This window comes from Oncorhynchus mykiss, chromosome 16 (assembly GCF_057628025.1).
Source record: "Oncorhynchus mykiss isolate SJ-2025 chromosome 16, ASM5762802v1, whole genome shotgun sequence".
Taxonomy (NCBI): domain Eukaryota; kingdom Metazoa; phylum Chordata; class Actinopteri; order Salmoniformes; family Salmonidae; genus Oncorhynchus; species Oncorhynchus mykiss.
In genome coordinates this window covers 35,370,199-35,514,377 of record NC_143037.1, presented here as the reverse complement: position 1 = coordinate 35,514,377, position 144,179 = coordinate 35,370,199, and the positions used below count along the sequence as shown (strand labels likewise).

Here is a 144,179-nt window from a genome sequence, read left to right as displayed (position 1 = left end):
TGATTGCTTATCAGATCGGAAAAGGAACAATTAGGTTATTTCGACGCAATTCGGTTTTCCGACGCAGTATTTTCCCTAACCACTGTTTAACTCTGTTTGAGCCACACATGCACGCACCGAAGCTCGCACACACACACACACAATCCTATGAATGCACACAGACATTCAAACCGAGAGAAAAGCAGAAACACAGACAGACAGAGAATACCTCACACAAAACAGAGCCTCTAATTATGAATTTTGATCTGCCTAAACACAACACATATCAAACAGCAACTCAATCACCGTATCAACATCAGGTCTCTCTCAAAGAATGACAGAGGAATGGATATACCTATTGATGAATGATCATTTTATATGACAGACACACTTTCTCTCCCTCAATGAATTAATGTCTGCTGGTTTAAGACTAGCCCGGAATAGCCATGGGAGGAACGCAGAGTCAACAATGAATTAATTGTCACGTCTCAGGTTTGATACAGAAGATCTTTCTTAGGTGCAAAGGTGGCTCCCAGGAGATAAAAGGAATTATACTGACCTCTGCTGGCAGTTAGAGACTCTGCCTGAAAAGGTTTTTGTGTGTGTGTGTGTGTGTGTGTGTGTGTGTGTGTGTGTGTGTGTGTGTGTGTGTGTGTATGTGTGTGTGTGTAGACCCATTGACAATTCACTGTGCTGAGTAAATAACACTAGACTTTAAGAGTTCTCAAAGCACCACATTTTAACTACCTCGCCAATTGGATAGGAATACTGACAGACACAAGCCATTAACAGACAGGCCTTAATCGTCTCTCACCCTATTCTCTATATAGTGGACTACGTTTAACCAAAGCCCTATAGGCATGGGTCTACACTAGTGCACTAAATAGGGAATAAGCTGCCATTTGGGACGCAATCCCTGCCTTGTTGCTGTGCCAGTGAGTGACTGTGATTAACAGCTGGTTAGTGTTTGGGAGCTGAACCTGATGTGAATGGGTTGTCAAACAGACATAACAGATGTACACGTAAACACATAATCCTGTGAGTCAGCCAGTCCCTGTGGGTTCTATACTGGTGTTACGTATGAGACAGGGTGATACAAATGGTGAGAGAGACGTTGGGTTTATTATCAAAACTTTAGCCACACATCAGTTAATACTAAAACACAGTCCAAGACATTATTTAGAGGAGTCACACAGGCATCATCGATCTAAGCCGTGGTCTGAGCCAATCAAATCTCTACCTCCAGCAGAACACCAATTTGCCTCTCAGCCCCTACTTGTAATTACCCATAATCCTCCTCTCTGTGGGCTTCAGAGCATGTGTGCCGAGTTAAACCGACACACGCAAAGAATCCAAGGCCAGCCAACGCCACAGCTGTTAGCATGGCTAGCTGAACACCCCTGAACCAGGGCCGCGTAGAAGAGGTGCTAGAATGTAACCACAGAGAAGAGAGTGTCTTCTAGCCCTCGGGTTATTCTACAGACACATGCCCTGTTATTAACAGAATCAGCTTAGGGCTTATGGCCTTCATTCACTGGTGAGTATTGAAAAAGACCCTCACAACAAGCAACATTCAGGACAGAGATGGTCCAAATATGGTCCCCGGTTGCACGATGCTTCAAAGATGTGATTTGGCTGGCGAGTGAAGCCTGAACGCACAAAGGAGCTGGAGTTAGAGCAATTATTTTGCACTAGCAGAGGGTTTCAGAAGTCCTATATCCCTCAATGGGAGGCTGTTAATTAGCATGAACATCCCCAGAGCCTCCTCTGAGGTGGAGGAGGGCATCTGGTAGAGAATATTAGTGCGATGACACCTCCCTTGTAGAAATTACATGACCTTTGTCATAAAGTGGAATACCCTGTGTTTATGCAAAATATACTTTTACCTGGCTAGCCTAGCTGAAATGCGTGCAGGTGTGGAACCAAAATGGTTTGTGGGTATTGGTTCTGTGCATGAAGTGCATGAGGGCTTCCAATGTTCTTTCAATGAGAAGTACAATCTAATCACATAACATTTATGTATTTTTGGCGATTCGTTGAAACAAGCACCACTATCCTGTGTCCGCTGATAACTGCGAAGTTATCAGTTACCGGCGCCGACAGAGATGGCCGCCTCGCTTCGCGTTCCTAGGAAACTATGCAGTTTTTTGTTTTTTTACGTGTTATTTCTTACATTAGTACCCCAGGTCATCTTAGGTTTCATTACATACAGTCGAGAAGAACTACTGAATATAAGATCAGCGTCAACTCACCATCAGTACGACCAAGAATATGTTTTTCGCGACGCGGATCCTGTGTTCTGCATTACAAACAGGACAACGGAGCGGATCCCATGCAGCGACCCAAAAAAACGACTCCGAAAAAGAGGGAAACGAGGCGGTCTTCTGGTCAGACTCCGGAGACGGGCACACCGTGCACCACTCCCTAGCATTCTTCTTGCCAATGTCCAGTCTCTTGACAACAAGGTTGATGAAATCCGAGCAAGGGTAGCATTCCAGAGGGACATCAGAGACTGTAACGTTCTTTGCTTCACGGAAACGTGGCTCACTGGAGAGACGCTATCCGAGGCGGTGCAGCCAACGGGTTTCTCCACGCATCGCGCAGACAGAAACTAACATCTTTCTGGTAAGAAGAGGGGCGGGGGCGTATGCCTTATGGCTAACGTGACATGGTGTGATGAAAGAAACATACAGGAACTCAAATCCTTCTGTTCACCTGATTTAGAATTCCTCACAATCAAATGTAGACCACATTATCTACCAAGAGAATTCTCTTCGATTATAATCACAGCCGTATATATCCCCCCCAAGCAGACACATCAATGGCTCTGAATGAACTTTATCTGACTCTTTGCAAACTGGAAACCATTTATCCGGAGGCTGCATTCATTGTAGCTGGGGATTTTAACAAAGCTAATCTGAAAACAAGACTCCCTAAATTTTATCAGCATATCGATTGCGCAACCAGGGGTGGAAAGACCTTGGATCATTGTTACTCTAACTTCCGCAACGCATACTGTATAAGGCCCTGCTCCGCCCCCCTTTCGGAAAAGCTGACCACGACTCCATTTTGTTGATCCCTGCCTACAGACAGAAACTAAAACAAGAGGCTCCCACGCTGAGGTCTGTCCAACGCTGGTCCGACCAAGCTGACTCCACACTCCAAGACTGCTTCCATCAAGTGGACTGGGACATGTTTTGTATTGCGTCAGACAACAACATTGACGAATACGCTGATTCGGTGTGCGAGTTCATTAGAACGTGCGTTGAAGATGTCGTTCCCATAGCAACGATTAAAACATTCCCTAACCAGAAACCGTGGATTGATGGCAGCATTCGCGTGAAACTGAAAGCGCGAACCACTGCTTTTAATCAGGGCAAGGTGTCTGGTAACATGACCGAATACAAACAGTGCAGCTATTCCCTCCGCAAGGCTATCAAACAAGCTAAGCGTCAGTACAGAGACAAAGTAGAATCTCAATTCAACGGCTCAGACACAAGAGGCATGTGGCAGGGTCTACAGTCAATCACGGACTACAGGAAGAAATCCAGCCCAGTCACGGACCAGGATGTCCTGCTCCCAGGCAGACTAAATAACTTTTTTGCCCGCTTTGAGGACAATACAGTGCCACTGACACGGCCTGCAACGAAAACATGCGGTCTCTCCTTCACTGCAGCCGAGGTGAGTAAGACATTTAAACGTGTTAACCCTCGCAAGGCTGCAGGCCCAGACGGCATCCCCAGCCGCGCCCTCAGAGCATGCGCAGACCAGCTGGCCGGTGTGTTTACGGACATATTCAATCAATCCCTATACCAGTCTGCTGTTCCCACATGCTTCAAGAGGGCCACCATTGTTCCTGTTCCCAAGAAAGCTAAGGTAACTGAGCTAAACGACTACCGCCCCGTAGCACTCACTTCCGTCATCATGAAGTGCTTTGAGAGACTAGTCAAGGACCATATCACCTCCACCCTACCTGACACCCTAGACCCACTCCAATTTGCTTACTGCCCAAATAGGTCCACAGACGATGCAATCTCAACCACACTGCACACTGCCCTAACCCATCTGGACAAGAGGAATACCTATGTGAGAATGCTGTTCATCGACTACAGCTCTGCATTCGGTACCCTCCAAGCTCGTCATCAAGCTCGAGACCCTGGGTCTCGACCCCGCCCTGTGCAACTGGGTACTGGACTTCCTGACGGGCCGCCCCCAGGTGGTGAGGGTAGGCAACAACATCTCCTCCCCGCTGATCCTCAACACTGGGGCCCCACAAAGGTGCGTTCTGAGCCCTCTCCTGTACTCCCTGTTCACCCACGACTGCGTGGCCACGCACGCCTCCAACTCAATCATCAAGACACAACAGTGGTAGGCTTGATTACCAACAACGACGAGACGGCCTACAGGGAGGAGGTGAGGGCCCTCGGAGTGTGATGTCAGGAAAATAACCTCACACTCAACGTCAACAAAACTAAGGAGATGATTGTGGACTTCAGGAAACAGCAGAGGGAACACCCCCCTATCCACATCGATGGAACAGTAGTGGAGAGGGTAGCAAGTTTTAAGTTCCTCGGCATACACATCACAGACAAACTGAATTGGTCCACTCACACAGACAGCATTGTGAAGAAGGCGCAGCAGCGCCTCTTCAACCTCAGGAGGCTGAAGAAATTCGGCTTGTCACCAAAAGCACTCACAAACTTCTACAGATGCACAATCGAGAGCATCCTGTCGGGCTGTATCACCGCCTGGTACGGCAACTGCTCCGCCCTCAACCGTAAGGCTCTCCAGAGGGTAGTGAGGTCTGCACAACGCATCACCGGGGGCAAACTACCTGCCCTCCAGGACACCTACACCACCCGATGTCACAGGAAGGCCATAAAGATCATCAAGGACATCAACCACCCGAGCCACTGCCTGTTCACCCCGCTATCATCCAGAAGGCGAGGTCAGTACAGGTGCATCAAAGCTGGGACCGAGAGACTGAAAAACAGCTTCTATCTCAAGGCCATCAGACTGTTAAACAGCCACCACTAACATTGAGTGGCTGCTGCCAACACACTGACACTGACTCAACTCCAGCCACTTTAATAATGGGAATTGATGGGAAATGATGTAAATATATCACTAGCCACTTTAAACAATGCTACCTTATATAATGTTACTTACCCTACATTATTCATCTCATATGCATACGTATATACTGTACTCTATATCATCGACTGTATTCTTATGTAATACATGTATCACTAGCCACTTTAACTATGCCACTTTGTTTACATACTCATCTCATATGTATATACTGTACTCGATACCATCTACTGTATCTTGCCTATGCTGCTCTGTACCATCACTCATTCATATATCCTTATGTACATATTATTTATCCCTTTACACTGTGTACAAGACAGTAATTTTGGAATTGTTAGTTAGATTACTTGTTATTACTGCATTGTCGGAACTAGAAGCACAAGCATTTCGCTACACTCGCATTAACATCTGCTAACCATGTGTATGTGACACAAAAATTTGATTTGATTTTGATTTTGATTTAAATAACCTAAAAGTAGGCTACACATTGCTATGTTAAAACATCACTTTATTATTCCGCATAACCTAGGAACACACCAGCTGAAATTGGAGTACAAAAACAGAACATAGCGTTATCTAATTCTGAAAAGCTTTGTCTTGTTATGGGCCCTGGTAGGGTACCTTTTCTATTGTCTGACGAAAGCAAGGAGAAAGGTGGATTGTTCACCAAAGCATCTGCCGTCTGGCTGAGTGACGTCCGTGTCCTTTTCAGAATGCAGATAAATACAAAACCAACGCTCCTCGCTAACTCAGCTGCGCTGCTTCGGAACAATGTATCGAGCTGAATTCGGTGCATATGCTCACTTCAAATCCTCCCGTGACCTTTGCAATGAGTTCGCTCACTCTACAGTGAGCATTGCAACTCCCAGGGCATACAGCTGTCACGATGCAGCGGAGACTTATGAATTGACTTTAGGACAAACCTGAGATTTCGATCTAAACCGTGGTCTGAGCCAATCTTTTTGACTGTAAAGCTAGAGGAAAAATGTATTGACTGTAAAACTAGATAAAAAAGTAATTGACTGTAAACTAGGCTTTAGAGCAAAATATCCCAATCATCTCTATTCACACTAGGAATGTGGACAAATAAGGAGAGTATTATTTCTACTCCTGCTTGAAAGAATGTCCTTCGGGGATTACGATAAAGCACAACTCTATTTCAGTCATTGTTTCTTACACAACTGCTGTTGACAAATTAATACAGAGAAATGAGTCACTTCTGGAAAGAAATAGTTGAACATACATGAATATAGGGGAAACACTGCTTGTTGTAACAGCGGCGGGGCGCAGCTGCTAATTGTGGCCGTTTCCAGTATCCCAATCATCTCTATTCACACTAGGAATGTGGACAAATAAGGAGAGTATTATTTCTACTCCTGCTTGAAAGAATGTCCTTCGGGGATTACGATAAAGCACAACTCTATTTCAGTCATTGTTTCTTACACAACTGCTGTTGACAAATTAATACAGAGAAATGAGTCACTTCTGGAAAGAAATAGTTGAACATACATGAATATAGGGGAAACACTGCTTGTTGTAACAGCGGCGGGGCGCAGCTGCTAATTGTGGCCGTTTCCAGTGTGTTTTCAACTTAAATTACTAAAAACAGATAATGTATGTGGAACAGATAATGGAGCTATATATTTTTAATAAGATCCAATTTGAGAACTAACAACCACCAGAATAAAACTAGAAAGTCAGGTAGAATCAAACCTTAAAAAAAATGTCATGGTATGTTTTTTTTTTTTGTTCGAGTCACTCAGATAGCATAAGAACACAACATACCCTAAGCCATTGCAAAATGTGTAAAATTGCAGAAAACTAGCTTTAAAACCAAAAATGTCTCACTGCCCCTTGGCAAAATTTGGAGAATTGCAGGAAATTAGCATTAAAGTAATTCCCCAGTGAAAATGGCATATCTCATATTCTGTTAACTCATACCCAAATCATGTTGTTGACTTGTCCTATATTTGTGGCCAAAGCATAAATTGGAGAGAGAAAAAAACCTTCAAAAACCACACCTCAAACTTTCAAGAACGCTTGTTATTTCCTCAAAGAGTATGATGTAATACTCCTCAAGAGGATGAGCTGGTCAATCAGCAGTCTAAAGGAGGATGAGCTGGCCAATCAGCGGTCTAAAGGAGGATGAGCTGGCCAATCAGCAGTCTAAAGGAGGATGAGCTGGCCAATCAGCGGTCTAAAGAGGATGAGCTGGTCAATCAGCGGTCTAAAGGAGGAGGAACTGGCCAATCAGCAGTCTAAAGGAGGATGAGCTGGCCAATCAGCGGTCTAAAGAGGATGAGCTGGTCAATCAGCGGTCTAAAGGAGGTTGAGCTGGCCAATCAGCAGTCTATTCGCATTCAAATTTTTTATATGACCTGTACAGTATATGCTCACACCATTCTGTTGTTGGGGTGCGCCAACACCATTCCAACACAAAAAAGCTGCTTTTCCACTTTTTGGAAGGAAAAATATTTTCACTCATTGTCATTATAGGTCATATTTCATAGAAATCTGGAAACACAGAGCAGTTCATTAAAAAATGTAAAAAATAAAAATCTCTACACTAATTTTGCCACAGCTGCTGAAAAAAAATAGGAGAAACACTGATCTAGCCTATAATTATCCAGCTGGCAATTTCTGTTAAATTCACCAACTGAACAATAACACATCATTCATTCATGGTGAATCAAATTCCTGAACTAAGCCTGAATTGAATTGAGATGGTATTGAATAGACCCTGTTACAGCAGCTATACCACGTTGTATAAACTGTGCCTAGACTACAGGTAAATTACATAACTAAAGAAAGAGTCATTTAACAGTCAGACTACAAGATGCTTGGCACATAGCTTGGGAATGTGTGGGCTCATGTGTGGGCTTTAAGATGTCTTTCGCTCTCTTTCTCTGCCTCGCTTTGTCTCAGGCAGGCATACTGGAACAAAGCAGGCTCAGTAGTATGGGGTCTGACTCTCTGTTATGTCTGTCTGAAATACTCCTTATCCCAGGCGTGGAGATGTGGAGATGATCATCCCCAAAACAGCAAAAAAAAACGTACACACAATCAATTGCATATGCACAGCACTCACACACAGACTCTCTCTCTCTCTCTCTCCCACACACTTGTTATAGAAGTATAAATAAATAAACCAACCAAAATCCAAAGCCATGGACCTCAGAAACGCTCACACGTACAGTAGCCAACCTGTCGTGGGCACTGGGCAGCTTTATGAAGGAAACAGGAAATGGTTTGACTTACCCACGTTGAGGACATTGGCGGACAGGAAGTGGCAGCAGGGGAGGCTGGCCGTGCTCACGTAGGAGTCGTTGTCCGTCATCATGGTAACTCTGGACCTCAGGGAGGGGTTGGGAGAGTCCGTCGCCATGGCGACTCACGCTTCAGCTTCCAGGACCAGGATACAGGAAACTTGAGATGTGTGTGTATTACTTCAGGAAAGTGTGCTCTCAAATCGGGAGATATGGCTTAGGTTGTTAGTTTCAATAGACTGATCAAGGGTAAAAGGGACAGCTGTCTGTTTAGTCTAAGCTTGCTTCGAAACATCAACACAACTAGGAGGCCTAAAACTGTGTCAACAATGTTTCCAGAACGTTTCCAAAAGTATGCAGAGCGGAGATATGCCACCTCGTTGCCTGGAGCACAGAACACAGGTCCCAGTTCAAAGGTCAAGGATCAAACAGAAGGGAGGGTCACCACAGTAGTCAGTCCCGAATTTCACTTTCCATTGAGATGGAGGAGACAGGAGAGCAGTGATGAGCAGTGATGACATCCATCTGATTACAGCACTGTTTCAGCCTTGGATACTAAGTGTCTCTGGGCTGCGTGGCAAACCAAACGTGAAGAGGCTTAGGAGCCAGGGGATGAGACAGGAGACACAGAGAACAAGTAGCACCTGTTGACCAGAGACAGACGGGAGATGTTAGTAAGAGCTCTTGAGACGAAACAACCAAACACAAAATAACAGATTGCATGATTAGGCAAGTATCAAATGAGTCACATGAAATGAATACGTAGACCACACCATAGATAGCAAACTGCTATACCTTTGTTGAGCATGGTCCCTGACAAATGAAAAAACTACGTAGATGACATTAATATACTTTGCCATTTCGTTTCCTTGGTGTGGGTGCACATGGAGCAAAAAATGAAATATAAATGGGAATCGGGAAGGGATGAAGCGTTATGATAGCTACATAGAATATCCCACACAATGGAGATTGTGAATACCAGTTTCCACTGTTTCTGTCTGCTTACAGGCCACTGAGCTCCTTTTGGGGAAAAAAACCCTCAAATTGTCATGTTGTGTCTTGTCTCTGTCCTTTCCCTTCACCCTGTCTCCCTCTGCTGGTCGTTGTTATGTTACCTTTTCTCCCCCGCTTTCCCCCAGCTGTCCCTTGTCTCCTCTAACTACCCGTTCCCCACCTGTTCCCTGTTTCCCTCTGATTAGGTCCCTATATCTCTCTCTGTTTCTGCTCCTGTCCTTGTCGGATTCTTGTTTGTTTGTGTTTCATGCCTGAGCCAGACTATCGTCATGTTTGCTGTAACCTTGTCCTGTCGGAATCTGCCGGTCTATCTGAGCCTACCTAAGTTTGGTTATTAAAGAAGCTCTGTTTTAGTTAGTTCGCTTTTGGGTCCTCATTCACTCACCATAACAGAAGAATCCGACCAAGAATGGACCCAGCGACTTCGGATCCTCTCCACTCAGCCGTCGGAATCCAGGGAGCGATGCTAGGCAGACACGAGCAGGAAGTGTCTGCTGCTCGACATGCCGTTGAGACCCTGGCCACCCAAGTCTCCAACCTCACAGAACAGGTTCACCATCTCCGCCTCGATCCACCGGCCACTTCCAGGGCTTTCGAATCTCCGGAGCCCAGAATCAATAACCCGCCGTGTTACTCTGGGGAGCCCACTGAATGCCGCTCGTTCCTCACCCAGTGTGATATTGTGTTTTCTCTCCAGCCCAACACTTACTCCAGGAGCACTGCTCGTGTCGCCTACGTCATATCTCTCCTTATTGGACGGGCTCGTGAGTGGGGCACGGCAATCTGGGAGGCAAGGGCTGAGTGTACTAACCAGTATCAGGACTTTAAGGAGGAGATGATACGGGTTTTTGATCGATCTGTTTTTGGGGAGGAGGCTTCCAGGGCCCTGTCTTCCCTATGTCAAGGTAATCGATCCATAACAGACTACTCTATTGAGTTTCGCACTCTTGCTGCCTCCAGTGGCTGGAACGAGCCGGCTTTGCTCGCTCGTTTTCTGGAGGGTCTCCGCGCAGAGGTAAAGGATGAGATTCTCTCCCGGGAGGTCCCTTCCAGCGTGGATTCCCTGATTGAACTCGCTATTCGCATTGAGCGACGGGTTGATCTGCGTCACCGAGCTCGTGGAAAGGAGCTCGCGTTCTCCGTTGCTCCCCTCTCCGCATCACTACCATCTTCCTCTGCCGGCTCGGGAGCTGAGCCTATGCAGCTGGGAGGTATCCGCATCTCGACTAAGGAGAGGGAACGGAGAATCACCAACCGCCTCTGTCTCTATTGCGGTTCTGCTGGTCATTTTGTCACTTCATGTCCAGTAAAAGCCAGAGCTCATCAGTAAGCGGAGGGCTACTGGTGAGCGCTACTACTCCTGTCTCTCCTTCAAGATCCTGCACTACCTTGTCGGTCCATCTACGCTGGACCGGTTCGTCAGCTTCCTGCAGTGCCTTAATAGACTCTGGGGCGGAGGGCTGTTTTATGGACGAGACCTGGGCTCGGGAACATGACATTCCTCTCAGACAGTTAAGGGAGTCCACGGCCTTGTTCGCCCTGGATGGTAGTCCTCTCCCCAGGATTCAGCGTGAGACGCTACCTTTAACCCTCACTGTTTCTGGTAATCATAGCGAAACCATTTCTTTTTTGATTTTTCGTTCACCTTTTACACCTGTTGTTTTGGGCCATCCCTGGCTAGTTTGTCATAATCCTTCCATTAATTGGTCTAGTAATTCTATCCTCTCCTGGAACGTCTCTTGTCATGTGAAATGTTTAATGTCTGCTATCCCTCCTGTTTCCTCTGTCTCTTCTTCACAGGAGGAGCCTGGTGATTTGACAGGGGTGCCGGAGGAATATCACGATCTGCGCACGGTGTTCAGTCGGTCCAGGGCCACCTCTCTTCCTCCACACCGGTCGTATGATTGTAGTATTGATCTCCTTCCGGGAACCACTCCCCCCCGGGGTAGACTATACTCTCTGTCGGCTCCCGAACGTAAGGCTCTCGAGGATTATTTGTCTGTAGCTCTTGACGCCGGTACCATAGTCCCCTCCTCCTCTCCCGCCGGAGCGGGGTTTTTTTTTGTCAAGAAGAAGGACGGGTCTCTGCGCCCCTGCATAGATTATCGAGGGCTGAATGACATAACAGTTAAGAATCGTTATCCGCTTCCTCTTATGTCTTCAGCCTTCGAGATCCTGCAGGGAGCCAGGTTTTTCACTAAGTTGGACCTTCGTAACGCTTACCATCTCGTGCGCATCAGGGAGGGGGACGAGTGGAAGACGGCGTTTAACACTCCGTTAGGGCACTTTGAATACCGGGTTCTTCCTTTCGGCCTCGCTAACGCTCCAGCTGTCTTTCAGGCATTAGTCAATGATGTCCTGAGAGACATGCTGAACATCTTTGTTTTCGTTTACCTTGACGATATCCTGATTTTTTCACCGTCACTCCAGATTCATGTTCAGCACGTTCGACGTGTCCTCCAGCGCCTTTTAGAGAATTGTCTTTTTGTGAAGGCTGAGAAGTGCACTTTTCATGCCTCCTCCGTCACATTTCTCGGTTCTGTTATTTCCGCTGAAGGCATTAAGATGGATCCCGCTAAAGTCCAAGCTGTCATTGATTGGCCCGTCCCTAAGTCACGCGTCGAGCTGCAGCGCTTTCTCGGCTTCGCGAACTTCTATCGTCGTTTCATCCGTAATTTCGGTCAGGTGGCCGCTCCTCTCACAGCCCTTACTTCTGTCAAGACGTGCTTTAAGTGGTCCGTTTCCGCCCAGGGAGCTTTTGATCTCCTCAAGAATCGTTTTACATCCGCTCCTATCCTTGTTACACCTGACGTCTCTAGACAGTTCGTTGTCGAGGTTGACGCGTCAGAGGTGGGCGTGGGAGCCATTCTTTCTCAGCGCTCCCTCTCTGACGACAAGGTCCACCCATGCGCGTATTTTTCTCATCGCCTGTCGCCGTCGGAACGTAACTATGATGTGGGTAACCGCGAACTGCTCGCCATCCGGTTAGCCCTAGGCGAATGGCGACAGTGGTTGGAGGGGGCGACCGTTCCTTTTGTCGTTTGGACTGACCATAGGAACCTTGAGTACATCCGTTCTGCCAAACGACTTAATGCGCGTCAGGCGCGTTGGGCGCTGTTTTTCGCTCGTTTCGAGTTCGTGATTTCTTATCGTCCGGGCTCTAAGAACACCAAGCCTGATGCTTTGTCTCGTCTCTTCAGTTCTTCAGTAGCCTCCACTGACCCCGAGGGGATTCTCCCTGAGGGGCGTGTTGTCGGGTTGACTGTCTGGGGAATTGAGAGGCAGGTAAAACAAGCGCTCACTCACACTCCGTCGCCGCGCGCTTGTCCTAGGAACCTTCTTTTCGTTCCCGTTCCTACTCGTCTGGCCGTTCTTCAGTGGGCTCACTCTGCCAAGTTAGCCGGCCACCCTGGCGTTCGGGGTACGCTTGCTTCCATTCGCCAGCGTTTTTGGTGGCCCACCCGGGAGCATGACACGCGTCGTTTCGTGGCTGCTTGTTCGGTCTGCGCGCAGACTAAGTCCGGTAACTCTCCTCCTGCCGGCCGTCTCAGGCCGCTTCCTATTCCCTCTCGACCGTGGTCTCACATCGCCTTAGATTTTGTCACCGGACTGCCTTCGTCAGCGGGGAAGACTGTTATTCTTACGGTTGTCGATAGGTTCTCTAAGGCGGCCCATTTCATTCCCCTTGCTAAGCTTCCTTCTGCTAAAGAGACGGCACAAATCATCATCGAGAATGTTTTCAGAATTCATGGCCTTCCGTCAGACGTCGTTTCGGACAGAGGTCCGCAATTCACGTCTCAATTTTGGAGGGAGTTTTGCCGTTTGATTGGGGCTTCCGTCAGTCTCTCTTCCGGCTTTCACCCCCAGTCTAACGGTCAAGCAGAACGGGCCAATCAGACTATTGGTCGCATCTTACGCAGTCTTTCTTTTCGCAACCCTGCGTCTTGGTCAGAACAGCTCCCCTGGGCAGAATACGCCCACAACTCGCTTCCTTCGTCTGCGACCGGGCTATCTCCTTTTCAGAGTAGCCTCGGGTACCAGCCTCCGCTGTTCTCATCTCAGTTCGCCGAGTCCAGCGTCCCCTCCGCTCAGGCTTTTGTCCAACGTTGCGAGCGCACCTGGAAGAGGGTCAGGTCTGCACTTTGCCGTTATAGGACGCAGACTGTGAGGGCTGCTAATAAGCGTAGAACTAAGAGTCCTAGATATTGTCGCGGTCAGAGAGTTTGGCTCTCCACTCAGAACCTTCCCCTTAAGACGGCTTCTCGCAAGTTGACCCCGCGGTTCATTGGTCCGTTCCGTATTTCTCGGGTCATTAATCCTGTCGCAGTTCGACTTCTTCTTCCGCGATACCTTCGTCGCGTCCACCCGGTCTTCCATGTCTCCTGTATTAAGCCCGTTCTTCGCGCCCCCGCTCGTCTTCCCCCCCCCCCCCCCATCCTTGTCGAGGGCGCACCCATCTACAGGGTCCGCAGGATTTTGGACATGCGTCCACGGGGCCGTGGTCACCAGTACCTTGTCGATTGGGAGGGGTACGGTCCTGAGGAGAGGAGTTGGGTTCCCTCTCGGGACGTGCTGGACCGTGCGCTGATCGAGGATTTCCTCCGTTGCCGCCAGGTTTCCTCCTCGAGTGCGCCAGGAGGCGCTCGGTGAGTGGGGGGGTACTGTCATGTTGTGTCTTGTCTCTGTCCTTTCCCTTCACCCTGTCTCCCTCTGCTGGTCGTTGTTATGTTACCTTTTCTCCCCCGCTTTCCCCCAGCTGTCCCTTGTCTCCTCTAACTACCCGTTCCCCACCTGTTCCCTGTTTCCCTCTGATTAGGTCCCTATATCTCTCTCTGTTTCTGCTCCTGTCCTTGTCGGATTCTTGTTTGTTTGTGTTTCATGCCTGAGCCAGACTATCGTCATGTTTGCTGTAACCTTGTCCTGTCCTGTCGGAATCTGCCGGTCTATCTGAGCCTACCTAAGTTTGGTTATTAAAGAAGCTCTGTTTTAGTTAGTTCGCTTTTGGGTCCTCATTCACTCACCATAACACAAATGTGCTTTTAAACTCAAATCATATGCCATGCCACAAACCTAATTTAGCGTTGTTGCAAACGCTTTCAAGTTTCATTCAGGACACATCATGTGAGCAGATTTGGCCAGACAGAAGACCTAGACAAGGAAGAAAATTCAGTTAGATCTAAGTGCAAGATACTTCTATTTCCAAGATGGCGTAGCATTACAGACGTTGTTTGTCGTTCTCCCGCGTCTTTTTTTGTATATATTTCAAATCTCTTTTTCCATTTTTTAAATTAAATATACCTTCCGGCAACCCGCCTCACCCAATGTGATACGGATCTGCAATTTTTAGACTTTATAGCTAGAACTTCCATCAGAAGCTAGCCATCAGAAGCTAACCAGCTAATTAGGTACTAGATATTTAGTCATTGTTAGCCACTGCTAGCGGCCTTTACCTTTAGCACAGATACCAGCCGCTTTTATCCTGGATAATACTTGCCAGCCTGCCAGTCTGCACAGTGCGTTATCAACCCTGCCCTAGCATCGAATAGTCCACGCGATATGCAACTTTTCAGGGAAGTCAGGAACCAATACACACAGTCAGTCAGGAAAGCAAAGGCTATCTTTTTCAAACAGAAATTTGCATCCTGTAGCTTTAACTCCAAAAAGTTTTGGGACACTGTAAAGTCCATGGAGAATAAGAGCACCTCCTCCCAGCTGCCCATTGTACTGAGGCTAGGAAACACAGTCACCACCGATAAAGCCACGATAGTCAAGAATTTCACTAAGCATCTCTCTACAGCTGGTCATGCTTTCCTCCCTGCTACCCCAACTCTGGCCAACAGCTCCACATCCCCCGCAGCTGCTTGCCCAAGCCTCTCCAGCTTCTCCTTCACCCAAATCCAGATAGATGTTCTGAAATAGCTGCAAAACCTGAACCCGCACAAATCAGCTGGGCTAGAAAATCTGGACCCTCTCTTTCTAAAATTAAATCTGCCGTCATTGTTGCAACCCCTATTACCAGTCTGTTCAACCTCTCATTCGTATCGTCCGAGATTCCTAAAGATTGGAAAGATGCCACGGTCATCCCCCTCTTCAAAGGGGGTGACACTCTAGACCCAAACTGTTACAGACCTATATCCACCCTGCCCTGCCTTTCTAAAGTCTTCGAAAGCCAAGTTAACAAAACAGATCACTGCCCATTATGAATCCCACCGTACCTTCTCTGCTGTGAAATCCGGTTTCCGAGCTGGTCACGGGTGCACCTCAGCCACGCTCAAGGTACTAAACTATATCATAACAGCCATCGATAAAAGAAAGTACTGTGCAGTCGTCTTCATCGACCTGGCCAAGGCTTTCGACTCCGTCAATCACCGTATTCTTGTCGGCTTTGGTTTCTCAAATGACTGCCTCGCCTGGTTCACCAACTACTTATCAAATAGAATTCAGTGTGTCAAATCAGAGGGCCTGTTGTCCGGACATCTGGCAGTCTATGGGGGTACCACAGTGTTCAATTCTAGGGCCGACTCTTCTCTGTATATATCAACGATGTCGCTCTTGCTGCGGGTGATTCCCTGACCCACCTCTACGCAGATGACACCTTTCTGTATACATCTGTCCCTTCTTTGGACACTGTGTTAACAAACCTCCAAACAAGCTTCAATGCCATACAACACTCCTCCGTGGCCTCCAACTGCTCTTAAAACGCTAGTAAAACTAAATGCATGCTTTTCAACCGATCACTGCCCGCACCCGCATGCCCGACTAGCATCACTACTGAGGACGGTTCTGACTTAGAATATGTGGACAACTACAAATACCTAGGTGTCTTGCTAGACTGTAAACTCACCTTCCAGACTCATAGTAAACATCTCCAATCCAAAATTAAATCTAGAATCGGCTTCCTATTTCGCAAACAAAGCCTCCTTCCCTCACGCTACCAAACATACCCTATCCTACCGATCCTCGACTTCGACGATGTCATTTACAAAATAGCCTTCAACAATCTACTCAGCAAACTGCATGCAGTCTATCACAGTGCCATCCATTTTGTCACCAAAGCCTATATACCACCTATAGACCTGTATGCTCTCGTCGGCTACATAAACATGCCCGTCTGAAGTTTGCCTATGAACATCTGAATGATTCAGAGGACAACTGGGTGAAAGTGTTGTGGTCAGATGAGACCAAAATGGAGCTCTTTGGCATCAACTCAACTCGCCGTGTTTGGAGGAGGAGGAATGTTGCCTATGACCCCAAGAAACCATCCCCACCGTCAAACATGGAGGTGGAAACATTATGCTTTGGGGGTGTTTTTCTGCTAAGGGGACAGGACAACTTCACCGCATCAAAGGGACGATGGACGGGGCCATGTTCCGTCAAATCTTGGGTGAGAACCTTCTTCCCTCAGCCAGGTCATTGAAAATTGGTCGTGGATGGGTATTCCAGCATGACAATGACCCAAAACACACAGCCAAGGCAACAAAGGAGTGGCTCAAGAAGAAGCACATTAAGGTCCTGGAGTGGCCTAGCCAGTCTCCAGACCTTAATCCCATAGAAAATCTATGGAGGGAGCTGAAGGTTCAAGTTGCCAAAGTCAGCCTCAAAACCTTAATGACTTGGAGAAGATCTGCAAAGAAGAGTGGGACAAAATCCCTCCTGAGATGTGTGCAAACCTGTTGGCCAACTACAAGAACCGTCTGACCTCTGATTGCCACCAAGTACTAAGTCATGTTTTGCAGAGGGGTCAAATACTTATTTCCCTCATTAAAATGCAAATCAATTTATAACATTTTTGACATGCGTTTTTCTGGATTTTTTTTGTTATTCTGTCTCTCACTGTTCAAATAAACCTACCATTAAAATTATAGACTGATAATTTCCTTGTCAGTGGGAAAACACAATCAGCAGGGGATCAAATACTTTTTTTCCCTCACTGTAAGTCTTTTCTAGGTAAAGCTCCACCTTATCTCAGCTCACTGGTCACCATAACAACACCCACCCGTAGCACACGCTCCAGCAGGTATATCTCACTGGTCATCCCCATTGACTGTACGTTTGTTTACGTGAAACTCTGTGTGGTTGTTTTTGTGGCACTGCTTTGCTTTATCTTGGCCAGGTCGCAGTTGTAAATGTTCTCAACTGGCCTACCTAGTTAAATAAAGGTGAAATACATTTTTTTTAAACATCATAGGGTATTTTGATACAAATGTGGATGCATATCAATGAGAGATATATAATAAAAATGACATTTAACAGACACTTTTATCCAAAGAGACTTAGTCATGCATACATTTTAAGTATGGGTGGTCCCAGGAACCAAAACCCCTATCCTGGTGAGGCAAGCACCATACTCTACCAATAGAGCTACAGAGGACCACAATTAGAGAGAGAGAGATAGAGAAAGCGAGTGAGAGACTTGTAAATTCACAAGTTATTCATAACATGCTGGAGGGAATAAATCTCAGTTCCAGGTTAAAAATACCTTTCATCTTCAATAGAGCACATACACTGTGTTGGTGAGAACGGCAATCTCTATCTATTCATAGTCAAGAGAGGAGATCAGTGGCTGTGTATCTTCAAGCGGGCACCAGACGAGACACCTAGACTTACTGTCTGCTAAGGCCGAGAGCAGGGGAGGGCAAGTTTTGTACAACACCTATATATGAACACATCACACTAAATGTACCACATACTTAGTAGTGTCACAACACCAATGCAAACATGCATATGCGCACACACACATACACACACAGTCCCCAAAGATCCTTATTAGGGAGTGGTAATAAACCAATTCACACATTACAAGGACAAGCCTTAAAAAGAAAAAAACAGCGAGCGAGCGCAAGAGAGAAAATATGACATGAATCATCATTGGCTCTTAGCAGTTTGGCTCTTGGTAATTACACTCATACAGGTGGTGATGTCTCAGGAGCCAAGTGCCTTAGCTCTGATTTTGTCATGACTGTTACAGCCATGTGTCTCTAACCTGGTTTGGGTTTGAATGAGATTGGAGAGGAAAAATGCTGCTGGCTGTATTATATCAACATCTCAGATTGCAGGCCTCAAATCTTAATTATCTGATACTAGCTGAAGTAACTTAATGCACAAATACACAGTAGCCCACTCCAATTACCCATTTCCAACCAACGCAACTTCTCCACTCTGCTTCTTACATAAACAATTGATGTTTATCTACCTTTATGTCGCTAGCATCCGCGCCACATTCCTCAAACTAATCCAACCATGGAGACGATGGCTTCAATGGCTTACAGTAAATACTGTTACTCCTTTACCAGAAAGTCCTTCTTAAGCTGCCAGTACTGTGCTGTCTGTGAGGACAGGCTGCTGTGTTGTAATGCTACTGCTCCCAGGTATAGAGAACAATGTGTAGTGAGGGTGAGGGTTAAACTCAGGGGTTGGCTGTTGGCTGGCTGGTGGGCTGAGACGTGTTCAGAACTGTTAGGAGGGCGGTCAGACTGAACAGAGGTTGTCTTGAGTGCAGGCCTGGGCACGCCTGCCTCACACAGACAGAAATGCTTGATTGTGTGTGTTTTTGTGTGTGTGTGTTGGGAAGGGGAAAATGCACCTAACCCCACCCACGAACGGGCTCTTGCCAAGAGTATGACAAATCCTTCTATGGGAGAGGAGCTTCTGTCTCCCTTTCTTTCAGCCCAACCCAGGATGTTTACTCTCTATTAGTGCAGGGACGGTGAACACATTCTCACTCCCTCTTCACTCGCAATGACACACTACTCCCTATAGCACACTCAGTGTTTCCCCTATATGCAAATCGTGACTACCACTTTTTAGTTTTATTCAATTATTTTTGTTTTGATTTTTAATCTTGAAAATATTTTTTTAGGATGTTAAATGTTTCCAGTGTATACTTAAATGACCAGATATAATGTATAAAAATGGAGTAATATGTTTTTAAATACGATCATCTTTGAGAACTGACAATCACCAAAATATAAAGTAGACAGGGAGAATCTAAAATTCCCAAAATGGCATGGGGCCCCCATTGATTTTGTTATAATTTTTTAATCACTCAAAAGCCATGGCAAAATTTGTTTTAAAACCGCAAATTAGTGATCTGCGGGGCGGGTGGGTTTAGGGCAGGGGTGTCAAACTCATTCCATGGAGGGCCTAGTGTCTGCGGGTTTTTGTTTTTTTCCTTTCAATTAAGACTGAGACAATCAGGTGAGGGGAGTTCTTTGCTAATTAGTGACCTTAATTCATCAATCATGTAGAAGGAGCGAAAACCAACAGACACTCGGCCCTCCGTGGAATGAGTTTGACACGTGGTTTAGGGTCATTAAATATTGTGTGGATGTAGGCCGGAATGGCGGCGGGCAAACTGAATAAAGAGAAAACAATACCTTAAATCCATAAATGTGTCATTCTTGTGCAATTTATACAGTGTCTGTAGGCTACATTGAGGTTTTTCTTTCATTCATTTTGCATATCCACCATTAGTGTGTAATCATAATCAAGATGGGACTTCAAAGTTCTATGGCAAGTTCTATGGCACGTCAATGGAACTGTAGCCTACTGTTCAGATGGGTTAAATGGAAACTGAAATCTGGACACCTCTCACATAGCCTTAATATGAACTCCCCGACAGGACTGGAGAAATATGATTTATTTCAGCGTCTTGAGAGAATGTGAATGCCAGTTAAGATAGCACCTCTACAGATGGTAGTCTATATTTAACTGAAAGCTTATCAGAAACATGTTTGGTCGTTTTCACAGCCTTTTATTTCTTTACAAAGATTTTTTTTTAAATGTTATTGCATTTTATCCCCGGTCCCTACAAATCAGAGATGTCAGAGAACACTGGAAACACTACTAATGTCAACAAGATGACATCATTCATTCTATCAATTTATGACATTCTGGTGAGCAATGGTTTATTTAGCCTTCTAGGGCAACAAATGACAGAAGAGAAGCTGCATGCATCTGACTATAGACAAGTTGACTTACAAATAGCCTACCAAAATGTCAGAAATTATTTACCGAAACATATCTAAATCAGGCTAAATAAATCCTTCCCCCAGTTCCAAAAAAATCGTTCTGCAGTCGCTGACTGTAGCCTACAGCGCATTTTCTATATTAGTGGGTTAGGGTCAGGTGCGGGCCTTCGATTTTCACTTTATCATATACTGTATAGTCGGGCGGTTGCAGATGGATTATTAGCAATTGCAGGCAGGTGCAGGTGAACAAACTGCTGACCCACCCACCACTACAGCAATTTTTCTCTCAGCCCAATGACAAAATGTGTAGATTTGCAATGAAACTAGTTTTAAAACTGTCAAAAAACGATCTCTCAGCCCTGATCTGTTTCACCTGTCCTCGTTATAGTCTCCACCCCCTCCAGGTGTCGCTTGTTTTCCCCAGTGTATTTATCCCTGTGTTTCCTGTCTCTCTGTGCCCGTTCGTCTTGTATGTTTCCAAGCCTATCAGCATTTTTCCCATTTTTCCTGCTTTGCCTTCTCTCTTTTTCTAGTCCTCCTGGTTTTGACCCTTGCCTGTTCTGAACTCTGTTACCGCCGGCCTGACCATTCTTCCTGCCCTGACCTCAAGCCTGCCTGCCTGCCACTCTGTACCTCCTGGACTCTGATCTGGTTATGACCTTTTGTCTGTTCACGACCATTCTCTTGCCTATTCCCTTTGGATTTATTAAACAACTCCAACCATCTGCCTCCTGTGTCTGCATTTGGGTCTCACCTAGTGTCTTGATACAGCCGCATGACGACAAAATTTGCTTTAAAACTAAAATGTTCTTTCAGCCCCATTGCAAAATGTATACAATTGCAGGAAATTAGCATTGAAAGTGCATTTGTTTCACCCAGTCCCATGTCAAAAATGTGTAGAATTGCAGGAAACTAGCTTTTAAACTCAAAGATTTTCTCCACCCCATGGCAAAATGTGTAGAATTGCTCCAAGAGCAGAGTTATGCCACACACACACACAGATAAAAGACGGCTATACCTGTAAGACCGCTTCCCCTCTTTTAACGCTGTATCTCAATGTCACAACAAGACACAACACAGACCACAAAATGAAGTACAGTTCTCGTGTAGTAGATGAGTTGTAACCGAAACCGATTGTGCCATAAACCACCGAAGAGACAGATTGAGCTTTGACACTTCCATCACTATGGCTGAGTCCCAAATGACACCCTATTCCTTAATGTAGTGCATTTGGGAGTCTGTCTCCTTGGTTGTTTACAGCACATTCGGTGTCGGTACCAACTAGCCTACTACACGAGTACTGTACTTTTGTGGTCCCTGTTGTGTCTTCTTGTGACAGAGAGCTAATCCGGGGGAAGCTTTTGTTTTTTACAAGTATTCTATCCGTGTGTTTTATCCACACTGGTGGTCAAAGGCTGCGGACACAATGGCTCTTTCACTTTTAGTAACTACTACAACGTTACTTTTACAGAACACACACAATGGGTCTGGTACAAAACAGGCTTCCACCGTACACCACAGACTGATGCTGAGGTAAAATTCATTGAGTTTCTTCAGAGCCCAAGTTAAAAACACACAGGCACATACGGTATATTCAGACATGGCTTTCGGCTTCTGCGTCTCCAAATTGTGTAAATGATCTCACATGATCTGATATCATTGTTAGATATTGCTATACGTTAACGTTATTATTCACATCACTACAGTGTGGCAGGTTGCCTCGCAGTTAAGAGCGTTTGGCCAGTAACCGAAAGGTCATTGATATGAATCCCAGAGCAGACTAGGTGAAAAAAATATGTCAATGTGCCCTTGACTAAAGGCACTAAACACTAATTGCTCCTGGATGTCGCTCTGGATAAGAGCGTCTGCTAAATGACTAAAATGTACATTCAGAATAAATAACAAAATATGTTACAGTTGGCGTTATACATTAAACCAGTAACTCAATAACTTTTTTGGCATTGTGTTGTGACCTCTCCAAACGCCTTTCAAATGTTCCTAATGCAGGCTTAATCCACAAAATTAACTAAATAATGTTTCTTGCCACAGACCAGTCTTTAATTAATTGTGAAGAGGCGGCACTGGCTACCACCCAACAGTTGGTCCTCCTTACCCACCCGTTACATAGGAATCACTGTCTTTAAACTGAAAGGGGCAAATCCTAACTTAAGGTCTCTCACTGACATCAATGCATGACTAAGTGAAAATGTGAAAATGAAGTGAAAGGTATATTTCGCCCCCATAATGATGACATATGTACAGAACCCACTGTCTCCTCATCAGGCTTGCGGCAAGAAGTCATGTGTTTCCTGGGACACGGAACATCTACCTTGGCAGATGACAGCAGTGGAAACGGTATTTCCTCACTAAATACACTGGTTTACAGCTGATTTATAGCCTCTTAGCACATCAACCTTTAGCCTGCGGCGCCGCAAGGCTAGCTCTGCCACTCTAGCATTGAAGACCAACACATGGGACTCAGTGGCACTTGTTACTGTATTTTATTTATTTAACCCTTTATTTTACTAGGTAAGTTGACAGAGAACATATTTTCATATACAGCAAGGACCTGGTGAATTAAAGTTGCGAGATAAATTACAGGTTTGGTTGTATAAACAACAACAGAGGAAAGAGTGTGTTCACAGGAGAAATCAGACCCCTGAAGTAACATGGAGTCTCCTGTTCAGTTGGGCCTCCTCCCCTTTGCAGCGGGTTACATGTTTGTTTTTCCTCACTCTCCCAGCTATAAGGTGTTGAGTTTCAGCGCCAGCCAGAAAATCCCCCCTAAAAACCTCAAAGGGGTGAAAACCTACACCGCATGACTAAACTCCGCAAAAACTCCACAAAGGATGTCTAACCTGCTCTTCCAATCAAATAGCACTGTTGTTAAAGACTGTTGGGGTTATGATACAGTACAGTCCCAATAGTTGACTTAAACTGGGCTTGTTTGAATGGCGTCTGGCTGTACAAACCACAAGGGAGAGACTAAGCACACAACACACCCACACCTGAATTGCACAGGAAAGATTATTTCACCAATAGAAGTCCATCCCTGCTAGATAGTAAAAGTAGACTTGCCCTCGCCACACCTTTGTGGTGAGCAACAGCACTGATTTATCTGTAAGTAAGACAGGCAAGAAACAAGAAACAAGAACGGTGATATGACATTACCTTTCTGAGAGGAAATAAGAGGCAGAGGACACAGCCAAGTCTAGCCTTGATGTTGGTGTGTTTTAGTGTGTGGCATCCTGGGAAATTCCCCCACTTGGACAGCTTTACAACTATTATCCCCACACACCTCCGTAAAATCCCTCACACCCACACCTGAGAAGCAGCACACACTACTCACTGCAACAGCCGGAAGTGAGTTATGTCATTTCCATGAGCTTTGTCTATAGCGGGTATTCATGCTGGTGTGCGTCAACGCAGACAGGACATGTGAGGGCAAAGCCCGAGGTTTGTTAGGGGAGGGCCAGTACCTGTGCCTAGGAAAGGGTGGGGTGGGGTCAGCCGTGGGTGGTGAGCATGCACCAATACAAATCTCTCTGCCCCCTGTGGCAAGCAAAGAAAGAAACCTACTGCGCTACTACTCTTTGACAAAGGGGAGATTGATTCAAATTCATTTGAATCTTTTTCTGCTCGTACCGTCATGAGCTGTCACCAAGATTAGATCAAGATGGAAATTGAAACAATTTAACAATAGGCTACGGGTAAGACATCTTTCCTTGTTGAGTGAGTCCTTCCTTCTATAGCATGTTTTCTTTTGAGACTAATACTTTTGCAGACAATATTTGACTACTTCAGCATTTTAGAAATGTTTTCATTTCAGGGAAGGAGTAGGTCATGCTGTGATTGTAGGAAGATAAGGAGAGTAGCCTATTTATTACAATGGACTGATACAGGTCTGTTATGCTAAGTTAAGCAGAGGGACAACACACACACACACACACACACACAAATCAAATCGGTCACATATACATGTTTAGCAGATGTTATTGCGGGTGTAGCGAAATGCTTGTGTTTTTAGCTCCAACAGTGCAGTAATATCTAATAAGTATTATTTAACAACAATACACACAAATCTAAACGAGGAATGGAATTAAGAATATATACATATATGGACGAGCAATGTCAGAGCAGCATAGTTAACATTGTTTGCTAGTGGCGTGTTCGAGAGTCAAATTAACTTTCCCGTGGCCGATTTGGACGGCCCTACTGTGCAGGGTACTGAAGCTGGAAAGGTCATGCAAACTTCAAAAGGGAAGCATGTGGCAAAATACAATCAAGAGAAAAATAATATAGTAATCACAGGCTAGAAAAGGTCCGTCAGAAATGTACTTCTTACATATAAAAGCATTGCGATATGTTTTGCATTGGTTAATATTCCGTTGGCATCATCAAAGGAACATCAAGTGTCTATAATACATGTCAATGGTATATCATGCTGTAACATGATTTTCATTCTATACGGAAATATGTTTCACAATTATGTTGTTCGAGAAACTGCTACTTGTTTTTTTTGTTCCCACAGTTCTGCTACCTTATTCATGAATCTTCCACGAACACAATGGCAATGTTACCACAGCCTTATCCTAGCCTTAACCACGCACACACTACACGCATGCAAGCAGGCACACACGCACGTAGACACACACACAGTGATGTGGCTTCACACATGTAGCCTTCCTTAGAGGGAAAAGTCCTGCTGGATGTGCCTAAGAAGAGACTATGTCTGGGCATGGCCAAGACACCCTATGACACTTTATGATGTTGCTGCATTGTAAAACAAACATCACTGTCGGACTGCTACAGATTGTGGTCTGTTTAAAACGTGAAACAGAATTAGCACAGTGCCTAGCCTCTTTTCACAGCTGCTGTGAGAAAAGACTACTAAGTGCCTAGTACTCCGACCTTATGCCAGTGTCCGTTAAAGCAATTAGTTCAGTGGCTGGATATATCCTAACCAGATGTCACCTGAGGTAATCATGGAAACTAGTGTGGGGCCAAACAAGCTGCTGTTTTATCTCTTTGGCAGGTGTTGTGCTGCCGGCTCCAGTGCTTCCTTCCTCATTGGGTTGTTTCCCACTGGTCACAGACGTCAATTCAATGTCTATTCCACATTAGTTCAATGTCATTTAATTGAAATGTGTGGGCCCAGTGGGTTGGGGTCTCCTGAGGATCCTGTGCTTTGCAAATAGAGATCAATGACTCACCCAGCAGTCAACAGCAAACACGAACCTCATCAAAGGAGCACTACAACTCTATTCACAGATGTTCTACTACTCTATTCAATTATAAAGAGATTTTGATTCGCACAAGCTGGAATTCTGTGCAGTTGTGATGGGCATGGGGCAGTGGGCTAAGAGGCCACAATAAAGTGGGACAGATTCTAGTCTAGTCCTTTATCTGGTTGCATGGTGGAATGTTAGTGTTCAGTCGCCAAGTGAAACCTCTCCAGTGAATTAAGTGCAGTGACTGCCATGCTGATAAAACCAACAGAGGAATACTGACAGACTTACCTTTGTAGTCTACTCTGGCACTTCAGTCCCATCCTGTGCTGCCAACGAGCAGTGTGCTCACCCTGCACCATCTAGCCTCCATCTGTAAGAAGTCACAAGTATCCCACAACTTTAGGGGGGAGAGAAAAACATCAGCAGCTGCCCATTAACTGTAGACACACTTCCTTGTCTGCAGCTGCCTGTAAGTAAACTCATCAAAGTTTTTCCGCTACTCTAACTGTCTAAGGGTTACTACCAGCTCTTCTTATTGAGAGCGGCTCTCTCAGAACGGTACCTGCCCTCTGCAGCACAGAAAAGGTGTTCACCACCTAGCGGAACAGCTACAGCTTGGTTCAGGTAGCTGAATTGAAGGGACAAAGAAACTGGTTCTACAACTTATCTACAGGGTAGGGCAAGCGGCAGGATGATTGAGCACACTCAACACAGTTAAGGAAATGTGACCCAGCTATGAAAGTTTGGGAAGGGACATGTCTGTCAAAAACGAAAAAGTAATAACAAAATAAACGTGTACAATATATTAGTTAATGAATCCAGCATGTAGTCTAGCGATTAAGGTCGCTGGTTCGAATCCTCAAGCCAGCAAATTGGGAAAAATTCGATGTTGATTTTATTCTGTTATACTGTTCATATCGTTGTTTGTTATGACGTTTCACAAGTTCACGTACAGTATGGAAGTTCAGTAAGTCCGGTACTGTTACACCGGTGCTAAAATGACACAACAATATTTTTATGGATATAAAAATGGATACGTTGTGTCCAGCTAGGAGTCGTAGACGCGAGGACTCCTAGCACCGCACGGCGCTGTGGCCACAGAAGTTTGTTTCCTTCAAGTCAAAGGTTTTTCCGTGAATATTTTTTTAGAACACATCAGTCGTAGCTCTTTGTACTATATGTGGAGCTAGTTTACAGAACTGTCTCGATAGGCAATAGGAAAGTCGAATAACTATGCTAAACTGGGAAGATGTCTTAGTCTGACAGTTACAGAAATGGACTGATTATTTTTCATTGGCGTGAATTTACAGTCATTCAAGCAACTGAGTGCTTGCTAAGTTAGCTAGCAGCCAGACTCTAGCAATGCCTCTCGTCCCTCCAAACCAGCCACAATTGCTTCGCGCAAGTCAGTAGGACGAACCTTATGAACACTGTCTGAGGAACAGGAACGCGAATTTGCAGGCAGGTAGGATAGACCGATAACTTACATGACAATTTAGAACATAGCTATGCTAGTCAGTCATGTCCTGCTTTATGATGCACTATATATGCAAAAGTATGTGGACACCCCTTCAAATTAGCGGATTCGGCTATTTCAGCCACACCCATTGCTGCATGTGTATAAAATTAGGCACACAGCCATGCGATCTCCATAGACAAACATTTGCAGTAAAATGGCCATAATGAAGAGCTCAGTGGCTTTCAATGTGGCACTGTCAAAAGGATGCCACCTTTCCAACAAGTCAGTTCATCAAATGTCTGCCCTATTAGAGCTGCCCCGGTCAACTGTAAGTGCTGTTGGAAACTTAACAATAGCTCAGCTGCGAATTGATAGGCTACACAAGCTCACAGAACGGTACCAAAAATCATCTGTCACATCACATATACTTTTGGTCATGTAGTGTATTTATATTATTCTTACAGTAGCTACTCTTTTTCCCCCCTTTACTCATACAGCTGCATTGGAGAAAAGAGATCAAACTCCTGTCAGACCTTGCATACTGTGGTTTAACCACATTCTCAGGTAGGTAAACAAACAACTTCACCCCCGTAGTACTGTGTTAAACCTGATATGCAAGCATGTCTTTACCACACATTCTCCCTGTCCCTTCATGTGTCATCCAGGGTACCAGATGTAGGGTGAAGAGTATGTCAATATCATCCAGGTGGACCCCACCCTGCGCGGGGGCACTGTCCCGTGCCAGACAAGGAGCCCAGGTGTATCTCCACAGCCTGTTTCCCTACCTGCTGGAAAAGTTGCTGGTGTGCCTGGAGAATGAGCTTGGAGACAAGGGAGGAAAGCCAGGGAGGGGGAGGCCGGAGAGCAGAAGTGGCCAGTCCCTGGAGCCTGGATGAGAGCCTGGGTCCAGAGGGTGGTGGGGCAGCTCACGGAGCCCCAGAGGAGGATGTGCATGCTGGTCTTGTTGGCCCTCCAGCCGGCACTCTCCATCATCCACCGGTTGCATGTGGCCCTGTTTTACATCAGCGGGGCCTTCTACCACCTGGGGAACAAGACGGCCAGCATCCGCTATGTGGGTATTTGTTTGTGAACCTATGAAGGAACAGAGATTCGTGTCAATGACGTGAGCCCCATTGTTAACCTTTGCAACTACCACAAAGGGTAAAGAAAGCTTCAGAATATGTTTTGCTTGACATTAAGAAGCTATATTTTGGGGTTTAAAACCTATAAATACAATCCCAAATGGTTGGATAGTAGATCCTTTGCTACACCACTACTAATCTCCAACTGATTTGAATAATGTCTCTTCTGTACTAGATAAATCTAGCTAGCTTGCTGCTCACTGCTAGCAGGCTGCGTGGGCAGCCAAGCAGGTTGGAACTGGATATCTAGCTAGCATTACAGATTGACAAACAAGCCAAAAATGATTATTCAGACTAGATATATAACTAGCTAGATAGCTTAGCTGGGTTATCAAATGAGTGCCTGTGTTGGAAAATAGCTAGCTTGTCACGTTCAAAGTCCTTAGCTAGCTAAGCAACTTGAGTCACTCAATGACTTTTGGTGATGCAGTCCATCCTGACCAGAAAACCAGTTATTCTAATCTGTTATCGACGACAACTAGTTGGGCAACGTCTTTTAATTGCACACAAAGTGGTGATGTCGTTTTCTCAACAATAGTTCTGATTTATGTTGAATAACTGCCAATTCTTGCCTTGCCTCAACTACAGCATGACACTTAACGAAAGTTGTAGCTCTTGGTAAACGCATTTGGTAATGTTCCCACGAGACATGAACCCATCAGTGGCACAGGACACCGTACTGCATGCAGTTGTTGTATTGAATTAACATTTTCACCACCTTGGCTTCGTAGCTTGAAATAAGTGGTAAAAGTGATTTGTTTTGTCAATTTGACATGGTTCCTCATAGGTCTTTCGTCAGACATCAGCTCTGTTGTAGATAGAATACATGATATGAAAATATTATATTTTTAGCCATTTAACACAGCACTAAATTGAAAATGTTTCTTTACCCATGGTGGGCAGGACCTAAGCAGTTGCCAGGGAAGCAAAGCCTTAAAGGGCTGTTTTTCTCCATTCAGTAGTGCACACCATAGAAAACATTTTTGCAATGGAAAATAAAAGCTATTTATTTTTACAAGTTCAGGCAATCCCTCAAGCGCATTTGTTTTCTGTTGCAAAATGTTTTGGTACTGTGTGGCCTAATGTTTATGACCCATGTTACTAGTGTATGCTTCGGCATGCTATTTCTCACCATTCTTTCTTTCCCCGGACGGTTAGCTTTGGGTGTGTGACGGGGGATGACAAGGCCATCCGGAGCAGCTACAGGCTCCTGGGCGTGGTCTCCCTGCTGCAGCTGGCCCTCACTGTGGCCCTGCAGCTCAACAAACTCCGACAGAGAGCCCAGCAGTAGTGGAGACAACACAGGAACCTGCCTTCCAGGTACACTGCAGGAAGAATAGTAGATGTTACAGAAGTGTTTGAGGACATTAGAATGATGCAAGAGGGATACAATTGCCCCATGCATCCTTTTCATTGTGATTGAGGTATGCATATGAATTTTGCAAATACACGTGTTACAGTTAACCCATAAGAGTGTGTGTCCGTCCGTCCAGGTCTCCAGTCTGTAGAAGAGCCCAACTCACCCTGTGCATCTCGCTGTATCCTGTGAATAGAGGAGAGGAGGCACTCAACCTCTACCCCATGTGGCCACTTGTTCTGCTGGGAGTGCATCACAGAGTGGTGTAACACCAAGGTGAGACCATAGATGCATTAAATGACTACGGTTCTATTTTATTATATGGGAGAAACACTATGTACGTTCTTTAAGGGGCTATGACTACTATAAAAGTAGCACAGTCCAGAAATGACCTCTACCCTGCAGGCACTTGTGTATGTCTGACAGGACTGGAGGGGTATAAAGAATGACAAATATTTCACATATCTAGTATGTCAGAGGGTCAGTGCTATGAAACCAAGTTAAAAAACTATAAATGCAATGCATCACTATTGTTTTCTCCCTCCACAGACAGTGCCCTTTGTGTCGTGAGAAGTTCCAGCCTCCTCGACTGGTCTACCTGAGAAACTACTCGTTTCCAGAACCACTAGCGTGCCTTTTGTTACATGGCTTCACTTTCTAAATGACTGGATCGCCACATTGGACTGTTGAATCGTTAAACACACCTTTGTCTTTCTTAGAGTTTAGCTATCCCTGTTCAAGTTACTTCCAAATAGCATCTCACTTCAGAGAATGCCTAGAAATCTTATTTTGGGACCTTGATTCAGATATTGCTGAAAACTCTGTCAAGTTATCTCCAGTGTGAAACAAAATGGATAAAGCGTTTCAAATTGTTTTTGTAATATTTCAGAATATTATTGTGAAGCTCTGTCCTCAGCTCTTTCATTCTGTATCAGGGATACACACTGGAATCATTTGTGTATATTTTTCGTTCTTTAATATACTTGTTTTATATATTTTATGGGCATGCATAATGCAGTGTACTATATTAAGCAATCATTCATTTTGAAATGGTTTGCATATGAATCATGTTTGGATTGTATCAGTCTAATTTATCTGAATTAAAACGTAATAAAATATAAATCAACTATGCAACTTTTGTAATAAACAACTGTGCAATTATTTATGTGTCTTGTTTTATTGATAAAGTGGTGACTGTAATGCTTGTTGACACTATGGCTGTTCTTGTGGATCAGTCACGTCTTAGCTCCAGCCTGCAATGCTTCTGCTACTGACTGGCTGCGAACGGAAGAGTTGGTTCAGGTCAGTGGAATCCAGAAAATTGGCTTTAAATGGTTCCTTCATGAAATTGTATTCTGAACTGGTTTGGAAAATAAACCTACCAATAATAACTATCTTAGTTCAATGTGAGCTTTCTACCACGGGTAATTTACCGGTAGCTAACGTTAGCCAGGTAACGTTAATCAAAGCTCAGCTGCACACTGTAACCAAGGTAGCCAGCTAGCAGCAGTTAGCTATTTGTTTTGATATGTTCATGCACTTTCCACTTTGTCAATTTGTAACTATTTTGCGACAAGATGACATGTGTAGACAGTTTATATAGGAAGTCCCAGCCAATTTACAAGTGTGTAGTCTGTGTTTTTAATAATCTGCCTCTGATCCGCTTAGTGGGGGGTGCCATGTGTTCACCAGGCAGCAGTAGACAATCTGTGCTTTTAAGGCAATAGAACCGTGAACGAACGCTGAATAGATGACAGTTTATGGTAAGAAACCTGGACCTTTATCATTTCTTTCAAATGGACATTATGTACACAAATGTTGTATTTAAATGTAATGCTTTATTCAAATGTTTGGCCCAAACGATAGGCTGCCTAGTATGTAAATTAATAAATCATGCAATTAGGTCTGAATTATATGTTCCGCTCCACATTTCAGAATGGCTTGGCATTCCCAGAGAGGTCAGGGGAGGCAGTCTGAGGGATTGTCTCAAAGAAAGTACGTGCCCAGGAGGCCCCTGGTCCAAAGAAACCTGTCTGTCTGTGGGGAGAATGAAGTGGACCAGTTACTAGACCTCCTTTCTACTCTCAACGAAGATAGGCCTCCCTACTTAAGTGTCTCTGATGAGGTGCTGGACAGGCACACATCTGAGCCTGTCTTGAGACCGAGAAACCTGAGCCGCAACACTGAACGTGGTCCTGCTTGGAGTGCCAAGCTTGGGAAGTTGTCCCATCAGGGAAGTGAGGAGAAAGGGTCAGAGGTCAATTTGACTGACAGGGATATCCTTGTTCCTATTCGGTTACAAGGGGGTGCTTCATTGACCTCTGGTCATCCTTATGGCTCAATTGCGGGTCGAGGTGATGGTGGCAACTGTGTCAATTGGCTTGGGAAATGGGGCAGGGGACGTCAACAGCCAGTGGAGAGAGAATGTGTCTCTTTTGTCCAAAAATGCAACAGCGGTTCACTAGGTTCTACCTTTCCCGGAGATGCTCCTTTCTACCCTGAAGTCCTCGACATGCTAGACAGGCGTCAGGGGGAACATGTAAAGCCTGCCTGTCCGAAGCAGAATGAAAACGTGTCAACATTCCAGGATCTACTAGAGTCCTCCTGGAGATCTGCGAGCTTGCATAGGTCAATGTTGGATCTGGAGATCGGCTTATCATTTGTGGATCTAGGCCTACTACCCCAGGCACTGAATACCTCTGGAGACTTGGCCTTATCTCCTCTGAATCTTGGATCTCCTTTAGATCACGAATCTCATGGGCCTAGGCCCTCTATCTCTTGCAATGCAAAAATGTCATGCTCCATCATCCACTGTCACAAAGGGGGCAGAAGGTGTTCTACCAGCAAGGATGGGTCTTCCACAAGTCTATATAAGGCTAACAGGGAAACCGAGTTCTCTGAACTCCATCTTCAAAGCGAAATCGCAAAGAATGCTGGACAACAATCAACAAACATCCATTCTCCTAGTGTATCAGTGAAGGCACACATTAAACCATGGAGGAAAGCTGAAAGAAAGGCAGAAAAGAAGACTCATGTTTTTGCGTCGGCCATGCGTGGCTCAGATTGCCTCTCTCAGTATAGCTTCAGCGGTAGACAAAACAGCACAGAGTACCCTGAGCATAATACAAAATGGTCCAATGAATTCTCAGGTCAAGCTAAGTCAGATTCAGTGGGCACTGTGCATAGGTTTTACCCTACTTTAAAAGGGGTGGAGGATTTGTTTGAGGTGCCGAGAGTCACAACAAGTAATCCAGCTGTGTCACATTCTCTCTTGTGGGAAGAAAGACTTGGAATCACTAAGAATTTGGGTCAAATTACCCTCTCGGACAGAGAGAGGGCAGCTCACCTGAAGCGAAGCACTCCGAATGCGCCAAGCCAATACAACAGAGAGGACCTCTCTCTGCTCCTCCATAGCCATGGCAGAAGAACTCCTGGGTCAACTACTCCTGAAAGGCAATGTCAGATCGACCCATTAGTTACAACACACACAGGCACATTGCATACATTGACAGGAGGTGCCAGTGGTGAATTTCTGGGTGAAAGAAATCTGTCTGCAGTTCATCAGTCCTTGCCTATGGTACGTTGACACACTTAAGCACCTTTGCTGAGCGTGTTCTTGTGTATGTCTATTTATATGGCTGTGTGTGTCATAACAGGCTGTGTGTGTGTGTGTGTGTGTAACATGAGAAAATGATCCTGGCCACTCTAACACCTTTCTTTTGTTTGGGCAGCCTATTGACGCAGTAGAGATTCATAGCCCCAGTCTTGTGGAGACAATAGAGGACAGGTATGGGACTCCTTAGGTAAAATATCTGCAAAAATAACAAGTCACAAGCTGTCACTCAGACACCTGACACAAAATAATTGGGTGAAATAAAGCACACAAAAAAACATCGAGGTGCAGGACAGGTGTCAATTCCTTTAGGATGGCAATGGACATTTAATGTTTTGGAAAATAATGAACAAGCAGCCAAACTTTGTAGAAATAAATTTGGGGTGAACTTCTGTTCAACAGCAACATCTCAAGTGTATAGGTATTGTGTGGTGGGGGGGGGGGGGGGTATTGTGATGTTTGTGCCTCTTAATTGCACCTGAGGGCTGGAATGTACTTGTAGCAGGTGGCTGGCACTCTACAGATTCAGACTGCAGTTGCGCTGCTTCAGGACATGGGACCATCAGTGGAGGTCACACACACGGGCCAGACTCCAGCACCGGAGACACATCCTGAGGACCGGCCTCTCTGCCCTGAGGTGGGCTGTGGTGACCCGACGTGCCCAGACAGACACCCTTGCCAGGAGGACGGATGCCCTGACCCTCGCCCACTGTTTCCATCGGGTCAGCGATGATACTCAGCCTGGGTGCCTGTCTGTTTCTGCTCTCTTGCCAACTCCTTCAATTGTATGCCGATTCCATAAGGAGTTGGCAAGAGAGCAGAAACAGACTGGCACCCAGACTAATAATTACTAGGTCCAGAGGGTTTTCCACACCATGCAACCTAATCAGGAAAAACTCCTAGCCATAACTATAACTAGGACCCAGAGTTATTCCTGGTCATGTCACATGGTCACGATGAACTCCTGGCCCTATGAAGAGTGCATGGTGTTTATGTTGAGATTCACACTAGGCCTTAGACTTTACATTGTATGAGGGTAAGACACCCCATCCACCACCAATGTAACAGAGGACAATGTGCTGTTGTTGCCGGGGCAGAATGTCTGTCTGGTGTTTTCTCAGATGTTCACACAGCAGAGCTAAATAACAAATATGACATGTCTTCTGAGGACATATTGCTCAACTCCATGTTACATGGAAACTAACCTCGTCCCCAGGCTCTACCGCAGAGTGCCAGCTGGCAGACCAGATTGCATGGAAACAAACTTTGGCTATTATCTGGGACTATCCTTAATGTATGCTTGTATGAGAATATTCATTTATCATAACTGACATACAGTGGATTTGGAAAGTATTCAGACCTTGACTTTTTCCACATTTAGTTACTTTACAGCCTTATTATAAAATTGATTAAATAAAAAACTCACTCTACACACTACCATGATGACAAAGCGAAACAGGTTTATTAAAAATATAAAACAGAAATACCTTATTTACATAAGTATTCAGACCCTTTGCTATGAGACACAAAATTGAGCTCAGGTGCATCCTGTTTCCATTTATCATCCTTGAGATGTTTCTACAACTTGGAGTTCACCTGTGGTATATTCAATTGATTGGACAAGGCACACCCCTGATTTGGAAAGGCACACCCCTGTCTATATAAGGTCCCACAGTTGACAGTGCATGTCAGAGCAAAAGCCAAGCAATGAGGTCGAAGGAATTGTACGTAGAACTCCGAGGCAGGATTATGTCGGCACAGATCCAGGGAAGGATACCAAAAAATGTCTGAAACATTGAAGTTCCCCAATAACACAGTGGCCTCCATCATTCTTAAATGGAAGAGGTTTGGAACCACCAAGACTCTTTTTAGAGCTGGCCGTCCGGCCAAACTGAGCAATCGGGGGAGAAGGACCTTGGCCAGGGAGGTGACCAAGAACCCGATGGTCACTGACAGTGCTCCAGAGTTCCTCTGTGGAGATAGGAGAACCTTCCAGAAGGACAACAATCTCTGCAGCGCTCTACCAATCAGGCCTTTATGGTAGCGGGTCCAGACGCAAGCCACTCCTCAGTAAAAGGCACATGACAGCCCGCTTGGAGTTTTCCAAAAGGCACCTAAAGGACTCAGACCATGAGAAACAAGATTCTCTGGTCTGATTAAAGCAAGATTGAACTCTTTGGCCCAAATGCCAAGCATCACCTCTGGAGGAAACCTGGCACCATCCCTACGGTGAAGCATGGTGGTGGCAGCATCATACTGTGGGGATGTTTTTAAGTGGCAGGGACTGGAAGACTAGTCAGGAGATGAACTTAGCAAAGTACAGAGAGATCCTTGATGACAACCTCCCCCAGAGTGCTCAGGTCCTCAGACTGAGGCGAAGGTTCACTTTCCAACAGGACAACAACCCTAAGCACACAGCCAAGACAACGCAGGAGTGGCTTCGGGACAAGTCTCTGAATGTCCTTGAGTGTCCTAGCTGCAGCCTGGACTTATTAAACCCGACCAAACATCTCTTGAGAGACCTGAAAATAACTGTGCATTAACGCTCCCCATCCAACCTGACAAAGCTTGAAAGGATCTGCAGAGAAGAATGGGAGAAACTCCCCAAATACAGGTGTGTAGCGACCTACCCAAGAAGACTCTAGGCTGTAATTGCTTCCAAAGGTGCTTCAGCAAAGTACTGAGTAAAGGGTCCGATTTTATTGATATATATATATATATATATATATATATACAGTGCCTTGCGAAATTATTTGGCCCCCTTGAACTTTGCGACCTTTTGCCACATTTCAGGCTTCAAGCATAAAGATATAAAACTGTATTTTTTTGTGAAGAATCAACAACAAGTGGGACACAATCATGAAGTGGAACGACATTTATTGGCTATTTCAAACTTTTTTAACAAATCAAAAACTGAAAAATTGGGCGTGCAAAATTATTCAGCCCCCTTAAGTTAGTACTTTGTAGCGCCACCTTTTGCTGCGATTACAGCTGTAAGTCGCTTGGGGTATGTCTCTATCAGTTTTGCACATTGAGAGACTGACATTTTTTCCCATTCCTCCTTGCAAAACAGCTCGAGCTCAGTGAGGTTGGCTGGAGAGCATTTGTGAACAGCAGTTTTCAGTTCTTTCCACAGATTCTCGATTGGATTCAGGTCTGGACTTTGACTTGGCCATTCTAACACCTGGATATGTTTATTTTTGAACCATTCCATTGTAGATTTTGCTTTATGTTTTGGATCATTGTCTTGTTGGAAGACAAATCTCCGTCCCAGTCTCAGGTCTTTTGCAGACTCCATCAGGTTTTCTTCCAGAATGGTCCTGTATTTGGCTCCATCCATCTTCCCATCAATTTTAACCATCTTCCCTGTCCCTGCTGAAGAAAAGCAGGCCCAAACCATGATGCTGCCACCACCATGTTTGACAGTGGGGATGGTGTGTTCAGCTGTGTTGCTTTTACGCCAAACATAACGTTTTGCATTGTTGCCAAAAAGTTCAATTTTGGTTTCATCTGACCAGAGCACCTTCTTCCACATGTTTGGTGTGTCTCCCAGGTGGCTTGTGGCAAACTTTAAACAACACTTTTTATGGATATCTTTAAGAAATGGCTTTCTTCTTGCCACGCTTCCATAAAGGCCAGATTTGTGCAATATACGACTGATTGTTGTCCTATGGACAGAGTCTCCCACCTCAGCTGTAGATCTCTGCAGTTCATCCAGAGTGATCATGGGCCTCTTGGCTGCATCTCTGATCAGTCTTCTCCTTGTATGAGCTGAAAGTTTAGAGGGACGGCCAGGTCTTGGTAGATTTGCAGTGGTCTGATACTCCTTCCATTTCAATATTATCGCTTGCACAGTGCTCCTTGGGATGTTTAAAGCTTGGGAAATCTTTTTGTATCCAAATCCGGCTTTAAACTTCTCCACAACAGTATCTCGGACCTGCCTGGTGTGTTCCTTGTTCTTCATGATGCTCTCTGCGCTTTTAACGGACCTCTGAGACTATCACAGTGCAGGTGCATTTATACGGAGACTTGATTACACACAGGTGGATTGTATTTATCATCATTAGTCATTTAGGTCAACATTGGATCATTCAGAGATCATCACTGAACTTCTGGAGAGAGTTTGCTGCACTGAAAGTAAAGGGGCTGAATAATTTTGCACGCCCAATTTTTCAGTTTTTGATTTGTTAAAACAGTTTGAAATATCCAATAAATGTCGTTCCACTTCATGATTGTGTCCCACTTGTTGTTGATTCTTCACAAAAAAATACAGTTTTATATCTTTATGTTTGAAGCCCGAAATGTGGCAGAAGGTCGCAAAGTTCAAGGGGGCCGAATACTTTCGCAAGGCACTGTATATTATATTTTTTTTATACATTTGCAAAAATGTCTGAACCTGTTTTTGCTTTGTCATTGTGAGGTATTTTATGTAGATTGAGTGGGGAAAAAAACAATTGAATACATTTTTGAATATGGCTGTAACATTTTTCTGGGGGAAATGGCAAGAGTTCTGAATACTTTCCGAATGCACTGTATGTGTAATGTGTGCTACGAACAACATACAGAAATGTAATCTTCATGAACATCCAGCTTATTCAAACGGCTAGTTATTCCTCTCCTTCTAACAGTGGAGGAGGTGTGTGGGACAGATGCGTTGTCTCAACGTGAGCCCTGGCTCTGTGCGGGGTGACATTGGGGTCGTGTGCCTGCTGAGGAGACTGACCCAGCCCAGCAACACCCTGGTCCTGAGGACGGCCTACTGTGCCTGGAGGAGCCACATCCAGGGCATGCAGCTCGGCAGGGCATCGCTCATACACTACCAGTAAGACAGACAGACACACAACCATCCACTGGGCACAGATGTCAGTTCAACGTCTGGTTTTGATTTACATTTGGTTGATTTGTCAACTAATGTGAATTCGACAACAAATTCCCTTATGTCCTTTACTTTTCCCATGTAAAATACCCATGAGCACCAACATGTGAAGTTCATAGGAGCACATCAAATTTGGTGTCAAATTAAAGCGGAGTTTATATTTTTTATAAATTAAGGCATATCAATTTTTCAACAATATTCCTTCCTAAAATGTGGAATAAGCAAAGGTTTTTCTTCTGGTTAAACAGATGGAAAAGAGGTCTTGGGAAACATCTACCAGTAAAAGTGTTAAGGTATTAGAAATTAATCAAAACACAATATTATTGAAGTTAAAGACCATTGCCAACTAATATAAACATTTATATTTGTCTGATAAATTACTAAAATCTAATATTTAATTTTGCTGAAATTATTTGCCTTCTATAAGAAATATTGCCTAGTGTCTTGTCATTCTGTTACCAAAAACCCACATATCTTGAAGATATTTTCTAATTTCTCTCTCATGAGGAGGGAGGATATTAATGACAAGTACAATAATTTACTAATTGGTTAGTGTTTTTACTGATAACAATTTTGTTTATGATTTCTTGAGTGATTAAAACGTGTCACAGTTGCAAAATCCTTAACAAAATGCTGAAAAATATGTATTAGAATGACTCCAATTGAATTGGCAAAAAGGGGAAATGATAGTAGTCACAAACCACAGTTGGGTCACCTGCTACTGTCCTCCCTTCCATTGGTATACTGTTATGTGCAGTTCATAGTGTCTCCTGCTACTGTCCTCCCTTCCATTGGTATACTGTCATGTTCAGTTCATAGTGTCTCCTGCTACTGTCCTCCCTTCCATTGGTATACTGTCATGTTCAGCTCTGTCTCCTGCTACTGTCCTCCCTTCCACTGGCGTACTGTTATGTTCAGCTCATAGTGTCTCCTGCTACTGTCCTCCCTTCCATTGGTATACTGTCATGTTCAGCTCTGTCTCCTGCTACTGTCCTCCCTTCCATTGGTATACTGTTATGTTCAGCTCATAATTGTGAAGCAGTCTGGACAACCCATTCCTCTCTCTCTCCGGTTAATGTCTCCTCTCCTGTCTCTTACCAACACCTATCCATTAGCCCCCTCTTTTCATTTACTGTAACCACTGCTTTCTCAACCACTGAGCACTGGTCGTTGAAATGTAGATATCTGCTTCACAAGTTTGGACAGTACAGTAAAGTATAGGTCAGTACTGTACTGTAGTTTAGTACATCACATTACTATGCAGAACAGTAGAGCACACTAGAGTAGAGTGCAGTATAATGTACTGTATTGTGCTTTACTGTAATGTCCAATACTTGTGAAACAGACATCTATGATCGGTTCAGATTAGGTCCGGTCCATAGAGCCCTGCACAGGTGTGAATTTTAAGCCCCACCCGTGCCCGTGACGTTCAGGCCCTACCCTATTGCTTCTGACAAGTTTAAGGCCCGGCCCGAAACCCCTAATCAGAAATAACTTCCTCTGTTAGTAAATCCATGATCTGCTCCTCTCTGTCTGTCACTCGCTCCCCGCGCGCAGCTCGCTCTGCGGATGGCCGCTCCGAGTGTCCATGGCAACAGCTCTGATTTGGGACATGAGAGAGCTGTTAGCTACTTTGTCACTCGAAACTCCGACAAAACTTAACATAATTATTTTCTGTTAAATAATCTCTCCTGTTTTATATTTGAGAACGTTGAAGCACTTCTGACAATTTTATAATCTTAGTTAGATATGACTGTACTGCGCAGCAGAGCACGAGCAAATGGCTCAGCTTCAAAATGTTAATGATGGATTTTGTGATATCCGAGCCCATCCCATACCGTAGTTATTGATGAAAAGCATGCATTACATGGCCCTAACCCGATGTATAATGTTGGGGCCTGTCGGGCTCGGGTCGGGTGGCAAAGCTCTTCCGGGCTGTAACCAAAATTACATTTTAACTTAAGGTGTCATATCATAACTGACAACCCATTCTTTCTGCAGACTTCTTTGAATCTTAATTTAGAATAGATTTAAGAGTTTTTTTTGACATCTTGGTCACCCCAAAAATATTTTACCTCCATTCTGTTATGAAACTATATCTGCGCTGTTCTTCAAGTAAATGTGTTTGTCAAATTGTCGGTGGAATGTGTTGAAAGTAGTCCATGTTTATAGAAATGTATGGTTTAACTTTGCAATCCATGGTTTTTGTTTGGCATACATTTTATGGTGAAAAATCGGAGTCTCATCGTCATTTTATTACCATGAAATGGCCCACAATTGACCTCTGTATCTAGGACAATGTCACTCGGCTATGAATGGGAACGATGCCCTACAGCAATGCACCCCTAAACACGTGAACAAAACACGTGAACTGAATGCACAAGCATCTGTAATAATAACCTCAAAGAGTTGGGCCCTGTAACATTTTTTCTGTGTTCATCCCCTACCAGTCTGACTCTGCTGTGTAAGCACTGGCTGGTGTGGAGGCAGGCTGGTGTGAGGCTGCAGGTGTGGGCGCTGCAAGCCCAGAGGGCAGCCCTCCACTGGGACCACAGGCAGCAGAGTCGGGCCTACGCCTTGTGGAGAGCTGCCTGGGTCACGGCACGTCTGGCCACTGAACAGCACAGGTAAAGGGACAGTTATTGATAGTAGTTTGTGTAAGTATTCCATGCTGACCAAACTGCTTGCATAACGTGTGCGAGCATTACAAAATAAATGTACACAAACCATGTTATTCAATCATTGCATCTAAACTGCTCGCGATCGTCTGCGTTGCCAGGGGCTAAAATAGGTGGTTCTATTTGTGATGCAAGTACCCCCTCTCCCACTTGGTTATTAGGAGCATATACCCGCGTGGTTGATTGAAAGATGAACTGAGGTCCACACTCCAGTCCAGTTGGTGGTGATAATGCACTTTAAAGTTAGTTGCCAACCGCCATATAAAGTCCAAAGTAAGAGAGATTACTAGAAACTAACTTGGTTTACCCTTTTATCTGTGGATGAATTGTCAGAGTAGAGGACCTACGTCCTCTACGTTTCAAACAACCCAATATTTTTATCCCAGGATAAATTAGCTAGCAACAGCAAGTTAGCTAGCTAAATTGCCATGAATGTTGAATGCTTTTCGACCTGTCCCCAAATTAATATAGTTAGTTCAGAGTTCGTTTTGATATTTCAACCTGAGTGTCCTGATCACGTCTGTGGATGGACAAAATCTACATGCACACGATGGTGGACGCGCGCACGCCCGGTCTAGTCAGCATGTTAGGCCTAGATTCAATCAGATCAAACTTGTAAACATGGCTGCATGGGATCTCTCTTAATGCCACTCCGTGCAGCCAATGGCAATGCCCGCTTTAGGTATAATGCCAGGAGCCGCTTGTGGATTTGACAGCTCTAACGCAGTTCCACCTCAGAAACCGCCAAAACAACCGCTATGCAGATGTCGGCTAATTGGATCTGATTTTAATAGAGCCCTTAGTGGATCCTGAGGGGATACAGTTGTATATATTCCAACTTCAATCCCATGGCACTGTGTGGTCATCTTCTCTGAGTTTAGCCTAGTGTTGTTGTCTGTTCAGGAGGATACAATGTTCATGTAGAAATGTTTTGTGTAGATCAGGTATGAGTGTTTGTCAAGTAAAACTGTGAGTCATGTCAGCTCTACACATTATATTTCTAACTGCAACGATAAGAACATTCCGTTAAATTGAACACACCCCTGCTCTTACACAGGGCGTCCTGCCTAGCTGCAGCCTGGAGTGTGTGGGCGGCCCGGGCTACACAGAGGGAGGAGGAGCGACCTGCTAGGGCCAATCAGAGTGCTGGCTTCCACAGGAGGAGCCTACTGCAGCACAGCCTTCTGCTGTGGCTAGAGAGAGCAGAGCAGAGAAGACGACAGAGGGATAGGCTGCAACGCATCGTCAGGTCATAACCCTACTAGTGCGGCCAAATAGTGATTGCCATAGGGTTATGTTACAGTTGTGATGGTCTTGTAGTCACTAAATTGCCTTGCTACAATGGACCAGGAGACAAACTGAAATTCAGTTTATTTTCAAATGGAAATGGCCCATTAACATTCTATGAGGATCTTTCAGTTTGTCCTCAACTGATATACTGAACAAAAATATAAACGCAACAATTCATGATTTCACTGAGTTACATTTCATATAAGGACATCAGTCAATTGAAATAAATTCATTAGGCCCTAATCTATGGATTTCACAGCACTGGGCAGGGTCGCAGCCGTGTGTGGGCCTGGGAGGACATAGCCCACCCTCTGGGGAGCCAGGCCCAGCCAATCAGAATGAGTTTTCCCCCACAAAAGGGCTTTATTACAGACATAAATAATCCTCAGTTTCATCAGCTGTCCGGGGGGGCTGGTCTCAGACGATCCCGCAGGTGAAGAAGCCAGATGTAGAGGTCCTGGCGTTGGTATACATGGTCTACATGGTCTGTCAGGCTGATTGGACGTACTGCCAAATTCTTTAAAACAACATTGGAGGTGGTTTATGGTAGAGAAATGAACATTCAATTCTCTGCCAACAGCTCTGGTTGACATTCCTGCAATCATCATACCAATTGCACGCTCCCTCAACTTGAGACATGTGTGACAACTGCATATTTTAGTGGCCTTTTATGATCATGCTGTTTAATCAACTTCTTATGCCACACCTGTCAGGTGAATTAATTATATTGGCAAAGGAGAAATGCTCACTATCATGGATGTAAACAAATTTGTGCACAAAATTTGAGAGAAAAGCTTTTTCTGGGATCTTTAATTTCAGCTCATGAAACATGGGACCAACACTTTACATGTTGCATTGATATTTTTGTTCAGTAATTGATCCTATCCTTCTATGTATAGGATTGACATTTGAATACCTCAAACTCAACAATATTAGCACACACTGTACAGATCCAAGAATAATGATCTCATCTCTCCCTCCTGCTTTCTTTCTCCCTCCCCCTCTCTCTGTCGGTCTGTCTCCATATGACTACCACACATACATGCACACAGGAGGGTTGCCCAGCGCTGGCGCGAGCACACACACGGAGCCCGGTTGCAGCGCGTGTGTGTCGAGGCCGAACAGGTGCTCTCCAGACAAATTTTAGCAGGCAAGTGGTGTGTGTGTGCCAGTGAGCCCTCCTCTTAAGTCGTACCCTGACTTCAAACAAACACACGACAGCCTTGTATATATCCAAGTCCCAACTCTCACACTGACTGGCATAGTGCCTCCCTCTACCTCTACAACATGGCGATTATCTTCTCCTGCTAGACCAGTGGTTCCAGCACATGGGGTCAGGTTTTTATCTTCAAATGGGTATAGAATACAACATGTTAGTGTCTACTAATGGCCTTTTACCCTATTAGAATGAGCTTTCATGTCATTGTGTTGGGACAGCCTTCGGGACCTAAAATTGAGTGAATATGAACAGTCTTAACTGGGGAATATCATTTTTCCAAGTTGTGTCCCCTGCATTTTCTAGTGTGAATTTGGGGTTGTGTGCAAAAAAGGTTTGGAAACGCCTGTGCTAAACAGCTGGCATTCACACATTAAATAGTTCCTTTTGATATGTGCTAGCTAGTAGTGCCAGAGCTGTCGGTCTGTTTTCCTCGTCGAGTCTTTGGGTTTCAAACCTGTCTGGCGCTAGCATGCACTGGCTTGCACGGAAGTGACACAATTTTGGGCCAGCGGCTAATGAAGTGTCTATTAGAGTCATTGGGATGATGAATGTCTTTTGGCCTCATCTCCTCTCACCAGTGGCCTTTGGGAGGTGGCACCAGGAGTTTGCCCGGGCAGACTGCGGGCACAGACTGGTGCAGAGGTGGCACCACCTGCTGGAGTGGAGGAGGCTGCAGGAGGCGTTTACATCCTGGAACCGCAGGGTCCTGGTCAGGAGAGGGGCCCTAGAGATACAGGAGAGAAGGCAACGGGCACAGCTCTCACAGTCAGTCTATGGAGCACAGATAAATAGACAAATGATATCATATGAAATGTCTCCATTTTGACTCAAGTGTGCTCCAGTTAGTTTTGAGTGTGCCTTCAGAGTTTAACATTGATCAACATTGTTTGACCCCATCTCAGCATCCTGCGTGGCTGGCGGGGTGTGGCCGAGCGAAGGGCGGCGTGCGTGTGTTACTGCAGCGAGAGGAATGATCGGATGGCCGCACACACCCTGCAGAGCTGGAGGAGAGCCACAGCGCTACGGTCCCGACACACACGCCTCCTCACACACCTGCTGGAGAGGAGGAGGACACAGGCGCTGACCCTAGGGACACTGACAGGTTGGCCTGGCGTCTTAACTTCAATGAAACCTTCTGTCATTCACTTCTTCTTTCCCATAAATCCTCCAGGGAACCCTCAATGCTCGGCGAGCTACTGGGTGTACAGGCTTTAAGCTCCAGAGCAGGACTGCAGCAAAAGCCTGTACGCCCGGCAGTTCTTCATGAATTCCATGGCTGTTAAAGTGCAAATGTGTGCTAAATCTCACATGTTGTAGGGAATATGAGGCCGAGTGAGGCGGTGACGCCAAGGTTGTATGGTGGTGCCAGGCTCATCACATTGGAGGAGTTGTGTGACAACCTGCAGCTCCAGGCAAGCCTTCACTCCTGGAGGAGGGAGAAGAGCAAGCTCCAGCTAGCCAGGTAGCTATCACCACACTGCTGCTCTCTCATCTTGGACTCTTTCCCTCCCCCCCCCCCCTTTTCACTTACTTGCTTTGGAGTATACTTAAACTGCTCTGTCTCCACTTTCCATCCCTCTCACTCCCCACCTGTCTCAGACTGTACTGTGTGGCCCGGGCAAGGGTGCAGGTGAGATTGGCGCTGCAGCGTTGGCATGAGCTGGCGTGGGATTCCCAGGCCTGCAGGGTGCACAGGTTCAGGACTAGACTGGCAGCGCTGGAATCCTCTTCCTCTGGGTTTGGCAGCACCTCTCCCCTCTCCCTGAAGCTTGCTGTGGCAGAGCATAACATCAGCACGGAGCTCAGCGATTGGTCAAACAGCTCCTCTTCAGCACAGATGGACAGAGGACGCCCCCTACTGGCCTCATCCCCATTGGAAAGTCTCAAGACCTGGTCAGTCTGTTGAATATACACACACACACTGTTTGAAAGGGAGGTGGTGAGTGTTAGAGTATGACTGATGCAAACATTGTGTAACCCTGCTTCAAGGCCTTTTGCTCTCTTCTCCACAAAGCTTCCAGGTCGAGAACCATGTTGATTTTGCAGAGGGTGACCTAACCTTCTGCCTCTCGCATCAAAGTCTCCCAGATCACAAGAGCTCACCCAGATTAAAGGTATTTCATCCTGCGTTTGTATAATCTCCACACATTCTTGCATCCTTTATCAAAACATACAATATTGCCAAAAGTTTAAAATAATATCCATATTCTCTCTACACCCCTTACCTCCCATCTCTCTTTGTCAGGGTGTCATGAGGAGTGTGGTGGGCCGGATGCTACGTCCCTCCCTCAGTGTGGCCTTCTCTCAGTGGAGGGACTATGTCAGAGTCGGCAGGGAGCAGCGACGCCTCATGGGCCTGATGGCAGATGTCCGCAGACGGGCCATGCTTGGCACCGCCCTCAGCCTGTGGAGGAGACACACCCAGAGCCTCAGCACCGCAGCCATACAGATGGTCAGTATTATAGCATTAATATTAAGCCTTATTCTACCAGGGAGGCTGAAATTAGCTCCCTACCCTTTCCTCTTTTGATGTTTTTACATTTTGTAAGGGTACCGTACACGATTTAGCTGTCTCAGACAAGTTTGAGATCGGAGACAAAATCCCCATGTCGTTGCCTACTCGGGGCGCGCGGCCGTCACCGACGCTTGTTTAATGTGAACCGGTCAGAGACGCAGTCTGAGGGCTACCTCTCCCATATTTGAGCCGTCCCGGACATCATGATATTTTCAAAAATGTTGGATTTTTATCAGCACAAAATCTCCAATGCTCTTGTAGTGTGAGATGTGCAACGACAAGCTTTGAGAATGGTGATCTGCAATCGCCAATGACGTTGTTTCGCATCACCCAGAATGTGTAGACTCTTGAGCAGGAGCGATGTCTACTACTTGCCTACTAGTATGAATTTGTAATTGCCTTTAATCAAAGCATCAAATCGTTACAGCTCTGAAGTTCACAAGCAATGCTATTCAATTCAACATTTATTGGCTAGGTATTTCAACTCTGTATGGCAAGCGTGAATGTCTGACTGAAAATGTTTCATGAGGCTGCTTTGAGCCACAGCTCGTTCTAGCTACACAATCTAATCACATAATTGTTTTTGCGTGGTGGTATCGAGAATGATCACGGCCAAGTGAAGAATCTTGTGTGTGACGTCCCCGTCTGTGCCGCATCGTTTCGGTTGTGCACCACTACGTTTGCAAGACAAAAAAGTACAGGAAAGATGGTTGTTTAATGTGAGAGGCTCAGCGATGTTAATATTTTGAAAGACGTGTCGTGCCCACCCAGCATAAGGGGTGTAGTGCCCACCCAGCATAAGGGGTGTAGTGCCCACCCAGCATAAGGGGTGTAGTGCCCACCCAGCATAAGGGGTGTAGTGCCCACCCAGCATAAGGGGTGTAGTGTCCACCCAGCATAAGGGGTGTAGTGCCCACCCAGCATAAGGGGTGTAGTGTCCACCCAGCATAAGGGGTGTAGTGTCCACCCAGCATAAGGGGTGTAGTGTCCACCCAGCATAAGGGGTGTAGTGTCCACCCAGCATAAGGGGTGTAGTGTCCACCCCAGTGTCCACCCAGCATAAGGGGTGTAGTGGTGGAGCTTCCTTCATATTCGAATCAAATTGTATTGGTGGCGTACACATCTTTTTTTGTTGTAGGTGTATCGAATTGCTTATGTTACTAGCTCCAACAGTGCAGTAATACCTATAAGGCTGCATTGAGACAATGACCCAAGCCCAGCTCAGTTAATGCCTACCATTGTGTCGCTGAGTTGTCCGTAATGCTTCAGAAAATGTACATCCCTGGGGCAATGGTAGACACAATGTAAGTGTGAGTAACCTAGTTCATGTCCCTCTAACTGCCTCTGCTGATCCTACAGCTATTGTATGCATTAATCGTGTGCATATGAACCAGAATTATACTGTTAGCATTGTAGCTGTGTGCAGCTCACCCTGCAATAACATAAATAACATGAGCATGTTATGTTCTGCTAACCTTCCCAGTAAAGCAATGAAAACAAGCAAGCATCCCAGGTGATAAAAAATAGCTCACATTAAGAAACAAGGTTCAAGAAATCAATAAAACTTGCTAGTAACAGGTGACATTCATATTCTATCTCTGAAACTGACTTCGATAATAACTTTGATACAGTGGTAGCAATACATGATAACATCTACAGAAAAGACAGAAATGCCAATGGTGTTGCTGTTTATATTCAGAACCACATTCCTGTAAATCCTAGAGAGGATCTAATGTTAAGTATTGTTGATGTAATATGGCTACAGGTTTTGCCTCAATTAAAGCCCATTCTTGTGGGAAGCTGATCACATCTTTACTAATGCTGAAGAAATTTGCTTTAAAGCAGCATCCAAATCCATAGGATGTAGTGATGACAATATAATAGCCATATCTAGGAAATCCAAAGTTCCAATGGCTGGGCCTATTATAGTGAATAAGGTCATACAATACGGTTTTTGTAGTGATTCTGATGTTGATGATGTAAAGAATATGTGTTGGTCAGTGGTGTGTAATGAGGAGCAACCAGACGCTGCACTTGACACATTTATGAAATTGCTTATCCCAGTTACTAATAAGCAATGCAACCATTAAGAAAAGTACTGTAAAAACATGAATCCCCGTGGATGAGGAATTGAAAAATGGTATGGTTGAGCAAAAAAAAGCAAAAGGAATGGCAAATAAGACTGGCTCAACCGATTAGTAAACATACTGCTAATTTAACAATCCTGTGACTAAACTGAATAAAAACAAGAAAGTATAATATGAAACAAACATGAATGATAGTTCAAAGGTTTTGTGCACCTTACACCTTACATGCAAAAAGGCACTCAGCTCCATCATTCATTGAATCGGATGGCTCATTCATCACAAAACACACTGATATTGCCAATTACTTTTATGATTTTTGTTCATTGGCAAGATTAGCAAACTTATGCATGACATGCCAGCAACAAACGGTGACACTTCACATCCAAGTATAAATTATGAAAGACTGGTATTGTAATTTTTAATTCCATATAGTGTGGAAGAGGTGAAAAAAATGGTCTATCAACAATGACAAGCCAACGGGGTCTGACAACCTGAATGGAAAATGACTGAGGATAATAGCGGATGATATTGCCACTCCTATTTGCCATATCTTCAATCTAAACCTACTAGAAAGTGTGTGCCCTCAGGCCTAGAGGGAAGCTAAAGTAATTCCGATACCCAAGAACAGTATAGCCAGCCCCCTTTACTGGCTCAAATAGCCAACCAATCAGCCTTTTACCAACAGTTTAATAAAGTTTTGGAAAATACAATGCTATTTTACTGTAAACAAATTGACAACCAACTTTCAGCATGCTTGTAGGGAAGGACTACTGTTCAGTCGTGTGGTCAGGTGCCACAGAGGGTCCTCGGAAAATTACAACTGTCTTAGAACAGGTCAGCACGGCTGGCCCTGAAATGAACACGAGAGCTAATGTTAACAATATTCATGTCAATCTCTCATGGCTCAAAGTGGAGGAGAGATTGACTTCATCACTACTTGTTTTTGTAAGAAGTATTGACATGTTGAATGCACCGAGCTGTCTGTCTAAACTACTAGCACACAGCTCGGACACCCAGACATGCCACAAGAGGTCTCTTCACTGTCCCCAAGTTCAGAACAGACTATGGGAGGTGCACAGTACTACATAGAGCCATGGAACTCTATTCCACATCAGGTAACTGATGCAGCAGTAGAATCAGATTTAAAAAACAGATAAAAATACACCTTATTGAACAGCGGGGACTGTGAAGAGACACACACAGGCACAGACACATTCTTACACAACACATAAGACACACGTACACACAGATTTTGTATTGTAGATATGTGGTAGTAGAGTAGTGGCCTGAGGGAACACACTTAATGTGTTGTGAAAAATGTAATATTTTTAATTGTATACAACTTAATGTTGCTGGACCTCAGGAAGAGTAATGGGGATCCTTAATAAATACAAATACTTAACAATAACAATACACACACATTCCCCAAAATAAAGGAATGAAGAAATATAGAATTATTAGAGCGATGTCAAGGATCCGGAATATAAATGTATATGATGGTGTATATTGACATTATGGACAGCATAAGAATAGAAAGGTGTGTACAGCAGAAGTTATAAAGGATGAACCTTGATTAGAATACAGTATATACATATGGAGTGGGTAAAACGGTATGTAAACATTATTAATGTGCAGTGTTTGACTATGTACATAGGCCAGCAGTCTCTAAGATGTAGGGTTGAGTACCGGGTGGTAGCCGGATAGTAACAGTGACTAAAGTTCAGAGAGGGGTACTGGGCGGAGGCCGGCTAGTGGTGAAGTCTGGAGATATAAGCTGTTTTTCAGTCTCTCGGTCCCAGCTTTGATGCACCTGTATCGTCTCCGCCCTCTAGATGGTATCAGGGTGAACAGGCCATGGCTCGGGTGGCTGAAGTTCTTGATAATGTTGTTGTCTGTGTGGATGGACCATTTCAGGTTGTCCGTGACGTGCACGCCGAGGAACTTAAGCTTTTCACCCTCTCCACTGTGGGCCCGTCTATGTGGATGGGGGTATGCTCCCTCGGCTGTCTCCTGAAGTTCACGATCAGCGTAGCTATTCCCTCCAAGGCAATCAAACAAGCTAAGCGTCAGTATAGAGACAAAGTAGAGTCACAATTCAACGGCTCAGACACAAGAGGTATGTGGCAGGGTCTACAGTCAATCACGGATTAAAAAAAGAAAACCAGCCCCGTCTCGGACCAGGATGTCTTGCTCCCAGGCAGACTAAATAACTTTTTTGCCCGCTTTGAGGACAATACAGTGCCACTGACACAGCCTGCAACCAAAACCTGCGGACTCTCCTTCACTGCAGCCGACGTGAGTAAAACATTTAAACGTGTTAACCCTTGCAAGGCTGCAGGCCCAGACGGCATCCCCAGCCGCGCCCTCAGAGCATGCGCAGACCAGCTGGCTGGTGTGTTTACGGACATATTCAATCAATCCTTATCCTAGTCTGCTGTTCCCACATGCTTCAAGAGGGCCAAAATTGTCCCTGTTCCCAAGAAAGCTAAGGTAACTGAGCTAAACGATCCAATTTGCTTACCGCCCAAATAGATCCACAGACGATGCAATCCCAACCACACTGCACACTGCCCTAACCCATCTGGACAAGAGGAATACCTATGTGAGAATGCTGTTCATCGACTACAGCTCAGCATTTAACACCATAGTACCCTCCAAACTCGTCATCAAGCTCGAGACCCGGGGTCTCGACCCCGCCCTGTGCAATTGGGTACTGGACTTCCTGACGATCCGCCCCCAGGTGGTGAGGGTAGGTAACAACATCTCCACGCCGCTGATCCTCAACACTGGGGCCCCACAAGGGTGCGTTCTGAGCCCTCTCCTGTACTCCCTGTTCACCCACGACTGCGTGGCCATGCACGCCTCCAACTCAATCATCAAGTTTGCGAACGACACTACAGTGGTAGGCTTGATTACCAACAACGACGAGACAGCCTACAGAGAGGAGGTGAGGGCCCTCGGAATGTGGTGTCGGGAAAATAACCTCACACTCAAAGTCAACAAAACAAAGGAGATGATTGTGGACTTCAGGAAACAGCAGAGGGAGCACCCCCCTATCCACATCGATGGGACAGTAGTGGAGAGGGTAGTAAGTTTTAAGTTCCTCGATGTACACATCACGGACAAACTGAATTGGTCCACCCACACAGACAGCGTCGTGAAGAAGGCGCAGCAGCGCCTCTTCAACCTCAGGAGGCTGAAGAAATTTGGCTTGTCACCAAAAGCACTCACAAACTTCTACAGATGCACAATCGAGAGCATCCTGTCGGGCTGTATCACCGCCTGGTACAGCAACTGCTCCGCCCACAACCGTAAGGCTCTCCAGAGGGTAGTGAGGTCTGCACAACACATCACCGGGGGCAAACTACCTACCCTCCAGGACACCTACACCACCCGATGTCACAGGAAGGCCATAAAGATCATCAAGGACAACAACCACCCGAGCCACTGCCTGTTCACCCCGCTATCATCCAGAAGGCGAGGTCAGTACAGGTGCATTAAAGCAGGGACCGAGAGACTGAAAAACAGCTTCTATCTCAAGGCCATCCGACTGTTAAACAGCCACCACTAACATTGAGTGGCTGCTGCCAACATACTGACTCAACTCCAGCCACTTTAATAATGTGAATTGATGTAAAATATATCACTAGCCACTTTAAACAATGCTACTTAATATAATGTTTAGATACCCTACATTACTCATCTCATATGTACAGTGGGGCAAAAAAGTATTTAGTCAGCCACCAATTGTGTAAGTTCTCCCACTTAAAAAGATGAGAGAGGCCTGTAATTTTCATCATAGGTACACTTCAACAATGACAGACAAAATGAGAAATCCAGAAAATCACATTGTAGGATTTTTAATGAATTTATTTGCAAATTATGGTGGAAAATGAGTATTCCCCCCTCTGTTAGAGCGCTATTCAAGTTGTAGTGGGTCTAGGGCAAGTGCCAAACTCATTCCATAGAGGGCCGAGTGTCTGCGGGTTTTCGCTTCTCCCTTGGACTTGATTGATGAATTAAGGTCACTAATTAGTTAAGAACTCCCACTAAGGCGTTACCCCTATCCTGGTTGTCTAGGTCTTAAAACCTGCAGACACTAGGCCCTCCATAGAATGAGTTTGACATCCCTGGTCAAGGGTGTCGGGTAAGGTGGAGGTGATATGATCCTTAACTAGCCTCTCAAAGCACTTCATGTTGATGGAAGTGAGTGCTACGGCGCGATAGTCAGTTACCTTCGCTTTCTTGGGTACAGGAACAACGGTGGACATCTTGAAGCAAGTGGGGAAAACCGACTTGGATAGGGCAAGATTGAATATGTCCGTAAACACTCCAGCTTGCTAGTCTGCACATGCTCTGAGGACAGGGCTACGGATGCCGTCTAGGCCGGCAGCCTTGCAAGGGTTAACACGCTTAAGTGTCTTACTCACGTCAGCCACAGAGAACGAGAGCTCAGTCCTTGTGAGTGGCGGTGGCCCGCAACGGCGGCATTGTTTTCCTCGAAGCGGGCACAGAAGGTATAAGAAGCTTGTCCGGGAGCAAGGCGTCAGTGTCCACTACGTGGCTGGTTTTCCCCTTTTTATAATCTGTGATTATCTGGAGTCCTTGCGTCTTGTGACTGAGCCGTTGAATTGCGACTCCACTTTGTCTCTGTACTGATGTTTTGCCGGTTTGATTGCCTTACGAAGGGCATATTGCTTCCATCTAACAGATCTGCCAACATCGAAGGGATAGGACAAACTGGAAGGGATAGGAAGTGGATTTGGATCGGCTGAAAGTCAACATGTGTGCCAGTATTCTCGGTCACCTGTCTCATGTACTCCCTGCTTCACACAGGAAACTGCAATTCTGACTTTCTCTGTGGCTCACTGGAAAAGGGTGGTCGCTCAAAGGTCAAAGGTCACCCTGCAGAGGATGGCCGACGACTTCCACACCACGGCAGTCCTCAGGAGCTGCTTCTTAACATGGGAGAAAAAGGTAGGGAGTCGAAGCACAACTGCCTCTCATCCAAGTGTGCACTTGTACACTACCCTCAAGGAATTTACTGGTGTAGGGAATATGATGGAAATCCCATCAGTCCATGCTTACACCAATCCAATGCTGGTATATAACCATACCTTCAAGTATCATTTTTTTAAGGTAGTTAAAATGTTCACTTTGGGGAGAAGGGGGCAAGTGGGCTAGAGTGAGATATACATTTTCATAATTTACTTTTCTTCGTCCAGTGACATCCAAAAATGCAGACCAGTAGTGAGCATAAACACAACCAATCATTTCTCAGCTAGGAAAAAAATACAAATGTTGGAACATTTTTACTCACATGGATTTATCCTCCAATAATTTCTAAAAACATTTCTTAATAAGGGTAGCCCTTCTGCTAATGGTATTATGGGTTAATAACATCCTCTCTCTCTCTTAGCGGACGTTGATTAGAGTAAGGCCAGACCCGGAGGCCCGGGCCCAGCTGGTGAAGAGGGCGGTGTGGCTGCGGAGGAGAGGAGAGAGACAGAGGACCCACAGCACCTTCACCCTCTGGACAGCACGCCTCAGACAAAGCCAGGCCGTCACCGCCTTCTACACACACACCACACTCACCAGGTTGTGTGACAGAGAATATATATACACTGCTCAAAAAAATAAAGGGAACACTAAAATAACACATCCTAGATCTGAATGAATGAAATATTCTTATTAAATACTTTTCTTTACATAGTTGAATGTGCTGAACACAAAATCACAAATTATCAATGGAAATCAAATGTATCAACCCATGGAGGTCTGGATTTGGAGTCACACTCAAAATTAAAGTGGAAAACCACACTACAGGCTGATCCAACTTTGATGTAATATCCTTAAAACAAGTCAAAATGAGGCTCAGTAGTGTGTGTGGCCTCCACGTGCCTGTATGACCTCCCTACAACGCCTGGGCATGCTCCTGATGAGGTGGCGGATGGTCTCCTGAGGGATCACCTCCCAGACCTGGACTAAAGCATCCGCCAACTCCTGGACAGTCTGTGGTCCCCCACCTGTGGAGGTCGGGCCCTCATACCACCCTCATGGAGTCTGTTTCCGTTTGAGCAGACACATGCACATTTGTGGCCTACTGGAGGTCATTTTGCAGGGCTCTGGCAGTGCTCCTCCTTACACAAAGGCGGAGGTAGCAGTCCTGCTGGGTTGTTGCCCTCCTACAGCCTCCTCCACGTCTCCTGATGTACTGGCCTGTCTCCTGGTAGCGCCTCCATGCTCTGGACACTACGCTGACACTACGCTGACAGACACAGCAACCCTTCTTGCCACAGCTCGCATTGATGTGCCATCCTGGATGAGCTGCACTACCTGAGCCACTTGTGTGGGTTGTAGACTCTGTCTCATGCTACCACTACAGTGAAAGCACTGCCAGCATTCAAAAGTGACCAAAACATCAGCCAGGAAGCATAGCTATATATATATATATATATATTTATTGTTTGTATAAAAAAAAAATATATAAAGAAATATAAATATATATATATTTATATATATTTTTTTACAAACAAAACATTATTTTCAAAGGTATAGGGGATGAAGAGAAATACAGGCACTGCTGTAGATGCTCCTGTAGTTTCATTAGCAAAGTTGACCGCATAGGGCATTTTGTTTAAGTTTCACTTCTCCTATGTGGGATTTTATTGGATGTGTGCACATTACTTACCATAGGATTTCTCCTGACCAGTACCAAATCCCTTCTTTCCCTTCCCTACATGTTTGTGTAGGGTGTTTACGGCGTGGGAGCAATGTGTCCACTCCCAGAGGGAGATGAGCGCTCTAGCCTGGGCCCACCTCCACCAGAGGCTGCTTGGCCAAGCCCTGGCCCACTGGAGGGGGTCTGCCACCCGCAGCCTTGAGTTCCGCAGGAGAGGCCAGGAGAGACTGGCGCTGGGGGCCAGACAGAATCTGCAGCGCTGGAGAGATCATACCCACAGTGGGTCTCGCTTAGTAATCCAGGGGCCTGTTCAGGGGGATATAACGTTCCAGAGCATTCAAATCGAAATGTATTGAGTAGGAATAATTCATGTCTGTCAGATATAATAGAGAATCTTGTCAGCTCTTCATTCTATTTCAACAAATGCGTTTACATTTCTCTGAATACACCCATTTTTCCTGGTCGATTCCTGGTAGAGAGTGAATGCACACTTTTGTTCTAGCCCAGCCCTAACACACCGGAGTCAACTGACCCACTAACCACCAAGCCCTTGATCAGTTGTTCTGTTAGGGCTTGGCTATAACAAAACTGTAACCACTGGGTGTCCCCCAGGAATGGGTTGAGAAACACTGTTGTATCAGCCACTGTACAAGGGGGGATAGTTTTACAAGCAACTCCACTTTTCAAACATGCCATACACTTCATGTAAGCAAAATATACACTTGGAACAGAACTTGGCATTGCCACATTATATCCCCAGTGCAGTCAATTTAGTTTATCCTGTGTTTTGTATCATTATTGTACAGCAGCTGATGAAACTAACACTGTGTGGTTTCTCCAAAGGGATGTGTGAGCTGAGACAGCTACTGGGTCAGTATGTGGAGAGTGAGAGAAGGGCAGCGAAGAGGAGAGCTCTACACACCTGGGTCCAGGCCACTGTGAATGTCAGGAAAGCCCAAGACGTACACCAGCAGGCTTTCATGAGCAGGTCAGTGGCAGTTGGGGACATGTTCAATCTGCAATGTAACTGAACCTTTCACTGCAGGGGCCCGGGGCACTTATTTATAAAGTGTCTCAGAGTAGGAGTGATCACCGTGTATGATCATATCAATATTGCAGTCTACTTTTAGCTGTTTGTATGGTAAGGTATGTGATCGGGCTGTGACGGTCATGTAATTTTGGATCAGTAATTTGCCAGCCAAATGGCGGTCTCTGTAATAACTGTTTAAATAGCCCCACAAAAAGGGTGTTGCCTGTGCTGCTTCTGCACCTTTCTGTGTGTCTGTGGAAAAGTTAAAGAATACTTTACCCATTTTTCACTAAATTAAATATTGGTTTAATTATACCTACAGAACATGTTTGGTCAAATCTTGATTAATCTTCCCATCTTTCCTATCCAACCCCAATGACAATCATATTTTCCATCAATATGCAAATAGCCTTTGCACTTGCATGTCTCACTGTAAACCAGTGGTAGTCAGGGCCTCATTACTGACGGGCCCTCAACCTATTATTATTTCTGATGGGAAGGCCTCCAACGAAAACTTACTTCGGGACCCAAAAGGCTAAAGCTGGCCATGCTCAGATAGCATATGAACATGATATAAGCCATGGCGAAATGTGAAGAGAAGCAGGAAATTTGCTTTAAAACTGGAAAAACTTTCTTCATGGCAAAATGTGTCAAATATAAGTTATCAATGTTAGTAATTCCGTAGCTCGCAAGCGGCTCTCAGGAACATAATTGTGACCTTGTGAAAATGAAACATTTTAGTAGAGGTCCTCGCCCAGGGGCTCATAATATTTGTGGGTCCATGACATTAAAAAGTTTGAAAACCTCCGTGTTAAAACACCTTGCAGAAACTTTCTAAACCGCGCAAATGCCTGGCCGTCCTGACTTGCAAGGTTTTTATAGTCAACTGAAACAAATCATGAAAAACCATTTAAACTTAAATAAAATAATGAATATACCATACTGAAACTAACTAAAATAAAAATCCATCATGAAATATCTTTAGCAAAAATCTAAGTTTTTCAAGCTTTTTGGGGGTTTTCAAGCTACTGAATGTGGTGAGTAAATGCTGCCAGGAAATGTCATGTTTCAAAAAGCTTAGCTAGTTAAGGATTGTGATGCACAAGCTAACAGGGAAAAAAACTTCTAAGTAGCTAACTTGATTCGGTCACACTATTTGGAAAGTCCCATATAGATGATCTGTAAAAAAAAAAAAAAAGGGCTTTATATATAAATGTGATTGATTGTCACAATTGCAGGCACCATAGTTTCTCTCTGTGGGCATGTAATATTAAAACATTGGCGGATTTTACACACATAACTAAACTTTTCACAGTAGCTGGACAAAGACCCAATTTAAAGGGAAAGAATGTCCACTCACCGTTCTACTGCTCCCAAATAGGCCTGTTTTCTGAACATATTTGGAACCATCTTACAGTTAACATCGCAGTCACACATCTCCAGAAGTTCCATTGCATGCACTCTATGGACGTTGCAGCCTTAACCAGGAAGTTGAATCATTCTAATAAGATTGGTTGTAATCAAATTAAATGGAAAAACAAGCAGTTGCTTTTTAAACAGCAATAAATACATGTAATGATGTCATTAAATCAGCAAGATAAGAAGACAGGCATTGCTGTTGAACCAGCCTTCGTTATAGTAGGCCGAAGGGTTTTGAACATATGAAATGGAAAACAAGCAGTTGTTGCAGATAACTAAATACCAGGTTCACCGGTATTCACCAATGTTCTCATCTCTCGTTTCATTATGGGCATGGACACGTAGCCAACATGTGTCAGCTCGGTTCACCAGTATTCACCAATGTTCTCATCTCTCGTTTCATTATGGGCATGGACACGTAGCCAACATGTGTCAGCTCGGTTCACCAGTATTCACCAATGTTCTCATCTCTCGTTTCATTATGGGCATGGACACGTAGCCAACATGTGTCAGCTCAGTTCACCGGTATTCACCAATGTTCTCTTCTCTCGTTTCATTATGGGCATGGACACGTAGCCAACATGTCAGCTCAGTTTTACTCCTCTCAAACTTTATATTTTAATAGCTTTGGTGATTGAGTTATTTCCAAATCAGTCTCAGGAGCCAAACCCTTACTTGACAGTCTTGACTACGCTATTGCATTGGACAGGACAAAAAAAAGCCTTAATTGAGAGGGGAGGCTGTGCTGGTTTTTACCCCCCCAAAAACATGTTTCTAAATACCGAGTATACATGCACCAAAAGCACATTAGGCTATTAATTTTCATATGGGCAGTGTGTGTTACGGCTGGATTTGCTGAGTTTCCGTTGTCAACATTCATGCCATAACCAACTGCGTTACTGCTAAAACCAGCTTTTGGTTGGTCTTAAATATCCCTAACAGCGCTGCGGATCATGTTTAAGGACACACCTAAAATATTTCCACCCCTCCCATCTGAGCGCAAGCGTGCGGATTATAAAACAGGTACATTGCTGAACCTGGCGTTACATGCTGACCAGACCACTCGCATGATGATTTTGCCACCCACACCAGACGCGATCAAGGACACTCAGGTTGAAATATCAAAATTAACTTGCAAGTGTCACAAATAGAGTCAAGTTCCATTTTAGCACCTGGCAACGCAGACGTGCCCGAGCAGTGTGGGTGCAATGATTGAATAACATGTATGTGTACATTTATTTTGCAACGCTTGTGGTGTGGTCAGCATGTACAGCGTGCATGTTGATTTTGTCCACCCACACCAGACATGATCAGAACTCGCAGGTTGAAATATCAAAACGAACTTTGAACTAACTATATTAATTTGGGGACACGTGGAAAAGCATTAAACATTTATGGCAATTAAGCTTAATAGCTCATTTGTCCTGGGATATAAACATTGGGTTGTTATTTTACATGAAATGTACAAGGTCCTCTACTCCGACAATTCATCCACAGATAAAAGGGTAAACCAAGTTAGTTTCTAGTAATCTCTCTTCCTTTGGACTTTATATGGCGGTTGGCAACCTACTTTAAGGTGCATTACCACCATCAACTGGACTGGAGTGTGGCCCTCAGTTCATCTTTCAATCAACCACGTGGGTATATGCTCGTAATAACCAATGAGGAGATGGAAGAGGCGGGACTTACAGCGTGTCACAAATAGAACCAAGTTCTATTTTAGCGCCTGGCTACGCAGAAGTGCGCGAGCAATGATTGAATAATATGTATGTGTACATTTATTTTGCAACGCGAGCGGTGTGGCCAGCATGTTAGGGATGGAAAATGCCAGTGCGCTAGTTTTTTAAATGACGAAATTGCAAACTAACGTGCATTTGACACTAGCGCCGCCTTAAATCCAGACGACGATAGAGCCTTTACTGTGCACTGTTTTAATTCCTATTAGTAAAGATTTGACTTGACTTTTAAAATCTACTACCTTTTTAATGTGGCATACCGGTGAGCAGAACCATTTTAATCTTATTGTCAAACAAGTCAATTCAAAGGCGTTGTACACTACCTGCCCACTAAAATACTTCCAGCATCCAACAGCACACCAGCCACTTGATGAAAGAAAAAAGACATCCAATAGAAAAACACCAGAAAGTGTAATGGGATTTGGCGATTGAGACACTTGTAACCTGGCTTGAGGCCCTTCATAACAGCATTTTGGGGTGGCAGGTAGCCTGGTGGTTAGAGCGTTGGGCCAGTAACCGAAAGGTTGCTGGATTGAATCCCCGAGCTGACATGGTAAAAATCTGTCGTTCTGCCCCTGAACAAGGAACTTAAACCACTGTTCCCCGGGAGGCCCTGATTGTAAATAAGAATTTAATAAGAAAAATGTTGCTTCAAGGACCGTACCGGCTCACTTTCGATCCTGCACCTACGCTAATCAAAAGGGACATAGAATGATTCCATTGTGGCATTGGAGTCATGAAAAATGACCCATCATTATGTATTACTGCCTCTCAGTTCAAAGAAGTGACATACCAAAAAACAAACATCCAAATGTCTCCTGCCTTCCACACATGCTGTCTGCCCCCAACACTAAAACATATAAAAACAATATTTTTATATGACTGAAACTAAATAAAAATGGAAAAACAAACATAAATATAAAAACGCCACTGCTGGCTTCTCTGAAGCTAAGTAGGGTTGGTCCTGGTCGCACTCGACATTGCCCTGTGGAGGGTGCCGTATTCCGGATGGGACTTTAAACGGGTGTCCTGACTCTGGTCACTAAAGATCCCATTATCGTAAGAGTAGGGGTGTTAACCCCGGTGTCTTGGCTAAATTCACAATCTGGCCCTCATACCATCATGGTCACCTAATCATCCCCAGCTTCCAGTTGGCTCATTCATCAGTCAACTTACCTGGTAAAATAAGGCTTGAATAAATGAAAAATAACCGTCGGTTACATTGTGCCGGCCCTAGTATAAGAATGTCTCGATTTTGGAAAAGGTAGCAGTAATATCATTTACATTTAATAATACAAGTCAAATAAACATGCTATATTGAAAAGTTTTACAATTGTCGGCAAAATATATAAATTGCAATCCAAGATAGTCTTTGATTAAAGACTAAGGATAGAAGGCACTTTCCATTGTCTGCAGTAGCAGTTATTGAACTATTTTCTTAAATGATCATAACTGATCATCTGGACATCAACTTATGTCAAGTTTGTTAGAACACAAATGTTGAACATTAGGAATCAGGTGACAGGCTGATGGCCAGGGCTCAATGTAAGTCTGCAGTGCAATGTAGACTCTGCAATGCAAATTAGTGCACTACACAGGGAATAGGGTACCATTTGGGAGGCACAGTAGTTTCCTCGTTGAACCGCCTTTAGAATGGAATCTTGAACCCTGAACATTTATGTCCCTTCATAACAGCATTTTTCTTCAATGTATACAAAATATAGAAAAACAGAAAACACTGGACAACTCTTCAGTAACTAACAGTTAATTTGGCATTGGGTCAAAAGCCTCATCTACATTTTGAATTGGCCAACAACTCTCTAAAAGTTCAGAAAGAGCAGTCTCTATTGGTGGTACTTGTTCATTCAGGTTAGATCCAACAAGCTCTTCGCAAGTAGTTCCCTCATGCATCTCTCTAATGGTTTTTGGTCTTCCCCTGCCTCTCCCCCTTCCTCTGCTTGTGGCTTTCCTTTTGCTCCCTCTCTCCCCCACCACCTCCGGGTCGCTCTGCCTCTCTTCCTCCTGCTCCCACTGTTTTGCAGATTTGTGTTCATTCAAATTCGATCCATCAAGCTCTTTACCAACAGTTCCTGCATAGATCTTTCTGCTGGTCCCTGGTCTACCTTTTGGTCTGCCTATTGGTCTACCTGTACTCCTCCTTTTGCTCCCACTCTCTTCTTCCTCTGGGTTGAAGTCAGAGTCACTGTTGCTCCCGCTCTCCCCCACTTCTGGGTTGAATTCTGAGTCACTGTTCTTACTCTCCACAAACTCCTCAGGGTCAAAGGTCTGTCGTTTCCTCTTCCTTCCTGCCCTGAGTGCCCTCTTCACTCTCTTCTGCCCAGTCTCTGGCTCTCCACTCTCCTCTATCATTACCTGTTGTTCAGTCTGACTCGCTGAGTTTGAGATGAGCTCCTGTCCCTCTTCCTTCTCCTTGGTCCCGTAGCCAAGGCCTGGGTGGTAGCGCTGGACGTGGCTTTTCAGACTCACGTTGTGGTTGAAGGACTTGTCACATTGCTGGCACTTGTACGGCCGCTCACCCGTGTGGAGGCGCATGTGGGACTTGAGATGGCTCGCTTGGTTGAAGGAGCGCTGACACTCGGGGCATGTGTAGGACTTGTCCCCGCTGTGGACTAGCATGTGTCTTTCCAGGATGTGTTTTTTGTTGAACTCCATTTTACAGATGTTGCAAATGTGCTGTGTGGGCCCTCTGTGACCTTGAATGTGGCCGTCTCGGGCTTTAATGTCGCTAAATCGTTTGGGGCAGTCGGGGCATTCGTAGGGCTTTTCCACACGCGGGTGGCTCTCCTCGTGCCTTAGTTTCTCCGGCCTGCTCTGGAGCGACTTGAGGCAGTACTTGCACTCGTGCACATAGCCTGGCTTGTGGATTCTTCTGTGAATGTTAAGAGAGACCTCGTTAACGAACCGCTTGCCACAGTCCTGACAGACGAACGGCTTCACGTGCTCGCAGACGTGAGTCTTCGAGCCTTTGGTGAACGTGCCGCAATCCGGGCAGAGCGCTGGGGAATCCCCTTCGGAATCTGAGGCTAGAAGTTCACCTACCTCCACCTCCGGTTCCCACTCCCTATCTGAGCTCTCCTCCTCCTCCTCCTTAATTTCTTCCTCCCCCTCCATTTCTTCCTCCACCACCTCTTTTTGTTTCTCCTCTAATAACTGACGTTTCTTCTTAATGGCTTTGTCGTCGTGAACTTCGTCATCCAAACAAAGAGTCGTCTCAAACACCAGGGTTTGAATGTCCTCCAGACCTTTGTTGCAGATATCACCATCGTTACTCTCCAACAGAAGACCACTTTCCTCCGCAGTCTGCAAGGACAATGAACAAAAATGAGCAATCGCTACAACGAATCAGTAATAAATCTTCAATGTACTTACAATTGGAACTCTTATACCAATAGTTCCACATAACTATTGGCTAGAGAGAAACACAATGCAGGTGAGGAAGGGACATCAACACCCCACAGAATCTCCCTAAATATGTAATATTCTATGGATGCATCTCAACCTATTTTGACTATGGACAAAAATACTGCCAACCTCTTGATTTCACTTAGTTTACAAATCATAGCCATAGCTGATGACAATTGTGGTTACTGGTTTACATGACTAACACCTCCCCATTAAAAGGTTGGTCGTTTTTATGGCTTGTGTGAATTTGCATTCATGCAGTGTAAACATTGATCAGTGAAAAATGATAAAGGCTACCTTCAAGGTCGGATTATTGAAGGTGCCTGTTGAGGTGCCAGTCTGAGCATCAGTGGATGTGCCAGTTGAGGTACCAGTTGACATGCCAGTAGTGCCGGTGGGAGCATCAGTTGTGCAAGTTGATACTTTGGCTGCTGAGGGAGACAGGTATTCAGCTGGGAGGTTAAAGGGCTGGCTTTTCCATTGGCTCCGGTGGTCACAGTGGTTGCAGAACCGGTTGATGGTGAGCAGGGTGTCTTGGATGAACTTGTCGATGCTGCAGGAGCCGCGACAGACTGGACAAGTCTTGAACAACGGAAGGAGGCAGTCTTCATAGACCACATACTTCCTCGCCATGTACACCGTGACAGAGTTTAATCTGGAAGAAGATATTTTTTAATCATAGGTTACTACCGATTGGGCTTCGCAAGCAGGCCAGACAGTGAGACCGTTCAAAAGTAATTAAGCATAGTTGCATGACACTTTTCAATTGAACAGTCGCTCATAGATTAGGAGGACAGGTGGCCTAAGTCGTTAGCCAATTCATTTCAAATAGTTCCCCACGGGCTACTTAAAAGTAAAATTTAAGTTTATACCGGTTCACATCCCTGTGTGGTATGTCCTCTGTAAACCTTGTATTGACTCCTACATTCTTCTGGATTGGCTGCACTTGGATGGCTGTAAATCGAATACAGTAGCATGTTAGGTCATTTCCATGTAAAAAGACCCATGAGCACCAACGTGAAAGCTGAAAAGTGTGCAAAGCTGTCAAGGCAACGGGTGGCTACTTTGAAGAATCGAAAATCAAAAATATTTTGATTTAACACTTCTTTGGTTTCTACATGATTCCATATGTGTTATTTCATAGTTGATGTCTTCACTATTATTCTACAATGTAGAAAAAGAGGCTGACCGATTTAATTAGGGCCGATTTCATAACAATCTGTAATCTGCCTTTTTGAATGCCAATTACATTGCAATCCACAAGGAGACTGCATGGCAGACGGCCTGTTACGCGAGTGCAGCATCAAAAGGACCTTGTGGCTGCAAGGAGCTAAGGTAAGTTGCTAGCTAGCATTAAACTTAAAATTCATGTTAGGCAATATTAACTAGGGAAATTGTCACTTCTCTTGCGTTCTGTACATGCAGCAGTTTGGGCCGCCTGGCTTGTTGCGAACTGTTGAAAGGCCGTTGTTAGGTTCCTAACAAAGACCGTAATTAATTTGCCAGAATTTTGCATAATTATGACATAACATTGAATGTTGTGCAATGTAACAGCAATATTTAGACTTAGGGTTGCCACCCTAACGGTTCCGTATTTCACTGAAAGAATAAACGTTTTGTTTTCACCATATCAATGACCAAAGGCTCGTATTTCTGTGTTTATTATAATTAAGTATATGATTTGATAGAGCAGTCTGACTGAGCGGTGGTAGGCAGCAGCAGGCTCGTAAGCATTCATTCAAACAGTAGCTCTTAGCAATGCTTGAAGCACAGCGCTATTTATGACTTCAAGCCTATCAACTCCCGAGATTAGGCTGGCAATACTAATGTGCTTATAAGAACATCCAATAGTCAAAGGTATATGAAATACAAATGGTATAAAGAGAAATAGTCCTATAAAACCTAACTTCTTAACTGGGAATATTGAAGACTCATGTTAAAAGGAACCACCAGCTTTCATTTGTTCTGAGCAAGGAACTTAAATGTAACCTTTTTTACATGGCACATATTTCACTTATACTCTCTGCATTATTTAAACCAAATTGAACATGTTTCATTATTTATTTGAGACTAAATTGATTTAATTTATGTTGTAAGGGTTAGGGAACTGGTGGCAGTGAAGTCAGACGCAGGAGAGCAGAACTAGGTAATAGCCGGAGCAGTTTAATTTCAAAACCAACGGCAATAAAAAAAATAACCTACATGGGTTCAAAACCCGACGCGCACCAGAAACAGTGCACAAGCATACAAACAATTCCACACAAGGACATGGGAGGTACAGAGGGTTAAATACACAACACTTAATGATGGGAAATGGAAACCAGGTGTGTTGGAAAATGAGACAAAACAAATGGAAAATGAAAAGTGGATCGACGATGGCTAGAAGACCGGTGACGCTGACCACCGAACACCGCCCGAACAAGGAGAGGAAACGACTTCGGTGACATATACCGTAATTTCCGGACTATAAGCCGCTACTTTTTTCCCACGCGTTGAACCTCGCGGTTTATACAATGACGCGGCTAATTTATGGATTTTTCCCGCTTTCACAAGATTCATGCCGCCAAAAAAACTGAGCACCGTCACATAATGTGACGTAAATCGAGCGCGCTCAAACTTCCCATCATTCTGATTACGTTAGTCATTGTCACCCTCATCATGGCAAAGACACGGAGAAATGCATATGATGCAGCTTTCAAGTTGAAGGCGATCGATCTGGCTGTTGGAAAAGGAAATAGAGCTGCTGACAGAGTGGAGCATTGTCAGAAAATCCACTATCATCAACGGGTTTCGAAAGGCTGGACTGCTGCGTGTTGAAGAGGGCAGCGATCCAACATCGGATGAAGCAATTCTGAGGCTATTCAACTCCGACACCGAAGGAGATGACTTCAGTGGTTTCTGTGCACAGGAGGAGGAAGATAGTGACCAATGACTTTCTTGGTAGGCTACTGTTTAACTATTGTTACAAGCCGTGTTTCGTTAAATGCCTATTTATTTTTGTTACAATCCGTGTTTCGTTAAAGCCTATTTATTTTTGTTACAAGCCGTGTTTCGGTTTAAAGGCTGTGTAAAGTTCATTTGTTTCAATGTACCGGTAGGCACCTGCGACTTATAGACATGTGCGGCTTATTTATGTACAAAATACATATTTTTTGATAATTCAGTGGGTGTGGTTTATATTCAGGTGCGCTTAATAGTCCAGCAATTACGGTATAAAAAAAAAGGGAACACTAAAATAACATCCTAGATCTGAGTGAATGAAATATTCTTATTAAATACTTTTTTCTTTACATAGTTGAATGTGCTGACAACAAAATCACACAAATTATCAATGGAAATGAAATTTATCAACCCATGGAGGTCTGGATTTGGAGTCACACTCAAAATTAAAGTGGAAAACCACACTATAGGCTGATCCAACTTTGATGTAATGTCCTTAAAACAAGTCAAAATGAGGCTCAGTAGTGTGTGTGGCCTCCGTGCCTGTATGACCTCCCTACAATGCCTGGGCATGCTCTTGATGAGGTGGCGGATGGGCTCCTGAAGGATCTCCTCCCAGACCTGGACTAAAGCATCCGCCAACTCCTGGACAGTCTGTGGTGCAACGTTGGTGGATGGAGCGAGACATGATGTCCCAGATGTGCTTAATTGGATTCAGGTCTGGGGAACGGGCGGGCCAGTCCATAGCATCAATGCCTTCCTCTTGCAGGAACTGCTGACACACTCCAGCCACATGAGGTCTAGCATTGTCTTGCATTAGGAGGAACCCAGGGCCAACCACACCAGCATATGGTCTCACAAGGGGTCTGAGGATCTCATCTCTGTACCTAATGGCAGTCAGGCTACCTCTGGCGAGCACATGGAGGGCTGTGCGGCCCCCCAAAGAAATGCCACCCCACACCATGACTGACCCACCGCCAAACCGGTCATGCTGGAGGATGTTGCAGGCAGCAGAACGTTCTCCACGGCGCCTCCAGACTGTCACGTCTGTCACATGTGCTCAGTGTGAACCTGCTTTCATCTGAAGAGCCAGTGGCGGATTTGCCAATCTAGGTGTTCTCTGGCAAATGCCAAACGTCCTGCACAGTGTTGGGCTGTAAGCACAACCCCCACCTGTGGACGTCGGGCCCTCATACCACCCTCATGGAGTCTGTTTCTGACCGTTTGAGCAGACACATGCAAATTTGTGGCCTGGTGGAGGTCATTTTGCAGGGCTCTGGCAGTGCTCCTCCTGCTCCTCCTTGCACAAAGGCGGTAGATTCAGTCTCATGCTACCACTAGAGTGAGTGAAAGCACCACCAGCATTCAAAAGTGACCAAAACATCAGCCAGGAAGCATAGGAACTGAGAAGTGGTCTGTGGTCATCACCTGCAGAACCACTCCTTTATTGGGGGTGTCTTGCTAATTGCCTATAATTTCCACCTGTTGTCTATTCCATTTGCACAACAGCATGTGAAATGTATTGTCAATCAGTGTTGCTTCCTAAGTGGACAGTTTGATTTCACAGAAGTGTGATTGACTTGGAGTTACATTGTGTTGTTTAAGTGTTCCCTTTATTTTTTTAAGCAGTGTGTGTGTATGTATATATATATATATATATATACTAAATCGGTACCGGCGTTGAAACATCAATCAGTCGACCTCTAGTAGAAAATAGAAAAAATTAAGAAAAACCCTTGAATGAGTAAGTGTCCAAACTTTTTTGATTGGTACTGTAGACATTTTAACAATTTTTCCATCCAAAGAAATTGGAATAAGCAAAGGCTTTGATATCCTGCCTAACAGATGGAAAAGGGGTCTTAGAAAAAGTATTACGGTATTAGAAATACATCAAAGCACAATGTTAAAGTAAAGATCCCTGCCAACTAAAACACCTATTTATACTGAACAAAAATATAAAACACATGTAAAGTGTTGATCACACGTTTCATGAGCTGAAATAAAATATCCCAGACATTTTCCAGATGCACAAAAAGCGTATTTCTCTCAAATGTTGTGCACAAAATTGTTTACATCCCTGTTAAGAGTATTTCTCCTTTGACAAGATCATCTATCCACCTGACAGGTGTGGCATATCAGGAAGTTGATTTAAACAGCATGATCATTACACAGGTGAACCTTGCGCTGGGGACAAGAAAAGGTCACTCTAAAATGTGCAGTTTTGTGACAATGCAATGTCACAGATGTCTGAAGTTGAGGTAGCATGCTGACTGCAGGAATCTCCACCAGAGCTGTTGCCAGAATGTTATGTTAATTTCTCTATCATAAACTGCCTCCAATGTCGTTTTAGAAAATTTGGCAGTATGTCCAACCGGCCTCAACTGCAGACCACAGATAACCATGCCAGCCCAGGACCCCAATCTGGCTTCTTCACCTGCGGGATCGTCTGAGACCAGCCACCTGGACAGCTGATGAAACTGTGGGTTTGCACAACCGAATAATTTCACAAACTGTCAGAAACCGTCTCAGGGAAGCTAATCTGCGTGCTCGTCATCTTCACCAGGTTCCTGACCTGACTGCAGTTCAGCATCGTAACCGACTTCAGTGGGCAAATGTTCACCTTCCATGGCAACTTGCACACTGGAGAAGTGTGCTCTTCAAGGATTAATCCCGGTTTAAAATGTAGATGGCAGACATTGAATGGCGTCATGTGGGCAAGCGGTTTGCTGATGTCAACATATTTTATCAGAGTGCCCCATGGTGGGGTTATGGTAAGGGCAGGCATAAGCTACAGACAACGAACAAAATTGCATTTTTTGAATGCACAGAGATAACGTGACAAGATCCTGAGGCCCAATGTCGTGCCATTCATCGCCCGCCATCACCTCATGTTTCAGCATGATAATGCACAGCCGACAGCCCCATGTTGCAAGGATCTGTACACAATTCCTGGAAGCTGATGTCCCAGTTCTTCCATGGCCTACATACTCACCAGACATGTCACCTATTGAGCATATTTGGAATGGTCTGGATTGTGTACGACAGTGTGTTTCAGTTCCCACCAATATCCAGCAACTTCGCACAGCTATAGAAGAGTGGGACAACATTCCACAGGCCATAATCAACAGCCTGATCAACTCTATGCATTGGAGATCAAATCACATTTTGTCACATACACATGGTTAGCAGATGTTAATGCGAGTGTAGCAAAATGCTTGCGCTTCTAGTTCCGACCATGCAGTAATATCTAACAAGGAATCTAACCTAATAACTTCACAACAATGTGCTGCATGAGGCAAATGGTGGTCACACAAGATAGTGACTGGTTTTCTGGTATCTGACCAACAGATGCATATCTGTATTCACAGTCATATGAAATCAATAGATTAGGGCCTAATGAATTTATTTAAATGTACTTATATGAACTAACTCATTCAAAACTTTGAAATTGTTGCATGCTGCGTTTTTATATTTTTGTTCAGTGTAGTTTAGGACAATTCTTTCTGCCTTCTGTGAGTTTAAATAACATTGCCTTGTGCCTTAATTCCATTACCAAAAACCCACATTACTTTTAAGACAATTTATAATTTCTCCCCCTCATGAGGAAGGATAAAGTTCACACACAAGCACTAGATCTGTTCTACGTATGCTATATCTATGCTTCCCGTTAAGTTTAATTTTACTTTAGATTTTGTACACCAGCTTCAAACAGCTGAAAATACAATAATTGTGAACACAGTAAAGAAAAGTTGAGTTTACAGTCCTGTACAGTAGAGGAGAACGGCGTAAAATTCAGTAACTACACAGTAGAGCACACGAGTTGAATACACTAATGTATTGTACTGAACTATACCCTTCTGTGCTGTACTTGGATGTCAACTTGTGAAAACGCGGTCGTCAAATAATAGCTAGTTTGAAGAATAATACCCAAATATGCAAAGGATGATATTGCATATCTATTTAGGATACTTCATCATGAAGAGAATGACATTCATATCCATAATTATGTGTTTCTGTGTAGTACAGATCAGGGACCCATGATGAAATTACTGCAATTATTTTACAGGTGTAAATCCACTTCACTTACTGTAGTTCAATAACCAAAATATTTTTTTTTGTCATTAGGGATTAGTATTGTCATTAGGGATGAATGGGCATTATATTTGAAACGGGGCTCAATTTGGCCTTTTTCAACATTACAAACCAAAATCTGTCTTTTCGATATACAGATGTTCTATTTAGTTTATTATGCCCCTTCATTAGAATTTTCTAAATAGATTAACAATTGTACATTCAACACTGCATGGGGAAGAATTATGGCCAGGACATCAGTTTGATGAAGAGGCCTAGGCTGAATGATTCTGATAAATACGCTCTGTTTTTATCAAACAAATGTTTTTGCATATATTTTCAGTGCTGAACCTGTCTGTTTGGTGGGGTGGGGGGTAGGGGTTTAATCGGCCGATTTTTACATATTTGTAATAATGACAATTACAACAATACTGAATGAACCCTTTTCATTTTAACTTAATATAATACATAAATATTTAATGAAAACATGTTCAATTTGGTTTAAATAATGCAAACAGTGTTGGAGAAGTAAAAGTGCAATATGTGCCATGTAAAAAAGACAACGTTTAAATTCCTTGCTCAGAACATGAGAACATATGGAAGCTGGTGGCTCAATATTCCCAGTTAAGAAATTTTAGGTTGTAGTTATTATAATGTGTCTACTTTCTCTCTATACCATTTGTATTTTATATACCTTTGACTATTGGATGTTCTTATAGGCACATTAGTATGGCCAGCCTAATCTCGGGAGTTGATCGGCTTGAAGTCATAAACAGCGCTGTGCTTCAAGCATTGCTAAGAGCTGCTCGCAAACGCAGTAAAGTGCTGTTTGAATGAATGTTTACGAGCCTGCTGCTGCCTACCACCGCTCAGTCAGACTGCTCTATCAAATATCAAATCATAGACTTAATTATAATAAACAGACAAATACGAGCCTTAGGTCATTAATATGGTCAAATCTGGAAACTATCATTTCGAAAACAAAACGTTTATTCTTTCAGTGAAATACGGAACTGTTCCGTATTTTATTGAACGGGTGGCAACCCTAAATCTAAATATTGCTGTTACATTGCACAACCTTCAATGTTATGTCATAATTATGTAAAATTCTGGCAAATTATTTACGGTCTTAATTAAATTATTATTTACACAGTTCGCAACGAGCCAGGCGGCCCAAATTGTTACATATACCCTGACTCGGCATACACTGAACGCAAGAGAAGTGACACAATTTCCCTAGTTAACATTGCCTGCTAACATGAATTTCTTTTAACTAAATGTGCAGGTTTAAAAAAATATATACTTCTGTGTATTGATTTTAAGGAAGGCATTGATGTTTATGGTTAGGTACATTTGTGCAACTAAGGTGCTTTTTTTCCCCACAGATGTGCTTTTGATAAATCATCACCCGTTTTGGCAAAGTTGAAGTAGGCTGTGATTCAATGATAAATTAACAGGCACTGCATTGATTATATGCAACGCAGGACAAGCTTGTTAACCTAGTAATATCATCAACCGTGTAGTTAACTGGTGATTATGTAAAGATTGATAGTTTTTTATAAGATAAGTTTAATGCTAGCTTGCAACTTACCTTGGCTCATTGCAGCCACAAGGTCCTTTTGACGCTGCACTCGCCACACAGCTTCCTCATGGATTGCAATGTAATCGGCCATAATCAGCATCCAAAAAGGCAGATTACGGATTGTAAAACTTGAAATCGGCCCTATGTAATCAGCCATGCCGATTTAATCAGTCGACTTCTACCCTGCCCATTTCTACAATTTCGCTTCTTAAAATCTGATTTTAAGCCTAACCTTTAACCTTAAATTAAGACCAAAGAGCAAATGTTTGTTTTCATGAATGTTTAGGATATAGCCAATGTTGACTGTGGCAACTAGTGACAACAGCAATGACTCAATTAGCCTAGTTAGCTAGCTTCTCTCAGTTTAATGCAGTCATAACACGTAGTATGTAATCGGATGGGATGATAAACTAGCAAGAAGTTAGTCTAGAGCGAGTTAACAGCAACCACTTAACATCTCTGCCGCCTTGCCTCTCACATTCACACCACATGGCCCTTCCCCTGCTCCCTAGTAGCAGCTGAGCTCTGAGGCTCTCTATCCATAGCTCTGGTTAATAAAGTTGCAAAAACAATACTTTTCTGATGCTTCCCTGACTCAAATCGGGGACGGGTCTAGTTGTCCTTAGGTCCGTTCTGAATGTTGTTTTTTTTAAACAAACGTATGCATATTGGGTTCAGAGCTTTCCTGTGTCCATTTCAGAACAGGACCTCTAACCAGGGCTCGCAATTAAGGGGACGACTGGGAACGATTTCTTTTTAATTATGTTTGGACAGTTGCGGGACGATAGGCCAGAAAAATATCAAATGCATACAACAGTGGTTCCAGTAAAAAAAAAAAATTTAACTAGGAAAGTCAGTTAAGAACAAACACTAATGACGCTGGGCCAATTGTACGCTGCCCTATGGGACTCCCAATCATTGCTGGTTGTGATACAGCCTGGAATCCAACCAGGGTCTGTAGTGACACCTCTAGCACTGAGATGCGGTGCCTTAGACCGCTGCACCACTCGGGAGCCCAGTAAAATGTTTAAACACAAAGACAAGACTAAAAAAATTTAGCTTAAAAGTTTATTAACTATGAATAATTCACATTACAAGCGCAGCAATGTGTTGTCTCGTTTATATGCATGAAAGTTAAATGCTATTACACGAGAACACCATTCTCAAACGTGCACCTGATGCAAGCGGTTCTTATAATGTGACAGATGGATATACAGCCTAATGGTAGAAAATTAAGAGGGAATATCTGAAGATACAACAACATGATTGTGCCTTACTGCCTTTGGAAAGTAGAAATGCTGGTTTCAATGGTATAATTAGGAAATATTCAGGGGTTTTTCTATGGACGGATTTTGGCTATAGGCTATTAAAAGCAAGGTAAGCTTGGCTATGTAAAACGTCTAGGTTTCAAACAATGATATGGCTGGCTACGTGTCTTATGGAAATGTGTAATATTAGAATATCATTCCAATGTTGGGCAAATAGGCCTATTAGAATGCACATTTTACTCTCTCCCAGCCTGTCTGTGGGCCCGCCGGCCCTGAGTTGAGGTTTTGTGTGCTGGGAGTTGCTGTGACATTTGCATTATCTATAGACTATGGCTAGCTACTATGGTATTCTAGAGAATATGGTTCTATCTCCCTGACACTATAAAATGTGCTAAGTATTTCTGCCTCACACAGCAACACTGCCTGGCTTACTTGAAACGGAAGTCTACTGTAGTGAGACTTTGTCCTTGTGTTTCTTGGCTATTTACATCGTTTTATTCACAAGCTAGGTTTTTCTATGCTTGAGTTTCAACTGTTAGGAAAGAGAAGACAACACTTCTACTAGTCAGACCCTCAATCTCACAGTTACAAACAGGACGCATTACCACGGTAACCTCCTGCCCCGTGTACATTTTCTCATGTGATATTTTGGTTAAAAAATTAAATGCAACAATATACCACATTACATTTGTTTTAATAACATTACAAATGCTCATCTGTTTTTTTGTTTTGTTGGTGTAATTATCAGTGGTGTAAAGTACTTAAGTAAAACGCCTTTACTATTTATATTTGACAAATTTTACTTCACTACATTTAGCTCCCGAGTGGCGCACCGGTCTAAGGCACTGCATCTCAGTGCTAGAGGCATCACTACAGACCCTGGTTAGATCCCGGGCTGTATTGGCCCAGCGTTGTCCGGGTTAGAGGAGGGTTTGGCCGGGGTAGGCCGTCATTGTAAAATAAGAATTTGTTCTTAACTGACTTGCCTGGTTAAATATATATATTTTTTAAATAAAATGTACTTTTTACCCCATACATTTTCCCTGACACCTAAAAGTACTAGTTACATGTTGAATCCCCAGCAGGACAGGAAGATGGTCCAATTCACGCACTTATATATAATATACATACAGTGGGGAGAACAAGTATAGTGGGGCAAAAAAGTATTTAGTCAGCGACCAATTGTGCAAGTTCTCCCACTTAAAAAGATGAGGCCTGTAATTTATCATAGGTACACTTCAACTATGACAGACAAATGAGAAAAAAAATCCAGAAAATCACATTGTAGGATTTTTTTATGAATTTATTTGCAAAGTATTTGGTCAATAAAAAAGTTCCTCAATACTTTGTTATATACCCTTTGTTGGCAATGACAGAGGTCAAACGTTTTCTGTAAGTCTACACAAGGTTATCACACACTGTTGCTGGTATTTTGGCCCATTCCGCCATGCAGATCTCCTCTAGAGCAGTGATGTTTTGGGGCTGTTGCTGGGCAACACAGACTTTCAACTCCCCCCAAAGATTTTCTATGGGGTTGAGATCTGGAGACTGGCTAGGCCACTCCAGGACCTTGAAATGCTTCTTACGAAGCCACTCCTTTGTTGCCCGGGCGGTGTGTTTGGGATCATTGTCATGCTGAAAGACCCAGCCACGTTTCATCTTCAATGCCCTTGCTGATGGAAGGAGGTTTTCACTCAAAATCTCACGATACATGGCCCCATTCTTTCCTTTACACGGATCAGTCGCCCCGGTCCCTTTGCAGAAAAACAGCCCCAAAGCATGATGTTTCCACCCCCATGCTTCACAGTAGGTATGGTGTTCTTTGGATGCAACTCAGCATTCTTTGTCCTCCAAACATGACGAGTTGAGTTTTTACCAAAAAGTTATATTTTGGTTTCATCTGACCATATGACATTCTCCCAATCTTCTTCTGGATCATCCAAATGCTCTCTAGCAAACTTCAGACGGGCCTGGACTTGTGTCCCCCTGCTTAAGCCAGTACGTCTGGCACTGCAGGATTTGAGTACCTGGCGACGTAGTGTGTTACTGATGGTAGGCTTTGTTACTTTGGTCCCAGCTCTCTGCAGGTCATTCACCACACAGGCCCCCCCATGTGGTTCTGGGATTTTTGCTCACCGTTCTTGTGATCATTTTGACCCCACGGGGTGAGATCTTGCGTGGAGCCCCAGATCGAGGGAGATTATCAGTGGTCTTGTATGTCTTCCATTTCCTAATAATTGCTCCTACAGTTGATTTCTTCTAACCAAGCTGCTTACCTATTGCAGATTCAGTCTTCCCAGCCTGGTGCAGGTCTACAATTGTGTTTCTGGTGTCCTTTGACAGCTCTTTGGTCTTGGCCATAGTGGAGTTTGGAGTGTAACGAGGTAACGAGTGGAGGACAGAGGAGCCTCTTAAAGAAGAAGTTACAGGTCTGTGAGAGTCAGAAATCTTGCTTGTTTGTAGGTGACCAAATACTTATTTTCCACCATAATTTGCAAATAAATAAATTAAAAATGTGATTTTTTTCTGGATTTTTTTTCTCATTTTGTCTGTCATAGTTGAAGTGTACCTATGATGCAAATTACAGGCCTCATCTTTTTAAGTGGGAGAACTTTTTTAAATACTAAATACTAAATACTTTTTTGCTCCACTGTATTTGATAACCTGCAAAATGGGCAGTGTTTCCTACTTACAAAGAATGTAGAGGTCTGTAATTTTTATAATAGGTACACTTCAACTGTGAGAGACGGAATCTAAAACAAAAATCCAGAAAATCACATTGTATGATTTTTAAGTAATTACTTTGCATTTTATTGCATGACATAAGTATTTGATCACCTACCAACCAGTAAGAATTCCGGCTCTCACAGACCTGTTAGTTTTTCTTTAAGAAGCCCTCCTGTTCTCCACTCATTACCTGTATTAACTGCACTTGTTTGAACTCGTTACCTGTCCACACACTCAAACAAACATACTCCAACCTCTCCACAATGGCCGAGACCAGAGAGCTGTGTAAGGACATCAGGGATATAATTGTAGACCTGCACAAGGCTGGGATAAGCTACAGGACAATAGGCAAGCAGCTTGGTGAGAAGGCAACAACTGTTGGCGCAATTATTAGAAAATGGAAGAAGTTCAAGATGACGGTCAATCACCCTCGGTCTGGGGCTCCATGCAAGATCTCACCTCGTGGGGCATCAATGATCATGAGGAAGGTGATGGATCAGCCCAGAACTACACTGCAGGACCTGGTCAATGACCTGAAGAGAGCTGGGACCACAGTCTCAAAGAAAACCATTAGTAACACACTACGCCATCATGGATTAAAATCCTGCAGCGCTCGCAAGGTCTCCCTGCTCAAGCCAGCGCATGTCCAGGCCCGTCTGAAGTTTGCCAATGACCATCTGGATGATCCAGAGGAGGAATGGGAAAAGGTCATGTGGTCTGATGAGACAAAAATAGAGCTTTTTGGTCTAAACTCCACTCGCCGTATTTGGAGGAAGAAGAAGGATGAGTACAATCCCAAGAACACCATCCCAACCGTGAAGCATGGAGGTGGAAACATCATTCTTTGGGGATGCTTTTCTGCAAAGGGGACAGGACGACTGCACCGTATTGAGGGGAGGATGGATGGGGCCTTGTATCGCGAGATCTTGGCCAACAACCTCCTTCACTCAGTAAGAGCATTGAAGATGGGTCGTAGCTGGGTCTTCCAGCATGACAACGACCCAAAACACACAGCCAGAGCAACTAAGGAGTGGCTCCGTAAGAAGCATCTCAAGGTCCTGGAGTGGCCTAGCCAGTCTCCAGACCTGAACCCAATAGAAAATCTTTGGAGGGAGCTGAAAGTCCGTATTGCGACAGCCCCGATACCTGAAGGATCTGGAGAAGGTCTGTATGGAGGAGTGGGCCAAAATCCCTGCTGCAGTGTGTGCAAACCTGGCAAGAACTACAGGAAACGTATGATCTCTAATTGCAAACAAAGATTTCCATACCAAATATTAAGTTCTGCTTTTCTGATGTACCAAATACTTATGTCATGCAATAAAAGGCTAATTAATTACTTAAATCAAACAATGAGATTTTCTGGATTTTTGTTTTAGATTCGGTCTCACAGTTGAAGTGTACCTATGATAAAAATTAGACCTCTACATGCTTTGTAAGTAGGAAACACTGCCGATTTTGCAGGTTATCATACTTGTTCTCCCCAGTGTGTGTGTGTGTGTGTGTGTGTGTGTGTGTGTGTGTGTAATATATATACACACACACACACACACACACACACACACACACACACTGCTCAAAAAAATAAAGGGAACACTTAAACAACACAATGTAACTCCAAGTCAATCACACTTCTGTGAAATCAAACTGTCCACTTAGAAAGCAACACTGATTGACAATAAATTTCACATGCTGTTGTGCAAATGGAATAGACAACAGGTGGAAATTATAGGCAATTAGCAAGACACCCCCAATAAAGGAGTGGTTCTGCAGGTGGTGACCACAGACCACTTCTCAGTTCCTATACTTCCTGGCTGATGTTTTGGTCACTTTTGAATGCTGGTGGTGCTTTCACTCTAGTGGTAGCATGAGACTGAATCTACAACCCACACAAGTGGCTCAGGTAGTGCAGCTCATCCAGGATGGCACATAAATGCGAGCTGTGGCAAGAAGGTTTGCTGTGTCTGTCAGCGTAGTGTCCAGAGCATGGAGGCGCTACCAGAAGACAGGCCAGTACATCAGGAGACGTGGAGGAGGCCGAATGGAGGAAAAATGACCTCCCAGCAGGCCACAAATGTGCATGTGTCTGCTCAAATGGTCAGAAACAGACTCCATGAGGGTGGTATGAGGGCCCGATGTCCACAGGTGGGGGTTGTGCTTACAGCCCAACACTGTGCAGGACGTTTGGCATTTGCCAGAGAACACCAAGATTGGCAAATTCGCCACTGGCGCCCTGTGCTCTTCACAGATGAAAGCAGGTTCACACTGAGCACGTGACAGACGTGACAGTCTGGAGACGCCATGGAGAACGTTCTGCTGCCTGCAACATCCTCCAGCATAACCGGTTTGGCGGTGGGTCAGTCATGGTGTGGGGTGGCATTTCTTTGGGGGGGCCACACCTCCATGTGCTCGCCAGCGGTAACCTGACTGCCATTAGGTACCGAGATGAGATCCTCAGACCCCTTGTGACCATATGCTGGTGCGGTTGGCCCTGAGTTACTCCTAATGCAAGACGATGCTAGACCTCATGTGGCTGGAGTGTGTCAGCAGTTCCTGCAAGAGGAAGGCATTGATGCTATGGACTGGCCCGTCCGTTCCCCAGACCTGAATCCAATTGAGAACATCTGGGACATCATGTCTCGCTCCATCCACCAACGCCACGTTGCACCACAGACTGTCCAGGAGTTGGCGGATGCTTTAGTCCAGGTCTGGGAGGAGATCCCTCAGGAGACCATCCGCTTCCTCATCAGGAGCATGCCCAGGCGTTGTAGGGAGGTCATACAGGTACGTGGAGGCCACACACACTACTGAGCCTCATTTTGACTTGTTTTAAGGACATTACATCAAAGTTGGATCAGCCTATAGTGTGGTTTTCCACTTTAATTTTGAGTGTGACTCCAAATCCAGACCTCCATGGGTTGATAAATTTCATTTCCATTGATAATTTGTGTGATTTTGTTGTCAGCACATTCAACTATGTAAAGAAAAAAGTATTTAATAAGAATCATTCATTCAGATCTAGGATGTTTTATTTTAGTGTTCCCTTTGAGCAGTGTATATATATATATATATATATATATACACAGTGCCTTGCGAAAGTATTCGGCCCCCTTGAACACTTTCAATCGAGAATCTGTGGAAAGAACTGAAAACTGCTGTTCACAAATGCTCTCCATCCAACCTCACTGAGCTCGAGCTGTTTTGCAAGGAGGAATGGGAAAAAATGTCAGTCCCTCGATGTGCAAAACTGATAGACATACCCCAAGCGACTACAGCTGTAATCGCAGCAAAAGGTGGCGCTACAAAGTATTAACTTAAGGGGGCTGAATAATTTTGCACGCCCAATTTTTCAGTTTTTGATTTGTTAAAAAAGTTTGAAATATCCAATAAATGTCGTTCCACTTCATGATTGTGTCCCACTTGTTGTTGATTCTTCACAAAAAAAATAAAGTTTTATATCTTTATGTTTGAAGCCTGAAATGTGGCAAAAGGTCGCAAAGTTCAAGGGGGCCGAATACTTTCGCAAGGCACTGTATATATATATATATTTTACATTTCACTAGGCAAGTCAGTTAAGAACACATTCTTATTTACAATGACAGCCTACCCCGGCCAAACCCTAACATGCTGACCACACTGCTCGCTTCGCAAAATAAATGTCCACAAACGTTATTCAATCATTGCACACACTGCTCGCGAGCATCTGCGTGGCCAGGCGCTAAAATGGAAATTGGTTCTATTTGTGACGCTCAACGCACTGCAAGTCCGGCCTCTCTGTCTCCTCATTTGGTTTTTAGGAGCATATATCCACGTGAGATCTCCTCATTGGTTTTTAGGTGTATATACCGACGTGGGTGATTGAAAGATGAATTTAGGTCCACACTCCAGTCAGTTGTAGTAATGCTGTAAAGTTGGTTGCCAACCACAATATAAAGTCCAAAGAAGAAAAAGAAACCTGAAGGAAGGAAAGATGACGAGAAATGAATTTGGTTTACCGGATTATTTGTCTGAGTAGAGGACCTTGTGCACTTCAGATAAAATAACAACACAATGTTTATATACCAGGGCAAATTAGCTAGCAACAGCAAGCTAGCTAGGTAAATTGCCATAAATGTTAAATGCTTTTTGACCTGTCCCCAAATTAATATAATTGGCTCAGCTTTGTTGATGATATTTTAACCTGCGTATCCTGATCGTTTCTGGTGTGCGTGAACAAAATACATTTTCACACGTGCGGTTTGGTCAGCATGTAACGATGCTGGGCTAATTGTGCGCCGCACTATAGGACTCGAATCGAACCTGTAGTGACGCCTCTAGCACTGAGATGCAGTGCCTTAGACTGTTGTGCCACTCGGGAGCCCCAACAGAACATCCCTGGCATCTCTATTGCCTCTGATCTGACGGACTCACTAAACACAAATGCTTCATTTGTAAATGATGTCTGAGTGTTGGAGTACACCCCTGGCTATCCGTAAATAAATAAAAACAAGAAAATGGTGCCGCCTGGTTTGCTTAAAATATGGAATTTGAAATAGTTTATACTTTTACTTCTGATACTTAAGTATATTTTAGCAATTACATTTACATTTTGGGATATTTTGGCTCTGAAAAAAAGGTTCTTAACAAATTACTACGTTAAATATAGACTGTATCTGTCTCGGAAATGGACCAATTACTTTAAAAGCACTGCAAATGACCTAGACCTATGTTGGCTTATTTAAACATTAAAGAAACAAGTATTTTAATTTTGGAACGGTTGAAGTTCGGTTTGACAGTTGAAATCGCACTTTGGGTCGGTGAATTGTTGCGAGCCCTGCCTCTAATCCCCTTCACCATTTTGTCCTCATCATTGAGATTATTCAAATTCAATCATGGAAGTGTTTAAAGTGATTTAAAAAGGGACAATAGATCACTGAGTACCAGGCCATTAGAGGGGGCCGTTAGCAAATTGGGTAGGCCACCCATCAACTGCATTCACTTGCAGAGTTTTGGAAGGGATTACATTGACTGATTTGTGACTGGCGGTAATTTTTTTGAACCTTTATTTAACTAGGCAAGTCAGTTAAGAACAAATTCTTATTTTCAATGACGGCCTAGGAACAGTGGGTTAACTAACTGCCTGTTCAGGGGCAGAATGACAGATTTGTACCTTGTCAGCTCGGGGATTTGAACGTGATCACCGTGATGGTCCTAGTGTCTACCGAGCAATTACCCTACACATCAATTAATTTCAGCTGTATTTGAAAAGAAGTGAACTATTCTACAAAAGATACAAGCCATATGCCTCACCTTTGTTTGTATTTTTTCCTCTGTAATAATAAGCCTGTGTTGACACGTTGTGTTTTAACGGTACCAGAACGGGTCTTGGAGGTGATGGTACCATAATGTTGCATACTGAGGGTGGTTCATATTGGCATCCCTCATCTTTTGTCACACCCGACGTCATGTGTTCCACCTAAACAAAACAAGTACAATGTAAACAGGGGTTAGGAATATTTGCCTAGATATGCTAGCTATTTTCTGTATACTTTTCCGACGGTACAACGTCGAACTTCAAGTTCAGCCTTTTTTCGCAAATCCCATCTTCACTTGAGTAAAGTTGGTGAAACACCCTTCTGTAATGTGAACCCTGCAGATACTAGTTTCTGAAGTAACTTTAATATTTTCATCCGTTCTTAATGTTACACTCAGCAAGAAACAGCATCCACTCCAGTAGGAGTCAAGGGTCTTGAGGAAGGCTGTGTTGAAATGCTAACGAATTCTTGGCACATCCTGTTACCGAACAAGACCACTGAGTACCAGGCCATTCGTGAGGGCCGTTAGCAAGTTTGGTAGGCTACATCAGCGCCATTCATTTGCACAGTTTTGGATGGGATTACATTCTAATATTTAATGTTCAATACGCACAATAAATTGACTGGTGAGCTAATGTGGCTCATTTCAGTGGATTCAAGAGTCTGTGTAATCAATCTCTACATAATTTGTGTTGCTCAACTGGAGACGTAGAGACCTTGATGTACTGCGTAGGTTAAATCTGACCACATTTATTTGACTGATTGATTGTTTGGTCGTTTAAAAAAAAAATATATATTTAGTCTAGGAGTCGCAAATATATAATAATATAATTTGGCCACACAAGACACCGGTCTGAATTACATCTGTCTGAGTGTACTAATCCATTGCAGAAGCCGCGAGGATGGCACACCAGTATCACCAGTAGTACATTTACCATTAATTCCCATAATTTCTAATCTACAATGTTTGTTTGGTTACAATCATTTTTGTTAATGCATTCAATATATATTATTGTTACAGTCTTACCGTTTGCACAGCGCACAATTTAGGCTACACTTGTGAGGGAAAAAAGTTTGTATTTCAGTCCATTTACGAGTTATCAATTCATTCATTGTCCTTGTGCTCACTGGTATGGGAAACTGAGGGCCCAGAGTATTTTATACAATGTTGCAAGTTTGCTAGCATGAGCTTCCCACCAGACCAAGTTAATACAATGTTTCAAGTTCCTTGCAGACAACCCATGCATAGCCAATGTGATTTATAGGATATTTATTTTTATATCAGGATATTTTCTACCTGCAGGCTGCAATGTTTTTATTTGTTGGCTATTTTTACATGTGTGACTCATTTCAAGAAACTAGGCGTATGTCGTGCGTCACTACTTCAGGGGAGAGCCATTCGAACGTAAGCTTTTTGGGGGCAGAAATGCCTTCTGGAACATGTGAACTTTCATGTGCGTTAATAACAAACTTGTATGCCATCTGTAAATACGAATACAATTGTTAAATTACGAGCCTAATTGGTTTAGACAGGAGCCATGATTGGCTGAGATAAATGGGTGGACTGGACATGCTGAGAGAGGAGTTCGGATTGGTCTGCCATGTAGCAGGCTTCTGTCTATAACATGAGCTGGTCATTGCTCTCCACTTTCTGGAGGTCTGAGTTTTGGAATCAGAGTATTCTCTGAAAATTCTGCCGTTTGATTGCAACTATGCAGATGGAGTCAAAGGGAACACACAGAAGGCTGTTGTATAAATCACCTGTCTCGGATTACATCTTCAAACCATGGCATCTGTGACAGAGAGGGAGAAGCATCCATCCATGTATATGGGTAAGATAGTCTAGCTAGCTACATTTTCAGATATTACATTTTTCAGTTTGTCAAGTTAAAGCGTACTGTTAGCTAGCAAGCTAACGTTACGTGTATAATCTGTGTCGTAATATTCGTATCTCAGAGCCATGTGCATTACTAGTTATGGCCTAATGTTAGCTAACCTGGTTGGTTAGCTACCTGCAGATTCATGCAAGGTAGTAACGTTATGAGTTGGGATTATGGTTCATTGTTTAGCTAGCTATACGTCTAAACAAAAGACTCCATTTCAATAGAATGTTCATGATGTCACTGCGACAACTGTCGATAGACGTAGCTGGTAAATTCGCTCTGGCTATCTACTCCGATTTCATTGCAGTCGTCTGAGTGTGCCAGAGCACAGAATAACTGATGAATTTATGGACGCTGAACACCCGTTGAGAATATGGCCGGTGTCAGTAAACATTGGCAAAAAAGCGTAATTAAATTGTTGCTAGATGCAGTTTGTCACCAACGCTCTGGATAACATTAACAGCCTAACCAGCTCTGCTAGGGCGAGTAAAATGATTGGTGAGCTTTTCCCTCATTTGTGTCTGTAAGTAGCTAGCAAGCTGTTCAACGTTAGCTTGGGAGCTGTTAAGTCAGAACGCTCGGATCAACCCTACTCCTTGGCCAGAGCATCCAGTGTGGGTAAGATATGCGCTCTCAACGCTCCGAATTTACAAACTGATAATCTGACAACTCTTGAGTTTATGAACACCCAGAGCACACTCTGGCACTCCAGATTGAATTCATGAAAACACCCATAGTATGAACCAACCTTTAGTCTTGACATCTTTGGTTTAGTACATGGCCTCACATGTGAATCCTTAAAGAGCTGGGTGGGGCTAAAGCTTAAGAGGTTGTGAACAATGCTGAAAGGGTGTAGACTGGGTATGCAGGATATAATCGAATGATATTAGTTAAAAATGCCAACATTGGCCTGATGTCTAGTTTAACGCCGATGTGCAAAACCAATGTCAAAGCTGGCGTGCATACCTATATAGCATAGGTAGATGACATAATGAAAATACTGTGCTACACAGCATTCCTAACCTAGCCCATAATGTCTGCTGTGTGGATCTATTTTGAAGTTTCAAAGGAAGGTAACAAAAAGGCCAAATCCAAGAGAAAGTGAAATCTTTCAATACCACAAACCTAATTAGTCATTTGAAAGCGCATCACCCCTAGACATTCAACGACTACAAAAGCAGAAAAAAACTAAGCGCGCACTTCCAACAACTAAACAAGTTCAAGTCAAGCAGTCAAGAGTAAGAAAGAGTAAGAACATTTCAGCGAGACAACTCAAAGCCAAAATCCATTAACGGCAAGATAATCTAATTCAATGCCCTTGACAATCAACCGTTCTCTGTCGTGGATGATGTTGGCTTTCACAGACTGGTCGAGCACCTCGAGCCCCGGTACACACTACCAAGTATGCGCTATTTTTCAAATGTTGCCCTACCGGAGTTACACAGTATTGTTGAAACGCACACCCATGAGCTACTTGCTATGGGTGTCACTTCTATTAGCTTCACGACTGACATTTGGACCAGCAATGTCAGCCCCATGAGCATACCGAGTCTGACAGCACAGTGGGTCGTAGAGGATTTTGTATTGAGGAAAGCCACATTGCATGGTCAAGAATGTGCTGGTTCTCATACCGCTGCTGCCATTTCAATGGCATTTGAGAACATGACCACACTCCTAGCTCCATTCGAACAACTGACTCGAGAAATAATCTCATCAACTGCGTCTGCAACAGAAATGATACCCTCTGTCGACAGACCATGGGGTTAAAACTTGCAAAAGTACTCCACTAGAGACTGTGAACAAGTGATTCGGTGGCATTCTCTCTGAGCCTCTCTCCTGTGTCGCCACCATGCTCGATACTAGGTACAAGGACCGCTACTTTGATGAAGACAAGAAACAGGGTTTACGTGAAATGTTAGACACCGCTGGACAAGACCGTGCGCACCGACAGAGGACTCACGACAGACAGAGCTGAAACTTCACTGCTTGACATGTATGATGAAATCCTGGTTGAATGAAACAACTGAACGAAACACCACAGCAAACATGTGACATAAATATGTGTTGATTATGTTTTACTGGTAATGGAGACATACGTAAATGCCAACAAAATAACTTTTGTCAGTGTGTGTTTCAACTATTTAACTGTACTAGAATGCTTAAAAGGCTGTTAAAATTTTAAATATTGGTTATCGGTATCAGGTTTTTTGGCAAGGAAAATATTGGATATCGGTATCGAACAAAAATGTAATATCGTTTCATCCCTAGTGTAGACAAAGAAGAGCTCGCCAGTAGGTGTACCAAAACATTCAAGGGCCATTTTCTCAAAAGTGAGATTAGAAGTTTCTGCTTTGAAAGTTGACAAATACTTTCAACTGTATTGTATATACCATTTTCTAGCTCTGAGTCTCAACTTTTTTCCAACGTAAAAAAAACTATTTCAAATTTTGCTACCTAAGACCAAATCAAGCCGGTCGGTCACATTTTGGCAATAGCAGTTACTTTTAGATTTGTATAATTTTCTCTTAGATTAACCACATGACGTTGATTTTGAGATATGAAGACTTTATTATCAATTCAACTATTCCACGAAAATGTGCATATGAAAATCATAACTGGCACGCAGATCAGTAGAAATGGTACGGTAACTTGGCACTCCAAATTAAAAGTTTGCCGACCGCTGGTGTAGCCTATTGGCGAAGACCAGCGGGAGGAATGGGTTGGGAACAGGTTTTTCTTCTTCTGGTTAGGCTATATTGATCTCTGGCGCCCTCTTTAGTAATTTGTCTTCATTTTTAAAATTGCAGTACTTAAAGCATCAGACAAGCTCAGTAGCCCACATATAGTTCTATTCAAACATAGGGTGTGTCTATATATGGAAAAAAAACTTCAATTTCAACCAATCGATTGGTCGAAAGAACAGATGATTTAGTTCTAACCTGATGCCCCGTTTACATTGTGATGCATTTCATTACATCGTACGTCATCTTCATGCAATCTCACGGAGAGCATAGGCTCTCGTCAAAAAAGAGAAATGTTTAAAGGCTCTCAGATTGCAAAATATGACCTTTTCATTCAAGACAGGATAAACATGGTTTCAGTTGATAATAAAACATGTTACTTTTTGCTGAATTTGTTTTTCTTTCTTGCAAGTCAAGCTAGCTTAGAGTTAAAAAATTTATTTTATTTAACTTGGCAAGTCGGTTAAGAATAAATTCTTATATACAATGACAGCCTGGCAAAAAGCCTCCTGCGGGGACGGAGGCTGGGATTAAAAATATAGGACAAAATACACATCACAAGAGACACCACACTTCATAAAGCAATACCTAAAACAACATAGCATGGCAGCAACATGTGAAAATAGCAGCACAAAACATGGTACAAACATTATTGGGGACAGACAACAGCAAAGGGAAAGAAGGTAGAGACAACAACTCAATACAGTTTATAGAGTGAAGTGATGTGTCCTATAAGGAGCATTGGTAGCAAATCTGATGGCCGAATGGTAAAGAACATCTAGCCGCTCGAGAGCATCCTTACCTGCCAATCTATATATTATGTCTCCATAATCTAGCATGGGAAGGATGGTCATCTGAATCAGGGTTAGTTTGGCAGCTTGGGTGAAAGAGGAGCGATAAGGATAGAGGAATTAAGTCTAGATTTAACTTTAGCCGGTAACTTTGATATGTGCTGAGAGGAGGACAGTGTACCGTCTAGCCATACTCCCAAGTACTTGTGTGAGGTGACTACCTCAAGTTTTAAACCCACAGGTTTAACACCTGTGGGGAGAGGGGCATTCTTACCAAACCACATTACCTTTGTTTTGGAGTAGCTAGCTAGATAGCTAAAAGTTGGGCTATACTGTAGTTTGCAACCTTCCACTAATAATTATCCTAAAAAACAAATGCCATTACAATCAAACTTAAAACGGGAGGCAACAGACATTGTATAATTTTCTTAACAGCCAATGTGTATTTAACATTACTAATAAAATAGTATTCACTTATATAGGAATGGGTAATTGTTTACAAGTCGCTAAGTTAGCTATCACCTAAAACCACATTTTCATCTTCTCTGGTTTGGTAACTTCCTGTAAATCGCACAACCAGTTAGCAATACTCAACTCCCCCACGATATAAGGTCATGTCTACACTTAACAGTTCATGCACCTTTTGTATTTCTGATCATGGAATTCCAAACATGTCATGCTTCAACACATTTAAATGTGTTAACACTGCGTCCGGCTTACATTTTCCCGGGCTATATTCAAATGTCTGTATGCATTCTGCAAATGGTTGAACAGTCTAAAACTAACAACTTGATCAGTGGTGTAAAGTACTTAAGTAAAATGCTTTAAAGTACTACTAGTTTTTTTTTTTTAGGTATCTGTACTTTACTATTTATATTGACTACTTTTACTTTTCACTCCAAACATTTTCCCTGACACCCAGAAGTACTTGTTACATTTTCAATGCTTAGCAGGACAGGAAAGTGGTCCAATTCACGCACTTATCAAGAGAAGATGCCTGGTCACCCCAACTGCCTCTGATCTGGAGGACTCACTAAATACAAATGCTTAGTTTGTAAATTATGTCTCTGTGTTGTAGTGTGGCCCTGGCTATCGGTAAATTAAAAACGTTGTGCCATCTGATCTTATTATAAGCAATTTTAAATGATTTATACTTGACACTAAGTATATTTAAAACCAAATACTTTTAGACTTACTGAAGTAGTATCTTTCTTGGTGACTTTCACTTGAGTCATTTTCTATTAAGGCATCTTTACTTTTACTCAAGTATGACAATTGTGCACTTTTTCCACCACTGAACTTGATGGCAGTTGCCAACTACTGTATATAGCAGCTAACCTGTAACTGACCAGCAAGCTAGCTAACAAAGCTAAAGGGATAGCAAACAGGTTAGCATAACTCTAGCCAAACAAAACACATGTCTAAATAAAGTATAATTCATGAAGCCAGCAAACACGTTCCTCAAACATTAGGAACGTATTTCCTCCAACGTTGAATTAAAAAACTAGTTTTTCGGAGACGTGTGAGCGGAGAACGCCCCCTGTATGCGCTTTATCCAGGTGTACATTACAGGATATTGCCCGGATTTAGCTGCCCTAGTCGAGTTTGAGATCGGAGACAAAATCCCTAGTTCGTTGCCTACTCGGGCCCCGAGGTCGTCACCGAGGCTCGTTTATTGTGAGCGGGTCAGAGATGCTATCTGAGGGTTACCGATGTCTTCGAGCAGTCCCACTCCCAGACGTCCCGATAAAACCAAACATGTTTGAATACATCGGCACACAAAAAAAAGAGTAGAAGCCAGTGAGGTGACGTTTCGCATTGTTTTCCCCAGCTAGCTAATTATCAACTAACGTTAGGGAGACAGATAAACTTACCGATACTTCATGGATCGGAAAAATAGTTGGGATGGCGTCCGGTTTCAGAACAAATAGTTTGGCATACCCCATTGACTTCGGCCCCCAATTTAGAAACGAGTCCCTGTTGAAATGCGCGCTGCAAATTCGTGTTGTTGTACCGATATGCACATCTGGATTCGAAGTAAAAAGAAACTGCACCCACTGTCTTCTGATTTCAGGGTCTTTAGGAAGACTGTGTAAAGTATCAGTCCTGGCTTTGGAACAACCAAGAAAGCTGCAAGTAGTTACCGGCGATATGTGCGACATGGTGGAGTGGCTAACTGTTAGCTAACGTTACTGTTACATTCTTCAGAATACAAGTCTGTTAGGTTGGGGAAGGGGGGGTGTACAAAGTACATGCACTATTCTGATTACGCAGTGCTACCGCCACCGCATGGACTGGAGTTTTCATATAATCCAATGTCCTACCCCTCGTCTACAACATATTGTAGCGCGGTAGCTAGTTAGCTAACATTAACCCCCCTTTCAACATTGTTTTAGGACTTTGACGATATCTGCTAGCAAAGACTGATTGTGATGGATTGTGTTGATGTGCATCAGCATTACAAGATATAGTTTGTCCTTTACATTATCTAGCTAAACACTTACTACTTGGTTGGTTGCCGCTGCAGGGTGCAAGATGGATGGGACAGAACCTTGTTGGAGGATCAAGCTCTTAGCAAATCCACTTGTGTACCTATCCTGATGTGCAATGCAGTCCGATGAGAAGTGTGCTGTGCATATGCGCAGGTACTGACTGAACTTCTCTGGCACTTGATTATTAAAAATAAATTTAAGCCAGATCAGACGAAGTGTCTGTTCTGATGGAAGACCATGCAAAGAAACATTTTCAGCCTTGCAGCCACCTACTGCACAAACTATCTCTCTCTTGCTTTTGCTTGTCATTACTTAAAATTAAATCACAGATGAAAGGGAAAGTAATCAATATATTTGTCAACGTCAACAATGAGAAATTCTCAAGGTAGCTAGCACTGGAGCCTGATGGGATAGTTCCACTGAAGTATAAAACGTTGCTTTACCGGCTGCTGTCAAGCAGGCAAGAATAAATATGTACTTCCGAGTCACGGATTTTTGGACTCATTTAGAATCAGAGTCCCGTCCTGTATACTTTTGTAAATAAAAAATTAAGGTGAAAATTATGGAAATGTGCACATCAATACATTTTACACTTGTTATCATACAAATAATAATTTAGTATTTATTTGCGATATGTCATTTATTTTTTCAAACCTAAATGGTCAACGTTGTTTTTTGTGTGTACTCCTACCATTTATTGCACCATACACAATGTTCTGTACTTTGTGTTGGAGTTAAAGATGTATCCATTCTATTCCGAAGCTCTTCTAGTTTCCAAATCCACAGAATTTACATCAAGAGGAGCATCCCTACTCATTATGCTGCCCTTAAAGAGTGGCCTATCAACCTAAATCCAATAGTTTTTTCATATTGGACATACATATTGCACTGTAAACAATATTGTGTATGTTGTGTCGCAGTAAAATGGGGGTCAATTCTACTCAAATCACTTCTGGTTTTCCAAATCCAGAGTTTACACCCAGAGGAGCGTGGCTGCTGATTTTGCGGTCCTTAAAAATGTTGCCAATCTGCTTCAAAATGTTCATATTGGACATACAGGACCAGTCAAAAGTGTGGACACACATACTCAAGGGTTTTTCTTAATTTTTTAAAAACAATTTTCTACATTGTAGAATAATAGTGAAGACATCAAAACTATGAAATAACACATATGGAATCATGCAGTAACCAAAATTTGTTTAAACAAATCAAAATATTTATTTTTATTTTAGATTCTTCAAGCTTTGCACACTCTTGGCATTCTCTCCACCAGCTTCATGAGATAGTCACCTGAAATTCATTTCAGTTAACAGGTGTGCCTTGTTAAAAGTTCATTTGTGAAATTTCCTTCCTTCTTAATGTGTTTGAGCCAATCAGTTATGTTGTGACAAGGCAGGGTAAGTTATACAGAAGATATCCCTATTTGGAAAAATACCAAGTCCAAATTATGGCAAGAACTGCTCAAATAAGCAAAGAGAAATGACAGTCCATTGCTTTAAGACATGAAGGTCAGTCAATGCGGTAGGTGTGTCCAAACTTTTGAATGGTACTGTTCATATTTCATGTATTGTACATACATATTGAATCGTACAAAATTCAGACCCCTTGACTTTTTCCACATTTTGTTACGTTACAGCCTTATTCTAAAATTGATTTAAAAAAAAAAAATCCATCAATCTACACACAATACCCCATAATGACAAAGCAAAAACGGGTCTTAAGAAATGTTTGCAAATGTATTACAAATAAAAAAAACATACCTTATTGACATAAGTAGTCAGACCCTTTGCTGTGAGACTCGAAATTGAGTTCCGGTGCATCCCGTTTCCATTGATCATCCTTGAGATGTTTCTACAACTTGACTGGAGTCCACCTTTGGTAATTCAATTGATTGGACATGATTTGGAAAGGCACACACCTGTCTATATAAGGTCCCTGTCAGAACTCCCCAAGGAGATATGGGTGTGGAGTCAGGCGCAGGAGAAACAAGTAATGAATGAAAAGGGTGTTTAATCAACCAGCTCAAAAATTACAGGACACCAGAATACAGCAGTAGCCCTAAAACCCCACTCAGGCACAGTCCAGGGAAAAACCACCTGTTAAACATGAACTAGCGAAAACGCAACCCAAACTGATAGTAAAACGAAAACAATCCCGCACAAACCCAAAGGAAATGTAGAGATGAAATACTCACCCTAATTAACCAAAATGAAACCAGGTGAACCACAAAACAAACAAAACCAAAAGAAAAGGGAAAAGGATCGGTGGCAGCTAGTAGACTGGCGACGACGACCACCGAGCACCGCCCGAACAGGGAGAGGAGCCACCTTCGGTGGAAGTCGTGACAGTCCCACAGTTGACAGTGCATGTCAGAGCAAAAACCAAGCCATGAGGTCGAAGGCATTGTCCGTAAAGCACCAAGACAGGATTGTGTCAAGGCACAGATCTGGGGAAGGGTACCAAAAAATGTCTGCAGCATTGAAGGTCCCCAAGAACACAGTAGCCTCCATCATTCTTAAATGGAAGAAGTTTGGAACCACCAAGACTCTTCCTAGAGCTGGCCGCCCGGGCCAAACTGAGCAATTTGGGGAGAAAGGGCCTTGGTCAGGGAGGTGACCAAGAATCCGATGTTCACTCTGACAGAGCTCCAGAGTTCCTCTGTGGAGATGGGGGAACCTTCCAGAAGGACAACCATCTATGCAGCACTCCACCAATCAGGCCTTTATGGATATAGTAGCCAGACGGAAGCCACTCCTCAGTAAAAGGCACTTGACAACCCGCTTGGAGTTTGTCAAAAGGCACCTAATGGACTCTGAGACAATAATAAACAATATTCTTTCAATCTTAAACAATAAGATTGCACTCTTTGGCCTGAATGCCAAGCGTCACGTCCAGAGGAAACCTGGCACCATTCCTAATGTGAAGCATGGTGGTGGCGGCATCATGCTGTGGGGATGTTTTTCAGCGACAGGGACTGGGAGACTAGTCAGTATCGAGGGAAAGATGAACAGGGCAAAGCACAGAGATTCTTGATTAAAACTTGCTCCAGAGCACTCAGGACCTCAGACTGGGGCTAAGGTTCACCTTCCAACAGGACAACGACCTTAAGCACACGGCCAAGACATTGCAGGAGTGGCTTCGGGTCAAGTCTCTGAATATTTTTGAGTGGCCCAGCCAGAGCCCTACCAGAGTCTACCTTGTTGTCAAGAGACTGGACATTGGCGAGTAGTATGCTCGGGAGCTGTGCGCGATGTGCCCGTCTGACCAGAAGACCGCTCCGTCTGCCCCTTCTGCGGCGCCGTTGTTTTGGGTCGCCGGCTGGGATCTGATCCATTGTCCTGGGTGGTGGGCCAAACAAAGGATCCGCTTCGGGAAAGTCATATTCCTGGTCATAATGTTGGTGAGTTGACCTTGCTCTTATATCCAATAGTTCCTCCCGGCTGTATGTAATAAAACCTAAGATTTCCTGGGGTAACAGTGTAAGAAATAACACATAAAAAAATAAAATACTGCATAGTTTCCTAGGAACGCGAAGCAAGGCAGCCATCTGTCGGCACCGGATGCTACTTTAATTTATTCACATTAACTACTACATTTTTTTTATTTGATGACTTATTACATTCCAAGTCATTATCTCATCTCTATAGAGCAGCTGCCAATGCTGTCTAACAACATCACTATTTTGTTGTTCTTCAAAGTGAATAAAGCATACTTTTATGAGTGCTGAATACCAGCTAACAACTAATCACAGATCATGTATTTTCAAGTTGAGATAGCCTGTAAAGCAACAGCTGCTCTCCATATCACCTCACCTTCACGCATTTTTCTCTCTTCCATAGCAGGCGTAAAAGAAACAGACTGGAAAAGTAGATGCGCAATGGATTATGGTCATTATAGTTAATTACCACATTTTATGTGTTGAACTAGAAGAATATTGACCTGTTGGAAACTACCACTCCCTACTACATCACATAGTTCAGGCTGGATCTGATTTATCTCTAGAGAAACTGCAATGTGCCAAAGGAGCTCACAGAAAAAAAAACTGAATGAAATTGAATTCAAATAATTGAACCAATGTCAGCCAATTAGTTGTTTAAAAAACAAAAAATAACCAACATTTCAGTTCATCGCTCAGCGCCAGACCTTCTTCTTCTATGGTATTATGGCAGTGCGCAAACAATCGTTAGAGGTGCATGCCGCCACCTACAGTACGGGTGATAGACTATAGACCTTTTTTGACAAACGTTCTAGAATTGTTGATTATTGAATCTTCGCCCCAGACCGCTTTCTGCTGCATGGCGTTGTATTACTGGGCTTGTTCGACATTGGTTGTGGATCATTGCTAGACAACCATTTTCAAGTCTTGCCATAGATTTTCAAGGAAATTTAAGTCAAAGCTGTAACTCGGCCACTCAGGAACATTCACTGTCTTCTTGGTAAACTACTTGTGTAGATTTTGCCTTGTGTTTTAGGTTATTATCCTGCTGAACGGTGAATTAATCTCCCAGTGTCTGGTAGAAAGCAGACTGAACCAGGTTTTCCTCTAGAATTTTGTATGTGCTTAGCTCCTTTCAGTTTATTTTGTATAAACTCCCCAGTCTTTAACGATTACAAGTATACCCATAACATGATGCTGCCACCACTTTTCTTGAAAATATGGAGAGTGGCACTCAGTAATGTGTTGTATTGGATTTGCCCCAAACATAATGCTTTGTATTCAGGACATAAAGTAAAATTTTTTGCAGTATTACTTTGGTATTACTTTTGTTGCAAACAGGATGCATGTTTTGGAATATTTGTATTCTGTACAGGCTTCCTTCTTTTCACTGTCAATTAGGTTAGTATTGTGGATTAACTACAATGTTATTGATCCCATCCTCAGTTTTCTCCTATCACAGCCATTAAAAGCTTAACTGTTTTAAAGTCACCATTGGCCTCATGGTGAAATCCCTGAGCGGTTTCCTTCTTCTCTGGCAACTGAGATGGGAAGGAAGCCTGTATCTTTGAGTGTATTAATACACCATCCAAAGTGTAATTAATAACTTCACCATGCTCAAAGGGATATTCAATGTCTGCTTTTTTTTTACTCTTCTGTCCCTTCTTTGCGAGGCATTGGAAAACCTCCCTGGTCTGTGTTCAAAGTTCACTGCTGACGTACAGATAATTGTATGTGCGCGGTACAGAGACTTCCACTTATTGTGTGTAGGCCAGTGACACAATCTCAATTTAATCCATTCAAAATTCAGGATGTAACACAACAAAATATGGAAAAAGTCAAGGGGTGTAAATACTTTGAAGGCACTGTATCTGTTGGGTGATTGGTTGAGGCTTCTTGGCTAACATTGTCGCCGAGGAGGGCTTGCTAGTTAGCTCCAGTATTTGCGTATTCTCAGACGTTTTCTTATAAAAACAGCTCAACTACTAGCTATTGAAATGCTAATTTGTGAAGCTGGCTAGCTAACATTAGCTAATAGCTAGACCACAGACAAAAGGGTAAACCTTAGTTTGGGGTTAGCTGGTTCTCTTTCATTTTTGTAACGGTTCAGCCAACAACCTATGGGAACCCCTTCCCGCGATGTGATTGAGATGCTTAATTGAGTACCACAGTATGAGTCATATCCATAAAACCTAGCTGTAAAACCCAGAAATGGTTCATTTTCCACCAGTAATTTTTTTCCGTAGGGGATTTTAGAACTACTTCGTATACGGTCTGTGTTTTGTGTAGGCCTACCCTGGCGTGACTTTTGATAATCACACATATCTCTCTCGGACAAGGTAACTTTTAGCAATATATTCGCCTGTAATTACCCCCCAAAAATGACACACTAATTAGACGCTAATTTGGCTATCATACAGAACTGCCGCAAGCTTTGATGTAATCACTCAAGGTGCAGGGTGGGAAAAACCTCCAGAATTCTCAATGCAAACTAACATCGACAAGTAGCAAGTGACCTAGGAAGTAGATATTTTAACGTTTTTAGTTTCTTGTGTAAATTATTTAGATTGTGTATTTCTAGTATGTATTCTTGTTGATAATTTTTCCCACAAAAAAATGCTACCTTAGCATTTTTTGATAACTATAATTGTTTTAATTACCCTGGCTTTGTAGCTAACCTTAGGTCTCTCCGTCGATCAGAAGCAGGGATGGTTCTGTGTTATTTACCGGATTGCAACCACCACTCCGATAAGCACACATGCATTTGATCATTTTCCGACCTCTGTAAGTGAGAGGCATCGCTGGAGCTGTGTGATAAGGTAAGCCCTGTTTGCTAGCTGCTAACAAGCTAAGATATGTGGTTAGTTAGATCCTTTTGAAAATGAGCTATTTAACCACTGACTGTAGTTACGTGTACAACGCACGTTACCTTCCTTACAAGTAAAAAGAAAATCAACATAGGCTAGGCTACTTTTGTGACCTTAATATTGACAAGTTCTTTGTGACCTAGCCAGCTAGTTAACGTTAGCTCAGTTTGTGTAGTCATACTTTTCCACGTGGTGACATGCTAGCTAACGTTAGCCCACCAGTGCATGGATATAGCTAGCTAAATATCGCTAGTTAGGCGCTTTGGTTGGGAAGTTTGCTACATTAGCTAAAGTTGCACCTTATCTCACCGTGGTGTAGTCAGACTTTCCCGACATGCAAGCAAATGTGGTTAACGCTAACAACTAGCTAATGTTAAATATCCCTGCCCTGGTGGACTAGCTAGCATGTCACCAACCCTGGGGTCTGGGGAAAAGTCTGACTACACAAACGATGAACTACCATAACTAGCTAGCTAAAAACATTGGATGCCACAGATTTAGGACCTGAATGTTACCTGGTCTAGTAGATATTGGGGTCTCGTGACCAGCGCCAAAAATAATTATGTTCCATCCCTGCATGTCAGTCCCTTTCAGATGATCCCTCTATCACTGTTGGTCCTCGTCAGTGACCTCACGGCTGATGGTGTTAACTTTCCGCTTGAGATTTAGTACAGTCCTATAGGTCACCGCAATACCAAACCTCAATACTTCACCTCTTTGGGCAAATAGTACCCTAGACTGTCCTGATCATCTAGTTGAGCAATCCAGATAATTCCTCCATCCCAGCAGAAATATCCCATCCACATAGTAGGATTTTAGATGTGCAGATAGACCAAAGACCAATCTATTTTACTGTTACTATAGTCATGTCTGGGTTATGGTATTTTAATATAGATGTTACCATTTTAGTGATCAACTTAGCTAGCTAGTAAAATTAACTTTATTATGACAAAACTCATACAACTAAGGATGTCTATTTCAACCCTGTTACACCCACCCCCACTGAATTTAGACAGAATGTAAGCAGCAACCACAACTTGAGCACACATCTACATCAACTTACACAACATATAAGGTCCATTTACAAGAACAACATTTGAAGTATCCCAAAAGGATGAAGTGGAAGGAGAGTTGGCAAAACTCTCAAACCAACTACTGACTGTAGGATGCCTTTCTACACCCCACACTACATATCTAAAGTACAATGCTCATGTAAAATAATAGAAAAATACATCTTCACTGAATCATAACTCTAGTTTTGCTTAATCTCTGAAGGCTTGAATCACTGACTTGCAAACTGCTTGAATATTAAGATTAGTCTCACTTAGAATATCTTGTGTAGACATTGTGTAGATCAATCTGTTGACAGGTTTGATGATTCGACCAACAAGGTTCCTAATTTGTCAAACTGCGCTAGGATTGTCGTTGTGAGTGTAAGTCACTAGAGTGTCAGTCAATTGTGAGTCACTAGGCTGTTCAGACTGTCCAATGCCGGTAGAAGAGCGTGTCTGCTCACTGGATCTCTTCTGAATCGGAGTCTTGAGATACCAGTGGTTCTGAGGTCACACCTGAAGATTCCTCATTCTCATCTCTACTACCTGGTAACTGTGTGATCCAATCTTGAGTTCTTCCTTCAGAGTCCACAAGCTACTCATCAGGTAAAGATTTCTCGCTCTCTCTTTCAGAAATGGAATACATTCTCTCTTCCGCAGATAGGTCTGCTCCTCTTTCCTCTTCGTGATCTGATTCTCCCTGTGTGACACCTTGTGACACATGTCACACTCCATTCTAGATAGTGAATCTTGACTCTCTTCTTCAGGAAAGGAACTCCCTTGTCTCACTTTTGATACTGAATCCATCATCACATTGTGAGCACCGGAACTTGGAGTCAGGCCAACAGACATGGATGAAGAGAGGCCAGAAACTGCACTTTCATCGTCTACTGGGAAGAAGTTGACCAACATGGTCAGGTTCTGATTAACTACTTTTTCCATTCCAGTGGCTATATTACATATTATGTATGTCTGAGTGCCTGGATTCTTGTCCGCCACAGTGTATATTGTCGATTCCCATCGATCTGCCACTTTCCTCTTGCCATCGTTTTTCTTGTTTGCCTACAGTACCTGATCGTTGACTTCTATGGTGGGACCCTTGACCTTTCTGTTATAAATCTGTTTGTCGGTTCTGTTCTTCTTCAGCATGTTCCTGTGCTATCACCATAGCATCATTCAGATCATTGGAGAGCGACACCACATACATACCGTAACTCGTAACAGCTGGATCATTCAGTGTTTCTGAAAAGCACATCTACTGGCAGACAAGGGATCCTTCCATACATCAGGTAGAAGGGGGTGTACTCTGTCATCTCATCGGTGGTGCAATTGTACATGAACGTCAATGTCTGCAGGTGTCTCGGTCAGTGTTGCTTGGTGTTAGGTGCTACTGCTCTGATCATGTTGCCAAGTGTCTGATTGAAACGTTCCACACTGACATTCCCCATCGGGTGATAGTGTTGTGTACGACTTTCTCACACCAGAAACTTTGAGTAACTCACTGAACAACTGCCTCTCGAAACTTTCCCCTTGGTCACTATGAATTCTCTCAGGAAATCAATACACACAGAAGTATCAGTCCCACAGGATTCTTGCCACCTGCTTAGCTGATTGGTTTCTGCAGGCAAACACTTGAGCCATTCTTGTAAAGTGATCTGTTATCACTAGTACATCAATGGACTTGTTGCTTGAATCTTCAGCAGACCAGAAGTCGATACAAACCAGTTGTAGTGGCCTAGTCAAAGTGATACTTTCCAGTGGAGCCCTGCCCCCAGGCCCCAACCATGGACATAATCCCAAACATCTCTGTCAAGGTGCAGCCAAAATTATCTCTGTCTAGCTAAGCTAAGGCTTCTGAACTGACCCTTATGACCCGCGTGATCATGAACGCCCTTCAGGACTTCTGCTTTGAGAGACCCAGGAACTACGTACTGGAACTGCTCGTCTTTGATATCTTGTGAGACTCTGTACAGTATGTCATTACTGACAACAAGCTTCTCCCAACTCTTCAAGTGTCTGATGACTGTAACTGTTTCTCTTGCTCTTTCTCTTCTAGAAGGCCTGCGTTGTCTCTCCACATAGAATAGCACACGAGACAGGGTCCTGTCATTGAGTTGCTCATCACGAAGCTCCTCAGAGTAGGCAGGTAAGGTGTCTTGACCAGGAAGGTATCAGTTGAAGTAAATTATGCACGTGTTCTAGCTTCTGTTTCCCGTTTGTCATGTGACACCTCATCCGCTGCCAAGGACTGAGAACACATGTTGACAGGTGTGGAAGTTCTCTGTGAGCTTACACAGTTGGGGCTGCCTTTGAGATCACTGGACCATCTGAAGGCATCTTGGACTGAAGCGTTTGACACTGCTTGAACGTTGTTAATGAGGTTTTCGTAGGGCTCACATAGCAGTCTGTGGCAAACACCTTTGACAAAGGGCACTCGAGCATCAGCAACCATCTTCTGAGGACCCGGCACGGGAGACATCAGGGTGTGCCAACACCACCGTGTCTACTAGAGATATCTTCAACTTTTCGAAGGCCTGCTCATGTTTGGGTGTCCAGTCAGCAACGTTCAATTTTCGACGCTGTGAGGGCTTTATTTTCTGACGACCCTTGGGTTTTCTCTTTGATCCAGTCAACAACGAGAAGAAGTCTGGCTATTGCGGAGAAACCTGGCACAAAGTGTTGGTAGTAGTTTACCATGTCAAGGAACAACCTTATCTGTTTCTGAGTCACACCATCAAATTCCATCAGATCAGCACTGCTCATGTTAGAGATGCTGTCGACTTTACTAGGGTCTATAGACACACCTTTTACATCAATTATGTGACCAAGGAACTTGACAGACTTCCTGAGGAAGAAGCTCTTCTTTGGGGCCAACTTCATGTTTTGACTACGATGCCTGCTAAAGACCATCTCCAAGCATTCCAAGGCTGTCTTCTCGTCTGGGCCAAAGACCAACAGATCATCCAAGTAACACAGCAAACTCATGAAGTTCTGATCTCCGAAGATACTGGCCATCATGCGCATGAAGCTTTCAGGGTTGTTACAGAGACCCAGAGGTAGACGGTTGTATTCAAAGAGCCAATAGGTGTTGTGAAAGCGGAATACTTCCTGTCATCTTCATGCATTGGTATGTCTGGCCGCCACACAGGACGGCCAGACGTGTTGATCATGCTTCAGTGGGACCCATCTGTCTCCCCACAGAGGCGTAACAATCCTTGCCACCATGATCCCCCGTGGTGCTGAGCGAGATGTAGTGGATTCTGTCATCACCGTACTGCCAGGATACACAACAGTGGTTTTTGGTAGCTTACCCCAAACCAGATACTCGTGACTAGGGTCAAGGCAAATGGCTGCGTTACATCTCACTGTTCCTGTCTTGTCAGGGATGTCGTCGCCTCTCCAGCGTTTCATTCCAGCTAACATGGCGAGAAACTGCTCAGATTCCGTGTCATCTGTGCTGCAAGGGGCCGAGACTGCTTTCCAATAATAGTCACATTGTTTTGATTCACGAGGATGTGCTTGATCGCGTTGGTTCCCAGTATTAATTCATCAGGTTGACCTTCTACTACCAAGGTTAGAACAATAGACTTCCATGTTTATGTTGAATGTAGACTTAGGCCTCACACGGCATCCTCCACAGCCAACAAGCACAACATCTGAGTTAAACTGGCTTTTCACATCAACTACACCAGCATCTATAAACTTCAGCTCTGCCATCTCACTCATTGTGCACACCATTGACCCACTGTCAAGCATAGCACCTAGAGTCACTTTGTTACCAACAATCACAGGCGTGTAAAATAGGCTGTCGCGTCTTCTTATCACATGTGTGTTCTGGTACACAACATCTCCAGTCATGTCACTAGAGTCTTTGGTTGCCATCTATAGAGCTTTAGCGTTGGGAGTATCTTCATCTTGACTTGTACTGCCTCCCTCGGAACAGGAGCAAAAGAGTGTGAGGCATAACATTTTTCATCGTTAGCTTGGTTATGTGACACTGGGACCTTGTCGTGCAGAGCAGTGGCATAACTCTTCAGCTGTGTAACGCTGCTTTGTTTCATTAAGGCTCTCTGCTCCCTCTGGTACTCATCGATCCTCACCTGAACATCTCTGGAATTCTACTCAGGAAGTGCTTTGCAGTTGAATCTGCAGGAGAGCTCAGGATCAGGGCAATGTTTCACAAACATGCAGGCTACTTGTTGACTTATGTTTTCCATCCTCCCACCTTGCCTGCGTAAACCCTCATTGGCTAAATCTGCTGCTTTGTTGAGCCTGGTCCAGTTGTCTACCGAGTCCTCCCTCAGTTTGGGCTTGGTAGAGTAGAAATCTTCAAGCGGGAGACATGATGACGTGTCACTAAAATACTGCAGGAGGATATGATAGATTAGATCTGGGTTCTGTTTGACATCCAACGACTCCTCACCCCACAAGTCTATCTTCACTGCATCCCTAGCTTTTCCCATCAACCTGCTCATGATCTCTTCTGCTTGATCAGGCACATCACATCTTTGCCTTTTCAAATAGTCTGTTGACATATCAACCCACTCTTGAATTGTGTACTTGTCAGAGCTGTCACCCCTGAACACTCTGGGTTCTTTCTCAGACTTGACATGGACTGTCACGTGCAACTTCCTGTCTTACTGAATCAGATGCTGACGTTTCTCTTTGTGGTGTACTGTGGAGCTCACCACTCGTATCTATGGCTCCTGCTGACATCAATCTGGCTACTTTGGAGTCACCTAACTGGCTCACCATGTCAGTAAGGTGTGGTATGGCATCTGTATCGCTACTGGGTGTGGACGTGTGTGAACCTCCCCTCAAAAACGGACTCATAGGTGAACAACCTGGGCTCTGACCTTGCCCCACGCTCCTATCAGCTAATGACTGATATGTCCCCACTCCCTGACCATGAAACCCACTGGACATCGCATTGATACCTGTATGCTCGCCAAACCAAACACCCCTCTGCAATAGGAGTAGTATAATCGTAAACTATTTTACTATCAGTTGTACATTTGTGAGCCATGACACCACTTTTAGATTAAACAAATTAAATGTAGAATAAAAATGTAAAAGAGAGAATGTAAGAGAAAATAAAAACAGGAAAAACCCTCAACACTGAAATGACATAACAGTAGTCCTATGACCATGAAACCAAACATCTGACCAGAAGAGCACACTTGATCTTCACTTCCCCTTCGCTTCAGGCTGATTTTGAGGATCTGACGGGTCAAGGCACCAGTGTAACGGCTATCATATGGCTCATCGACAAAGGACACAGTGTTTTACTCTTTCACAGTTTATTCTGCAGACATACACACTACACAATGTGTAAAGTTCAGAGCAACTTCAAATCCATCATGACATCTCCATCAAAGTTTAACAGCTCTTTACCTGGATCCTGCGTGTTCATGCGCACATATTCACAGAGATGCAGTTACACAAACAATACAGCAGGTGGCTCCACAACTACACACACAACATAGGTTATGTTATGTACAGTGTCTACTTAATTATGACAAAACTCATACAACTAAGGATGTCTAATTCAACCCTGTTACATATGGTTCTCATGACTTAAGGTTGGGAGTTGAGGGACCACTTGTCACATTGTCCAAGGTGTGTTTGTGTTATGATAAACAATGCGTTTTCTGTCCAGATAAAGATGGTGATACTATTGATTGACGACGTCCACTTTTCCCCATGTTTTAGACATGAGGCGTGACATGCTGAACATCAGGCTCATCCCACGAGAAGCAGTGCATGATCAACGCCACTCTCAGCAAGGAGATCTGTTGGAAATTATGTACTCTCTCTCTTAATCTCTCACTCTGGGGGTAAGACATAGTTGAAACATCACATATATAAATTCCCACTGTGCCCATGATATAAATTCCCACTGTGCCCATGATAAAATGCAATGTGAATTGTGTTGTGATACTGAATGAAACTGAAGAGATGCACTCAGACCAAGCCTTTGTGATTGAACTTACATTAACGGCATTACTTTAGTTGGCTGCTTTGAGCAAAACTTGAGTCAGTGGAGGCTCCTCAGAGGAGGAAGGGTAGGACCATCCTCCTCACTGAATTTCATAAAAATAAAATAGTGAAACATTAAAAAAGTTGTCCTTTTTAGATCATCTATGCTAAATATATTCACTTCACCAAATACTTGACGAAAACAGACTGTTTTGCAATGAAGGTCTACGGTAGCCTCAACAGCACGCTGTAGGTTAGAACCAGTTAGTTTCCGTCCTCCTCTGGGTACATTGACTTCAATCCAAAACGTAGGAATCTTGTGGTTTTCACCCCCTTCCATAGACTTACACAGTAATGACAACTTCCGCAGGACATCCTCACACCTATCAGAGCTCTTGCAGAATGAACTGACATGTTGTCCACCCAATCAAAGGATCAGAGAATGAATCTAGTATTGAAAGCATAAGCTACAGCTAATTAGTACTGCAGTACATAACATGGTGAGTAGTTGACTCAGAGGGAGAAAGACAATAGTTGAACAGTTTTGAACAAATACATTTCTTTAAAAATTAAGGAGAAGCAAAAGAGAGCTAGCTAGCTATATTTCATTTTTTTCTTTCACTTACATAGCTAGCCAATGCAGCTAGCTAGCCTACTCAAACAACCGGCTCAAACGGAGATGGATGCTATGTTACCTAGCTGGCTATGGTTTTCCAAACTGGAACTCTTCTAAGTCAATATAAGCTTTTAGTTTTATTAATATATTGCCACCTGGGCACCCCGGTGTAACTGCTAAACTGCTTGCTAACTGTACAGTGCACTGTATGATTGTAGTGGGTTTACTAAAGCGTTAGTTTCTAACAGCTATGTTGTCTTGACGTTAGCTAATATGGTGACGACGATGTTGGCTGTGTGTAGTGGTTATGAAATGGTTTGGCTTGGAAAGTTTTTTTATCTCCTGGTCACAGACAGCTGATGTGTTGTGCCCTGAATGTACCCAGACCCCATGACCCAAAGCCCTTACTCCTGCACATCCATCATTGTAGCCATTTTGAATGCCTTGGTGCCCTCCTCTTCGTTATGTGTCCCACTTTACAGACAACACCCCATCCAACGACTGATCTGAAGACCCTTTTTAGCAGCGATGGAGTAACGCGATTGGCCCTAACCACTACTCCGTAATTGCTGGCCGTCAACCTCCCTCTCCTCATGGTGTGCTGTCCAACTGTTGCCTGCCATATAACTTCCTGAAATGTGCTATATAAATCAAGGTTGATTTGATTGATGACATTACAGCTGTAGAATATATAATAAACTGTCATTTTCACGAGGACAAGTGCACTTTTTTACATAAACTATTAATTGATAACTTGGGATTTTATCACTTCACATATCGATCATATAGTGGGAAGGATCCTACAAATCAAGAAAGTGAACCACTCAGAATAAATAAATACTGTGCCTTTTGAAGATTTGTCTCTGGTCATGAACTACAATACAGGCTGGATGTCTCAGTCAATTCTGAATGTCAATAGATTTTTTGATTTTAGAACTAAGTTATACCACATCTAAGTCTGGTATCCGGGGTAGTCTGGTTAATGATTATATAATTGATTAAGTGACTCTTGACAGCTGTATAGAAGGCATTGTATTGCTAAGATGCTCAAAAGTAAAACAAAAATATTTTTTTAATCTACTGCTCTGCTAACTAGCTAGATAAAGTGTAGCCAGTGGCTAGATAAGACAGAGAAAGGAGATGTAAGAAGTTCAACACTTTATTCATTTCAATAGAGCACATTCATCATGGATTGGCCACAGAAGGTCTCTGATCGCGCTGGTGAACGGTAGCTGACAGTGTTGGCTAGAGATGACGTGCAGGAGCTTCCTGTTGGAATTTGTAGTCTTGCTAAGGTCTTCTCTGTTGCTAATTAGCATTATTTATTTTTTTAAGTAAATTGAGGCTAATATATTGATAAAACTCACCTAGTCTGAGAGAATTACACTATATATACAAAAGTATGTGGACACCCCTTCAAATTAGCAGCACAAGCCCCTCGCCAAGCAGGAGATGGAGTCCTGAACTACTTAGACCAGTGGTCACCAACTGGTAAATCCCGTTCCTCATAGCATTCTTAGTTGATCACCAAACATTTCTGTAGAAAAGCCAATGATAAAGACTTATTGTTTTTTATAAGTGCAAGCACTTCATGTTGGCGGTAGGTGCACTTGATTCAGAATCCCTGAGCACCGGGTAAGCAAAATGTTCCCATTTTTAACCATTTTAATTTGTCTGACAAAACTAACTCCACTCACCCGGCAGACATGGAGACCTGTGGCTAAATCGAGTGTGCCTACTGCGCCAATCGGATAGCTCAAATCACCGTGCCTACCGTTTCCACAAAGTTTGATACTAGCCTATGTGAGATTTCATAACTTTTAAAATCTTGACCAGAGAGAGACTCAAAAAGAATACAGCAAAGAGCTGCTGTTTTTGAGTGAGTTCATGTCTAAGTTTTTAATTCAGCAGTGTCATCACTTTTATTCAACACTATTACACTTTTTTTATGCACCATGACCATCAGTTAAAAGCAAATTATTTGCAAATCATTTCATTTTATGCTCAGCTGTGCCTCACAAGTGCTACACCAACTGATCTATTTTGTTATCAAAGCTCAAGTTTTGAAATATAATATGGTCTGAGAAAAACAATATTGGTAGACAAGGCATATAGCCAATATGCCCTTCCGCGATTCGGAAGGGCCATCGCCGATCTGTTCGCATCGCAAGACTCAACTCATTGATGTCGATGCCCTTTCAGCTGGCCAAGGGGTCTTCTGTATGCGTTTTCAACAATTACTTTGCTCCCTCAGGTCTTGAGGAGGATCAGTCCTGAGAGCTGTCAGTTCTACTTGTTGCTCCACATTGGCCACAGCATCACTGGTTTTCAGACCTTGTACAGCTGACAACCTCCCAAACATGGGAAGTCCGTCTTTGAGCGGACTTCCTCTCACAAGCGAATGGCAAACTTTGGAAAACCAAGCATACTGAAGTTGTTGTAAGTCCTACAATCACCTATGAGCCCACCATTTGAGTTCCTGTCTTCACCTGAGCTATGTGAGCTCACAGTCAAGACTGCTATTCTGTTGGCTATTGTTTCAGCCAATCGTGTTATAGAATTAGTGCCTGCAGAAAGTATTCATACCCCTGGACTTATTCCACATTTTGTTGTTAGCCTCAATTCAAAATATATTAAATATATGTCTCACCTATCTACACACAATACCCCGTAATGATAAAGTGAAAACATGTTTTTAGACATTTTTGCAAATTTATAAAAAATGAAATACAAAAATATCTAATTTACATAAGTATTTACACCCCTGAGTCAATACATAGAATCACTGTTGGCAGCAATTACAGCTGTGAGTCTTTCTGGGTAAGTCTCTAAGAGCTTTACACAACTGGATTGTACACACCTGGATTATATTATTCTTAAAACGATTCTTCAGGCTCTGTCAAGTTGGCCCCAGACCGCTTCCTGCTGAGTGGCACTGTATTACTGGGCTTGTTCGACATTGGTTGTTGATCATTGCTAGACAGCCGTTTTCAAGTCTTGCCATAGATTTTCAAACCAATTTGAATCAAAACTAGGCCACTCAGGAACATTCAATGTTGTCTTGGTAAGCAACTCCAGTGTATATTTGGCCTTGTGTTTTAGGTTGTTATCCTGCTGAAAGGTGATTTTGTCTCCCAGTGTCTGTTAAAAAGCGAACTGAACCAGGTTTTCCTCTGATTTTGCTTGTGTTCAACTCTATTCTGTTTATTTTTATCCTAAAAAACTCCCTAGTTCTTTGCCAATGACAAGCATATCCATAACATGATGCAGCCACCATAATGCTTGAAAATATGAAGAATGGTACTCAGTAATGTGTTGTATTTGATTTTCCCCAAACTTAAAGCTTTGTATTTGGAACTTAAAGTGAATTTCTTTGCCAAAGTTTTTTCTGTTTTACTTTAGTGCCTTATTGCAAACAGGATGCATGTTTTGGAATATTCTGTACAGGCTTCCTTCTTTTCACTCTGTCATGTAGGATAGTATTGTTGATTTACTATAATGTTGTTGATCCATTGTCAGTTTTCTCCTATCAAAACCATTGAACTCTAACTGTTTTAAAGTCACTGTCATAGCGTTTGCTGTCATTAAATGCGAAGACTGTATATTATCAAATCAATTCTATATGTGTAATTTAATTACGCTATTCAACTAATCATGTAACTTTAACTAGGAAGTCGGGGCACCACGGGAAAATGTTTAACCTCTCTAGGGTATAGCGTCCCACCTGGCCAACATCCAGTGAGATTGCAGAGCGCCAAATTCAAATACAGAAATACTCATTATAAAAATTCAGAAAAGATACAACTATTTTACATTGGTTTAAAGATGAACTTCTTGTGAATCCAACCACTGTGTCAGATTTCAAAAATGCTTTACGGCGAAAGCATATCTACGATTATTTGAGAACATAGCCCAGCAGACAAATCATTACAAACAGTAACTAGCCAAGTAGAAGAGTTACACAAGTCAGAAATAGAGATAAAATTAATCCCTTACCTTTGATGATCTTCATATGGTGGCACTCAGAAGACATTCATTTATTCAATAAATGTTCCTTTTGTTCGATAAAGTCTCTCTTTATATCCGAAAACCTCAGTTTTGTTTGCTCATTTTCTTCAGTAATCCACAGGCTCAAAAGCAGTCACAACAGGCAGACAAAAAAAAATGGTATCCTTAAGTTCATAGAAACATGTCAAACGATGTTTATATTCAATCCTCAGGTTGTTTTTAGCCTAAATAATCTACAATATTTCACCCGGACAATAACGTTGTCAATATAAAAGGTAAACAAGAAAGGCACTCTCTCTGGTCACGCGTATGAAAAAGCTCTGTGACACGGCAGGGTCCACTCATTCAGACTGCTCTTTCTCCCTCATTTTTCAGAATACAAGCCTGAAACAATTTCTAAAGACTGTTGACATCTAGTGGAAGGCATAGGAACTGCAATTTGAGTCCTAAATCAATGGATTCTGTAATAGAAATCTACAAAAACAATTCCTACTTCCTGAATGGATTTTTCTCAGGTTTTTGCCTGCCAAATCAGTTCTGTTATACTAACATACACTATTTTAACTGTTTTGGAAACTTTAGAGTGTTTTCTATCCAAATGTACTAATTATATGCATATCCTATCTTCTGAGTAGAAAGCTGTTTAATTTGGGTATGCTTTTCATCCAAAATTCCAAATTCCAAAATACCCTAGAGAAGTTCAAGTCTCTTATTCCCGAATTAACTTTTCAGATATTTTCATAGCTTATCAATTAGTCACTTATTAATGTATTATTACCTCATCAGTCATATTCTGAATGTTGCAAACACTTGGATATCTGCACAAACCTCTGCATAGATCATTTTATTTTTATTTAACTAGGCAAGTCAGTTAAGAACAAATTCTTATTTTCAATGACAGCCTAGTGGGTTAACTGCCTGTTCAGGGGCAGAACGACAGATTTGTACCTTGTCAGCTCGGGGATTTGAACTTGCAACCTTTCGGTTACTAGCCCAACACTCTAACCACTAGGCTACCCTGCCGCCCCATGAGTCATAAACAAATTAATTATTTATTTACTAACTAACTTAATCAATCACAGAATGACATAAACACACACAGAATTAGGTCATACATTAGTTACTGACATGATGCACTGAAAAGTCCCTAGTGGACTAAGCCGATATGACGGCTTGGTAGACAAAGGAAAGGTTTGGGGACAGCTCAAGAGTGGGAAACTCCGAGTGGATTTACTGTAATACAGTTGATGGCTACACTCATGAAATGCTAATACTTTTAGCATGAACAACCACTCATTCGAAAATCAATTGCAATTGACATATTTATCATTGTATGCCTTTGTTGTCCCTCTCTGTGATCACCGGTCCATCTGCTGGATAGAGTCTCTGGTTGCGTTCCCCAGAAGTCCCAAGGACTTTCGTGGTTGTAGTTTTCTCAGCGGGCTCTGGACAGTGTCTGTTGTAATGGATACGTCAGGCGTACTATTCGGTCATTCGACCTGTTGTGTTTACCAGACTAAAGTACTTAAACAGCTGCAGCCTGAATAATTGGTCTTTAGTTTGTAGATTTCTTCACCATTTCAGCGTGGGGATGATCTCCACGTTTTCTGGTCTTGTCCTTTTGTAGAGTTGTAATTTGAACCACTTCACACACCAGCTTCACCCGGTATGTGTTGGTCTCTAGAGTGATTTGTAGATTTCTTAAACCGTGGGTCGCTGGCATAAAATGTATATTTTGCCACAAGTGTTTTTATACACTTTTGGGAGAAGGGGCGGTTCATGATGCCGAGATAATTTCTGTGCTCACGGGGCATGGCCTCTGACTTGGTTATTGCTTCATAGGGAACACAATTTTCTCATATAGAAGGTTAACATCACATTACATCTTTTCACAAATAGTTTCATATTTAATCATATACGTTTCACAACATTTAGATGTAAATGAAATACTGCTCAATTATTCAACCTTTTAATGTCCAAGTGTCTCTCTGTGTTCCACAGTTACATTCCAATCTTGAACACTACAGAGCATTGAGGCAGCGTATTTTACGACCTCCATAAAGCAGCCCCCTCTCCCTCTGCAGGAGAGAGAGGGTGCTGTAGAGCAACAGTGCAACCTGATCCTTCAGATCTTCACAGGAGAGTTATGACATTACTATTGGCCTCATGGTGATATCCTTTAGTGGTTTCCATAGCCGTGGGAAGTAGGGGTGCTGAGGGTGATGCAGCACCCCCCGAAAAATCTGAATTTAAAAAATGATTGTGAGGGTGTTGGTAAATGGAAAAATGCGGAGTCAGGCGCAGGACACAAATATGAGTAATAGTCCGAAATTTACTCAAAATATAAGTAAAGTTCCGGGCCTCCCGGGTGGCGCAGTGGTTAAGGGCGCTGTACTGCAGCGCCAGCTGTGCCATCAGAGTCCCTGGGTTTGCGCCCAGGCTCTGTCGTAACCGGCCACGACCGGGAGGTCCGTGGGGCGACGCACAATTGGCCTAGCGTCGTCCGGGTTAGGGAGGGATTGGTCGGTAGGGATCTCCTTGTCTCATCGCGCTCCAGCGACTCCTGTGGCGGCCGGGCGCAGTGCGCGCTAGCCAAGGTTGTAGATAATGCACGGTGTAGCCTCCGACACATTGGTGCGGCTGGCTTCCGGGTTGGATGCGTGCTGTGTTAAGAAGCAGTACGGCTGGTTGGGTTGTGTATCGGAAGACGCATGACATTCAGCCTTCGTCTCTCCCGAGCCCGTACGGGAGTTGTAGCAATGAGACAAGATAGTAGCTACTACAACAATTGGATACCACGAAATTGGGGAGAAAAAAGGGGTAAAATTAAAAAAAAATATATATATATATATATATATATATATATATATATATAAGTGAAGTTCCAACAAGGAAAAACACAATAATCCAGAGCAAAAAACACGAACCCACATGACCAACAATAACGCACAAAACAGAGAGGGAAGCCAGAGGGTACATAAGGAACATAAGGAACATAATTAATGGAATAGAAACCAGGTGTGTATGATAGACAAAACAAAACGAAAACGAAACATGGATCGGTGGTGACTAGAAAGCCGGTGACGCCAAACGCCACCTGAACAAGAAGAGGGACCAACTTTGGCAGAAGTCATGACAACGATAGATATTTTTTTTACAAAAGTAGTGCACTGGGCCTATTATTATTAGAGGACCGATATATAGCCGCCTGCAGTGCCAGCGCAGGCAAAAAGTTTTGTTCAGACAACCCCACCCCCAAACTACTTCCTATGGCGGTTTCCTTCCTCTGCAGCAACTGAGTTAAGAAGGTAGTGACTAGCGGGTTAGATATGATTCCAGCATTGGCAACAACAACACTTACTGGCTACTAGTTTGTTTTCAGCCACGTATGTTCAACTAATTTCTAGTTTATCCAGTGACCATTGCATTTAGAAGCATGGCTACTGACTAAAATGTAGGTAGTAGCCAACTAGCTAGCTAATCGTGGATGTCAAAAGACGCAGCTAGCTATAGTCGGGAGCTCATGGGCACACAGGCTATATTAGACAACTGGTCAGACATGATTACAATAAATGGTGACTAGTCCATTTTCAGAAATATGTTCAACTCATTGTTTATTCACTGACCACCGCATTTAAGAGGATAGGTCATAACTGAAATGTTGCTAGCTAGCTCACTAGGCAGGCAGTAACGTTTGCCACTAACTAATCATGTCCTATTCTTTGATACATTTGGGTTAACTTGCTCCTATCAAGCAACACATACCAGACCGTTTGTGGAAAGGTAAAAATAACAATTAGTGGGCTTTTTTTTATGATCGGACAGTGAAACTAAAATAGATTGGTAGTTATCTCACGATCGTAATTTACATAGGCTTTCTAGGGCAGTCGCCCCATTGAAAGTGATTTCAAATGGATACAAATAGTGGTATCATGCCATATTTGGAATAGATAATGCTAACAAAAAGGTTGGAATGTTGTTATATACATTTTAGATTTGCAAACTCTTGGCATTCTCTCAACCAGCTTCACATGGAATGCTTTTCCAACAGTCTTGAAGGAGTTCCCACATACGCTGAGCACTTGTTGGCTGCTTTTCCACTTTTTTGGTTACTACATGATTCCATATGTGTTATTTCATAGTATTGATGTCTTCACTATTATTCTACAATGTAGAAAATAGTAAAAATAAAGAAAAAACCTAGAATGAGTAGGTGTGTCCAAACTTTTGACTGGTACTGTATATATTTGTTACTGCTCGACTAAAACAATCTCTGTCGACCATCAGCATAACGGCCAAACAATCGACCAGTTGACTAATTGGGGTCAGCCCTAGTGTTCCTTACATGTAGGCTTTTGATTGAACGAAACTGCACTCACTTTTTTCTATAGGGCACATGGAAACAACTGCACTGTGAAACCTATCATTACAACAATTATTTGGAGGAAGCTTGGGATGATATTTCTGATTGAGTGCGGGAGTTGGAGGTTGTCTGCTAGTTTGTGGCACAAAATTATCCTTTTGACCAGTGTGATTTATATACTTCAATGTGCAGGACCAGCAGCTGCTTTTACATTTTTAAACAGCTCTTACAGAAATTAGAGCGTTATCATAATTTTCACAATTTGAGTGTAATTTCGAGCCTCTGCACAGCCCTATTTCCAAATAAATCAAACACATATCAGACGCAATGATTGTTCAGTTGGAAGTGCAAAGAAACATTTACTGCTGCACGATCTCTCTTGCTTTTGCTTGTCATTGCCTAAAGTGAAACCACAGATGAATGGGGAAGCTCTCATGCCGCGTTCAAGACAACTCAGAAATGTCCAACTTGGAAACTCATTGTAGAAAGATGAGGTCCACGTTTCCCACTTGGAAAGTATCAGAATCAACTAATAGTAAGCTCAGTGCAAAAAACATATGCACATTTTAACTGAGGCGTTGCAGATGGGTGTACCTAATAAACTGGCCACTGCATGTATATCTGGTGTCATTTCATGGGGACTGAGGAATACGGAGTGTTGCTGGCCCATTCCATTGGCCCCAATGCAATACATTGTATTTAAATTACATATTGGTTTCTAGAGCAAACAAGTCTTTGTGCCGAGGTGAAAGTGGCATTAGAAGTACTCGGTAGGGTCTGTAGAATCTATATATGGTTTTATTTCATGGGGTACTGGGGTCTAGATGGCACATCTAGGGCCACTGTGATGTCATTCATCTCTACTTTATTTGAGTGTTATTTCCTTTTTCTTGTGGAAAAACGTCAATGCCTTACATTTTCTGGTTGTTTCGGTCTTCTACTCAGACTAATGCAGCGATGGCACACCCAAGCCCAACGCAGCGCCAGAGAGCAGAGTGCCATCATAGCCATGAAGACGCAGAGGCACAGAAGAACACTGCTTGCGGCTTTTACTTCCTGGAAGGAGCGTTTCCTCTACCAGCAGAGCTTAGCCAGGGCAGCAGCACGCCACTGGAGACAGAGGGCACTCGAAAGCAAGGCAGCCAGCCACCGCGTCACCTGTCTGACCTGGTATTCCTTCACCCGGTGGAGATGGGCGCTGCACAGACGGAGAGACAGGTATTAAGTATATCAAATAAGTAGACAAATAAATGATGTTTTAAGGTGCAGAAGATAACTAATGTACCATACACTGTATAATACAATTTGAACATCCAACATACTCATTTGTAGCAGGAAGACTCAGTTTGAGCTGTTAGCGCACCTTTCATATTCCGACTTGGAAGCACGAGGTGCGAGTTTCCCACTTGAAAAGTATCAGAATCAACCAATACGAAGCTCTAAACAAAAAAAGGTTGACTACATAGTGTTAAATACTCTTTCACGATTGGCTGTTTCACGTCATATAATCATATTGACGTCCATGTGCGTGCTCCCTAGGTGCCAGCGGGCGAGGGTGCTGAGCAGGGAGTGGGCGCGGCGCGCCAAGCAGAGCGTGGATGACCAGGAGAGGGCGACGGAGCTCCTTCAGCAGAGACAGAGGAGAGACGTCGCAGAGAGGTTCTACTACTGGATCACAGCCCATCAGTCCTCACTGACCAGTTTGGTATTCCACAACCAGACTCTGTGCAAGAGGTGTGATGATGGGGAAATGTGTGTGTGCTGCGCTGCCTTACGACTCAAACTGAATTCTTCCACTGCTCTATGTTCGCTACATATTTCAGTCTGAGAAAGCCGTTGTTGAAGTCGTTTGTATTGACGTCAAAATGAGGGTTGTTGTGCAAAACACAGTTATCAGCGATTGGATTATCTCTAACCAATCAGAGTATCAAAGCCAATGACGCTATACCCACGTGCGTTCTGGCTCTGGCCCAACCCATCGGTTTCTGGGACCAATCAGAATGGTTAGAATGTGTTTGCGTTCTAGAAATCGTCAGGTAGGTACTCAGTTTCAGACTCATTGCGGAGACTAAACTAAAGTCCGTGGGCGTGGCGTTTGGCCGGAGCAAGGGTTTGGGTAGCCAGGCAATGTGTGTGTGTGTGTGTGAGAGAGAAAATGTAACTAATCATTCGTCCTTGAATATGAAAAGAAACGATTTTCCCCTACAATAACAAAGCAGTGTGCCATGCATTGCAGTACCAGTTTGCTACTTGATTTTTCTCAGATTTCCATGTACTGTGTATCACAAAGGGACATTCCTCCAATAACGTTTGAGTGGATTGGACAAGTAATTCTGTGTAGCATTCAGAATTATTCTCACCTCTTTTTACTTCTCTCTCTCCCATGCAGGGTTTTCCAGAGCTGGCAAGCCTACACCGGCCCTGCACTAGCACGTAAGCACAAAGGTGCCAGGTTCCATCTTGGCAGAGCCAGGAGGCTGGTGGCCCTGTGTTTTACCCACTGGAGGAGTGAGCTGGAGCAGGCTCGAAACAGACTGAAGGTCCTGGAGCAGAGACTGAAACACATACACTTCAAACTCACTGCTGTCACCATGAACCACTGGAGAACGGCCACTAGAGGGTGCATAGCGCTCAAACACTTCAACAGAGGGACAAAACGTCAGGTGCAGCATCCCTTTTCTTTATTACACACAGGTCCCATCTAGACACAACCCTAAGGGTTTAACCCTTTCTGCACATGCACATTTGAGAGGACTGCTGAAAAAACATAGAATTAGATAATTGTCAAATAATTCAATATCAATGATTTGCATTCTATTTCTATGGGCGAAAACAACCAGCCACACCAAGCCAATCCAAGAAAAAGGAGCTAGGAAAGAATTTACAGTACTATATTATATATTATTATTATATATTTCTAATCCTAATCAAATTCTTTAAATTTCACACAACTTCTCACTGGATAGGCAGGGGCAGAGGTTGTTTCTGGACAGAGTCATATTCACATATTTAGCAGGAACTAAAGGAAGGTGACATCTTTGTGAATCAAAATCAAAATGACTTTGGTGTCAACCTAACAAGACTCATTCAATCTGTATTGTGCTTTCCCATCAGTAAGTAGCCACTGTGTGTTTGTTTTAGTGTTTTGATTACTGGAGGGAGAGGACGCGCACATCCAGAGCAGTCACTATACTGTGTGTACAGAGAGAGAGGAGAGGGGCACGTGAAGTTCTGCTATGCTGGTGGAAGTGGACTAAAGGTGATGATTATCATTCTCTAACACGTTGAACAGAGGGACTGTTTAATATGTGATGTTGCCTTTGTTTGAGAGCCAAGTGGCTATAAGGTTCCATATTTCAGCGTTTCTCAATCCATTCCTGATGTTCCCCAGGGTGTGTACATTTTTGTTCTAACCTTCACTAGCAAACCTGATTCAAGGGAATCAGCTTGGTTGTTGATGAATTAGTTAGGGGTTTGGGTGTGCTAATGCAGGGCTGAAATAAAAAGGTCCACATCCGGTTGTGTAACCAAGGAATGGATGGAGAAATGCTGCCATATTTCAATGTGTCGCATTCACATGGGGGAAGTATGGCAGCCATTTTGTGCTGAAGTGCTCCCAGGTCCCCACCCACACACGGCCTGTTTGTGTTGGTCAGAGTCTAGATGCCAGAGGCAGATGGAGGAGGCAGTGTGGCTGTGGCTGGAGGGCCGCAGAGTGACCAGAGCCTTCCAACTGTGGCTCAGAGTCCACCATCGCCACCAAGAGGCCTCACGGCTGGGACGGGCTCACCTAATGCGCAGGTAGGCTGTTGGTTTTAAGTATTCACCCCACTTGGATTTTGGGGATTTAATTACATTTTGATTTTTTTGTCAATGAATTACACAAAATATTCTGTAATGTCAAAGTAGAAGAAATTCAAAATATAAAAAAATTACAATTAATGAAAAATATAACAAGTATTCACCCCCGAGTCAATACAGGTTAGAAACACCTTTGGCAGATTACAGCTGTGAGTTTTCTTGGGTAAGTTTCAGGCAGGTAGCCTAGTGGTTAAGTGTTGGGCCAGTAATCGAAAGGTCGCTGGTTTGAATCCCTGAGTTGATTAGGTGAAACATTTGCTGATGTGCCCTTGAGCAAGGTATTTAACCCTAATTGCTCTTGTAAGTCGCTCTGGATAAGTGCGTTTGCCAAATGACTCAAATGTAAATGTAATAGCTTTACACACCTGGATTGCGCAATATTTGCCCATTTAGTATTTGCAAAATTCTTCAAGCTCTGTCAAGGTGTTGGGGTCATGGCTAGACTGCAATTTTCAAGTCTTGCCATAGATTTTCAAGCAGATTTAAGTCAAAACTGTAACTTGGTCACTCAGGAACATTCACTGTCTTCTTGGTAAGCAACTCCAGTGTAGATTTGGTCATAGGTTTTTGTCCTGCTGAAAGGTTAATTCCTCTCCCAGATTCTGGTGTAAAGCAGACTGAAGCAGGTTTTCCTCTAAGATTTTGCCTGTGTTTAACTCCATCCCGTTTCTTTTTATCCTGAAAAACTCCCGTCTTTGCCGAGGTTAAGCATACTCATACCATGATATAGCCACCACCATGCTTGAAAGTAAGGAGGCAGGTACTCAGAGATGTTATGTTGGATTTGCCCCAAACATAGTGCTTTGGAATTAGGCCCAAAAGTTTATTAATTTGCCATGTTTTGGGATATTTTCTGCTTGTGTATTTGTATTCTTTTCACTCCGTCATTTAGGTCATTATTGTGGAGTAACAACAATGTTGTTGATCCATCATCAGTTTTCTCCCTTCACAGCTGTTGAACTCTGTAGTTGTTTTTTAAATCACCAATGGCCTCATGGTGACATCCCTGAGAAGTTTCTTTCCTGTCCTGCAGCTCAGTTCAGGATGACTGTATCTTTGTTGTGTCTGGGTGGTTTGATACATCACCCACAGCATAATTATTAACTTGACCATGCTTAAAGATATATTCAATGTCTGATTTGAAAAGCTCCCTGGTCTTTGTAGTAAAATCTGTGCTTGAAATTCAGTACTTGACTTAGGGACCTTACAGATGTATGTATGGTGGACAGAGGAAGGGATAGTCATTAAAAAAAATAATGTTAACCTCTATTATTTCACACAGAATGAGTCCATGTAACTTAATATGTGATTTGTTAAGCCAAATTGTACCCCTGAACTAATTTAGGTTACCCAAAATCAAAGGGGTGAATACTAACTGTTTTAGTTATTTAATTTGTTAACATTTTATCACTTTGACATTATGGGATATTTTGTGTAGATCAAGGACAGAAAAATCACAAATAAATCCATTTCAATCCCACTTTGTATGCCAAAAAATGTGGAAAATTCCAACTAAAATAGAATTTGAAATGTAATCCCAAAAGTAATTATTTATCACGAGGGCCATAAACAATAACTAGTAATTCTGCATACTCCCAAGAAATGTAATGACGATTTGCGGGCAGTGGGTTCAGAACAAGTTTAGAGCGTCTACTAAATGACTAAAATGTATCGGATGCCAAGCAGTGATGCAGCCAGTCAAGATGCTCTCATGATAATTCCTTAGTGATGTGGACACCAAGGAACTTGAAGCTCTCCACCCGCTCCACTACAGCCCCGTTCATGTGGATGGGGGCGTGCTCGGCCTTCCGTTTCCTGTAGTCCACGATCAGCTTACTTTAAATTAAAGTCTCCTGTCGTTGAGGGAGAGGTTGTTGTCCTGGCACCACACTGCCAGGTCACTGACCTCCTCCCTATAGTCGGTCTCATCAGTGCCTAAAATGAACATCTGCCAAATGTGGGTAGATTTTAGCATTGGCGGATAATGTCTATTTCACCAGCCATGTTGGCGGGTGGTCAGGGCTCCACAGTGCGAGCATTTCACTCGCATTTGTGAATAAAAATAGTAAAGTATTATCACATTTATAGTAAAATAAATGCTTCAGTAGCTGTTTTCAAAGTATTTCTGTCATTTTGTTTCATAGCTGGTCAATTAATCACACAAAGTAAAATAACTACAAATCCTATGACCTATCCCACCTCTGCCTGGCTTGGTGCTGTGCGCACATGAAGAGCTGAGTGAAAGATTCATTTTTAGAAGCGCTGCGCACAGGCATAAAAGTTGGTCTAATTTACTTGAAATTAAAGTCTACAAAAGTGGGACTTTGTCCATGTGTTTCTTGTCTATTTACATTGTTTTGTTCTCAAAGCTTTATCAATTTTTGAGTTTAAACTGCTAGGGAAGAGAAGACAACGATTCTACAAGTCAGACTCAATCTCACAGGCACAAACATGACTCGATTCACGTCACCACGGTAACGTTCCACACTTAAAACCTGTTGGTATTAGGGGGCAGTATTTTCATTTTTGGAAAAAAAGTTCCCGTTTTAAACGGGATATTTTGTCACGACAAGATGCTAGAATATGCATATAATTGACAGCTTTGGATAGAAAACACTCTAACGTTTCCAAAACTGTAAAGATATTGTCTGTGAGTATAACAGAACTGATGTTGCAGGTGAAAGCCTGAGAAAAATCCAATCCGGAAGTGCCCCAGGTTTTGAAAGCGCTGCGTTCCAATGAGTCCCTATTGAGCTGTGAGTGTGCCATCAACGAGCTTACGCTTTCTACGTATTCCCCAAGGTGTCTACAGCATTGTGACGTAGTTTTACGTATTTATGTTGAAGAATAGCCGTAGGCGGCCACATTGCGTAAGTGGTCACATGGTGGCTCCGAGAGAGATTCTCGCGTAAAATACAGAGGTAGCCATTACTCCAATCGGTCCTACTGAAAAAGTAATTGTCCCGATGGATATATTATCGAATAGATATTAGAAAAACACCTTGAGGATTGATTGTAAACAACGTTTGCCATGTTTCTGTCGATATTATGGAGCTAATTTGGAATATTTTTCGCCGTCTTTGTGACTGCAATTTCCGGGCGATTTCTCAGCCAAACATGAAGAACAAACGGAGCTATTTCGCCTACAAAAATAATATTTTGGGAAAAAATTAACTTTGGCTATCTACCTGGGTGTCTCGTGAGTGAAAACATCCGAAGTTCATCAATGGTAAACGATTTAATTTGATTGCTTTTCTGATTTGTGACAAGGTTGCCTGCTGCTAGCAAGGCATAATGCTATGCTAGGCTATCGATAAACTTACACAAATGCTTGTCTAGCTTTGGCTGTAAAGCATATTTTGAAAATCTGAGATGACAGGGTGATTAACAAAAGGCTAAGCTGTGTCTCAATATATTTCATTTGTGATTTTCATGAATAGGAATATTTTCTAGGGATATTTATGTCCGTTGCGTTATGCTAATTCGTTTCAGGCGATGATTACGCTCCCGCATGCGGGTTTGGGAGTCACGAGAAGATTTATTAAAAGGGCAGGTGAACATTTGTCTCATCTGTGTTATTTTGCTTAAAAAAATATTCAGGTCACAAAAAATAGAATCAAACAATATACCACATTACTTCTTACTAGTAATACATATATTGTTTTAGAAACATTACAAAGCATGCTCATCTGTTTTTTTGGTGTAATTTCTGGTAAAAAAATCTGAGTAGATGGTAGATTTTTACATCTATCTGCCATAGTGGCTGGTGGACTAAAAAAGTACATTTTAGGCCCTGTGTCTCATCATTGTCAGTGATCAGTCCAACCACCATTGTGTCGTCAGCAAATTTAATGATAGTGTTGGAGTCGTGCGTGAACAGTGAGTACAGGAGGGGACTATGCACACACCTCTGAGGTGCCCCCGTGTTGAAGGTCAGCGTGGCAGATGAGTTGTTGCCTACCCTCACCACCAAGGGGCTGCCCGTCAGGAAGTCCAGGATCCAGTTGCAGAGAGAGGTGTACAGTCCGAGGTTCCTGAGCTTAGCGATAAGCTTGGAGGGCACTATGGTGTTGAATGTTGAACTGTAGTCAATGAACAGTATTCTCACACACTACAGCAGTGGTTCCCAAACTTTTTATAGTCCTTCAAACATTCAACCTCCTGCTGCGTACCCCCTCTAGCACCAGGGTCAGCGCAATCATTGTAAGCCTGCCACACATACACACTTATTACATTTATTAAACATAAGAATGAGTGTGAGTTGTCGTCACAACCCGGCTCAAGGGAAGTGACAGAGCTCTTATAGGACACAAATAATAAATCAATCATTTTGCTCTTTATTTTGCCATCATACATATAAAACTTTATTTGTTAATCGAAAATTTTGATTAACTCATCCCTGGTTAATGAGAAGGGTGTGCTTGAAAGGATGCACATAACTCTGCAATGTTGGGTTGTATTGGAGAGAGTCTGTCTTAAATAATTTTCCACACACAGTCTGTGCCTGTATTTAGTTTTCATGCTAGTGAGGGCCAAGAATCCACTCTCACATAGGTACGTGGTTGCAAAGGGCATCAGTGTCTTAACAGTGCGATTTGCCAAGGCAGGATACTCTGAGCTCAGCCCAATCTAGAAACCTGGCAGTGGCTTCTGATTAAATGACATTTTCACAGAACCCCTTGTTGTAATTTCAATGAGGCTCTCTTGTTCAGATATTGGTAAGTGGACTGGAGGCAGGGCATGAAAGGGATAACTTTTCCAGTTGTTTGTGTCGTCCGTTTTGGGAAAGTACCTGCTTCGCTATATCACATTTGACATTGTCCGTAAGTTTGAGTTCATTTGCACACAAAATAATAATACAAGGATGGAAAGACCTGTGTGTTGTCCTTGTTAATGCAGACAGAAAAGAGCTCCAACTTCTTAATCATAGTCTCAATTTTGTCCTGCACAGAGAGTCCCTGTAATCCTAGATTCAGATCCTTCAAGCGAGAAAAAACATCACCGAGATAGGCCAGTCGTGTGAGAAACTCGTCCGACAAGTGAAAATTATGGACAGTAAAGAAAACTTTAAGCTTGGCTCTCAATTGAAAAAAAAACATATCAATACTTTTAACCAGCGTATGTTGTAAAAGCGTTACATATCACTGCAGAAAATACACGAGAGTTCAGGGGCCTTGCTTTAACAAAGTTAACCATTTTCACTGTAGTGTCCAAAACATCTTTCAAGCTGTCAGGCATTCCCTTGACAGCAAGAGCATCTCGGTAGATGCTGCAGTGTACCCACGTGGTGTTGGGAGCAACTGCTTGCACGCGTGTTACCACTCCACTATGTCTCCCTGTCATGGCTTTTGCGCCATCAGTACAGATACCAACGCATCTTGACCACCAAAGTCCATTTGATGTCACAAAGCTATCCAGTACTTTAAAAAGATCCTCTCCTGTTGTCCTGGTTTCCAGTGGTTTGCAGAAGAGGATGTCTTTCTTAATTGACCCCCCCATAAACATAACGGACATATACCAGGAACTGTGCCAGGACCACCATGTCTGTTGACTCAACCAGCTGTAACGCAGATAATTCACTGGCTTGTATGCGAAGCAGTAATTGTTTCAAAACATCTCCTGCCATGTCACTGATGCGTTGTGAAAGTGTTTTTTGGCATTTTCCCCCAGCATTGTCCCATCAATATCCCCGGCAGCAGGAAGAATTAAGTCTTCCACAATAGTATGGGGCTTGTCTGTCCTAGCTACTCGGTAGCTCACCATAAGACGCTTCTAGCCCCTTCTTATTAATGGTATCTGTTGCTTTTATACATGTCCTACATGTGCCTCTCAAAAGTCGTCTTAATTCAAGCTCAAAAAACTACTGCGCTTTATTTTTCAAACTGGCATGTTAGTTTCTAAATGTCTCCGCAAGAGTGAAGGTTTCATCGAGTTGTGAGATAGTACTTTTGTACATATAACATGCTGTGGCTGAGGAAAGGCACTACTCCCAATATAACTGAGCCCCAAATCAATGTAGTTCTCATCATTTTTGCGTCTGTTCGATGGTCCAATGCCCCGGCCTGTTGTTCAGTGCTTTCCCAGGTAATGGGGCAGCAGCTCTTCGGTTGCATCAAATTCACAACTGTCTGTGCCCATGTTAGCTGGGCTAACAACAAATGTAGTATTACTGATGCTAGCATTGGATGTGCTCGTGGAAGCAGAACAACTTGTGTGTCGTCGACAGGTGCAGGTGTAGTACTGCTGGTAGAAGCTGGTATGTATCTCTATGGACATGGGCCTTACTTTTTTGAACCATTTATTCATTTTTGAGCAAACGGAATGAGCAGCAGCTATGTTTGGCTACATACAGACCGTTAGTGGAATTCCTGCCAGAGAGTAACTGTTAATGGGATTCGATGTTAATTATTTGGCTACCTGTATTTGACATTGTGTAGTTATTTAACTTGAAACACTAGATGGTTTAATTGTATTTTTGGCAGTGAAACAAGGCCACTCAAGCGAGACAAAAACCTCAGCCAGCCCCATTGGAAAATATAAATGGACTGTTTGTAAATGTGATGAAGAACATTTTTTTTGTTTGAATGTGAATCACTTTTTTCTTTGGTGTACCCCCAATGGCATTGCGCATACCCCAGTTTGGGAATAACTGCACTACAGCATTCTCACATGCACTATATATACACAAAAATAGGTGGACACCCATTCAAATGAGTGGATTTGGCCATTTCAGTCAAACCTGTTGCTGACAAGTGTATAAAATCGAGCACACAACCATGAAATCTCCATAGCGTAGCGAGTAAAAATCATATGTCCTCAGTTGCAACACTCACTACCGAGTTCCAAACTGCCTCTGGAAGCAACGTCAGCAAAATAACTGTTCGTCGGGAGCTTCATGAAATGGGTCTCCATGCCCGAGCAGCCGCACACAAGCCTAAGATCACCATGCACAATGCCGCCATTGGACGAGGTAGTCAATGCACTTATTAATGAAGCCGATGACTGATGTAATAAACTCCTCAAAGTTATCAGATGAATCCCGGAACATATTTCAGTCTGTGCTAGCGAAACAGTCATGTAGCCTAGCATCCGCTTTATCGGACAACTTCCGTATTGAGCTACTCCCTGTTTGAGTTTTTGCTTGTAAGCAAGAATCAGGATAGTTATGGTCAGATTTGCCAAATATGTTCTAGCAAAGATGGTTTCAATACAGTTTTGCAATCTGCTATGGATGCATGTGTTTTCTGGTCACTTATCTCCTTTGCGCGACAATGCTGATGACTGGTTATTGGTCAACAGTGAAGATGCACAATTTTTTGGTTCTGAAGCACAGATTAGACTTCTATTTTTTAATAAATTGGTGCTATACCATAGGCCTATGTTAGTGACCAGATCGAATAACCAAAGGTATGCTGCATGGAGAGTAATCCATGGAGACTCTGTGCCACAAAATGAGTGACAAAACCGGGCCAGAATTTCAAGTCAGTCTCAAAGTCAAAGTCGAGTCCCGAGGGTCCAAGTCAAGTCTAAAGTTATTTTCTATCAAATTTGTGGCTGGAGTCCGACTTGAGTCCAAGTCATGTGACGCGTGCCCACACCTCTGACTTATAGCACCCAACTCACCTAATCTGCATCAGATGTGCTAATAAATGCGCTGCTACTCACTGAATGTTTCAGAGATAAAGTTATGGTAGACTACTGCCTGAATTTAATCAAATGCTCGCAGTCAAACAACCAATAATAGGCCTATTGCATACCTCTGGTTATTTTCCTCTGTTTGGTCGGGGCTGTGTTCACACCATTTTCATTGAACCGTGTTGTTGTTGTTGTTTAGTGCGCTCCCTAATGCGGATAGTGTTCACACCAGTCCAAACGAACCGAACTAAGGGGGAAAGCAGCTCCAAAACAATTTAGTGTGAAAGCCCAAATGGTTTGAAGGCGTGTGCTTTGTCAGTGGCTGTGATGTAGCATTCAGCCAGGATGCTGAATGGTAGTGTAGGCGGGACATCCCAGCTTCAAGTGGTATCAGATTTCAGAGTTTGCTTTCCCCTGCTCAGATGTTGCATGTATCAAGCAATGGTTGCGTGCCACATCACAGACTGACAGATTTCTATAACATTTAGAACCACGCTAGTCCCCTCTTTAAGTATTTATTGAATCTGCTTCCATTGTCCTCCAAGTGGCCAAATATCATTCTCTTCAGGTAGGCTTCACATACAGTGCATGTCATCTGTAACTTTTTAGCCCCATTACAGTTGAAGTTGTAATACATCACATTGCTTGCCCCTTGATTCTTTGATTGTGGGCATGTCAAGACCTTTACTTCCCAATTGGTAATCTCGTTGCTGTCTTTTTTGTCCCGTATAGGTCTTTTCGGGTCTGGCGAAGGGTAGTGACGGAGAGCCTGTCAACTTTTCAGACGGCGGAGTCACGGCTACGCACCCACCAGACCCAATCAGCTTTCAGTGTCTGGAGGAGGCGCACCGTGTCCCATAATCTCTTAAGTGACCTGGTCCAGAGAACAAAATCCAGGCAGAGGAGTCGTCTGCTGAGATCATCACTCCACACCTGGCACCAAGAGGTATCCTTTGGGAAGAATCATAATGGAGTTGATAACGTGATTTGGATTCTTTCATTAGACCAGTCATTATTGGGTTAAGTCCAGAGGAAGCTGATGAAGGACAGTATACCATGTGTTTGATAAGGTTTCATTCATTCTATTCCAGCCATTCCTATGAGCTTGTCCTCTAAATTAAAGTGACACCAGCCACCAGTGATTGAGCCCTTCTGTCGTTGCATGGTTAGCTACTGCACAGAGATGCATATAATATCAATAGTCCTATTTCAGACCTGCTGTCACCCCCTTATGATGTGTAGCAGGTAAGTAGGTAATGTCCTATTTGTCTTTCACCTGCATCAGGTCCAGTTGCATAAAAGACGATCTCTACACCTCTCACAGAAGTACTTTGCCTGTTGGGTGAACAGAATTGGCATCAGACGCATTGAAAGGAAGAATCAGTTGGAGGCTAGACTGAGGTACGTCTCATGGCTGGCTGTATGTATATGTATGTATATGTATCTGAACGGAGACAAATGTTACTTTTAGTCTGTATACAAAAGTAGTTGGTGTAAGCAAGGTAAATTAATGTTTATTAAATCAATATAATCAAACCTTTGATAACACTTCTCTCACTTCCAAAGGGAGTGTCTACGGCGGTGGCGTTTAGGTGTGCTGCTGAAAAGAGCTCGGAGGAGACTCACCCAGGTGTTGTGGGTCAGCTGGAGAGACCAGACCGCTGCTGCACTCCTACTCAAGACCCTGGTAAGAAAGCAAAGTGCTGTCCCGCTCGTTGGGACACTTCTAGAAGTGGACTTATTAGGATTCACCTTACGTTACAGTGACACTTTTTCAATGAGCCATCTGTTTTGTAATGTATTCGCTTAACTTAATGGTTATTATTTATGCATTTAAAGTTGTCATGAGCTGTTATGAATGCTTACTGCATATTTTATAGTGCATATTACTACCTGTGTGTAAGGCATTGTAATTCAGTTTCCTTTGTTTGTGTGACCACTCCTCTCTGCAGCACACTGACCGACTGCAGCAGGGGGCGTGGCTGACATGGAGGAAGAGACGCATCAGAACCCGGGTGTCTGAGACCTTTGCCGCGCAACTGGACCAAGCCCTCATTGCGCAGGTGAGACAGAGCAAGTTCCCATGTATTTTTGTATAGAGGACTAGTTATTATTAGCCATTCTTATTCTTTTGTTGTACCGAAGTCAGCATTATTTAAAATCTCTGGTTAGCCTATAACTTTACCAAAGGTCATTTTGTTTCTTGTTAAAGGAGTAGTTCACTATTTTAAATCTTGATAACTTTGTTCCTCACCCTGAAAGTAGTCCATGGGCCAAGAGAAACTCTAATCCATGGTTCAGTTCATTTAAACATCCATTACAAACTTCAACAAACCTTATCCACCACAAGCTAACAATCAATGGAAGTGCTGGGGGCATGTTTCAAAAAAATAATGTCCAAATCACTTGAAGTTACTTCAAATCAACTCCATATTTGGTTTGGCCATAAAAAATTAAAAAACATTCCCCCATCGCTTGTGGTGGCTGTTTAAAGAAAACAACAATGGATTACAGTTTCTCCTGGCCCATAGACTACTTCCAGGGTGAGGAACCATCTAACATCATGCTTTAATAGTTATTACAACATAGACATTTTTTTATGACAACTAAAATCTCTATATGTATAGAGAGAGTTCTTTGGTTCTCCTGTCGTTCTACCTAGAGTCTTCTATTTGCAGAGTTGTGACAGGCTCTGATTGTACCTGGTTGATCCATCAGCTACTGCATATCAAACCTCACTGTGGTTGAAGCAGGTCAGTGGCAGTGTCCCGCTACAACAGCTAGAGAGTTTGTTTCTGTGTTTCCCTACTGTAGGTGTTCAACATGTGGCGGCAGAAGCATGCTCTTCGCTCCACAGCGACCGACAAGTGACCTACGGTATAGGGAGAAGTAGCTGTCCTCTGCTCCGTCAACCCTTGACCTCGTCCCCCCAACTCCTAGCCCCTATATGGTAGGGGAGATCACGAGTAGTGTGTGGCTTTTCACCATACTACCAGTACAGCACTTCATATTTCAAAATACAGTGCCTTGCGAAAGTATTCAGCCCTCTTGAACTTTGCGACCTTTTGCCACATTTCAGGCTTCAAACATAAAGATATAAAACTGTCTTTTTTGTGAAGAATCAACAACAAGTGGGACACAATCATGAAGTGGAACGACATTTATTAGATATTTCAAACTTTTTTAACAAATCAAAAACTGAAAAATTGGGCGTGCAAAATTATTCAGCCCCCTTAAGTTAATACTTTGTACTTTGTACAAAATACTTTTGCTGCGATTACAGCTGTAAGTCGCTTGGGGTATGTCTCTATCAGTTTTGCACATCTTGAGAGACTGACATTTTTTCCCATTCCTCCTTGCAAAACAGCTCGAGCTCAGTGAGGTTGGATGGAGATCATTTGTGAACAGCAGTTTTCAGTTCTTTCCACAGATTCTCGATTGGATTCAGGTCTGGACTTTGACTTGGCCATTCTAACACCTGGATATGTTTATTTTTGAACCATTCCATTGTAGATTTTGCTTTATGTTTTGGATCATTGTCTTGTTGGAAGACAAATCTCCGTCCCAGTCTCAGGTCTTTTGCAGACTCCATCAGGTTTTCTTCCAGAATGGTCCTGTATTTGGCTCCATCCATCTTCCCATCAATTTTAACCATCTTTCCTGTCCCTGCTGAAGAAAAGCAGGCCCAAACCATGATGCTGCCACCACCATGTTTGACAGTGGGGATGGTGTGTTCAGGGTGATGAGCTGTGTTGCTTTTACGCCAAACATAACGTTTGGCATTGTTGCCAAAAAGTTCAATTTTGGTTTCCTCTGACCAGAGCACCTTCTTCCACATGTTTGGTGTGTCTCCCAGGTGGCTTGTGGCAAACTTTAAACGACGCTTTTTATGGATATCTTTAAGAAATGGCTTTCTTCTTGCCACTCTTCCATAAAGGCCAGATTTGTGCAATATACTCTGAGTCTCCCACCTACAATGAGTCTCCCACCTCAGCTGTAGATCTCTGCAGTTCATCCAGAGTGATCATGGGCCTCTTGGCTGCATCTCTGATCAGTCTTCTCCTTGTATGAGCTGAAAGTTTAGAGGGACGGCCAGGTCTTGGTAGATTTGCAGTGGTCTGATACTCCTTCCATTTCAATATTATCGCTTGCACAGTGCTCCTTGGGATGTTTAAAGCTTGGGAAATCTTTTTGTATCCAAATCCGGCTTTAAACTTCTTCACAACAGTATCTCGGACCTGCCTGGTGTGTTCCTTGTTCTTCATGATGCTCTCTGCGCTTTTAACGGACCTCTGAGACTATCACAGTGCAGGTGCATTTATACGGAGACTTGATTACACACAGGTGGATTGTATTTATCATCATTAGTCATTTAGGTCAACATTGGATCATTCAGAGATCCTCACTGAACTTCTGGAGAGAGTTTGCTGCACTGAAAGTAAAGGGGCTGAATAATTTTGCACGCCCAATTTTTCAGTTTTTGATTTGATAAAAAAGTTTGAAATATCCAATAAATGTCGTTCCACTTCATGATTGTGTCCCACTTGTTGTTGATTTTTCACAAAAAAATACAGTTTTATATATTTATGTTTGAAGCCTGAAATGTGGCAAAAGGTCGCAAAGTTCAAGGGGGCCGAATACTTTCGCAAGGCACTGTAGAGGTTCAATGTCATCTGGCAACAGTCATTGCTTACATTTCAAATGTATTGGTTTGAAAACATGTGCCAACCATTCTCATATATGTTGGCTTTTACCTCCTTTGAATGTTCTTAGAAGTGGAAACTAGTGCGGGGAAACTACTAAGAACAGCTTCGAGACATAATAGATACACTGTTCATATGTCACACTATTAATCCTGGAAAGCAGCACACTGTGCGTGAGTGCCACTATTAGAACTAATTTAACTCCAGTATTTGAAATTCTTTCACAATAAATACCATTCTGTGTAGACTTGTGTTTTTGTGTTTCCCAATTGAACTGTGACTGTCTTAATATGCTAACTTTGAAATTGTAATCAGAATATGAAACAATCACAATATGTCCCATATTCTCTCCTATATGTAGAAATAAGCAGACAAAACACAATACTTAAGTGGATAGGTAGGTAGAAGGTGGGTATGTAAATACATGGATGAATGGTTAGGTGGGTTTCTGGGTATAAAAATACATGGATGAATGGTTAGGTGGGTAGGTAGGTGGGTATGTAAATACATGGATGAATGGTTAGGTGGGTAGGTAGGTGGGTATGTAAATAAATGGATGAATGGTTAGGTGGGTAGGTAGGTGGGTATGTAAATAAATGGATGAATGGTTAGGTGGGTAGGTAAATAAATGGATGAATGGTTAGGTAGGTAGGTAGGTGGGTATGTAAATAAATGGATGAATGGTTAGGTGGGTAGGTAAATAAATGGATGAATGGTTAGGTAGGTAGGTAGGTGGGTATGTAAATAAATGGATGAATGGTTAGGTGGGTAGGTAGATAAATGGATGAATGGTTAGGTGGGTAGGTAGGTGAGTATGTAAATAAATGGATGGGTAAATGGTTAGGTAGAAAGGGGGGTGGGTATGTAGGAAGGTGAGCATGGTAGGTTTTCATTAGTTTAGGCAGCAGCCAATGAATAAACCTGTAGTTAGAGTTATAATTATGTTTGAATAAGAACATGACTTGTAAACATGGTTGTGTTAAAAACAAAATAATCACTTGAAGGGTGAAAACATACACTAGAACTACAGTACAGTATAAACCTATTTTCTGGACCACACTGCTGTCTCTCACCATCTCTCTTTTCTTCTAAACATATTCCCCTCTGTCTGTTCTCACCTTTTCCTCAGACTCCTTTTGCCTTTTTCTGATTAGCCTATTTCTCTTTCTGGCCGTTATTTTCCTCTCCCTTTACTAACTTTTTACCTGCCTTTGCTTATTTTTCTTGTTGCCTTTCCCTTCCTGAATTAAGTCAAGAAGAGATTAAAATACAAGCTTAAAATGACTACACCTCTCTAAAATTGATCACCTGAAGTTTTAGAGCCAAAGTGATGACTACGTTTCCTTCTAACTCTGTTGGTTGACTACTTTCCCCTTCCCATAATTTCATTCTCCTGCACGACCACCACTTCCTGTCCCTGGGCCTGAATGAGCTTCCTGGCTAATTCTCTCAGGTTGGCGTCAGTGGTGGGAGCCAGGCTGAAGTACTCTACAGGGCTGGGAGAGGCCAGAGATCCGTCCTCATCAGCAGAGAAATTGACCATGGCAATGGTTTGGTCATCGCCATTCATGGGACACCGGGGATCACAGGGCAGCCGGATTCAAGCCTTCGTGTGTTTTATGGGCTGGTTTTGATTACATAAATGCTTCAATTCACAGTGATGTTAGCTGATGAAGATGATTTCATGAAACAAATCGTATAAGATCTAAGCCACTATCTAGTTTTTTTAGCATTTATAAAATAAACAACTTTAATTTCCCCATAGGCTTTGGCCAACAAGCCATGGAGGAGATAGTGCCTACAAAAATACGCCTTTACTATTGCTCTCTATTATGACCTATAAGCATCCTGTGCTCCTGATAGATGCGGTAGTGGTCAATCAAACTAGACAAAAATAATGAAGTTGCTTTGGAAACACGTGGGGGAAAAGACTGTGGGGGAAAGATCTGGAGTCTCCTCATTGCCTCCCACCAGAATATCCTACATTTAGGCTATTGTTTATGTGTATAGTCGTGACCAAAAGTTGAGTGACACAAATATTAATTTTCAAAGTCTGCTGCCTCAGTGTCTTGAGATATTTGTCAGATGTTACTATGGAATACTGAACTATAATTACAAGCATTTCATAAGTGTCAAAGGCTTTTATCGACAATTACATAAAGTTGATGCAGAGTCAATATAAGACCTCTGCAATCTGCCTTGGCATGCAGTCAATTAACTTCTGGGCCACATCCTGGAATGGCAGCCCATTCTTGCATCATCAATGCTTGGAGTTTGTCAGAATTTGTGGGTTTTTGTTTGTCTACCCGCCTCTTGAGGATTGACCACAAGTTCTCAATTTACTAGACAAGAATAATCTCAAAATGCATAAACTTAAGTTTAAAAAAAAAGTAAAAATAAATCAAATTGACCCTTTAGAAAGTATTCACACCCCTTGACTGCTTGAATTTTAAATAGATTCAATTGTGATTTTTTTTTCACTGGCCTACACACAATACCCCATAATGTGGAAGTGGTATTATGTTTTCATACATTTTTACAAATTAATTAAAAATGAAAAGCTGAAATGTCAATAAGTATTCAACCCATTTGTTATGGCAAGCCTCAACAGTGGCCTCAACAGAGCAAATGAAACAGCGCCCCTCTGTGTAGCCCATATAGTTGGTGCATCAAAAAAAAAAAAAAAAAAATGTCAAGGGAAGCCAGTTCAGATTTGGCTTCACACCAATCACATCACCTCAGAAGCCAAACTTCATTGACAGAAAACTTTAATTGTTGCATCTCGTTGTTGTCCTCCTCCACAACACCTCACTGAGTACCATTCTTCATATGTTCTAACATTGTGGTGGCTGCATCATGTTATGGGTATTCTTGTCATCGGCAAGGGGGTTAAAAATAAACAATAGAGCTAAGCACAGGCAAAATCCTATAGGAAAACCTAGCTTTCCTAAAGACACTGGGAGACAAATACTCCAAACGCAAGAGGCCAAGTAATAATAATAATAATACTAGAGTTGCTTACTAAGATTACTTCCTGAGTGGTCTAGTTACAGTTTGGCCTTAAGTCGGCTTGAAAGTCTATGGCAAGACTTGAAACCAACTTGACAGAGCTTGAAGAATAAAAAAAGAATGTGCAAGTATTGTACAATCCAGGTGTGCAAAACACTTACCCAGAAAGACCCTTACCCAGAAAGACTCATAGCAGCAATCGCTGCCAAAGGTGATTCTAACATGTATTGACTCAGGGGTGTGAATACTTATGTAAATGAGATCTGTATTTAATTTTCACATTTTTAAAAATGTCTAAAAACATGTTTTCACTTTGTCATTATGGGGTATTGTGTGTAGAGGGGTGAGAAAAAAATACCTTCAATCCATTTTGAATTCTGGCTGTAACACAACAAAATGTGGAATAAGTCAAGGGGTATGAAAGCAACAATCAAGTTGACTACAAACTCAAACTGGAAACACAATTAGATTTCTAAAAAAGCTTTTTTTATATGAACTGAACAAAAATAAAAGCAACATGCAACAATTAAAAAGTCAATTGAAATTAATTCATTAGGGGAAAGTTGTACAACTGAATGCCTTAAACTGAAATGTGTCTTCCGCATTTAACCCAACCCCTCTGAATCAGAAAGGTGTGGGGGGCTGCCATAATCAACATCCACGTCTTCGGCGCCCTGGGAACATTGAGTTAACTGCCTTGCTCAGGGGCACAACGACTGAGTTTTACCTTGTTAGCTCGGGGATTCGATCCAGCAACCTTTTGGTTACTGGCCCAACGCTCTAACCACTAGGCTGCCACCACTCATCAGGCCCTAATCTATGGATTTCACATGACTGGGCAGTGATGCAGCCATGGGTGGGCCTTGGAGGGCATCGGCCCACCCACTGTCTTAATATGCTAACTTTGAAATTGTAATCAGAATATGAAACAATCACAATATGTCCCATATTCTCTCCTATATGTAGAAATAAGCAGACAAAACACAATACTTAAGTGGATAGGTAGGTAGAAGGTGGGTATGTAAATACATGGATGAATGGTTAGGTGGGTTTCTGGGTATAAAAATACATGGATGAATGGTTAGGTGGGTAGGTAGGTGGGTATGTAAATACATGGATGAATGGTTAGGTGGGTAGGTAGGTGGGTATGTAAATAAATGGATGAATGGTTAGGTGGGTAGGTAGGTGGGTATGTAAATAAATGGATGAATGGTTAGGTGGGTAGGTAAATAAATGGATGAATGGTTAGGTAGGTAGGTAGGTGGGTATGTAAATAAATGGATGAATGGTTAGGTGGGTAGGTAAATAAATGGATGAATGGTTAGGTAGGTAGGTAGGTGGGTATGTAAATAAATGGATGAATGGTTAGGTGGGTAGGTAGATAAATGGATGAATGGTTAGGTGGGTAGGTAGGTGAGTATGTAAATAAATGGATGGGTAAATGGTTAGGTAGAAAGGGGGGTGGGTATGTAGGAAGGTGAGCATGGTAGGTTTTCATTAGTTTAGGCAGCAGCCAATGAATAAACCTGTAGTTAGAGTTATAATTATGTTTGAATAAGAACATGACTTGTAAACATGGTTGTGTTAAAAACAAAATAATCACTTGAAGGGTGAAAACATACACTAGAACTACAGTACAGTATAAACCTATTTTCTGGACCACACTGCTGTCTCTCACCATCTCTCTTTTCTTCTAAACATATTCCCCTCTGTCTGTTCTCACCTTTTCCTCAGACTCCTTTTGCCTTTTTCTGATTAGCCTATTTCTCTTTCTGGCCGTTATTTTCCTCTCCCTTTACTAACTTTTTACCTGCCTTTGCTTATTTTTCTTGTTGCCTTTCCCTTCCTGAATTAAGTCAAGAAGAGATTAAAATACAAGCTTAAAATGACTACACCTCTCTAAAATTGATCACCTGAAGTTTTAGAGCCAAAGTGATGACTACGTTTCCTTCTAACTCTGTTGGTTGACTACTTTCCCCTTCCCATAATTTCATTCTCCTGCACGACCACCACTTCCTGTCCCTGGGCCTGAATGAGCTTCCTGGCTAATTCTCTCAGGTTGGCGTCAGTGGTGGGAGCCAGGCTGAAGTACTCTACAGGGCTGGGAGAGGCCAGAGATCCGTCCTCATCAGCAGAGAAATTGACCATGGCAATGGTTTGGTCATCGCCATTCATGGGACACCGGGGATCACAGGGCAGCCGGATTCAAGCCTTCGTGTGTTTTATGGGCTGGTTTTGATTACATAAATGCTTCAATTCACAGTGATGTTAGCTGATGAAGATGATTTCATGAAACAAATCGTATAAGATCTAAGCCACTATCTAGTTTTTTTAGCATTTATAAAATAAACAACTTTAATTTCCCCATAGGCTTTGGCCAACAAGCCATGGAGGAGATAGTGCCTACAAAAATACGCCTTTACTATTGCTCTCTATTATGACCTATAAGCATCCTGTGCTCCTGATAGATGCGGTAGTGGTCAATCAAACTAGACAAAAATAATGAAGTTGCTTTGGAAACACGTGGGGGAAAAGACTGTGGGGGAAAGATCTGGAGTCTCCTCATTGCCTCCCACCAGAATATCCTACATTTAGGCTATTGTTTATGTGTATAGTCGTGACCAAAAGTTGAGTGACACAAATATTAATTTTCAAAGTCTGCTGCCTCAGTGTCTTGAGATATTTGTCAGATGTTACTATGGAATACTGAACTATAATTACAAGCATTTCATAAGTGTCAAAGGCTTTTATCGACAATTACATAAAGTTGATGCAGAGTCAATATAAGACCTCTGCAATCTGCCTTGGCATGCAGTCAATTAACTTCTGGGCCACATCCTGGAATGGCAGCCCATTCTTGCATCATCAATGCTTGGAGTTTGTCAGAATTTGTGGGTTTTTGTTTGTCTACCCGCCTCTTGAGGATTGACCACAAGTTCTCAATTTACTAGACAAGAATAATCTCAAAATGCATAAACTTAAGTTTAAAAAAAAAGTAAAAATAAATCAAATTGACCCTTTAGAAAGTATTCACACCCCTTGACTGCTTGAATTTTAAATAGATTCAATTGTGATTTTTTTTTCACTGGCCTACACACAATACCCCATAATGTGGAAGTGGTATTATGTTTTCATACATTTTTACAAATTAATTAAAAATGAAAAGCTGAAATGTCAATAAGTATTCAACCCATTTGTTATGGCAAGCCTCAACAGTGGCCTCAACAGAGCAAATGAAACAGCGCCCCTCTGTGTAGCCCATATAGTTGGTGCATCAAAAAAAAAAAAAAAAAAATGTCAAGGGAAGCCAGTTCAGATTTGGCTTCACACCAATCACATCACCTCAGAAGCCAAGCTTCATTGACAGAAAACTTTAATTGTTGCATCTCGTTGTTGTCCTCCTCCACAACACCTCACTGAGTACCATTCTTCATATGTTCTAACATTGTGGTGGCTGCATCATGTTATGGGTATTCTTGTCATCGGCAAGGGGGTTAAAAATAAACAATAGAGCTAAGCACAGGCAAAATCCTATAGGAAAACCTAGCTTTCCTAAAGACACTGGGAGACAAATACTCCAAACGCAAGAGGCCAAGTAATAATAATAATAATACTAGAGTTGCTTACTAAGATTACTTCCTGAGTGGTCTAGTTACAGTTTGGCCTTAAGTCGGCTTGAAAGTCTATGGCAAGACTTGAAACCAACTTGACAGAGCTTGAAGAATAAAAAAAGAATGTGCAAGTATTGTACAATCCAGGTGTGCAAAACACTTACCCAGAAAGACCCTTACCCAGAAAGACTCATAGCAGCAATCGCTGCCAAAGGTGATTCTAACATGTATTGACTCAGGGGTGTGAATACTTATGTAAATGAGATCTGTATTTAATTTTCACATTTTTAAAAATGTCTAAAAACATGTTTTCACTTTGTCATTATGGGGTATTGTGTGTAGAGGGGTGAGAAAAAAATACCTTCAATCCATTTTGAATTCTGGCTGTAACACAACAAAATGTGGAATAAGTCAAGGGGTATGAAAGCAACAATCAAGTTGACTACAAACTCAAACTGGAAACACAATTAGATTTCTAAAAAAGCTTTTTTTATATGAACTGAACAAAAATAAAAGCAACATGCAACAATTAAAAAGTCAATTGAAATTAATTCATTAGGGGAAAGTTGTACAACTGAATGCCTTAAACTGAAATGTGTCTTCCGCATTTAACCCAACCCCTCTGAATCAGAAAGGTGTGGGGGGCTGCCATAATCAACATCCACGTCTTCGGCGCCCTGGGAACATTGAGTTAACTGCCTTGCTCAGGGGCACAACGACTGAGTTTTACCTTGTTAGCTCGGGGATTCGATCCAGCAACCTTTTGGTTACTGGCCCAACGCTCTAACCACTAGGCTGCCACCACTCATCAGGCCCTAATCTATGGATTTCACATGACTGGGCAGTGATGCAGCCATGGGTGGGCCTTGGAGGGCATCGGCCCACCCACTTGGCAGCCAGGCCCAGCTAATCAAAAATGAGTTTCTCCACGCAAAAGGGCTTTATTACAGACAGAAATACTCTTCAGTTTCATCAGCTGTCCGGACGATCCCGCCGGATGTGGAGGTCCTGGGCTGGCATGGTATACGTGGTCTGTGGTTGTGAAGCCAGTTGGACATAAGGCCAAATTCTCTAAAACGATGTTGGAGGCAGTTTATGGTAGAGACATTAACATTCAATTCTCTGGCAACAGCTCTGGTGAACATTCCTGCAGTCAGTACACCAATTGCCAAAAACATCTGTGGTGTTGTGTTGACACATTTTAAAAGTGGCCTTTTAATGTTCCCTGCACAAGGTGAGTAAAGGGTCTGAATAGTTTAGTTGTTTTTTAATTTGTTTTAATCCATTTTACAATAAGGCTGTAACATTATTGGGGGTGAAAATGCCAAGGTGTCTGAATACTTTCTGAATGCACTGTACTTGGACAGTCCAAGATGGCATAGCAGTTCAGACGTCTTTTGTCCTCGTCTTGTCGTGTATATATATATTTACAACTTTTTTTTCACATACATTTTTTAAAATTTTCCATCAACTCATCTTCAAAACACTCTCCTGCAACCCGCCTCACCAATTTATATTTATAAAAAAGTATTATTTACCTCAAATCTGTAATCCTCCCCTCCAAGAAGCTAGCCAGAAACTCCAAGAAGCTAGCCAGAAGCTAGCCAGGAGCTAGCCAGAAGCTAGCCCAGAAGCTAATCGGAGGTTATTTCAGAAGCTAGTTAGCTTCTTTACTGGCAAATCGTTAGTATTCAGCTAGCCACGGTTTGTGGTCATCAGCTATCCTTTGGCTCGAAAGTCTATCGTCAGTTTTGTACGGCGCAGCGCGGCTCGGAACAGAACATACCGGACCAATTTTTCTCTCCATGTCCCTGGATTTCAACCGCTAACTCTGGACTTTCATACCTGGATGTCACAGCTAGCTAGCTGCTATCCGTGTGATTATCGGCTTTCGTCGATTCCGGAGCATACATCAATTATTCCGGAGCTAGCCAGCTCCGTCAATCACTCCTGGGTTCCATCAATCACTCCCGGGCTGCAGTCACCTATCCGGACCCGTTTTACTGCCTACGCGGAGCCCCACCGGGCCTTCACAACTGGACTGCCGACGTTATCTACCCGAAGGAGTTATCCGGCTGGTTCCTCCGTCGCGACGTTACCTGAACGCCCATCTGCGGCCTGATAACCGTTAGCTGTCTTATCGGCTGCTATCTGAATAGACAATCGGACAATTTATTTATTTATTTTTATTATTATTATTTATGTTTTCTTCTTGGGCCTCTATAACTATATCTATTGTTTTTATTTTTGTTGTTGTTGTGTGATTTGGATTAATCCCCTCTACCACACGGAACCCCACTAATCTACTGACGGAACGCAAGAGGTGGCTAATAACAGACCTCCATCCTATGCTAGCTTGCTACCGATGGCCTGGCTAGCTGTCTAAATCGCCGTGACCCCCAACCAACCTCTCCACTCACCGGACCCTTTTGATCACTCGACTAAGCATGCCTCTCCTTAATATCAATATGCCTTGTCCATTGCTGTTCTGGTTAGTGTTTATTGGCTTATTTCACCGTAGAGCCTCTAGTCCTGCTCACTATACCTTATCCAACCTATTAGTTCCACCACCCACACATGCAATGACATCTCCTGGTTTCAATTATGTTTCTAGAGACAATATCTCTCTCTTCATCACTCAATATCTAGGTTTACCTCCACTGTATTCACATCCTGCCATACCTTTGTCTGTACATTATACCTTGATGCTATTTTATCGCCCCCAGAAACCTCCTTTTACTCTCTGTTCCAGACGTTCTAGACGACCAATTCTTATTGCTTTTAGCCGCACCCTTATTCTACTCCTCCTATGTTCCTCTGGCGATGTAGAGGTGAATCCAGGCCCTGCAGTGCCTAGCTCCACTCCTATTCCCCAGGCACTCTCTTTTGACGACTTCTGTAACCGTAATAGCCTTGGTTTCATGCATGTTAACATTAGAAGCCTCCTCCCTAAGTTTGTTCTATTTACTGCTTTAGCACACTCTGCCAACCCGGATGTTCTAGCTGTGTCTGAATCCTGGCTTAGGAAGACCACCAAAAATTCTGACATTTTAATTCCAAACTACAACATTTTCAGACAAGATAGAACTGCCAAAGGGGGCGGTGTTGCAATCTACTGCAAAGATAGCCTGCAGAGTTCTGTCCTACTATCCAGGTCTGTACCCAAACAATTTGAACTTCTACTTTTAAAAATCCACCTCTCTAAAAACAAGTCTCTCACCGTTGACGCCTGCTATAGACCACCCTCTGCCCCAGCTGTGCTCTGGACACCATATGTGAACTGATTGCCCCCAATCGATCTTCAGAGCTCGTGCTGCTAGGTGACCTAAACTGGAACATGCTCAACACCCCAGCCATCCTACAATCTAAACTTGATGCCCTCAATCTCACACAAATTATCAATGAACCTACCAGGTACCTCCCCAAAGCCTTAAACACGGGCACCCTCATAGATATCATCCTAACCAACTTGCCCTCTAAATACACCTCTGCTGTCTTCAACCAATATCTCAGCAATCATTGCCTCATTGCCTGCATCCGTAATGGGTCAGCGGTCATACGACCTCCACTCATCACTGTAAAACGCTCCCTGAAACACTTCAGCGAGCAGGCCTTTCTAATCGACCTGGCCGGGGTATCCTGGAAGGATATTGATCTCATCCCGTCAGTAGAGGATGCCTGGATATTTTTTTTAAATGCCTTCCTAACCATCTTCAATAAACACGCCCCATTCAAGAAATTTAGAACCAGGAACAGATATAGCCCTTGGTTCTCCCCAGACCTGACTGCCCTTAACCAACACAAAAACATCCTATGGCGTTCTGCATTAGCATCGAACAGCCCCCGTGATATGCAGCTGTTCAGGGAAGCTAGAAACCATTATACACAGGCAGTTAGAAAAGCCAAGGCTAGCTTTTTCAAGAAGAAATTTGCTTCCTGCAACACTAACTCAAAAAAGTTCTGGGACACTGTAAAGTCCATGGAGAATAAGAACACCTCCTCCCAGCTGCCCACTGCACTGAAGATAGGAAACACTGTCACCACTGATAAATCCACCATAATTGAGAATTTCAATAAACATTTTTCTACGGCTGGCCATGCTTTCCACCTGGCTACTCCTACCCCGGTCAACAGCACTGCACCCCCAACAGCAACTCGCCCAAGCCTTCCCCATTTCTCCTTCTCCCAAATCCGTTCAGCTGATGTTCTGAAAGAGCTGCAAAATCTGGACCCCTACAAATCAGCCGGGCTAGACAATCTGGACCCTTTCTTTCTAAAATTATCTGCCGAAATTGTTGCCACCCCTATTACTAGCCTGTTCAACCTCTCTTTCGTGTCGTTTGAGATTCCCATAGATTGGAAAGCAGCTGCAGTCATCCCCCTCTTCAAAGGGGGGGACACTCTTGACCCAAACTGCTACAGACCTATATCTATCCTACCATGCCTTTCTAAGGTCTTCGAAAGCCAAGTCAACAAACAGATTACCGACCATTTCGAATCTCACCATACCTTCTCTGCTATGCAATCTGGTTTCAGAGCTGGTCATGGGTGCACCTCAGCCACGCTCAAGGTCCTAAACGATATCTTAACCGCCATCGATAAGAAACATTACTGTGCAGCCGTATTCATTGATCTGGCCAAGGCTTTCGACTCTGTCAATCACCACATCCTCATCGGCAGACTTGACAGCCTTGGTTTCTCAAATGATTGCCTCGCCTGGTTCACCAACTACTTCTCTGATAGAGTTCAGTGTGTCAAATCGGAGGGTCTGCTGTCCGGACCTCTGGCAGTCTCTATGGGGTGCCACAGGGTTCAATTATTGGACCGACTCTCTTCTCTGTATACATCAATGAGGTCGCTCTTGCTGCTGGTGAGTCTCTGATCCACCTCTACGCAGACGACACCATTCTGTATACTTCTGGCCCTTCTTTGGACACTGTGTTAACAACCCTCCAGGCAAGCTTCAATGCCATACAACTCTCCTTCCGTGGCCTCCAATTGCTCTTAAATACAAGTAAAACTAAATGCATGCTCTTCAACCGATCGCTACCTACACCTACCCGCCTGTCCAACATCACTACTCTGGACGGCTCTGACTTAGAATACGTGGACAACTACAAATACTTAGGTGTCTGGTTAGACTGTAAACTCTCCTTCCAGACCCATATCAAACATCTCCAATCCAAAGTTAAATCTAGAATTTGCTTCCTATTTCGCAACAAAGCATCCTTCACTGTAACGGCTTTCATATAGTGAAGGAGAGTCGGACCAAACTGCAGCGTGTAGATTGCGATCCATGTTTTAATAACCAAATGTAAAACACGAATCAATACAAACACTACAAAATAAAGAACGTAATGAACGTAACGAAAACCTAAACAGCCCTATCTGATGAAAACACATAGACAGGAACAAGGACACTAAGGACAATCACCCACGACAAACTCAAAGAATATGGCTGCCTAAATATGGTTCCCAATCAGAGACAACGATAAACACCTGCCTCTGATTGAGAACCACTTCAGACAGCCATAGACTTAGCTAGAACACCCCACTAGCTACAATCCCCATACATACACACCACATACAAAAACCCATGCCACACCCTGGCCTGACAAAATAAATAAAGATAAACACAAAATACTTCGACCAGGGCGTGACATTCACTCATGCTGCCAAACATACCCTTGTAAAACTGACCATCCTACCAATCCTCGACTTTGGCGATGTCATTTACAAAATAGCCTCCAATACCCTACTCAACAAATTGGATGCAGTCTATCACAGTGCAATCCGTTTTGTCACCAAAGCCCCATATACTACCCACCATTGCGACCTGTACGCTCTCGTTGGCTGGCCCTCGCTTCATACTCGTCGCCAAACCCACTGGCTCCATGTCATCTACAAGACCCTGCTAGGTAAAGTCCCCCCTTATCTCAGCTCGCTGGTCACCATAGCATCTCTCACCTGTAGCACACGCTCCAGCAGGTATATCTCTCTAGTCACCCCCAAAACCAATTCTTTCTTTGGCCGCCTCTCCTTCCAGTTCTCTGCTGCCAATGACTGGAACGAACTACAAAAATCTCTGAAACTGGAAACACTTATCTCCCTCACTAGCTTTAAGCACCAACTGTCAGAGCAGCTCACAGATTACTGCACCTGTACATAGCCCACCTATAATTTAGCCCAAACAACTACCTCTTTCCCTACTGTATTTAATTTATTTATTTATTTTGCTCCTTTGCACCCCATTATTTCTATTTCTACTTTGCACATTCTTCCATTGCAAATCTACCATTCCAGTGTTTTACTTGCTATATTGTATTTACTTTGCCACCATGACCTTTTTGCCTTTACCTCCCTTCTCACCTCATTTGCTCACATCGTATAAAGACTTGTTTATACTGTATTATTGACTGTATGTTTGTTTTACTCCATGTGTAACTCTGTGTTGTTGTATCTGTCGAACTGCTTTGCTTTATCTTGGCCAGGTCGCAATTGTAAATGAGAACTTGTTCTCAACTGGCCTACCTGGTTAAATATAGGTGAAAAAAAATAAAAAATACATAAACCTTCATGCATTTGGTTGTTGGATATATTTGGGGCATTCTTTCTTCCTGCCTAAGTCAAGGTCTGCATCCGAAATGACACCCAAAACCTAAGTATCCCTCATACTACTTTTGACCAGGACCCACAGGGTGCAAGTTGGGATACTTAGGTTGCCTAATTCGGATCGGTTTTCCACTAGTTGGTATTTAGACCAATCACATCAGATCTTTTCAGAGCTGATCTGTTTGTTCAAAAAATATAAATTAGTGAAAAGAAAATTTGAATTGGCCTGCCTGTCTAAACGTAGCCATTGTGGTCTTCAACAACTCAGTACTACTGATCTATAGTGAGAATAATGACCTCTGCAGTCCCATCTGTCTAAAGTCCAAGTTCAAAGATGTAGCGGACATAAGGAACCCGGGAGATGTGACATAGGTAGCCCTCCATTAAGAACTTGTGGGGCTGTCCCCCAAATGAACGGCAGAGGGTGCTTCCCCTCAAAAGGAGTTTTCTACACACATACTGTGTTATGGCTACCTATAGGGTAGTATAGACCACAAAATATAATATAATGAAGCATGTGCTGCTCCCCTCCTCTCTACCTAATGTTCCCTCACAGTCCCTTCAGTATCCCTTATGTCCTGTTAGTTTGGCTGCTCAGCCTACCTTAGTTGTCCCTCAAGCATCATAGCCCTGCCATTCCCAACCAATCAGAGCTCTAGAATGTGCATCTGGACACTGCACCTGCCCGCTAAGGTCAGAGTGTTATCGTCGTCTGGAGAGAAGACACACATATTTCTGAGGACTTTTTATTGTCGACAGGAACACGAATGTCTGCAATAATCACAAATCATTCGGATTACCACAGTTACTATTCCACCAAGTCAAGATGATGGTGTGTGCTTAATGTGTGGTGGTGAAGAGGAACAGGAAATAAAAACCCTGAAATGAGAAGCATCCGCATTGTTCTTATATCCCGTAGAGGGTCACAACCCAAGTCAGGGTCAGCATAAGTATAATAGCAGTTGAGGGCATTGACAACTGACTGCTCAGACAGGTGAGGGCATAATACCAGCCAACCATTTTTAGATAATAATAATAATACTTTATTCAACTTCTATAGTGCTTTTCATTACAAGGATCTCAAAGCGCTTGAAACAAGATTTGAATAAACAAAACAAGAATCGAATAAAACATCTATATGATAAGAGTAGGTTTGGACTACTCATTCTGAACACTTAACATTGAACATGGTAAACGTCACCAACTGACACTCATAATCTATGCAACTCCGGACTAGTATTTCCATTTTTAATGGGTTTCAGTGAGTTATGAAAGAAGGTGGAACTGGAACAGGCTCTCTGTAGGCTAACATGCCACCTTCCAGTGGAGTACATGATACATTCATTAGAGGTGTAGCTGTCTGTGTGTCTAGGTCTATGGCATTTGATATGTAATCCATGTAACCGGTGAGACATGGATCACAGTTCAGGCTTAATTAAGCCAAAGGGTTCCCCTCTCCACTATCATATGTTCCTCTGGTCTCCTACTACCCTGGGGCTAAGGGGCTTACCATATCAAATCAAATAGTTTTTGTCACATGCATACAACAGGTGAAATGTTTACTTATACAAGCCCTTAAACAACAATGCAGTTAAGATAAATACCATAAATAAATACATAAAATAAAATAACAAATAATTAAAGAACAGCAGTAAAATAACAATAGAGAGGCTATATACAGGGGGTACCGGTACAGAGTCAATGTGGGAGGGCACCGGTTAGTCGAGGTAATTGAGGTAATATGTACATGTAGCAGTGGAGGCTGGTGCCTTGAAAATGTGAGGAGGATGGGAGACCCACGGTATAGGCGCGGAATGCATAGAGATGACAGTGTGTTTCAAAAATCGTCAAAGACTAATTATTTTAACCTAAAGAATTTAATGAAATACATTTTTAGTACAATATTATGGGGAATGGGAATGAGAGCGCTAAGAATGAGTTAGTCCAAGCAAGGAGTAAAATCATTGATGTGTAATAATGTGATTGTGATTGACTCTACACACAGTAATGAGAGAAAATTAATAGGGGTACTCACAGTAATTGGAGGGGAGCATTCAATGTGCCAATGGATGAGCAGGCACATGAGACGTGGCTTCAGTTCATGTCAGGAGAAAGTTGACAAAGGTGGGGGAGAGGAGTAGTCATTACCTCTTAAATCAGGGAATAGGAGGGGACTTAGCTGTAAATACAAATAGCAGATACATTCCATTTCAGCTGCACAATCATAGGTTTGGACGAGTTTCACAAAGTTCATAAAGTCAAACACAGATTGCACATCTCGCCCACTTGACACATCAAAGTATCCCAAGAAACGTTCCTGAATTAAAGCCCTGATCATCCACATACCTGACGATAACTGCAAGCAGACTGGCGCCACCATAGGTCCCAGAGTGGTGGGGCAATTTGTACCCCCTGGGGCCTGGAGTTTTTCCTTATATGTTAACCCCTAACTAGGAAAACTCTGGACCTTAAGGTATGGCAGTGATTAATCAGTTGTAAAAAGGTTTTATACTGTATGGGCTATGTTTTTCCTAATCAGGTCACATGACTTTTTTTTTTTTACTCCTGAAAAGAACTCCTGGCCCTGGGGGGGTGAAAACCCTGTCAAACTGCAGCTACCTTATATTTGTTCATATAAATTATATTTAGACTAGTTTAGGAGGGAGATTTCCTCTGCCCTGACATAGACAACTAGATTTCCAAGATGGCGTAGCAGTAGGACGTATTGTCGTGTTGTGGCCCTTGTATATATCGTTTGTTTTCGTTTTTTTTTTTTCTTCACATATCTTTAAAACTTTTTGCTGAACCTCAACTTCTTCTAAATACTCTCCTGCAACCCGCCTCACCCAACGTAGCTATTTTTCCTAAAGTATTTATATTTACTTCGGACCTTGGAACCCCTCAACTGAAGCTAGCCAACGAACTACCAGCTTCAGCAAAACATTGCTAGCGGTCTTCAGCTAACCGGTCATCAGCTAACCTTTAGCTCGGAAAGCTCTCGCCAGTTCGAACAACGCGACTCTAACCAGAGCATAACGGACCTATTTATTATTTTATTTTATTTTTCATCCCCGGATTCCCATCGCAAACGGAACATTTTGAGCTCCTGGGCTACAATATCCAGACCCACGACCGGTCCATCGATGTCACTGCATGAAGAGGAATAAACAGATACCCCCATCGCGACGTCCCCAAAAGGCTAACTCTCTAGCCCTTGCTATCTCCTTGCTTGCAAATTCGGCCTGCTAACTGCTAGCTTGTTTAGCCCGGTCCGCTAACTGCTACCGTGTTTAGCACCGTCTACTAACTGTTAGCTTGTTAGCACAGGCCTGCTAACCGTCTGAATCGCCGCGTCCCAAACACTCACTGAACCCATATATTTTTAATTTGTTTATACCTTCCGGTAACCTGCCTCACCCAATGTGATACGGAACCGCTATTATCTTTACATTTTTAGAACACACTCAAGAACCTCCAGAAGCTAACCAGCTAACTGGCTACAAGCTATTTGGTCATTGTTAGTTTTCTAACCTGGATAACACTCGCCAGTCCAGCTTCCCTGCCCCATCCACCGCTGCCCCTTGGACACTGATCACTTGGCTACATAGCTGATGCATGCTGGACTGTCCATTAATCACGGTAATCCATTCTGCTTGTTTATGTTTTATCTGTCGGCCCCAGCCGCACTTAGGCTCTGTGTGTAGTTAATCCGACCCTCTCTGCCTAATCAATCGCCATTCTACCTGCTGTTGTTGTGCTAGCTGATTAGCTGTTGTCTCACCTACTGTTTTAGCTAGCTCTCCCAATTCAACACCTGTGATTACTGTATGCCTCGCTGTATGTCTTTCTCAAATGTCAATATGCCTTGTATACTGTTGTGCAGGTTAGTTATCATTGTTTTAGTTTACAATGGAGCCCCTAGTTCCACTCTTTATACCCCTGTTACCTCCTTTGTCCCACCCCCCACACATGCGGTGACCTCACCCATTACAACCAGCATGTCCAGAGATACAACCTCTCTCATCATCACCCAGTGCCTGGGCTTACCTCCGCTGTACCCGCACCCCACCATACCCCTGTTTGCGCATTATGCCCTGAATATATTCTACCATGCCCAGAAACCTGCTCCTCTTATTCTCTGTCCCCAACGCCCTAGGCGACCAGTTTTGATAGCCTTCAGCCGCACCCTCATACTACTCCTTCTCTGTTCCGCGGGTGATGTGGAGGTAAACCCAGGCCCTGCATGTCCCCAGGCACCCTCATTTGTTGACTTCTGTGATCGAAAAAGCCTTGGTTTCATGCATGTCAACATCAGAAGCCTCCTCCCTAAGTTTGTCTTACTCACTGCTCTAGCACACTCTGCTAACCCTGATGTCCTTGCCGTGTCTGAATCCTGGCTCAGGAAGGCCACCAAAAATTCTGAGATTTCCATACCCAACTATAACATCTTCCGTCAAGATAGAACTGCCAAAGGAGGAGGAGTTGCAGTCTACTGCAGAGATAGCCTGCAAAGTAATGTCATACTTTCCAGGTCCATACCCAAACAGTTCGAACTACTAATTTT

General features: G+C 43.1%; 3 protein-coding genes and 1 long non-coding RNA gene across 8 annotated transcripts; 3 read left to right on the top strand and 1 right to left on the bottom strand.

Annotated features, from left to right (window-relative positions):
- Positions 1–23,727: 23,727 nt before the first annotated feature.
- On the top strand, positions 23,728–30,670 carry LOC110491043 (peroxisome biogenesis factor 10). Its single transcript, XM_090201593.1, is given in 9 exon segments — positions 23,728–23,839; positions 26,991–27,016; positions 27,508–27,574; positions 27,676–27,734; positions 27,736–27,846; positions 27,849–28,082; positions 29,311–29,472; positions 29,646–29,785; positions 30,059–30,670. Coding segments are annotated over 7 exon segments (633 nt in total). The 3' UTR covers positions 29,335–29,472; positions 29,646–29,785; positions 30,059–30,670.
- Positions 30,671–31,095: 425 nt separating this feature from the next.
- On the top strand, positions 31,096–126,628 carry LOC110491843 (uncharacterized). The gene is made up of 28 exons (XM_090201592.1): positions 31,096–31,272; positions 31,445–33,086; positions 33,241–33,296; positions 33,625–33,844; positions 37,751–37,944; positions 40,449–40,625; positions 41,734–41,925; positions 43,019–43,137; positions 43,764–43,950; positions 44,088–44,287; positions 44,503–44,647; positions 44,785–45,078; positions 45,200–45,299; positions 45,431–45,637; positions 52,624–52,764; positions 53,207–53,385; positions 54,540–54,748; positions 55,313–55,457; positions 111,130–111,402; positions 111,724–111,918; positions 112,574–112,847; positions 113,326–113,443; positions 113,841–113,985; positions 122,413–122,626; positions 122,966–123,081; positions 123,247–123,367; positions 123,633–123,743; positions 124,495–126,628. The coding sequence occupies exons 2-28, from the start codon at positions 31,446–31,448 to the stop codon at positions 124,549–124,551; spliced, it is 6,030 nt and encodes a 2,009-aa protein (XP_090057718.1). The 5' UTR covers positions 31,096–31,272; position 31,445; the 3' UTR covers positions 124,552–126,628.
- LOC110491844 (uncharacterized) lies at positions 59,920–94,816 on the bottom strand. Of its 5 annotated transcripts, none has more exons than XM_090202582.1 (5): positions 94,682–94,816; positions 79,952–80,117; positions 62,950–63,031; positions 62,375–62,732; positions 59,920–61,975 (listed from the first exon to the last, which is right to left on the bottom strand). In XM_090202582.1, the coding sequence occupies exons 2-5, from the start codon at positions 80,106–80,108 to the stop codon at positions 60,419–60,421; spliced, it is 2,154 nt and encodes a 717-aa protein (XP_090058708.1). In that variant the 5' UTR covers positions 80,109–80,117; positions 94,682–94,816; the 3' UTR covers positions 59,920–60,418. The 5 variants fall into 5 exon arrangements, with proteins under 5 accessions (XP_090058708.1, XP_090058707.1, XP_021421314.3 ...); XM_090202581.1 differs by lacking the exon at positions 94,682–94,816 and adding an exon at positions 87,876–88,395; XM_021565639.3 differs by lacking the exon at positions 94,682–94,816 and adding an exon at positions 87,246–87,612.
- On the top strand, positions 94,103–102,527 carry LOC149976656 (uncharacterized). Its single transcript, XR_016487230.1, has 3 exons — positions 94,103–94,118; positions 100,931–101,055; positions 102,296–102,527. It is a non-coding gene; the product is annotated as an uncharacterized LOC149976656 (long non-coding RNA).
- Positions 126,629–144,179: the final 17,551 nt, after the last annotated feature.

Excerpts from the sequence above, each read along its gene's own strand:
- LOC110491843 (XM_090201592.1), top strand. The coding sequence starts at position 31,446 with ATGGCTTGGCATTCCCAGAGAGGTCAGGGGAGGCAGTCTGAGGGATTG. Across the intron at positions 43,138-43,763 it reads CAAGTGGTGTGTGTGTGCCA|TGGCCTTTGGGAGGTGGCAC; the intron begins GTGAGCCCTCCT and ends TCCTCTCACCAG. Across the intron at positions 123,082-123,246 it reads CAGTTGGAGGCTAGACTGAG|GGAGTGTCTACGGCGGTGGC; the intron begins GTACGTCTCATG and ends TCACTTCCAAAG.
- LOC110491844 (XM_090202581.1), bottom strand. The coding sequence starts at position 88,172 with ATGACAAGCAAAAGCAAGAGAGAGATAGTTTGTGCAGTAGGTGGCTGC. Across the intron at positions 80,118-87,875 it reads CAGCGGCAACCAACCAAGTA|GTGGAACACATGACGTCGGG; the intron begins GTAAGTGTTTAG and ends TGTTTTGTTTAG. Across the intron at positions 61,976-62,374 it reads TCAATAATCCGACCTTGAAG|ACTGCGGAGGAAAGTGGTCT; the intron begins GTAGCCTTTATC and ends TTGTCCTTGCAG.